The sequence below is a fragment of the Vitis riparia genome, chromosome 14 (genome assembly GCF_004353265.1).
Source record: "Vitis riparia cultivar Riparia Gloire de Montpellier isolate 1030 chromosome 14, EGFV_Vit.rip_1.0, whole genome shotgun sequence".
Taxonomy (NCBI): Eukaryota; Viridiplantae; Streptophyta; class Magnoliopsida; order Vitales; family Vitaceae; genus Vitis; species Vitis riparia.
In genome coordinates, this window is record NC_048444.1 from 25,468,556 (window position 1) to 25,590,451 (window position 121,896).

Below are 121,896 nucleotides of genomic sequence, written 5' to 3' on the forward strand. Positions count from 1 at the left end.
GAAAAATTGAGTTAGGGAGTTAGATTTTCGAGGGATTAGACTTTAAATAAGTAAATGAATATAAGGTACTAATTCAAATTAAAGAAAATAACATTTAGCCAAATAGTAGAGTTTTAGGATTGAAAATTAAATTATAACATTGGATCCTTTTAAAGGATTGGATTTTGAATAAATAAACTAATATAGGATGATAATACTAATTAACGAAGATAATCATTTAGAACGGAATAAAAAGAATAGTGGAATTTTTAGGGTTGGAAATTAAATTAGGATATGGGATTTTTGAAGGAATTGGACTTTAATGAGTGCGAATCTTAGAAGAAGGTGAATGAATATTATATCGAATAATAATAATAATTAACAAACGTAGTATTTAAGTGAGTGAAATTGAATAGTGGAAATTTCGAGATTGAAAATTAATTTAAGAAGTCAAGTTTTTGAAGAATTGGATTTTGAATAAATAAATGAATATAGGATGACAATTCTGTTTAAGTAAAGTAACTTTTAAATGAATAAAGAAGAATAGTGGATTTTTTTAGGGGTTTGAAAATTAGATTTGGAATTCAGATTTTTGAAGGGTGGAAACTTTAATGATTTTTTTTTTTTAATGAGATGAATAAATATATATGGGATAAAAATAATTATTGACAAACATAATATCTAAACGTATAAAATTGAATAGTTGAATATTTAAAATTGAAAATTAATTTAGGAAGATATTGGAGTTTCGGAAACTAGATTAAAATCTTGAATCTTGAAAATTGACTTTGGAATTGGGGAGCTAAAAAAAGGAACATTATGAAATAGAAACTCTTAAAAATTAGAAAGGATTTTGGGAAACTATACTTTGAAAATGAAGATTTTGGCAATTAGATTTAAAAGTTAAAAAGGGTGAGGATTGAATCTTGATATTGAGAATGGAGAGGTTGCACAAATAAGCAAATATATATGCATGAGTGACACTCTCCACCGACTGCATGCATGAAAGTAAGTGGGGCAAGTGGGCTTTGGAAGTGGGCTTAGGATGGAATGGCGCTGATAGGAACCAAAAACGGAACTGATTGGAACGCTCTTTATGACCCCCGAGCATGCATGTCGAGCTAAATTATTGGGCCAATGCGGACTTGGGCTGATATGGCATGCTCGGATTAACTAATGAACGATTTCCCGAGGATCCAGGTAATCCAGGCTGTGGCCCAGACCCGGACCCGGACCCAGCCATTCCCCCTTACATATAATGAGAAGCTGACCCAAGCATCGCCATAATATCTCCTTGACCCATGCATTTTTTTTTTTTTGGAATAAATTATGCTTAAATCTCCCTCTGACCCGAGCCCTCAATTCATTCAAAAACGCCAATTCCATAAGCAAAAGCTGAACTCTCTCACTCTGACTTTTGTTGTTCTTTGTTATTCCAAACCCAACAACAAGTATTTTGAACACTCAAATCAATACCGTTTGCCGCCGCCACCCCAAAGAACACCACTTGCATCACCACACCAGGAGCAGTAGCATTGACACAAAAACAAAGAACCTCTCTTCGAGAACAAAAGGGCATGCGGGGTGGTTTGATGAGTGTATGTATGAGAAGGAAGGCTAAGCGGGGTGGTTGGATAATGGGCGTGAGGATGAGTGTGAGAAAACGGGCAGTGGGTGTTGAGAGTGTAGAGAGAGAAAAGGTGGTGGCATGCATGGGTATCCTGCTATTGTGAGAGGTGGACATGGATGGATAGAGAAAGGAGGGTGGCTGTGACGTAGGTATTCATGCATGTCGGGATGAAGCTAAATGGGTAAGGACCGAAGGATTGATGAGGGGTATGGGCGTGAAAGGCTAGATGGGTGTAAAAGGATGTGATCGAAGGGAAATAGGTTCAGTGGGTGGTTTAAGGGAGATAAAAAGTTGAGTATGATCACGGGTATGGGTTGGGGCGTGTCATGCAGCGGAGCTCAGAAGAGTGGTGACGGTGAAAAATTCTGGATAGTGGCACCCCCATTCTGGTCTTCATGGCTGTACTGGTCCGGGTCCGTTGGATTAGAGGGCATGTCGGGTTCCCTGCTTTTAGCCATTTCTGAACGATATTTTGTGGTCCCCTTCAGCAAACGTTCTTTTAGTGCATCTAGGTCATGGCATTTGCCTGAGAGAACGCCGTTGTTATCCATAGATAGGCAAGAGGATGGCCTCATTTTTCTGATCAATCTGGGTTCAAATTTGAGGAAGGAGGCCCAGGAGTGGCAATGGCAACAGAGAGTTGAGATTGTAGAGGATTATAAAAAAACTAAATTATCAAAGCTATCCTTGGTGACCCCAAACAGCTGGGTCAGACCAAGAGCTGAGCCAAAAAAAAAAATAAATAAATTGTAGTTACAAGAAAAAAAAAAAAAAAAAAAAAAAAAAAAAAAACTTCCGCAATGGAACATCTTTTAAAAAAAAAACCATTATGCAGTCCAACACCAATTAGTGATGCCACCGAAGTAACAAGCTTGACACGTCCTAAAAATTCTGGGGTGAAACCAAGTCTATTTGCGGTAAAGTAAAACGTGGCAGAGTCTGAGTGTGGTGTTGCCTGCCGGAGGAAAATGAATAAGGTGGGAAGAAATATATTACGCTACTTGACAGCATCCCACGATGTTTTATTGATTTGGAAAATGAAGAAAATAGTTTCTCGCGATTTAGAGATACTTGTACTGTCGGTCGCCACAGGACTACTTGAAAACTTGCTCGCAGTTAGCGCCATTGGAAGGGTCAATTTAAGAAGGAAATAATACTAGCCAGCATTTCCTTTACAACACAAAGCTTGATAGGGAAAGAGTCAAAATGGCAGAGTCCAGTGAATACTTAGAAATCAGCAAAAGTAGCCACATGATATTCACACACAAATAGCTAAATAATACCCAACACTAAACTGAGGAGAGCAAAATAGCAATAGAATAATAGAGATGGATAAGAAACATACCTGGAAATACTCCACTCTAGCAAAATAAAGTTGAGCTGCTAAACCACTCGAAATAATTCTCTCCAACTAGGTGGGCAAGAAATCAGACAGCTCTCCTTCCACTTCTTCTCTCCCTGGCTGTGACCTGTCTCTGAAGCTCCCCCCTCGAACCCCTTCCAAATCTCCCTCTTTTCTTTCTTATCCCCCTGTTTGTGTCTTCCTCCGCAAGCCATTACCGGCTCTCCTATTCACCCGTCAGCGAGCACGTCGTCTGCCAACCACCAGCATGGCCCCCTGCCATCTCCATGCCGGTCCATGCGGCTCCTCTCATGTGTCGGGAAGGGGTCCCCCCACTTGCCTAGGGTGTTGCCAGCTCCTCCGGGTGGTGAAATAGCATTCCTCCAATGCTATAAAAATTTTAAAAAAGCTAAAATCCTCTGGTCTAACTGAGAGGGGGTCTACACAATTCTAAAATTTTTAAAATTAAAGTATTTTATCATTAGTTTCTTCATGTAATAAAATTAAAATTATAAATAAAAAGTTATTTAATTGATTTGTGAAAATTATATTAAATAAAAATGTATTTTAAATTGATTTATGTTGAAATAGAATTTCTTTTAGAATAAAATATTTCATTTTTAATTATTTAATTCAATAAAATTTGAATTCAAAATAAATCCTATTTCATTTATTTATAATAATTATTTTTCATTAAATAATTAATAAAAATAAATATTACAATTATAGTTATTTAAATAATTTTGATAAAATAAAATAAAAATGATCGTAAAATTAGCAAATAGATTGCTTTTATTTATTATGAACTCAACACACTCTAAATAGTCTTACTGAAGGGTATGAACAAAAAATAAATATTACAATTATAGTTATTTAAATAATTTTGATAAAATAAATAAAAATGATCGTAAAATTAGCAAATAGATTGCTTTTATTTATTATGAACTCAACACACTCTAAATAGTCTTACTGAAGGGTATGAACAAGAAAAATTGAATAATTCATCAATAAAATTATTGTTAACTAATTATAAGATATTTTTAGTGTAAATTATCTTAAATCATAAATTTACATATAATTAATATATTATTTACAATTAAATTACTTCAATTAACACAAAAAAACATAATAATAAAAATAATGGATTTATGAGAAACAAGGTGATCCTTTTTAAAATTAAAAATTCAATTTTTTTTTTAAAAAAAAAATTTCTATGTAAAATAAAATTATAATTATAAATAAAAGCTCTATTTAATCAATTTTATTCTAGTAATGAAAATTTTGAAATATTTGATACCAATTCTTTCCTTAATGGAAAGTAAATATCTAAAAAAAATTTAAATATTTTCGCTCTCTACCACTAAGCTAATAGTCCATCCTGCTGTGTGGGCCTCCTACTAGGGGCCCACTATGCCAAAAGTAAGAGTAATTTAAAATAGATTATGGTTAAAAACTAATTGTTATATTAGTGCAAAATAACAAAATTATTTTATAATTTTAATCATATCTTGCTAAATTACAATCAAAATAAAAGCCTACCTTTTTGTTTCAAAATTAATCTACAAATATTATTTTTATTTCATTTATTATTATCATTATTTTAATTCATTTTTTATTCTTTACAATTATTAGGAATTTTCTCTTCGGATAACTTTAAAAAAATTTTAATTTTCCCTCTCAAAATCCTGACTTCCCTTTTAAAAAAATCTGACTTTTTCGGGAAAGAATCTTAATCTCACTCTCAAAATTCCAGCATCCCTTTCAAATTCAATCTTTTCTCTAAAAAAATCTCATTCTCATTCTCAAAAGTCTCACTTTCTTTTTAAATTCTAATTTTTCTCTTTGAGAATCTCAATTGAACCAAACATGCCCTAAATTCCCTCCATATTCTTTCTTGTTTTCACCGGCCGTGACCCAAGAGCGGAGATAGGGAGAAAGGACAAAGGAAACAGCTAAGAGGAATTAAACATTGAATTTAATGAAAAATATGACATCTAACAAATGCCAACGAACATCATCTCAAAGGATGACAAAATAATTTACAACCGTCAAATAATTTGTAAAAATAATTATAAATAAGTTGAAAATATTTTATTTCAAGGAAAAGAAACTTACTTTTTAAAATTAATTTTTCAAAATAATAATAATAAAAAACCCTACTACCCCTAAATATGGTAATAGAGAGGATTTTTCCGAGTTACTTGTCTCTTACATAATGAAAAAGGATTTATGATAAGGATAAATGGGATTGGAAAATTTTGATATGATTTTATTCTATCTAATCTTATCTTCATTATATATAATTTTAAATAAAAATTTATTTTACTTCTTTCTTTTATTTATTTTTTTAACCTTTTAAAAATAAATAAAATATTATTTTTCTTAAAATAAATTATAAATATTTATATACTTCTATTAGGGATGAGAATAAATATTAACAAGATTGGGATGAGACATTCCATCTAGAGCTTACTTGGTTGTCTTTCCTAATCTCCCCAAAAAAATGCAAAACAATCCAAATGGATAAGGAATCTTGTTTTAATTTGTTTACAAATTGAGATTTTTTTAGGTTGGTTTGGTTAATTGAAAGCTTGAAATTAGTTTCGGTTTACCCATGAATTAAAATATTCTCAATAGCATAAAGGTCTCTTACAAGGAAATTAAGGAGGAATAATCAATTTTCCTTAAAAACATTCTGAATTCTTTTGTTTTTTCCTTTTGGGTCCCAAAAGTGTGAATGAAAAGGTATGCAGGCAAGGACGGGACAGAAATATTCATGGAAAATGACAAAGAGAAATAGATACCCCGGAAGGAAATTAAAGCAAATAAATGCAGAGGTAATACCATCAGCTATCAGTCACCACCCAAAGGCTGGCCCACTACTATTTTTATAGCCAGAGATATACCTATGGCATTTTTGGCCTTATCCTCATTACTCCATTAACTCTTATTAACACCCTGCCCCCTGGTCTCCCTTCAGTCCATTTCTTTTGTCTTCTAAGGAACACAAGCCATGGTGAAGGAAAGCATAGAGGAAGGGCAATTATCCAGTCCTTTGATTGTTGCAGATAAGCCCTGTGAAAATGGCTGCAGTGGTGATGGTCATGAGGGGATGGGTGGCTCCTCTGCTACATCTGTTCTTGTTCTCAGCACCTTGATAGCTGTTTGTGGTTCATATGTTTTTGGGACAGCGGTAAGCTCTTGGTGCATTTACTCTACTTCACTCTACTGGCCATATGATGATCTTCAACTTATAGAAGTATAACTGATCAAATGTTTTTTTTTGGAACCATTGAATTTGTGAAAGCTATGGGTAAAAGGGTTTCTTTCATGGGTTTTGAAGAAATTGGTTTGTTCTTTGCAGTAGGTGGGTCAAGAATTTTCAGGGTTATTTGAGGTAGGGTCCAGTTACTGCTATCAAATACCAAAAACTTAGCAAATCAGATACTTTAGCCATTTTATGTTTACTTAAGTTCTTTGATTTACAAATATGATTCCAAAAAAATGAAAAAAATTATTCAGAAAAATTAAGATCTGAAACCCATGAGTGAAAGACTTCTTGTACTGAAATTTTATACTAGTAATTTGACTGTAACACATAGTTCTAGTGGGGAAATTGATGACACCATGGGAATATTCATCATGGAACATTCACAAAAACTACCTTGCTGGGATTCTATGAGATCTTGAAGTGGGAAAGTTGATGGCTGGATGCCAACTAATAATCGAAAAGTTAAATAAGTGGATTTCCTTTTCCCTTTTTTGTATCTTGATTCAAAATGATTTCATTAGACACATTTTGGCCCAATAGCCTTTATGAGCTGATCGTGTATTAGTGGGTGTCTGCCCTACTATTGCCTAGTGGTTTTGAACATCTAACATGAAGAAATGGTATTATGATTTATTTCAAGGTGGGTTATTCATCACCTACTGAGTCTGGGATCATGGATGAGTTAGGCCTCTCTTTGGCTGAGGTATGTGAAACATCCATGTTACTTTGGGTTTTTTTGAATAATTATTTTTATTATGTTTCCTTCTCTTTTTTGTTGGATGAAGATCTAAGTGTTTAAAGTAGTCTACAAGAGCACCATTCTTAAACATTTTGATATATGCCTTAGGAAGATGAATATTGATAGCCCAGTGCAGGATGGTCAGGTCTGGGAAATCACTTTGACACTAATACTTGATTTCAGGACTTGTAAAGTGTTGCACCATTATATATTTTCTACCTTTTCATTGCAAATTGCTGAAAACCCAATGAAATAGGTAAAGTTGGCCTGAGTAATCAAATCATTTGTAAAATTACTGAGCCAAAATTTTGTTGATGTATATACTTATCTGTGAACAAATTTGAATTTGGGGGAAAATTCACAATAAAAAATTAAAAATCATGTGTTTTCCCCCCAAAAGTCTAGAACCCCTAACCCCACCTTGTAGTTGCATAGGTTGGACACTGCCTCCATAAGGAGATTTAGATTCTTGATCTCTACAAGGCAAGACCTTACCATGACTAGGCTCTCAGCTCTTTCCAAATGAAAACTCCCTACTTATTGACACCTTTAGAAACTTGTGGATAATGAAGCTTTTGAAGGCTCTAACCTTTGGCCATCGTGCAGTACTCGCTTTTTGGTTCAATATTGACAATTGGAGCAATGTTAGGTGCAATAGTAAGTGGGAGGATAGCTGATCTCATTGGTCGGAGAGGCGTAAGTCTTTCCCATCATCCTTCAAATTTTGCTTAGGTCTAATATGAAATTTTAACTTAAACAACTTCGTAACTCTTTGATTTTTTTTTTTTCCTTTTTTTTTCTTTCCACTTTTGATTCAAGCAGGCAATGGGATTTTCAGAGGTGTTCTGCATCATGGGTTGGCTTGCAGTAGTATTCTCAAAGGTTTCTTATATTTTCCTTTTCCTCTGCTCTTCATTCATTTGAGTCATTTATTTAATTTGCTTACCACATGCTTGATTTCTGTGAAGAACAACATTCTTCCAAATTTTCTTTTATTTGACATGTCACCTTGAAAACCGAAGGGAGCATTAGGCTCCTCAAGGAGCAACTTTATGAAGAATGGCCTCTCATTAAATCTTAGGAAGATTGTCTTTTAGATCTTCAAGTGAAGCTTAACCTAATAATTTTTGTTTGGTTGAATTTACATGCTAAGGCTTTGTGTTCACTAAATTTTAGTTGATGATGTTTGTAGTAAGACATTGGATATCAATCAGTAAAATAAATTATTCTTTGAAGTTGCACCCTACTAAGCATCCGTACATTCTTCTTCAAAGTTGCTCATAAGATATGTAAATGATAATGTAAATCAGATGACCCTAGAAGCCCAAAAAGGCTAAAGAAATATTGAAAATTGCAGCATGAACCAATTCAATCAATTTTTTGCTTTCCAAGTTCAGGTGATAACATTACATGTTCTATTCTGGTTAAAAGGATGCTTGGTGGCTTGACTTTGGAAGACTGTCAATAGGATGTGGAATGGGACTTCTTTCTTATGTGGTAAATATGGTAATGATTGCAGTTTATAGTTGATTAATCATACATTTGTTGGGTAAAGATATTTGTGCTTGCATTAGCAAACAGGTACCTGTATACATAGCAGAAATAACTCCCAAGAATCTCCGAGGAGGGTTTACAACAGTTCATCAGGTAAAGAAGAATCATGCTAAATTTAGATTTAAGATTTCTCTGGTAACTTCACACATCTACTTTTGACTGATTCTACAGTTGATGATATGTTGCGGCTCATCAATAACATTTCTCTTGGGTACTCTTGTCAACTGGCGAATCTTGGCTCTTATTGGTAAATCTGTTAGCCCTTGTGTTATATATATTTAGTATGAAGGCAGTTCCATGAAAATGGCTTCTATTTGTTTCCATTTCAGGAACAATTCCATGCCTAATACAAATTGTAGGATTACCCTTCATTCCAGAATCTCCTAGGTGGCTGGTGAGTCAAATTCAACCTATGGTAGTTGGTCAGTTGATGTTTTAAATGATGCCTCTTTTTCTATAGAAAAAAAAATTCAGGCAATATTCAGCCTGAAAAAGAAAGTATTTTTTGTTGTTCACTTTTACTGGTACATCCAAGTTAAACACATGTTGTTATTAGATCTAACAAATGTAGCTGAATGAGTCAAATTTACAAGATAATATAGCTAAGGGAAGGCAAGTCCACTAACATGCTTGAAAATGAGTGCAATTTTCTTCAGGCCAGGTCTGGTAGATGGCAAGATTGTGAGGATGCTCTACAGCGTCTAAGAGGAGAGGGTGCAATTATTTCTCAAGAGGCAGCTGAGATTAAAGTAATTTTAACCTCATCTGTTCATGGCGTATCCTTTTTTTCTTCCCCTAAATTCAACTATAAGTGCTTTGTTTCAGGCTTAGAAACAACAAATGTAATGAGTTCCAATTGTTTTGCAGGATTATTCAGAAACCCTCCAGCGGCTTTCTGAAGCTACAATTCTTGATTTGTTCCAGTGGACTTATGCCCGTTCACTCATTGTGAGCCTTCTAAGTTAACTCCTAGAGGTGGTCTATTTCCTTTTTATGACTTTTATGATCCTTCTTGGATAACACGAAATCATCAGGTTGGAGTTGGGCTGATGGTACTGCAACAATTTGGAGGTGTTAATGCGATTGTATTTTATGCCAGTGCTATTTTCGTATCTGCTGGTAAATAAAGGCTTGCTAGCAATGCTTTTTATAATTAACTGAAAGAAAATGGAAATGATGATATGAATCTCTGGCTTATGACAGGCTTTTCAGGTCGTGTTGGAAGTATAGCCATGGTTGCTGTTCAGGTTCTCAACTCTTTGACAAGTTTAATCCAATTGCAGGATTCTGCTTAATGCATTTCTAAGGCCTTTATATAATATTGGACAGATTCCAATGACTACATTGGGCACAATTTTAATGGATAAATCTGGACGACGGCCACTTCTGTTGGTAGGAAAGGCAAAGAATCTATCCTAATTTTGCAATGAATTTGGAGGGACAGCCCATACTAAAGTCTACTAATTTTGACAGGCCTCGGCAGCAGGGACATGCTTGGGTTGCTTCTTTGTAGGAATTTCATTCTTATTGCAGGTTCCTTCTAAAACAAAACCTAGTTGCCATAGGGTTTTTGTTTTTTGTTTAACAGATGAAAATTTCCTGAAAAAGTAAAGCTTGGCATGAGCAGGGCCTTCAAGGGTGGAAGGAGTTAGGACCAATTTTTGCACTTCTTGGTGTGCTGGTAATGTTATTAAACCCAGAGAAAGCTTTTTCTTGCCTCTTCATATATGTAGAAAGCTATGTTAGTTTATCAAAGATCGTTTTTTCCCCTCAAATTTTAATAGCCTCCTGCTGATTAAACATGGAATTTATGGTGTAGAAAGTATGTTAGGTCATCGAGTATCATTTTCCCAGTTATGTGGTCTTCATAGGGTGGGAGCCCTATAAGCCTCTCAAGAAATATGGTGCAAGCTTTGTAAGCATCAGATGGATGTGGAACTAGTGCAAAAAATTAAGGTATCAAAAGCACTTAAAGCATGAAACTTGCTCCCAAAAGCACTGAGTAATTTCAAAATTGCTAACCAAACATTTACATTTTTTGTTTTTCACCTTCTTTGTTTTGGCTTGACCAGCCCTGCCTCTCCCTCATTACAATGTAATGGCTCTAAGGTCTTGTTTCCATTGCCTTAATCCAATCTTTGTTAGAAGGATTCTATAACTGCCGATATGTTTTAGTTTTGGCTAAATTCTTACTGATTATTGAAATGAGTTGACCGGATGTTGTCTTGTTTCATTCTGTTATCAGATATATGACGGAGCTTTCTCATTAGGCATGGGAGGAATTCCATGGGTTATTATGTCAGAGGTAGGTATTTATGCTGTGGGGTTAAATGTAGACATTTAACAAAAGGTTTGCAGTGTAAATATGAATAGAAGATTTACTGTGCTGATTGGCAAAATGGTTTGTATTTCAGATATTTCCTATAAACATGAAGGGTTCAGCAGGAAGCCTTGTGACACTGGTCAGCTGGCTTGGTTCTTGGATTATTTCATATGCTTTTAACTTCCTAATGAAATGGAGCTCAGCAGGTAACACTCAACTCTCCTTCTGTATGATTCTTATACTTGGATATTAACTCTGCTGCTACTCTCTATTTTGCTTTCAGGAACCTTCTTCATATTCTCAAGCATATGTGGCATAACTGTTCTGTTTGTTGCCAAGCTGGTACCAGAGACCAAGGGGCGAACACTTGAAGAAATACAAGCATCAATGAATCCCTTATCAACAAAAGATATACATAGCATATCATAAGGGTGTGGCTTAATTGATTGTAATCCACATCCAGCATTCAAGCCTGTAGCTCAGTTACAACCAGTTGGTTTAAGTTCTGTAATCCAGTTCACTCAGGGGAACTAACCACAAATAATGACATGTAAAAAAACTTTGGAATACTGATTTTGAATAATTAACTACCTGATCCCATATGAAGAAGGGTTCTGAATCTCAATGAGTTTTTTAAATTTCAAGCCTCTATTTCTACTTGGATTCATCAGATCTTACAAATCCAGTTTTGGGTTCATCACCAAAAGGAAGAACAGCTATGCACTTTGCTTGGAAGTCATTATATGTCAACCAATTTTCTTTAGTTTTATAAACATGATTTATCATCTCAATATGAAAAAGGACTAAGTTTACAGCTTACAAGTTTCTCGGGGCATATCGGTACTGTAGAAAATTGAACTTGCACCAGAATTTGTGTTCACTGCTCCACTAGTCTTGTTTGACCAGTTGGTGCCCACAAAGACAGCAGACGTCATGGTGACGCCTAAAAAAACAAACAGTTAGAGGCGTTGAAAGACAGATGATATAGACTTCTCTATTTTCAAAGTCAAACCCATTTCTCTGTGTTTTACTCTGATCTTCTGAAGGTATGGATATAGAAAGTGTTGAAGAAGGATCAACAACTAGGTCTCTGATTATTAAAGAAAAACCTAAAGCACATGGAAATGGTGATGACGATGGAGGCAGAGGTGTTGGCGGCCCGGAGAGTGGTGGCTCAGCTACAGCAGTGGTTGTGCTCAGCACCTTGGTGGCTATCTGTGGTTCTTATGAATTTGGTGCTGCTGTAAGTCTCATTAGATCTTTACTCTCCATTGATGCAACTGAAAACAAGCTCATCTATGAGCAAAATGCAAACTCCAATAGGTTGTATGTCCAAGGTACAAGACAGAGAGAACTTGAGATCAAGTAGAGGGACCAGGCATGAGCCAGGGCAGAGTGGACTAGGGATGATCCAACACCATTATGTAGTTGGGCAAGCAGCACCATCCATGTGGTATCGTGCTTCTTGTGAAATAGTTCCTAAGAGAATTCACGGGTAGAAGTGGGAGAAAAATTAGTTTAGCATTACCTTTTACCCTTGTGAACCGCCTTCAGGAGTCTTTTCCTTTTTCTTTCTTCCTTTTTAAGAAACTGTCACAATCCATAAATTATCTGTAGAAATGATTGGTTTTGTTCTGAAATGAGTGTGAATAGGATAACTTGAGTAGTAAAGAAGCAAAGGGTCCCTCAAATGGGTTGGACAGTTTTGGGGTAAATGCTTGACAATCTGCCAATGTTGTCAGTGCCAAAATGGAATTCAGTGGACCCAATGGCTAGGACTATCTAATGAGGTAGTAATGGTGGGCATGTGTAACACAGATGGCTAGCTTCCGGACTGAATTAATGGTCTATGTGAGTGATTTTCAGGTGGGATATTCATCACCTGCAGAGTCTGGAATCATGGATGATTTGGGCCTCTCTGTGACAGAGGTAAGTTGTATCTAGTAAATACAACCTAGTTTCCTTTTCCTATGATATTGAATTATAGGTGATTTCACATCAAGTCATCAATCAATTTGGATGAAAAAACGTAGTATTCTTTTTCCCTTTCTGTGTGCTGTCTCTTTCAGAACTCAGAAGCATTAATTACTTAAAACACTCTCCATCCTTTTGTCCAAAAACCAACACTACATAAGGCAGCACCCTTAAATTTTTTTCACATAAAACTACTCATTTTAAGTGTTCAAGTAGCTGCAAATTATTGGGTTGCAATGAGTTCTGCAACATGGTGTAAGACACTGGTTTTCTAAAGTATATTACATGTTGCATTCCTCGTCTTTTTTTCCTTGGTCAATTTTGTTATATGAACTTCTTTCCTGATTTTTAATCTCATTTTTCAGTATTCATTCTTCGGCTCAATAATGACAATTGGAGCAATGATAGGTGCTGTGACATCTGGGAAAATAGCTGATCTCATTGGTCGGAGGGGTGTAAGTTTTTCTATCTCTCATTAAAACACCCCTAGGCCTAGTCCAGAATTGCAGTTCCTAACAGCTTATCAACTCTTCATTGGTTCTCATTATTGACCCTATGAAGCAGATAATGAGGCTTTCAGCACTACTCTGTGTCCTGGGATGGTTTGCAATAATGTTCTCAAAGGTTTCCCCTGTTTTCCTTTTTCACCTCCACAGATTTCTTTATTTCCCTTATGCTATTTGTCATACTTTTAACATTCATGAAACTGAGAAACAAACTTAAAACTTTCAATTTGAATGAACCAATTTGTTAAATCAAACTGCTTCTTGAAAGGGTGCTTGGTCGCTTGACCTTGGAAGGCTGTCAATAGGATGTGGCGTTGGGCTTATTTCTTATGCGGTAATTGCAGTTAAGGGTTTGGATTCATATTTGAATATCTATCCTTACTATGGATAAAGGTTATGCCATTCCCAATGTGGACAGGTACCAGTATATATAGCTGAGATATCACCTAAGAATCTTCGAGGAGGATTTACAGCAACTCATCAGGTATAGCACAATCAGTATAGATTTGGATTGAATAATGAATTAATCAGTGGTGTGCCTAAGTACCTCTGATTCTGCAGTTCATGCTAACTATTGGTTCAGCACTGATGTATTTTATTGGAACTTCTGTCAATTGGCGGATATTAGCAGCAATAGGTAATTTCTTTTCACCTGAGCTGTATCAATGTGATCTGAAGATAGTTTTTATAGAACAAGCTTCTATTTGATACACTTCCAGGAGCTATTCCTGCGGTAGTACAGCTTGTAGGTCTCTTCTTCATTCCAGAGTCCCCTAGATGGCTGGTGAGTCAAAATGAAATCTCTGTTAGAAATTGTGTTACAGCTTAGAGAAAATAAAGCAAAGAAGAGGAAAGCCCCAATATATTGCTGAAAATCATCTGCAGGCAAAGATTGGCCGAGAGAATGACTGTGAAGCTGCTCTAAGGCGCCTTAGAGGAGAAAAAACTGACATTTCTCTGGAAGCAGCTGAGATTATAGTAAACATTTTGAACTTACATATGCTAATGAAAATATACCTGTTTTTAGCATCAATCGTAAAGCTAGCACTTCGGATTTTTTGTACTTGTTTTATTTAAATATTTTTCGCGGTTGAAATAAGAAAGAAATGGATCTTTTGGTCTCACAGGATTACACAGAAACCATGAAACAGCTCTCCGAGGGTAAGATTCTAGACTTGCTGCAGTGGAGATATGCCCATTCACTTGTGGTAAGGCCTCTGAATTGATAGCAGTTCCAGCCTGTGTCCTTTCATGATTGGTCTGTTTTTTTTATGGATGATACAAGATTGGTTTAGGTCGGAGTTGGGCTGATGATACTGCAACAATTTGGAGGGTGCAATGGGATTGGGTTTTATGCAAGTTCTATATTTGTATCAGCTGGTAAATAAGGAATCTATAATTAATGGACAATTTTCAAAAATTCTTTAAAAAGGGAAGTGGAAGGAATGATATACATCTCTGGCTTATGACAGGTTTTCCATCTAAGATTGGGACTATAGCCATGGCAGCTGTTCAGGTTTTAAACTCAAGTGCAATTCCCATTTCACTTTTCTACTTAACGCGATTTTAAGATATTGTAGACATTCTTCTTCAGATTCCAACAACAATAATGGGTATATTCTTAATGGATAAATCTGGAAGAAGACCACTTCTCTTGGTAGGAACAGCTAGATACATATATTCATCAAGCTCATAGGCATTGTGAACGAATTAAAAAGTTGCAGTGAATTTCACTGATGTTTGCAGGTTTCTTCAGCAGGAACATGCTTGGGTTGCTTCCTTGTAGGGCTGTCATTTTTATTGCAGGTTTCTTCCAAATTACCATTCTACAATCTCCATAATTCAACTTTGGCATTACTCTCTCATCATTTCCTGAAAATATGGAACTTTGTCATGACCAGGACTTCAACCAGTGGAAGGAGTTGACTTCCATCTTAGTGCTTGTTGGTATGGTGGTAATGCAACTTAAACCCAGAGACCTGAATAGTTACCTTTTTCTTTGGGCTTATATCTAAGTGTTTATATGAGGGCGTTTGCATTTTATCCTTTGTTTCCATTTTAAACTGGAATCTTTGGTTTCAGTCTTACTCTTTACCATTTGATGGATAAAACCAGGCATACTCTGATCTGTATAATTCTGAAGCAGGCATTTAATGCATTTTTCGGAATAGGAATGGCAGGAATACCGTGGCTTATAATGTCAGAGGTTGGTTGCTCAGTTTTGAGCTTGAACACTAAAAATTTCAGGTAACTCAAAAATGATCAAAGCTTTGACTCAATACTGGGTTTCCATGTTAGATATTCCCAATAAACATGAAGGGCTCAGCTGGAAGTCTTGTGTCTTTAGTCAACTGGTCATTTTCTTGGATTGTCACCTATGCTTTTAACTTCATGATGGAATGGAGCTCAGCAGGTGATGCCTCCTCCTCCTCCTCCTCCTCCTCTTTCTTTCTGTCTCATTCTTATAGTCTGAAGTTCTTGGCTATACTATCTTTCAGGAACATTCTTCATATTTGCAAGTAGTGGTGGATTAACCATTCTGTTTGTCGCTAAGCTAGTCCCGGAGACCAAGGGAAGAACACTTGAAGAAATACAGGAAACCATGAACCCATTTTCAGCAACAGAATAAGCTGTATATCCATCCTTATTCGGTGATAAATTCCCGTGCTACAATCTGTCATCTTGTATACTTCATGCTAAGGCCTCTTTAACTTCATGGTTCAATTACTTGACATTCTTCACTCCAGCCACAAGGTTGCAGGTTCAGACCAATTTGGAATGAAATTCAACAAATACTCTGTCATTCCTTGAATCATACAAATTGAATCAACTTCTTAGATTTCATTCCAATCATACAAACAAGGTTGAACTCTACAAACTGCATATTCCAGAGACCAAAAATCATACGAAGCTAGTTGTTCATTCCGTGAAGAATGCATCTATTGTCCTTTTTGTTGGGTTAAATCTAGTTGAGTAAAAATGAAAGGTTGATGCCCAATATCATGTGTCCTCTATTTCAATTAGCCCTGATGTTTTACAATTATTTCTTTTAGATTTTCTACTTTGCTTTGTATCTTAACTTGTTATCAAAGTTATCTTGAGTAACGTTAATGGTAATCAATCAACCCAATGCTGCCCCTACTTTGATCTCATCCACTAAAACTTCTCCCTTTGCAAATCCTCAATCAACCACTACAACTTCAATTGTGATGGTATCGATTGTGATTCCTTTCTCCCCTAATCTCAATCCTATTTCAATCAAGCTCGATGGGAACATCTATGACTTATGGAGATCTTAGATTCTCCCAGTGGTAAAAGCCCACAAACTTGATGGCTTTCTCATTGGAACCATAATTTGTCCACAATAATTAACTGAAGTCGAGATTGGAGATTTGATTCAAGTAATTCCAAATCCTGACTATGAAAATCAGATTGTCCTTACTCAATTCCTCATGAGTTGGTTGCTATCATTCATCTTGTATAGTGCACCACCTCCTAATTAGAAGAACAATTGGTCTTGGTTAATGGGATGGGTTTCCTATGGTGGGTGTATTAGTATATATGGTTGCACATTGGGTAGGACCTATAATGAATCATGACATGAGCTACTAGGTAGTCATGTTCTCACCAAACTACTATGTTGTATGGACTCTCAACCTTAAGGGAATATTAAGTATTTGCTAAAGTTTTCAATGGTTTTAACCTATGAGTGAGATCCTAAGGTGGTTATATATTCCTTATAAATTGAGTTAGTATTTATGAAGGTCAATGACAACAAGTATATTCAAGATAGAATTCATGAAATCTCATGAGTTTAAGACAACATGTCCTATTGGGTGATCCTAAGAACATGTAATAAGGAAATATATGGTTATAGTAATATTTTAATTGGAATTTGACACATGCTCTTTTTTAGTTAAAATATATTAGTTGATCACATAAATAGGAGAATTTGAAACTCAAAGATAGTAGATAGTATCTTAAGAGATTGATAGCATCCACCTCGTTATATTACATACACTATTCATAGAGAACTTGTATATAATAGATAGTAGGTCAAAAAGCTAAATTCTTGTAACTTATTGTAATATCATAGGATATTGGAGTTCAATTGAATCTTTATAGTAAGATATTGAGTCAACTTCATAATTAGATTATAATGAAACCAATATTTTCTTATGGGTCCCAATGGTCTACGTTCAAGCTTATTTTCCATGTGGACATGGTTTTCAAGGGTTAGTTGTGTTTTTTTATCTACATGTGTACACAAAGGCGTTTTGGTAAATTCGTAAGGTAGTACAAGAGCTTATGAATGGTTTCTCTAGATTGTGTTAATTGATTAATTGAAGCTTAATAAAACTAATTAATTCATTAGGACCCAAGTAGGTTTGATCAAGTAATCTAAGCTCAAGATGTGCTCAAAACACTTAAGCCCACAGGGGGCATATATAAACCCCTTTAGGGGTTAAGGCTTCACTCTTGACACTAAGTCTTCCATTCTTTAAAGAAAAGGTAGTCCTAGCCACCAACCCTTTGAGAGGACTCCACTCCTCATGTGTCATGATCCAAAAAGAGAGTCATTGGGCAAAAGGCTCTTAGTTTGCAAGCTCTACCATATATATGCACATTTTCACCAACAAGGATTTGATTTAGGAAGATCCAGATTTGAGGTAAATCATTATTCTCTATATCTAAATGTTTTTTTATTTTAAGGTGTAGATCTAGAGAGCCCTTAGAATAGTTTGCATGCACGTTAATTGATCCAAAGTTAGGAATGAAATAATCCCGAGACTCCCAACAACTAATACTCTCTTAACCTTTGGAAAAATTATTTCAAATGATGATTTGACTCTATATATTCTTGGAGGTATTGGATCAAAATATGATTTTGTGGTAGTGAACATGACCTCAAGAAGTGCAATTCTTCCTATAGAGCCAAGAACTGCATTTATGGAAGTTAAATATTAGTATTTCTATTGATATGACAACGTATGCAAACTATGCAGCAAAGAAAGTTCTATAAAAGAGTTTTTTGTTGCTTAAGGGGCACCATTATCTTAGCATTCTCTTCAAACCTACACTACTTCATTTTTGAAGGATTTTATGATATTGACTAGACCACTTGCATTGATGATCGTTAATCTACCTTTGGCTATTATATCTACTTATAAGGAAACTTAATGACTTGGAGCTCTTGAAATTAGAAAGTTATGGCTCACTCATATATAGGGACAAGCAGAGTATCGTGTCTTCGCTCAAGCCACTATAGAGAAGTCTAACTTCAATCTTTCTTCAATGAACTAGGCATAACAATCTCTTCAACCCTTATTTTGTGGTGTGATAACCAAAGTGTTGGTTCCTTGGCTTCTAATCATGTGTTTCATACTAGAACAAAACATATCAAGATTCATGCACATTTTGTTCATGAATGAGTTGTTGTTACAAGCTTGATGTTTGATATGTTCCACCTAATGATCAAGTAGTTGATGTAGTTACGAAGTTCCTACTTGAATTACATTTTGATCAGCTATAGTCCAAACTTAATCTTAAACAAAATTCTAGCTTTCCCTTATGAGGGATGTTAAGTATAGTTAGTTTGTAGTTAGAATTGAGTTAGTTATACTATTAAGATTGTTATTAAAAAAATTATCTCTCTCTCTCTCATGGAGGAACCACAACACAACAAACACTTGTATTTTGTGGCCAATTGAGTAAATGAATTTCCAATGCTACCAACATGTTCTCTCTTGTATCTGACGTTGCATACAAAATTAAACATTGGTTTTATGGAAATTGGAATTAGAAATAAAAAGAGAGATTTGTTTCCATGGTGGTAGATTTTGCATCATTGTGGTTCATAATGTTTTTGTGAAACCAAGGTTTGGTTAATCTTGATTTTGATGATAACAAAACAAGGTTTAGAACTAATGATCATATTTCAAGTGTGATTAGGCAAGACAACTTCCAAAGTGGCAATCCAAAGACAAATCAAGCCAAGGAGAAATCATGAAGAAGAAGACCACCTCAAAGAGAAGAGTTTTTCAAGACCAAAGCTTCTTAGGATCTCTTTGTAAGGTTGTTGATGCACTAGGACTTTCATGCATTTCATTATTTATTTATGCACCAAAATCATCCAAGAGTAATATTGTTTTAAATATCTTAAGAATTGGATGATTTCATGTTTTCAACTAAAACCTTGTGTTAAATGATTTTCAAACTTGTGTTAAAAGGTTTTAAGTTGAAAAAGGTTGAGTGTTGAGCCAAAAAAATGGCTCAACCGGTTCAACCGATCGACCGGTTGTGCTCGTCCGGTCGAGGACCGGTTGAGGGAGGCCAAAAACTTTCTCTCTCTCCCAGTGGCCTCCTCTTCTCGGTCAAGTTGAACCTCAACCGGTTGAGGTCTGGTCGAGGTCCGGTTGAGGCCCAACGGTCACTTTTCCTAACGGCTAGTCAATCGGTCGACCCCTAGCTCGACCGGTCGAACCCCCAACGGCTAGTATGACTTTTTTCTTCAATAAAAAGGCTCCAAACTTCATTGTTTCATAAGCTAAACCTTCCCAAATCTTTCTTGATTATATTTGAGCCTTGGAAGATTATTTTTTAGTGCACCATTATTCCAAAACTTTCATATCTTTAGTGCACCATTCAATCCTAGTTTCTCTTGTATCATTTGAGCTTAAAGTTCTTGTGCTAGGATTTTTGTGAGATTATTATTTGTATATCTTTGAGAGGAATTTTCTCAAGTGAGGGGTATCACTTGAGAGGTTGTTCAAGAGTGGGATAACTCTTGAGAAGTGTAAAGGGTGCTTGGAGCCAAAAGTCCAAGAGGGTGAATTGGAACCATAATCCAATTATAAAGAGATTGAAAGCTTGGTTGAAGCTTCAAGATAGTGGAACCTTCACTCGGTTAGGAGGTTGAGGAGAGTGGACATAGGCAAGGAAGTGCCGAACCACTATAAACTCTCGTGTTTGCACTCTCTCTTCCCTAACTCTTTTAAATTATATGCAATTGAGTTTATTTTGTTTATTATATATTTGCATATAATTGTCTCTTATTTTTGCATAGTTTAAATTTGTGAAAAAGAGACCATCACCCTATTTACCCCCCTCTAGGGTGATTACCATAGTTTGGATTAGCCTCAAATTCCTAACAGTTTTTATAGCCGAGTTATTTTGAAGCTTGAATGGGCAAAGTTTGTGTCTCATATCTTAACTATTTTTTGGATCAAGAACTATATGCATATATATTAAAATTTGCTAACTCCATTACTTTTCATTATTAAAGCTATTAAAGCCTAACATAATTTGTATTAAGAAAATTTCACATTAGTAGTATATTAAATCTTAATTAACTTAGGGTTTTATTTTTTTGTGGAATCGAGTGTACAAATATCGAGGTTATTATTGTTTTCAAGGAGTTTACACATTTAAGAGAAATTCATTATATATTATGTCAGGAACATTTTGCTCTCGAAGACCGTGGGATATCATAGTTGTGATGCCCCACAACGGATGAGGAAGAAAGTTTATGACGCTATATATGTATGGGTTCCTCTTAACTCTGTAGGCGCTTTTAAAGTTGCGAGGGCCCTTTGGGCCTAGAGGAGACAATATCTATATAGTTAGGAGTGGATCATTACAAATGGTATCAAAGTCGATTCTCGATCCCGGTATGAGGGTTTGTTCGGCCCTATATGAGGTGTTTGTCTGTTTGTCCTTACAATCCCGTGAAACATAATAAGAACATTATGTCTGCATAGAAGAGTCTTTGTAATGTCTCATATCGAATAGAAGAGAAAGTTTCTAGGGGTATATACGTAAAGACTCCTCTTAACCTTGGAAAAGCGTTTTAAATTTATAAAGGTCCCTTGAGCTCAAAACAGACAATATCTACATAATTGATAGTGAGTTGTTACAATAGTTATATATAATTAATTAATTAAGAATATTCATATATATAAATTCATAGGACAATTGTGTTTTGAATCCAACTAGGCCCAAAAATTAAGATTTGACCCATAAAAGTTGCATAATTGATGGGAAGGATATAAAATGTGAAGAGACTAATATACCCTTCAAAATTATTTTGAGTATTTTCTACCATAATGTTTGACAAACTTTTTTATTTTAATTTTTTTAATAATTATTATGAAATTTTATTATTTTTAGAAAACTAATTTTTTAAAAAAATATATATTCTAAAAATTTATCATTTAAAAAAAAAATTTGACATATTTTTAGTTATTTTTTACATACACAATTTTAAAAATATATATTTTCCAAGATGTTTGATTTTTAAATAATAATAATAATAATTTATTTTTATTTTTTTTTGGAAAATTATGTATTTTTTCCAAATTATTAAATTAAATTAAATTTTATTGAGGTTTACAAAAGGAATAAAATTTAAATTAATGTTTTTCTACTCTTTTATCATAGTCAATAAAGATCATTTTTTAAAAGATAAAAAATTCATATCATTCTCAATTTTCACACTTCGTATAAGTCTTGGGTTTAAATGGTGAACTTATATGGACTAAAACTTAATTTTTTGGTCCAATTAGGTCCGAAACACAATTGTCCCTAAATTCATTCTTACTCACAAAATTTCATTAGGAAAAGAATTGAATTTTATATGACTTAACTCCCGATATAATCCCTTTCATCTTTAGTTGATGTTAGAAAATTCATACAAAAACATTAAGTTATCCACTCAATATCTACCAAAATTTGAATTTAAGTCATTAAAAGAATATAGTGAAATTTAGATATAAATATATAAAATCAAGTTAAAAATAAACGTAACTAGAATATAAAGAAATAAGATTAAGGAACAAATAAATAATGCAAAGATTATAATGCGAGAAATACCACTGTGAGGTACATACCAAGAATCAACTAGTTGATGTGCTTTTTTGAAAAAGCACACTTCAATATTACGGGCCCAAATTCAGAGCATGCAATGAATGGTAGCTAAAAGTTGTGGGACATATCAAGTAGGAGGAAGATGATAGACTCTTATAAATGTAGCAATCGTTCTTTTGTCTTACAGTCCAAATAACTTATTTTGAAAAGGTTAGAAATTAAAATGTCACAAATTATAGCCACGTGAATTTTCAATGAAAAGGATACGTATATTATTATGTAGGTTGAAGGGTCGACGTCCAAGATGAGGTTGGAACACATTTGGTACTCGAATAGAGGGCCACACACACCTTATCTCCCTTGGTATTCACTACGTGTTCATGCCCTTAATTTGCCACGTGAGAAAACTTGCAACACTTAAATTGTAGAGCACAAAATAAATACTCTACTTATGTCACCTTCTCATTCCCCAATAACACTACGCCTCTATCATCTTGTCATACTCATTCCCTATTAGGAATATCAATTTCCAAACTTTTTTTTTTATCTATAAAAGGGTACCTAAAATTATTTATATTAAATACAAGCATTTTAACATTACACCCAAATCATGTTATGACTTTTTTTTAAAAAAAAATATTTAAAATATAAGAACTAATTTATTATTATTTAGGGTTTTAATTTTGTTGTTTGCCTTATAAATAAAACACAAATGTGATATTTGCTTTCTTTTTTTCTTTTTCTTTTTTATAAAAAAAGATTACGAAGCAGAATACCTATAAATTTGATTGAAAGATGAATCATAATAATTTTTAAAATTAAAATTTATAGTATTTTTAGGAAAATTTGACCATCAAATCATTGATTTTAAATTACAAATACTTTTATTGACTAAATAATATATTGTTCTATTTATTTCCCTATAAATATGACGATCGTAAGATAACTTCTAAATATTATTTATTAATAACGTAATAGAACTAAAAATATTATTCTTTTTATTATAAGAATTTATAACTATTTTCGAGTTACCTTCAATCTCTACTTATAAGAACTCATTATTATTAACCGTTAATATATCATCCCTTGAACTTATATATTTTATAATAATTGCAATCATTTTTATAATTTCATTAAAGTCTCTAAAAACCCATTTTAAAGCACTTTTATTTTCGATGATATTTGCTATTAAATTAACTTTTTAAAACATAAAAAAATGTCCTTAGTTCACATAGGAAAATGGTGCGACAATAAGAGCCCACACCCTTTCTATTGATGTGGCCAAGATGAAAGTGACGACGCACATTTAAAACATACATATAAATAATAAGTGAATATCATATTTTGATTTTGTGGATATCTTTTTTTTAAAATTACTTTTTTATGTCCTCTTATTTCGTGTGTATAAGCATTTAGGATTTAGGATATCATTTATCATTTGTGATTTTCTTTCTTTTTCACCTGTATAAAATAAGCTTTTAAAATAATCTAAAATAAAAACTATTTTCTTTTATGTTTAACAATAACTTTTATTTTTAAAAATCATATTTTTATTATTTGAAATGAAATTTATAAATGAATATAGCCAAGTTGTAAACAAGATAGGTCATTTATGATATAGGTGTAATATTATGAGGATGGGGTTTGCGATGAGGCACGAGTTGTAACAGATGATCAAGATTCCGTTAGCCGCGCTGAATATCCTCTCTCTCTCTCCCCCCTCATAATTTCAACTGAAAGTCATCTTGGTTGACCAATGAACTTTCAACTTATAGCCCACGTTTCTTTCTTCTGGAATCCTAAGGGTAATTTTGTAATTCGCTCACTAATTCGGATGGAAGAATCCTTGAGTAGACCCGTATTCTCACTCTTTAACCTATTTCTTAAATAAAAATAAAAATGAAAAAATAATTTTGTATACTTCCTTTTCTTTACTCACCCTAGTCCTACTTTTTCTTCTTTACTAACCCTAATCCCATCCATGTTTGATTTTATTTGCTTTTTATGATTTTCTTTTTTTATGTTTTTCTTTATTTTTAAAAATCAATAAAAACGATTTTTACTTATTTTCTAAAAATAATTATCTATTTTACTTTTTAAAAAAAAATTATGTTTAGAAAAGATTAATCAAGTAGTGTTAAATCTTTTGAAAAACAACTTTTTATTTTTAAAAATAAAAAATTAGTTTTAAATCATACAACCAAACATACTCTAGGTTTTCAAATTTTGAATTCATAATCAAGCATTCAAATAAATCATCATAATTAAAAGAAAACTTAATTTCTCTAATATATTTTTAAAAATAATTTAGATCTTGTTTTATTGTAATTTTGGTCAAAGCATAGTTTCTATCCCTATTAAAAATGTTTTTAAAGATAATCACTAAGGTGTTTGGATATGAAGCTTCAATAATGCTATTGATGATGAGTTATATAATAAAAAATTAATTTTTGAAGGAACCTCTTATCCCATAATTCTCGAGAAATCACTTTAAGTGATTATTTAGAAAACGTTTCTAACATCGTAAAATTTCTTTAACGTTTTTAATATCACTTCCAAATAAACTAATAATAGAAATATTTTTAAAAATAAAATTAAGAAAAACAAATTAATTATTAATTACGGTAAGATAACCAAAAATTTTATCATGCATGCATGCAAACTCTATATCATTTCCTAAAATTTTATCTTGAAAAGCCATTTCTCAAAAAATAAAATAAAATTATAAGCAAAAATCAAAGATTTTCCAAAAATTCTTCAAAATTAAATTTTTTCCTTATCAAACAAAAATTGTTACTTGAACAAATGATTTTTTAAACAAAGTTTTTAAGAAAGGAACATTGTTTCTTAAAAGAAACCATTTCTCAAAATAAATAAAAATAAAACATTGAAAATGCTACTTATTCTTTTTCCATTTTTAATATTTACTTAAAAACAATATAATACACTTAAAAGATAAACTTCTTTGAAAAACGAGTACCCTGATTTTTTTTTTTTTATTTGAATCTTGATTTTTTTATTTATTCAAATTACCTTATTTATTTATCATTTATGATTACTATTTTATTTTAAATTGAATAATGCTTAAGAAATTAATTTCTATTTCTATATCTTTATTTATTTTACAATTAAATTTCAAATTAAAGAATAAATAAATTTTTATTTCAAATTTTATCTAATAAAATTAATTGAAAGTTTCAAACAAAATAAAATTATTCATTTTTTCAAAAATAATCTAACACCCAAAAAAAAAATCGATAATAAATTTATTTTTTTTAAATCAAATAAAATGAAATTGTTAATATATTTTTAAAAAAACTCAAATAAAATTTTTGATTTTTTCACGTTTTTAAACATTTTCTTTAACAAGTTAAATATAATATAATTAATTAAAAATATTGTTAAAAAAAAAACATGTAAGAGACCAATTTAGCATTATATTTATTTTAGAAAATAATTTTTTTTTTTCTAAATTTTGCTTTTTAACCATTTTTATCTTCTTTTTTTTGAGAATTTTTTTGAAGAATTTTTAGAAATTGTCTAATCTTTTTATTAATTGATAAATTACATGACAACTCTTACTGTGTCCTTGATTACGTGACTAAAACTACAATAATTTTGAAAATATTTTTTCTTTTATCATATTCTACAAATTATTTTTTTAATCTATAGTATATCAAAAACCCCAAGTCGGTAGCATAACACATGGCAAAATGAAAGGTGAAATTGACATATCTGCCTGGATAAGGCTCAGACAACCCCTCACTCCTTCAAGGTCCAACCCTCCCTCTTCTCTCTCACTCAGCGATGAACAAAAACAAGAAAAAAATAAAGATAAAAATAAATAAATAAATAAAGAGAGGAAAAAATAAAATAAAATAAAAAGGAGCGGAAGAAGAAGGTAGATCTGGCGAAATCCTAGGCCATCTTACATGGGACCCGGCACCGATTCCTCTATCCCTCCAGCTCATTCCTCGCTTTTGCTTGTGTCACGTTGGCACGCTCTTCACCATTCCACCCAGCCCCATCTCTCCCCCTCTCCTCCCCTCTCTCTCTCTCTCTCTCTCTCTCTCTCTCTCTCTCTCTCCCTCCTATCTATAGCCTGAGGATATTATTAATACCCTCATCCCCTCCTCTCCTCCCTATTTAACCCTCCTCCCCCTCTTCCCCTTCTACATTACCCCTTTCCATTATGATGAGTTTCTGTAAAAAGAGTGTCCACTCTTTTTTAGGCCTTGCTAACTCCATGGAAAATGTTTTTATTACAACCACCTCCACTGCTGCTTCTCCTCCTGAGTCCTACTATAGGTGTCATGATGCTGTCTCCACCGTCGGTGGGTTGGGTTTTATTGCCGCGTCCGTGGAAATTCACCGCCCCGCCAACGTTGTAGAATCTGCGGCCGTTAAGACCAGCCCTCCGAAGAGAGACCCAGGTGGGATAGGGTTTATTGGCGATGTTGGAGGTTGGGTTGATGGACTTATGTCCTGCACTGAGAGTTTAGGGTTTGAGAGCTCCGATGAGAGGAGGGTGGATGATGAAATGAAGACTTGTTACGAGGAGTGTTGGAGGTCGAAGCCCTTGAGAGTCAAGTCTAAGTGGAGGAACTCCCGTGAGAGGAGGGAGGCCAGGAAGTTTCCACCACCGTTGCCGTCGTTGAACCACAACGGCCAGCCCAGCTTCTTTCTCCGGTCGGTGAGGAAGGACGGCAGGCTTGAGCTTACTGAAGTGAGAATAGACAGGCCGGAGATTCTCCGTGCTTCGCGCCAAGATGGTCGGTTAACACTGCACCTCATTAAAAAAGAAGACAACGGCGTTGAGGAAGAACCACCACAAGAAGAGGTGCAACAACATCAAGAAGAAGAATTTGAAGAAGAAGAAGAAGAAGAAGAAGAAAAAGAAGAAGAAAAGGAAGAAGAAAAAGAACACGAAGAAGATGATGAGTTTGAAGAAGAGGTGGTGGAGGAGTGGCGGTTCACGGCGGCGGCGGCGGCGAGTAGTAATGGAGGAGAAGGGTTGAGGAGGTGTCATGAGCTGGTGCAGCAACACCATCACCACCACTTGCATGGGTGGAGCCAACCTTGTGTGACGAGCAGGTGAGGTTAGCAAGCAACATGGTCACGGAGTGAAAGAGACAAGAGAGATATAGAGCTGTTCATATTAATATATATTTTATTCTTACCCTGCATTGAATCTGCTAAATTTAGCAGTGAAGAATTTGTCTCGGCCAAACTTGGAGGCAGCTGTGAAGTTGGATTGACAGCTCTCAGAGAAGGGCTCTGTGGTACACAGCAGACAGTCTGAAAGTCTAAAAGAGATAGAAAGAGAAAGAATTATCTTCTATTCTACTCTTTGCCAATTTTAGAAATTGCCAATCTCAGTTACAAACTTAAACACAGTCCAAGCAATTTTCTTTTTTAAATCTTTTCTTTTCCTTTTTTTAAAAAAAATTTCTTCCAAAAAAAAAAAACCCCAAAAGCAATGTTTGCCACAACCATCTCTCATCTCTCCATCTATGATTTTTTTTTTCTCCCTAGTCATTGGGTGTGCCCAGAAAATCACACAGTAATCTTTTTTTGGAATGATATTTTTTAAAAACTCATAGATTGTTCACAAAATTTATTTTTAGAATATTTATATTATGTAATAACATTAGGGGTACTAGGGAAGGGGGAGAGAGAAAGAGACAGATTTCCAAACAAAATAGAGAGACCTTGGGGAGAAGGGTTGGACTTTGATAACATACAACTATAAGTATGGTCACGAAATTAATTACTAAAGCTGATTTTGTCCCTTCTTTTCAACTCTGAAGACACCAATCAAATTAAGTCTAAGAAGAACCCTGTCCCAAGGATATTATTCAATGGAAGAGAGTCATCGATTTGAAAAAGTGGTTTGTTATGCGTGTTGGGACTTTGGTTGGCAGGTCCCCAGAGACAGAGAGACAGAGAGAGAGGGAGAGAGAGAAAGGACCCTAAGATCACATGAGTTGCCCAGTCCTCAAGATTACGTAGGAGAGGTTGAGCTAAAAACTATGACTGGTCAACTCAGAGCAGGGTAGACTAGCAGTGGAGTTGATGAAAATTTGAAGCTTTGGTGGGTGCTGCTGGCTTGGGTTAAAACCGGATCACATGCCAACGTTCAAAGTGAGACTGAAATGATGAGTGTTTCTGCGTAGATTAAAAGTGTTTATTAACAAAAACATTTTTTTTTTACCATAATTAAGGGTGTGTTTGGTTGATGTTCTTCATAACAAAAGAACATAAAATAGTTTGACAATTAGTAAACCAAAAACAATTTTCTATTCTTAAAACAAAAAAAAAAAAAAAGAATTTTTATTCTTAAATATAGAAAATAGAGTGTTTTGAAAAATATTTTAAAGTTATTTTTACTTTTTTTTTTATAATTATTTAAATATAAAAAATTATTAAAAATAAAATATTACAGATAAAAATTATTTTTAAACACATTTAAAAACATAAAAAATGGGATAAAAATATTTCAAATTTTCAAACAAACATTTACTCTATAAAATATTAACAGTTTATTATTTGTACTTTTTTACCATCATTTTAAAAAATAATTATTTAAATATAAAAATAATTAAAAATAAAATATTACATACAAAAATTACTTTTAAACACATTTAAAAACATAAAAAAATAAGTTAAAAATATTTTTAATTCTCAAACAGATATTTATTCTATAAAATATTAACCATTTTTAAAGATTATTTTTAAAAGCAATTATCAAATACGGTCTAAATATTTTAAAAGAAAATTAAAAGATATAATAATTTAAGAATTTAGAGAATAAGTTGATATGATAAGTGAACCAACTAACAAACAAATCTTCTAATTATGAGTCTACGATTGAAGTGATTATAGAAATACCATTTCTTAATATTCGGAAAACTAACAACATGTTTGGTTACTCCTTAGGAATAGATATTGTATTCTCATTCAATAATTCTCATATTTGGTATAATATTCTGAATTTGGAAACAAATCCCATTATGGGATTATATCATCTATATAAACCTTTTTGCTAAACAAAAAAAGTTAAAATATTTGACTTTTATCTAATACTAAAAATAAGGTATTGATTTTTCTTTATTTTTTTAATGCTTTGTATTCTCATTCAATAATTCCCATATTTGGTATAATATTTTGAATTTGGAAACAAATCCCATTATGGGATTATCATCTATATAAACTTTTTACTCAATAAAAAAATTAAAATATTTGACTTTTTCTAATGCTAAAAATAACGTACTGATTTTTCTTTATCTTTTTTAATGCTTAGTACTTAATATAATAAAATATTAAAAACAAATTAATTTAAGATTTAATAAGCATACTTGATATAAATAAATAAATAAAAACTAATTTAAGATTTAATACTATTAATTATTATTTAGTTTTAAGTTCTATTTAAAACAAAAAAAAAACACCAAACACCGTCTAAGATTTTATTTCATAAGAACCAACTTTGACTTTTAATATTACTTAAAAAATGCAAACATATTTATAAATGAGAAATCAATGGAAAATTTTATTTTTATTCAACATACCTTGAGCCTAAAAATTTAATAAATAAAAAATAACGTCGACAGCAGGGTTCGAACCTGCGCGGGCGAAGCCCAACAGATTTCAAGTCTGTCTCCTTAACCACTCGGACATATCGACGGTGCATAGTTTATGTCGATATGAAATCTAAATAGATATTACTTAATTTTAATTTTTCAATTATATTTCTAATATTTATTTTTACTAGTAAAATAGCATGTGTGATACTCATAATTGAAAAATATGATAAATATTAATGCATAGTATATATATTTTCATTTTGTACAAAAATAACATGCGTGTAGGCAAAAACACTTTAATTTTGTATTTTGAAATTGTAACAATATTAATAAACTGAGAAATTTTAAAATCAATATATTTTTTCTTAATAAAAATTTAAAATAAAAATAAATTTTTTATATGTATATATGTGTAAGTAAATTTTGGAACTATGACAATGTTAATAGAATGAATTGTAAAAGTAAACTTACAATATTCACAAACAAGTCCTACTGTTATAAAAATAAAATTATATTTCACTTATAGTTATTTCCATTTTTTTATATTTTTATTTTCAAATAATTTTGATATTAATTTTCTTGTTTTGTTGCAATGTTGTTAAAGTTGTAGAATCAATTTTTACAAGTAAATAGAAACTTTAATGGATAAATTCTATTACTTTTTTTTTTTTTTTAAATGAAGTAATTGAAATAAATGATTTCAATTTGGTTTTTCATCAAAGATGATTCAAATTCCTTTTCTTTTAAAATCTTAGTTGGTGTTTATTTTTTCAATTTAATACTGAATTCAATTTGCTTTTAGATTTTAGATGGTTTGTTTTTAACTTTTTTTTTTTTCTACTTATTAACTATTTTTAAATTTTTTTGACAAAATATAAAAGTCAAAATATTTGTATGTTTGCTAAATGTTGAAATTAAAACAACCAAAACACAATCTCAAACATTGAGGTGCAACTTGAGTGGGTTAACCCAACCCAACCCAACCCAAACTCGACTTGATGTTTGGACAAATTTGAGCAATCATGTTTAATGCACAAGTTAGCCTTGAGTTAGGTTTATTCAACTCAAACTCAATATGGGTTGAACTCGAGTCAAGATTTGGACAACTTAAGTCTAACGTCAACCTAAATTAATGTTTTTATAATACTTATAATGCATATTATCTTATATAATAATACTTATTTTTTTTTTCTATTTTTGAGAAAAAAATATCAAATTATATATATATTTAAAATGTAAATTTATATTTATTCTTTTGTTGCTAGTTTGAACTTTTGTTCTATTTACTATTTAAATTTTCCATATAAATACATTAAAAAATTAAAAAAAAATATTATAGATGGATTTTGTATTATGTAACATGACCAACTTGAATTCAACCCAATTGACTTGAGACTAATCCGACTAATGTGACTCTAACTTAAACAATTCGAATTTAGAAAAATGAGGTTGGATCAGACTTGGATTGAGTATTTCAGGTTAGAGTTCGAGTTGGGTTAAACTCAAGTTGATTTTTTATCACAACTAAAAATCAACCACAAAAATCACGAGACACGTAACTTTGATGGAGAATATTGTAGTGCATGGCCGTAGAAACTAGGAGCTTTAAGGTTAGCTGCAAAAAACTCCACTAAATAAATGAATTATTGAAGTCCACCCAAGTAATACACAGAGCTTACAAGATTTCCCATGAATATGGGTCATTCAATCCACCATGTATTCTAACTTTAATTACTTACATACCTTTTCTCTAGTAATTCATTTGTTGAACAAACCTTGAACTCACCCAACGTTACTTGGCACGAATGCTTTACCAAGGATAGATACCCATTAGTTTAGAGATGATTTTGACCCAATTTTTTATGAATATAATTTCCTTTAAAAGAGGCAGGTAGGTATATTCATCTATTTATTCAATGTCAAAGCCTACATATATATCTAGTATTTTCTTTAAAAGAGTTTTTTATTTTTCTAAATTTTATAAGTGTTTCTAAATTTTGTCTAATACTTGATTTCTTTTTTTTAAATACTTTTTGAGTTAAAGACGTTTCCTAAAATTCTTGCTAAACATGGCACACCTCAATGGTAGGCACAAAAGTTTCACTTTTAGTATTTTGGACAAGTGAAGTACTTCCACTAGATGGACGGAGTTGGATAGGTTGTGCATGTGTTTAACCTAGGGTTGTAACTTGGATGGATTGATCCAACCCAAGTGCATTCAACTTTGAGTTTATTGGGTTAGACTCGAGTTTATCATATTAGACTCGAGTTAGTTGGATTAATTAGGTTGCAAGATTCGAAATTCATCCACAGTGGTTTTTTAACAACTTTGCTCTTACCTTCAACTGTGGTTATCCTATTCCTTATCATAATGTAATGTTCTAAACAATTATTTTTACAAGTATTGAATTTTTTTAGCACATAGGATGAAGACATTGTTGAAGCTTATAACTAGACTTAATTATTAATTATCTTTGACTTTACACACCTATATTGGTCATCATGTTCCAATAAGGGAGTGTTTGGTACGCAAGAATAGGAATGAGAATGAATATTTTGTTTTCATTTCTATTTTATCTTGAATAGGAATGAATTTGGTGATTCCAATTTTGTGCTTGGATATATATAAGAATGTAAGGTTGAATGATAATTTGTTTCCATTTCAATATTAAGTTCAAATGAGAATGAAAATGAAAAAAAAAATTATCAATAATATCCATACACATGGTTTTAAATAAATTTTTATTTTTATTTTAAAAAATCTCACATTGTACATAATTAGAAATGATTTTTTATTTTCATTAAAAAAAATTTGTGAGAGATTTTTTTTTCTTTTGCTAAATAATAAAAATTTATATCACTATTTGGTTGTTATTATTTGGAAATAATAGAGAACCGTTCTTTGTATTTTTTTTCATTAGAAAAAATGAATTTCAAATTAAGTGAGACATTGTATTAAACTTATTAATAAGCTTAATAATTTTAAAAAATAATTTAAAATTAAAAAATATATATAATAACTATAAAAAGTAATTTTATAGTTATGTTTTAAAGGGAGTCCAAAGTGTGGTTGGGAGTAGGTCATTATTCTTCCTTTTTGGAAAGAACTCCATATTTTTAGCAAAGAAAACTCCACATTTTTAGCAAAGAAAAGTTTGTTGTAAAATTTAAGGGATTTAAGTTTTAGTCAGCATATTAATTGGAATTAATTAATCACCAAACTTAGAATTCTAATTATTTATTTCTTTAAATAAATAAATAAGTAATTTTTTATTTTATTTATTTATTTATTTATTTTTGCTTTTACATTGATGTAGTTGTTCCACTATCAACTTTTGAAAGTAAATCATGTTGATGCATAGAAGATACGAGTCCTTCTGAATAGGATCATAGACGGCTAGCTTCGCTTTGCCCTACACAAAGGTATGTCCGAATTGGAATTCGGCCACGCCTCTCCGAAGATTAAGTCAGAGAGTTGGTTTGAGCAAGAGAAGAACTTTTCTGGAAAGAAAGCAACCGACCTTTTCTAGGGTTGTGCATGGCTATTTATTCTTCCTCACATGTAACACCTTTTGAGGTGTCTTAATAACACCTTAATTACACTTAATTGTGTGTTATTGTGGCATTGATTTTCGGCACATAATGGTTGCATTGTTTTGATGAGCCTTAAATATTGATGTTTTATCCTTGTAACGACTACATCAATCATGACTTGTGTTTGGTGCATAATAAACGCTTGAAGGCGATTTAATGCTTGGAGGCTAGTTAGGTACCATTGTCATTGTCGTCCTTTAGGATAGTCCATCTACTATCCTGGATCTAGATAGACTATTCACTCGACCTTGGTCCTTCTTGCAGATAGAAAGGAATATGGACGACTGTAAGGGATGGAATAACGGTGAGGGGCCCACAATGCCCCTAATTCTTGAACTTGTGCTTGGGTAGTGAGTAGACGGCCAAGGGGAAGAGTTGCATCTTGTGAGAATTTGAAACTTTGGCACCAAGAGACACATGTCAATTACTCGTGCTTCGAGGGGTCACATCGATCAAGGCATTGTGTCAGGCGTTGCGCTCCCTTGAATGCCTCGATCTTCGTACCCATACCTTATATAGGTTGTTTAGTTTTTGGGAGTTTGATATCTAATGTGCTTGAAATTAACTAATGAATCTAAAATATTAATCTAGGAGTTAGAATCTTACCTATAGAGATCTGTTCTTCAAACCCTGAAATCCGACTCCAATCTTACGTTCTCTGGAATTCTGTGAACAAGAACGCTATTCAAAAAAGAATAGGAAGAACAGAATTTCTAATTTATACTTAGGATATTTATTCATAAAATTACATTTTTACACCTCTTTCAATTTTGTTAAATTGATTAATTAATTAATTTAATTATTATTAATATTTTCCTAAATTACCCCTAAAAAAAAAAAACTTGGGCGTTACATCCTCTTCTCCTTAACAAAAGTTTAGTCCTCTAAACTTGACATACCTGAGTCTTGAAATAATTGAGGATGCTTTTCTCTCATCTCTTCTTCTAACTCTGAAGTGGCCTCTTGGATACCATGATTGCTCCACTGGACCTTTACCAACTTGACAACAACATGTCGTAGTACCTTATCCATCACATCCACAATTTGAACGGGCACCTCTTCATAGGTCAAGTCCTCAAGAATTTGAATAGGCTCCAACTGCACAACATGAGAGGGATCATAAATATATTTCCTCAAAGTCGAAACATTGAATACATTATGAATCTTAGATAGACTTGGGGGCAAGGCCACTTTATAAGCCAAAGTGCCTACTCTTTCTAATACCTCAAAAGGTCCCACAAAACGAGGATTGAGTTTCCCTTTTCTTCTAAATCTCATTATAGACTTCATAAGTGAAACTTTCAAGAAAACATGATCACCCTCCTCAAGCTCCAAATCTCGTTTGCAATTATCAACATAACTCTTCTGTCTACTTTGTGATGTTTTCAATATTTCCTTAATTAAAGAGACCTTTTCAATAGTCAACTGCACAAGTTCAAGCCCCAAAATTTTCTTCTCTCCAACATCATTCCAACAAATAGGAGATCGACATCTCCTACCATATAACGCCTCAAAAAGTGCCATCCCAATGCTAGCTTGAAAACTATTATTATAGGCAAACTCCACTAGAGGCAAATAATCATCTCAATTACCTTTTAGGTTCAAAGCACAAGGTCTCAACAAATCTTCCAAGATCTGAATTACCTTCTCTGATTGACCATCAGTTTGCGGATGAAAAACAGTACTAAAACTCAACTTAGTACCTAATGTTATCTGTAAACTATGCCAAAATCTAGAAGTGAAACGAGTATCTCTGTTAGATACTATAGAAACAAGTACACATGCATTCTCATAACCTCCTTAATATAGAGAGAAGTCAAACGATCCATAGAAAAATTGACTTTCATAGGTAGAAAATGAGCAGACTTTGTCAATCGATCAACAATCACCCAAATCGCATTATTGCCCCCTAAGGTCCTTGGTAACCCTGTCACAAAATCCATAGTAATATGTTCCCATTTCCATTCGGGAATAGAAAGTGGTTGTAAAAACCCTGCTGGTCGTTGATGCTCAACTTTCACTTGTTGACACACCAAACACTGAGCCATAAATTGCACAATATCTCGCTTCATACCTGACCACCAATAATTCTATCTCAAATCTTTATACATCTTTGTCCATCTCGGGTAGATCGCAAGCTTAAAACAATGAGCTTCCTCTAAAAGCTCTCTTCTTAAGTCTCCATCATTTGGGACACAAAGTCTAGTTCTAAACCTCAAAATCCCATCATCTGATAAAACAAAGTCAGGCTTACTACCATTTTTAACCTCTTCCATACGTTGCACTAAATTCAAATCATTCTTTTGTAGGGCCTTAATTCTCCAAACTAAGTTTGGTTGCACTCTAAAGTTCGCCATAAGAGCTCCCGAGTCCAAAACTCTCATATGGACTTGTAAACTCCTCAAATCTTCCAATAATTTCCTTTGACAACCTTTAATAGCTACTAAGGAACCAACAGATTTCCTGCTCAAGGCGTCAGCCACAACATTCATCTTCCCTGGGTGATACTGAATAATGTAGTCATAGTCTTTAAATAGTTCAATCCACCTCCTCTGTCTCATGTTCAATTCCTTTTGGGAAAATAAATACTTCAAACTCTTATGATCTGTGAATATCTCACAAGTTTCACAAAAAAAAAAAAATGTCTCCAGATCTTAAGTGCAAAAACCACTGCAGCTAACTCCACATCATGAGTAGGATAGTTTTGTTCATAAGGCCTCAACTGTCTAGAAGCATAAGCTACAATTTTCCCATGTTGCATAAGAACACAATCCAAACCCTAACGAGAGGTATCACTATACACCACAAACCCACTTGAGCCTGAAGGGATAGTAAAAATAGGAGTTGTCACTAATCTATTCTTTAACTCTTGGAAACTACGTTTACAATCATTAGATCACTCAATTAACCCCTTTCTGAGTCAACCTGGTCAGAGGTAGGGCAATCTTAGAGAAACCCTCAATAAACCGCCTATAATAACTAGTCAGTCCTAAGAAACTTCAAATCTCGATCACAGTATTAGGTCTCCTCCAATTTGACATGACATCTACCTTTCCAAGGTCAATAGAGATGCCATCCTTGGTCACCACATGCCCAAGGAAAGAGACTTTATCTAACCAAAACTTACACTTCTTTAGTTTAGCATACAGTTGTTTATCTCTGAGAATCTGCAATCAGTACTCCAATGGCGCTCATGCTCCTCCCTACTCTTTAAGTACACCAAAATGTCATCAATAAAAACCACCACAAACTGATTTAGATAGGGCTTGAATACCCTATTCATTAAATCCATAAAAGTAGCAGGTACATTAGTCAAACCAAAAGGCATAACCAAAAACTCATAATGCTCATATCTAGTTCGAAAAGCAGTCTTGGGTACATCTTCACTTCTAACCCTTAACTGATGATAACCAAACCAAAGATCAATTTTAGAGAACACACATGCACCCTGAAGTTGATCAAACAAATCATCAATCCAAGGAAGGGGATACTTGTTCCTCACCGTCACCTTATTCAACTCTCTATAATCAATGTAGAGTCTCATAGATCCATCATTCTTCTTTACAAATAAAATAGGAGCTCCCCAAAGTGAAACACTAGGCCTAATGAAGCCCTTATCTAACAACTTCTGACGTTGAATCTTCAACTCCTTAAGCTCCATAGGTGTCATCTTTAAGGGGCCTTAGAGATAGGAGTTGTCTCGGTGCCAAATCAATGGTGAACTCCACCTCCCTCTCTGGTGGCAAGCCAGGTAGATCCTCTAGAAAGACATCAGGATAGTCCCTTACAATGGGTATGTTTTCCAACTTTAAATCATTTTTCTCATTCACAACATAAGCCAAAAAGCCTTGACAACCTTTCCTGAGCAAATAACTAGCTCGCAAAGCTGAGATCATACGCAGTGGTTTGTCCACATGCTTCCCCTCAAAACTAAAATCAGGCTAACTAGGAATGCTAAACGTCACTCTTTTCCCAAAACAATCAATAGATGCATGGTATGAAGCTAACCAATCCATCCCCAAAATCACATCAAAATCCTGGAAGTCAAGAAGTACTAAGTCAACTGTCATCTCTTTAAACCTAATCATCACACAACAATCTCTAAGTATTTTATTAACCACAACAAAATCTCCCAAAGGAGTAGCAAAAAATAAATCAAAGTCCATGTTATCAATCGGCATACCCAACAAACCAGCAAAAGATACAGAACAAAAGAGTGCGTTGAACTAGGATCAATTAAGGCTCTAGAAAATAAGGTGTGAATTAGAAGAGTACATGTCACTACATCAGAAGTAGTCTGAGCATCTCTATGAGTCATAGCAAATACCCGCCCTTGAGCCCTGGGCTTCTATCTATCCTTTTTATTCTCCTTCTTAGGCTTCCAAATACAATCTTCTTATTCTCTGGACAATCCCGAACCATATGTCCCTGTTTTCCACAACCAAAGCAAGCTCCTGTCTCTCTATAGCATGACCTACCTCCATGCTTCTTGCCACAAGTAAGACCAATCCCATCTAAATTTTGTGTTGTTTTTCCTTTATTATGATTTCTACTTGGAGCAGACTTTTTCTGTGTTTGGTTACCATGATCACCATCATTTCTATTCCTCTTCCTTTGTTGTTCCCTATACTGGTGAAGCTCTTCGTTATCCTTCTCTGCAATAAGGGCTCTGTCTACCACATTTGAATAAACACTAAGCTTCAGAATTGATATCTTATTCTTCAGATAAGACTTTAGTCCATCTTGAAACTTTAATGTTTTTTTCCTCCTCTGTAACAAAACGTGATAGTTCAGTAAACTTAATCTTATACTGGGTCATAGTCAAATTCCCCTGTTCCAAACAGACAAACTCTCCCACCTTTTGTCGTCGAACACTATTAGGAAAGTACTTCTTATAAAAAACCTTCCTAAACTGACTCCAAACAATAGGTCTCTGATCCTCCAAAAGCCTCTTAGTCATGTGCCACCAATGGTCTACCTCTTTTTCCAACATAAATGTTGCATAAGAGGCTTTTTGCTTCTCAGAACAATCAATGACATCAAAGAATTTCTCTATCTTCATAATCCAAGTCTCTGCCTCTATTGGATCTAAAGTACCAGAAAAGTAAGGGGGACCCAACTTCTTAAAGTCGTCAAAGGAGCTACCCCTAGTAGATGAGGATTGTCCATGACCATTACTTCCAGTAGCTCTAGCCTACTGTTCAACCAAGCCAACCAAAGTCCCTAAGTATCTATAAAGCCCTCCAGTACTCATAGGAGGCAAAACCTCAGATGGAGCAGGTATATCATCATTAGCCTAACTGCTTTGGGAAAATGTAGGTCTCCTTGGTGGCATGGTATCCTATAAAGCAACAGGTATAACTAAATTAGTCACTAAGAAGCCAAATAAGCAAATTAGAATAGTAAGGAATAAAAGGAATCAGACTAGATGAAGTTGAAACTTAAACTAATGCGTCACTCATCTATTCCTAAAGGTAAACTAAACAAGTTCCCATCAAGATCACAACCTAGTGCTTTGATACCACTCTGTCATGCCCCAAGACCCACTCCAAGGGCGTGACGGTCATTTCACACCTCAAACCCAAAGGCTTAAAGTGTAACCTGGCCCAAACAATCATATTGTAACTGGAAGTAACTAATTACCAAATACCTGTTCAGAGTAGTGGAACAAAATTCTAAAATCTTCAAACTTAACTTTAAAACTAAGCATCCATCAACCATAATCCATTATCCAAATAGATTGCAAACTCAAACAAATCAAGTGCTAACAAATTTTCATAATCTCCAAATCTCAACTTCAAACTATCATAAAAAAATTTGTAAGTTCAAATCTAAATAGCTTCCAAAATCCTAATAATCCAAATGAACATAAACTTATAAGCTAACAATGTCCAAAAATAACATCCTAAGCAAAATCCTAATGATGACCATTCCCCGACCTAGCCATCACTCCTCGCCCGAACTAAGGGTACCTGAAAAATAATCAACAAATAGGAATGGGCTCAAAGCCCAATAAGGAATATTAATACAGTCCATAGATCAAGTATTTCAAGTTCACTCGCAAAATAAGAGATATTATAACTAATTATTTTCATAACCTTTGAGTCAGTTTTTCCAATACATTCAAAACTTTTAACTGTACACTTTCATTTCTGATTCAAATATTTCATATCAAATTCAATCAAAACATTCAAGTCATTTATCTACTTTAGTCATCAAACATCAAATGGTGCCTAGTTAGGTGAGACTTTTCAAATAGGTGGTTAACCTCAAATTGTTCCTTTAAGGTGGACGAAACTAAACACTACTAGTACTATAACCTCTAACCAAACCCCTAGAGGCTGGGGTCCAAATCAATTACATTCCCCACCAAGAAATGTAAAGGTCAACTATTATATCCCGTGACAAGGGCCAAAAAGTCATAAGTCAACTATTATATCCCGTTGACAAAGACCAAACAAACCAGAGTCAAACACTTATTTCAATTATTCAAATTTGCAAAACATAATATCTCCACATTTCTCTGTTGTAAATAAAATATAAGGTTCTAACATACTTTTCATACAAAACACATTTGATCCATGCATAAAACGAATAATAACTCAAAATGTTTCCAAATGATGTATACAAAAATTTGTTTCTAAAAAAAAATAATAACTGCATTAATTTCCCTTACCTCAAAAGAAGTCCTCAAAAACTTTGGAAAAAAATAATTCTAAAAATCTACTCTTCACCTAACAAAATATAAGAGAAATAATCATTACTATTTATTTAAAGTTATAGGTTTGACAATCCTAAAATTTTAGGTATTCAAATTAACATTTTTTAATTATGAAAGATAATTTAATCTATTCCTATTTTAGAAAATTTAATAAATTTATAATTCATATAAAACTTAAATTTTATTTTCAATTGATTTCTTGGGACAACATAATTTAATTAAATTATAATTTATTTCACTAATTAAATTCTATGCTATTTATTAACTTACACCCATCATTAATATAATTATAATACCAAAAACTTTACTTTCTTTTATTTATAAATTATATTTTCTCACTTTCAAGTTTTTTTATTTTCACCAAACATAGCCTATACATAGCAACTCTCCATCATTGCTAATATAATAATATATATTTATATTTATTAACCATCTCAATATCATCCGTACACATCTTCCTTTATTAAATAATACAGTACCCATCAAAGTCTAATAACACAAAGCCGTACCATTATTAAATAATACAGTACTCAAGTACCCATCAAAGTCTAATAACACAGAGTCTTGCTACTATTAAATATTACATACCCAAGTATCCATCAAAATCTAATAATAGAGTATGTGAAAATCAATCAACTAGATTTCAACCATGAAATCCTTACATAATGATACAAAAAGTGGTAGCATAGGTCCCAATGGCTAAGTCTAATAATAGAGTATGTGAAAATCACCGACTAGATTTCACCCATAAAATCCTCACATCATGCTACAAAGAGTGGATGCACAATTCCTACACGCATGCAACCAGTGCACACGCGTTTTTTTTTCTAATCCCTTAAGCCACAATTAACAATATATTTATTTACTCTCTTTTTTTAATAAATTAACCCTAGCCTAAATCAAAATCTTCCAAAGAATCTTTTTTTTTCATCTAAAAACTTAAGATTTTCCAATTTTCAACAATAAATCAAAATCTTAAATTTTCACTATTTTGATATTAAAACGAATTAAAAAAAAAAACTAACCCTAATCTAGATTTGGGTTTTCCAAAAAAAAAATATCTAATGTGTTTGAAATTAACTAATGAATCTAAAATAATCTAGGGGTTAGAATCTAACCTATAGAGATCTGTTCTTCAAACCCTAAAATCGGACTTCAACCTTACATTCTCTAGAATTCTGTAAACGGAAATGCTATTCAAAAAAGAACATAAAGAACAAAATTTCTAATTTATACCTAGGGTATTTATTCATAAAATTACATTTTTACCCATCTTTCAATTTTGTTGAATTGATTAATTAATTAATTTAATTATTATTAATATTTTTCTAAATTACCCCTAAAAAAAACTTGGGCGTTACACCGCTGAGCATGATGTGGGATATGCGACTTGGGCAGAGGCCGAGTTACTTTCTTGAATATGGTGGACGTGTGATAGTAGTATTTATGAAAATGGTGTCAGATGTTTCTAGGCCTAAGTGCGATATATTCAGGTTTGATTGGTTGGATAGGGTTTGGATGAAAATGGAAAGCTTGGAAGGTGGAGCAATATTTCTTGGGAATCCTTGCCTTGGGGTTTCAGCAGGAGAGAAAACAAAAATAGTCGCAAATAGGGTTTAGTATTTCCTTCGGAACACAACAACGTTCATCACTTATGGGCATGTAAGTCCGGGAATCGGGTCTGTGTCCGAGGAAAGAATGGCTTATCCTCATACTTCTGATCCTGATAATCGTTTGTATGGGGACAGAATCTGGATCGATCCCCCTCTGCTCCAGCCTTTGGCGAGGTTGATGAATCAAGGGTTAGATTCCTTTTTCTCAAATTCTTTACGCTTTACCGTTTAATTTGTGGAATAGTTTTAAATGTCCATTGTTTAAGTTGTTTTGTGGAAGGAATTGCTTCTTTTGATGTTGGCTTGCAAGACAATTTGAAACACAATGCAAAGAGATCCATTAGTTTGGAGATGTCTCGACTTAAATTTATATGAACATAATTTCCCTCAAAAGAGGCAAATAGGAATATCCACTGCTATTTGTCCTTACTTCACCTGACTTGGGAGCAAGGCTATCGATTTTCTATTCAAACGTGGTACACCTTGATGGTAGGTACAAAGGTTTCACCATTAGTATATTGAACAAGTGGAGGATTTCTACTTGATGGATGGAGCTGGATAGGTTGTGCATGTGTTCACCCTACTTTAATCCAATCTTCATGATGCAAATGTTCCAAGTAAATATAAATCACAACAACAATCTGAAACTTTAAAACACATTTTGACTTGAATAGTCATCCAACTCTTTCATACACTCTAGAGAATCAAGGGTAGTGACATCAGACACGTCAGATTTAAGGTAAAAAAGGTGTATTTTCTAAACTTTAGATAAGAGATGCATTTTAATTTCAAAAAAGAAAAAAAATTAAAACTAAGAAGAAGTAATGGAAAATATGTAAATAAAAAAATTGGTGGAATTTAGATGAGTTTGGAATTAGAAATCTTAAACTTAGATTTATTTTAATGAAGATAACAAGCAAGGGGTTATTGTGAACATATATTTTTAATTATGAATGATAATGTATATTCTTTTATAAATTCTGAAAATTGTTTAGATAATGTTGAAGTATAAAAAATTGAAAATTATTTTTAATTTATTTATATTCTATTTTTTATATACATTTTTGTTCTTTGGCCCTAATAAATAAGGAAAAATATTTTGACTTTTATTACTCGAGTAAATTCAATAAGTGGGGTACTTAGTGAATTATAGTATACCATTATATTAGTTCAAATTTAACCTACAACACGTAAGAAACATTTGAGGTAAAGTTTTATTGTGATGAGTATTTTTGTTAATAACCAGAATTCTTGAATATATATGCATGTTTATCGAAAAATTTTGTTTGATATTGTTTTGAAAATAATATTTGTAATGTATGCTTACTTTGTATGATTGGACTAATGTTATAAATATTCCCTATTCCATTTTCTAAAGTAAAAATTTACTTGATGTCAACCTCTCATTAGGCTTTTGAACTCACTTCTATTAGTAAATTTTTTCAGGTGCACTTGATTTTGGGAAGGAATAAGAGTGTAGGAGGGCTCTACAAGTATTTTCATTTCTTTAACTATGAGATTAGTTTAATTGGATACATTTTGTGATGAGTGGTTATTTTTACTACTATTCTGGGAGATTTGTCGTAGTTTGATCCATGGATTTTGAATAGAAAGAAAATTTCTTGTTATACATTTGATTGGCTTAATTACTATTTCATACAGGTTTATGATTAGCATATTACTAATCGTTCCAGTTTGTATTTTCATTTCTTTAACTATGAGATTAGTTTAATTGGATACATTTTGTGATGAGTGGTTATTTTTACTACTATTATGGGAGATTTGTCGTAGTTTGATCCATGGATTTTGAATAGAAAGAAAATTTCTTGTTATACATTTGATTGGCTTAATTACTATTTCATACAGGTTTATGATTAGCATATTACTAATCGTTCCAGTTTGTATTTTCATTTCTTTAACTATGAGATTAGTTTAATTGGATACATTTTGTGATGAGTGGTTATTTTTACTACTATTCTGGGAGATTTGTTGTAGTTTGATCCATGGATTTTGAATAGAAAGAAAATTTCTTGTTATACATTTGATTGGCTTAATTACTATTTCATACAGGTTTATGATTAGCATATTACTAATCGTTCCAGTTTGTTAACTCATTTTCATGTGAAGCTTTATGTTTCACATGTGAAATGATCGTGGTGGCCTAACGTTCACGTTTGGTCATTTATTAGTGGTTATGTTTGCTATTACTATTTTGGGGATTTGTCATAGTTTGATCCATGGATTTTGAATAGAAAGAAAATTTCTCACTACAAACTTGATTGGCTTAATTACTATTTCAAACAGGTTTATAATTAGCATATTACTAATCATTCTAGCTTGTTAACTCATTTTCATGTCAAGCCTTTAGGTTTCACATATGAAATGATTGTGGTGGCCTAGCTTTTGGGTTCGATCATCACATTGACCATCCCATAGTACATCTCCCCCAAGCTTGTAATAATTAATGCCTTACCATCTCTAACTTTACATAACTATCTTGAAATAATTTCTTTAACGGTTTATCATAGGTTTGTAATGAGTTGTGTTGTGCAAAATTAGTATTATGTTGATATTAAAAATAACCATCTCTAACTTTTACTTGCCTATCTCGAGATAATTTCTGCAGTTATCATTTTCCAAGGAGTGATCAATTATCATTTTTTATCATTTTCCAAGGAGTGATATATGGGGTTTATCATAAGGTTTGTTACAAGTTATGCAGTGTGATGTTGATGTTAAAATATATATATATATATAAAATTATCTATTTCAAACAAGACCCCTTTAATAATTATCTAGTATGATCTAACCTGAATATGACCTATTTATTATCCGAATAACATGATATAACATGTTTAATAATAGTGGTGAAATGATTGTGTATAAAATGAGATACATGACCCAATATGTTTTTCATAAAATTGTATTTCCATGCATTTATATGAAAATACTTATAAAATAGGAACTCAAGTTTATAAAATAGATTTTGTGTACTTTTTTATGAAAGGTAATATCTTTAACCATTAAGAGGTACTACATTTTAATGATATATATACTATCTTTGACCATTTTAGGTATTATCTTTAACCAATCAACATGACATTTGAATTAACAATTCCTATTTTGTAGTTATTTTTCATATGAGCATGGGAACACACACTTTTCCCTTTGATTTAACCCTACAAAATTCATTAACATGAGTCTAACAAACACAATTATGATCCTTTTAACCTTTTAAGATTTCAAATTTATAAAAATATTATTTTTAAAATATTTTTTGCTAAAATATTAATTAATTTAATTATTAATTTTAATTGTAATATATTTATAATATAGAAAATAAATTAGAATTTTAATTTGACACTTATTTATAATTGTTTAATGTTTTAATTATAAAATATTTTAGATCTTTATCATCTTTAGTTAGTTATTAGTTTTTTTATTCTATAATATTTATAATTTACAAATATTTTAAATGTTTATAATAATTTTTAAAATATATAAAAGTAATAAATAATAGTCATTTTGATATAATTAACTAAATTAGTTAAACAAATTATGATAAAAATATGACTATGCCTAAGTAAATCCCCTAAAATTGCCATCCTTGTGCTCAAGGTAGCCTTACACATGTTATGCAAGGCCACACACAAGGATTGGCTTGCACTAAAAATAATATTTTTAATGCATTTTTCTTGTAAATTGGTGACATATATACATATGATTTGATAATAAATTTAATTTCAATGAAAGTTCACATACTCTTTAAATATTTAATTAAATTTATTTATTTTATCCTTATTTTAAAATTTTTTAATTTTAGGGAGTTAATTTCATAATATAATTAAGAAACAAATTCTTTTTTATTTTACTTAATTTTGTGATTTACTGGAGGACTCCATACCTATCTATTGCATTCTACCATCCAAGTTTCAATCCTAATATTTATTACGGTATTAATAATAAATTTTAGTAAAAGAATCAAACAATTAACAATGAATTTCAATTTATTTTTAAGAATTAATTTTGTTATTATTTGATTTTTATCTAAATTCTTTATACTTTGTTTGATATTTTAATAATATTTTTAAATTGTAGTTTTAAGTTAATGCTGGTATTTTATATATAGCCCTTCATATTAAGATTTTTTTTTTTTTTTTATATGAAGTTACTATCTATTAGTTAGATTTATATTAACATCCATCCATAATAAGATTAAGAAAATAATAACAACTTAGAAATTAAGGTCTTATTACATAATCATTTTTAAAACAATTTTCTATTCTTTAAAATAAAAAACACGTTTAACAATCGAAAAATAGAAAATAATTTTCTATCTAAGAACTTTCTTTTAGTTATTTTAAATTCTTTTTACGAAGTTCTAAAAAATAATTATATAAATTTAAAGAATTATTAAAAATAAAGCTATAGGCATCAAAATATTTTTAACGGATTGAATCATCACTAAATTAATCTTTAAAAATTGTAACTTGGGCTTAGGTTTGACAAGTGATGGGTTACAACATTTCTCTATTTTTTATTTTTTTTTACTTATTTTAGTTGATTCTCCTCATCTGATTATATCTACCCTTTGTAGTTATAATTTTTCTCCAAGACTATCGTAGTACGCAACAATATTGATCCTCTTAGTGAGGATCACCATCTTCATAGTTGTGATTTTTCTTTAAAGCTATCATAGCACTCAACGAAATTGATCTTCATCGTAAGGATCGATGTTGTCAAAGGATTATATATTATTAGAATTGTATTGGATTAAAAATTGTACCTTATTATTTTTAAATGGTATTGGATCACAAAATTCATATTATTCAATAAATAAACCTTTTTTAAATTAATTTTAAAATATTTATCTATAATTATGAAACAAAGATGCTAGAAATCAAATTAATATTAATAAGAAAAATATCTTTTAAAAAATTTCATGAGGAAGTCAAATTAATATCAGTAAGGAAAAATATCTGAAATAATTGTGTTGAGAGTTATTTATATTATTTTATATATTTATATATGTTATGTTAATTAATTTTAAAATATCTAAAAATTATTTACTTTAAATAAACCTTTAAACAAACTGTCTGACTTATTTAGCGCAGTCTCCTCGTTTTATGGGAAGTCTTTATGATTTTTAGGCAAGTAATTCTGAACTTTATATTTTTTTAGCAAGAAAATCTTTGAGTTATATTATTCTCCTACTAGGTATTAAGAATTGAAGAGGAGCGAGCCGTCTACACCAGCCATGGCAATGCGAGAAGAGAGTGGAAAGCCCCATCCTGATCCTCGGGAGGAACAGGAAAGCCGGCTATGGTCTGTTCTTCCTCAAGATATTCTGCGACTAATAGTTGAACGATTGTCCCTAGTGGATTTAATCCGCCTCCGTGCAGTTTGCAAGGATTGGCTTCTAGCACCCATTCATGACCTTCAACCCATTCATAACCTACCATGGATTATGAATCATTGGTTAACACTTACTAGTAGGCTATGCTTACTCTTTGAACCTTTTCGCAGACTGCCCTACGTTATAGAAGATACACACGTTATACCAGGTAAAATGGGGTTACCACCAGGAAGCATCGAGCTCCCCGCTGCAACAGTCTGTGCGTCCAGATCCGGTTGGGTGCTTTTCACCAAAGGGTTGGAGTATTGTTTATTTAGAAGGGTAGTTAAAGATATGGCAGGCAATGTTAGGGTTACTTTATATCGGAAGGTGGGTATTACTCGATATTTTGTACATAATGCTCTCACTAAAAAGATTATAACATTGCCGGGTTTGAAGGCCCCGGAACATCAAACTTTATTTAGGGATGTTGCTGCCACTTTCTCCTCCATTCCGACTTCTCCCGACTGTGTCTTCTTCGTGTCACATCCATCCACTAGCGATCAAATTTTTATCAGCACACACTCTATAGGGGATAAATCATGGAGGACTCATACCTTTACCTGTCCCAATGCGTCGAGTTATTCTGCTGAGAGTGTGGTTTACATGGAAGGCAGTTTTTATTGTTTTAGCGAAAGGGGATTACTGGCATCCTTCAATATCGCTACCCAAGAGTGGTGGCCGCTGGTGAGCATAATGTGGGATATGCCACTTTGGCCGAGAGAGAGATACTTTCTTGAATACGGTGGACGTCTGATAATAGTATTTATGGAAAATGAGTCAAAGTATTCTGGGACTGAGTGCGATATATTCAGGTTCGATTGGTTGGATAGGGTTTGGGTGAAAATGGAAAGCTTGGAAGGTGGAGCAATATTTCTTGGGAATCCTTGCTTTGGAGTTTCAGCAGGAGAGAAAACAAAAATGGTTGCAAATAGGGTTTACTATTTCCTTTGGCACACACCAACATTCATCACTTATGGGCCTGTAAGTCCAGGAATCGGATCTGCATCCGAGGAAAGAATAGTTTATCCTGATACTTGGGATCCTGATCGTTTGTATGGGAACAGCAACTGGATAGATCCCCCTCTGCTCCAGCCTTGGCAAGGTTGATGAATCTAGGGTTAGATTCCTTTTTTGAATATCTTTTAAGTTTCACTGTTTAATTTGTGGAATTGTTTTAAATGTCCATTGTTTAAGTTGTTTTGTGGAATTGCTTCGTCTGCTGTTGGCTTCCAAGACAGTTTGAAACATAATGCAAAGACACAGATTAGACTTAAATTTTTAAGAGTATAGGGGGTTCAACTAGTATATTTCTTTAACTATGAGGTTAGTTTAATTGGATACATTTTGTTATTAGTGGTTATTCTTTCTACTACCATTTTGGGAAATTTCTCATAGTTTGATCCATGGATTTTAAGTAGAAATTAAATTCCTTGTTACACATTTGATTCGCTTAATTACTATTTCAAACAGGCATATGATTAACATATTATTAATCATTCCAACTTGTTAACTCATTTTCATGTCAAGCCTTTAGGTTTCACATGTGAAACAACTGAGGTGACCTAGCTTCGTCCGTCATCACATTGACCATCCCATAGTTCATCTACCCCAAGTCTATAACAATGTCTAACCATCTCTAACTTTACATAACTATCTCATGATAATTTCTTCAGCTATCATTTTCCAAGGGGTATGGTTTATCATAGATTTGTATTGAGTTGTGTTATGCGAGGTAAGTGTTATGTTGATGTTAAAAAATATTAAAAATAACCATCTCTAACTTTACATACCTATCTCAAGATAATTTCTTCCAAAGAATGGCATATGTGTTTTATCATAATGTTTGTAATGAGTTGTAAATCCATGGATGTCTATCCAAACTTGCTCCGGAATGGGTAACAGTTGTAGTAGCCCAAGATAAGAAACATTCTCATGTTTGTTCCTCTAACATACGTCGCATTCTACCACAAATGCACCTATTTCTTTACGCATCTTCTTCCAATAAAAGGCCCATCGGATTCTTGCCAAAGTATTCTTTATACCAGAATGTCCTCCTACACCCGCATGAGCCTCTTTAAGTATAACTGGTTTCAAGTTTGAACTCCTGCCTAACCATAATCTTCCCTTATACTTGAGTAATTCATGTTCCCAGTTGAACTTAGAGGTGAGAATTGAGGTTGGGTTTGCTTGTAATTCTTGGATTAATTTCTAAATTTCCACATCCTATTGCCATTCTTGCTTGAGTTGTTCCACCCAGTCAGTCAATGGAAATGAAATAGTCATCACGATAGCCTTTTCAGAGGGCTCATTCATTCTCGACAGTGAATCAACGACCTTATTCTCTTTCCCACTTCTAAAACATATTTCAAAATCATAACCAATCAACTTAGAGAGCCATTTTTTGTTGCATTGGGATAGAGATGCGTTGTTCCAACATGTACTTTACGCTGAAATGATCAGTGTATATCTTGAAATGTCTTCCTATAAGATAAGGATGCCATTTTTGAACTGCATACACAACTGCTATCATCTATTTTTCCATAGACAGACATGCCAAGATGTTTGGGTGACAACCCTTTACTCAAGTAAGCTACAGGTCGTCCTTCTTGTGAGAGTACTGCTCCAATTCCCCCACCTGCTGCATCGCATTCAATCTTGAATTCCTTCTGAAAATTAGGCATTGATAAGATAGGAGCCCTACACATGGTTGTCTTCAGGTTGTTGAATGCATCATCTGCCTCCTTATCCAAAAGAAGCTATCTTTCTTAAGTAAATCTGTTAAAGGTTGACTAATCTTACCATAATCTTTTATAAATCTTCTATAATAATCTGTGAGTCCCAAAAATCCTCGTAGAGACTTCAAGGAGTTGGGTATAGGCCATTGTGTCATACATTCAATCTTGGTTGGATCAGTTTCCACCCCTTGCACAGAAATTAAGTGTCCCAAATATTCTAATTGTTCCTTACCGAATGAACACTTCGATTTCTTAGCATATACCTAGTTTTGAAGTAAGACCTTCAACACCATCTCCAAATGTTCCAAATGCTCAACCCAACCCTTACTAAATACCAAAATGTCATAAAAAAATACCAACACAAATTTTCTCAAATAAGGCCGGAAAATCTCATTCATGATACCTTGGAATATTGATGGAGCATTTGTCAAACCAAAGGGCATGACCAAAAACTCATAGTGCCCTTCGTGAGTTTGAAAAACTGTTTTGTGGATATCATCAGGGTGTACTCGAATCTAGTGGTAACCTGATCTCAAATCCAACTTGGAGAAGGACTTAGCCCCATGTAATTCATCTAACAGCTAGTCAATCACTGGAGTGGGAAACTTGTCCTTGATTGTGATGTTGTTCAGTGCCCGATAATCCACACACATTCGCCAACTCATATCTTTTTTTCTCACAAGTAAAACGAGCGAAGAAAAAGAACTAGCACTCTTTTGGATGCTTCCAACTATGAGCAACTCATTAACTACTTTCTCAATCTTTCCTTTCTGCACATAAGGGTACTGATATGGTCTAATATTTGGGGGAACACTTCCAGGCAGCAATGGAATGCGATGATCTTGAAGTCTTGTTGGGGGCAAGCCCTTGGGTTCAAGGAATATACCTTCATATTTGTTCAGTAACCCTTGTAACTCTTCTAGCATCTCCTCTACTACGACCTCCTTAGGTGATTCGTAAGTAATCGACTCCAATTACATCGAAAAAATATGGACAACAGCAATTGTTGGTGTATGTTTAAGATCCTTCTCTATGTGAGTGGTCGAAACTAACTTCAAGGGACCCACTGTAGTTCCGAGTAACACCACTCTCCTCCCATCCCACCTAAACTCCATCCATAAATTTTTGAAATCCCACAAGATTGGCCCTAATTGAGCTAGCCATTGTATCCCTAACACCATGTCACATCCCCCTAAAGGAATCAACCTCATATTTGCTTTAAACTCTTTATCTTGCATCCTCCAGACTAATTGCTTGCAAGTAGCCGTACTAGCACGCTTGGTTCCATCTGCCACAGCTACCATTAGAGGCTTGTCTTGTTGTACTACACAATCGTGCGCTTAGCCACAGTGACATCAAGAAAATTGTGGGTACTTCCAGAGTCAATTAGAATGACAATAGCTTTTTTCTTGATATTACCTCTAATTCGCATGGTCTGATGAGAGGTGGCTCCTGCAATAGCATGGACTGACACTAGAGGCTCCTCCTCTTGTCCTTCGGGCTCGTCATTCTCACCAATTATTTCACCATCCTCCTCCCCTTCTAATAATTAAACTTGTCTCCTTTTACACTTATGCCCAGGTTCATATTTTTCATCACAATAGTAACATAGCTTCTTTTCCCTCCTATCCTGCATCTCGGCTTGAGATATTTTTCTGATTTGGGGAATTTGTCCAAGGGTTCCTCTTCCTATTTCCTATTGCGTGGTAACGAGCTAGTAGTGATCCTTGATGAGGACTTGGCTTCCTTAATCATTGCCTCCATGGTATTCTCTTGTAGTAAAGCCAACCCTATGGCTTGAATCAGTGTAGTAGGTTGAAACATCATGACTTGATTCTTGATTGTATCTCTCAAACCACTTATGTAGCATTGAACAAAAAAATCCTCGGTTAAGCCTCTAGTCCTTGCCATTAAGGCCTCAAATTGCTCTTGATAAATTCGTACTGATGTGGTTTACCTCAATTTAATAATCTGGCCCATCGGATTGTCATACATTCCTGATCCAAATCGCACAATTACATCTGCAGCGAATGTTTTCCAATTCAATTCCTTAACAGAAGCTTCATAACCCTGAAACCATTCTAGAGCCTTGCTCTCTAAATGAATAAAGGCAATCCCAACCTTCTCCTGTTCCAACACTTCATTGTATTTGAAAAACCTCTCACACTTATACACCTAACCCGCATGATTTTCCCCCTCAAAAGTTGAAAAATACAGTTTAGAAAATATGGTTTGTGAATTATTCATGCCAGAAGCAGAACCTGTTCTTGGCTTGGTTGGAATTAAACTACCATGGAAACCGCCGGAACCAACAATTTTTCCGTTAGTTGATCAATTTTGAGGTTCATTGTTGTCATCATACGAGTTAACTCCTTCAACTCTGTTGATTGCTTATCTCAGGTCTCCTTCAATCGCTTTACGGAATCCTCCAAATGGCAAACTTCTTATGTTCTAGTCCCATCTGCCATTCTTGGTGTCATACCAATGAAACAGCCAAGAAGAAGAAGACACAGTATAGACTACAGAAAAATAGAATTTTCTTATTGAATAAATTATCTACTGTCTCTACATAGGAACCAATCCTTTTTTATACCTATGACTCAACAAAAATAAAAGGAAAGCATAGATAATGGAAAGCATAAATCACGGAATCAAAAAAATCAAGCAATTGCCAATCTTGGCTTATTCCTAAATACCTAAAAAAACCAAAATAAAATCACAGAACCCTACTTTAAAATGGGTCGTTGCACCTTCAACCCATTCATAACCTACCATGGATTATGAATTATCAATTCACACTTACTAGTAGCCTATGCTTACTCTTTTTGAACCTTTTCGCAGACCGCCCTACGTTGTAGAAGATAAACACGTCATACTAGGTAAAATGGGGTTACCACCAGGAAGAATCACGCTCCCCTACGCAACAGTCTGTGCGTCCAGATCCGGTTGGGTACTTTTCACCAAACAGATAGAGTATCAGTTCTTTAAAAGGGTAGTTAAAGATATGGCAGGCAATGTTAGGGTTACTTCATATCTGATGGTGTGTGTCACTCGATATTTTGTGTATAATGTTCTCACTAAGAAGATTGTAACATTGCCAGGTTTGAAGGTCCCGGAACATCAAACTGGTTCTAATAATGTCGTCACTTTCTCCTCCGTCCCAACTTCTCCTTACTGCGTCTTTTTCATGCCACATCCATCCACTAGCGATCAATTTTTTATCAGCACATACTCTAGGGAATGAATCATGGAAGACTCATACCTTTACTTGTCCCCAGGCATCAAGTTATACTGCTGAGAGTTTGGTTTACGTGGAAGGGAGTTTTTATTATGTTAGTAAATACGGATTGCTGGCATCCTTCGATATCGCTACCCGAAAGTGGAGGCCGCTGGTGAGCATAATGTGGGATATGCCACTTGGGCGGAGAGAGAGTTACTCTCTTGAATATGGTGGACGTCTGACAATAGCATTTATGAAAACGGGGTCAGAGGTTTCTAGGCCTGAGTGCGATATATTCAGGTTTGATTGGCTGGATAGGGTTTGGGTGAAAATGGAAAGTTTGGAAGGTGGAGCAATATTTCTTGGGAATCCTTGCTTTGGAGTTTCAGCAGGAGAGAAAACAAAAATGGTTGCAAATAGGGTTTACTATTTCCCTTGGCACACACCAACGTTCATCACTTATGGGCCTGTAACTCCAGGAATCGGGTCTGGGTCCGAGGAAAGAATGGTTTATCCTGATACTTGGGATCCTGATGATCGTTTGTATGGGGACAGAATCTGGATCGATCCCCCCTCTGCTCCAGCCTCGGCGAGGTTGATGAATCTAGGGTTAGATTCCTTTTTCTGAAAATCTTTACGTTTCACTGTTTAATTTGTGGAATTATTTCGTCTGCTGTTGGCTTCCAAGACAGTTTAAAACATAATGCAAAGAGACAGATTAGACTTAAATTTTTACGAGTGTAGGAGGGTTCAACAAGTATATTTCTTTAACTATGAGGCTAGTTTAATTGGATAGATTTTGTTATTAGTGGTTATTTTTTCTACTACTATTTTGGAAAATTTGTCATAATTTGATCCATGGACTTCGAGTAGAAAGAAAATTTCTTGTTACACATTTAATTGGCTTAATTACTATTTCATGTCAAGCCTTTAGGTTTCACACATGGTGACCTAGCTTCTGTGTTTGGTCATCACATTGACCATCCCATCGTACATCTACCCCAAGTTTATAACAATGTCTAACCAGCTCTAACTTTTTATAGCTATCTCATGATAATTTCTTTAGCTATCATTCTCCAAGGTGTATGGTTTATCCTAGGTTTGGACTGAGTTGTGTTATGCGAGGTAAGTGTTATGTTGATGTTGAAAAATATTAAAAATAACCATCTCTAACTTTACATACCGATCTCGGGATAATTTCTTCCAAAGAGTGGCATATGTATTTTATCGTAAGGTTTGTAATGAGTTGTATCATGTTGATGTTAAAAAAATATAAAATATTTACTTATTCCAAATAAGACCCCTTTAATACTCATCTAACATGAATATAACCTATTTATTACACGAATAACATGACATAACCCGTTTAATAATAGGGGTGAATTCATTGTGTATAAAATAAGATATGTGACCCATTGACCTGATTTTGGCAAAAGTCTCTTCCCATGCATTTATATGAAAAAAAATTATAAAATAGGAACTAAGTTTATAAAATCCAAACTTAGGATTTTGTGCACTTTTTGATTAAATATAATATTTTTGACCATTTAAGTCCTGTCTTTTAATGATATAAATAATATCTTTAACCCTTCAATACCATCTTTGGCTAATAAATACATAAAACTTGAATTAATTAACTATTCTTATTTTATGGTTATTTTATATGAAAAACACACTTTTCCTATTATTTTACCCTACTAAATTCATTAACACTAGTCTAACACATTAAATGTGTTCACATAATTATAACTCTTTTAACCTATTATGATTTTAAATTTATAAAAATATTATTTTAAAATAATTTTTTGTTAAAATATTAATTGATTTAATTATTAATTTTAATTAAAATATATTTAAAATATAGAAAATAAATTAAAAGTTAATTTTACACTCATTTATAATTATTTAATGTTTTAATTATAAAACATTTTAAATCTTTATCATCTTTAGTTATTAATTTTGTTATTCTATAATATTTCTAATTTAAAAATATTTTAAAGTTCTATAATAATTTTTAAAATATATAATATTAATAAATAATCATCATTTTGATATAATTAACTAAATTAGTTAAACTAATTATGATAAAAAAAAATGATTATGCCTGAGTAAATCCCCTAAAATTGCCATCCTTGTACTAAAGGTAGCCTTACACATGTTATGCAAGGCCACACACAAGGATTGGCTTGCACTAAAAATAATATTTTTAAAACATTTTTCTTGTAAATTGGTGATATATATATATACATATGATTTGATAATAAATTTAATTTCAATGAAAGTTCACACCGTCTTTAAATATTTAATTAAATTTATTTATTTTATTCTTATTTTAAAATTTAAAAATTTTAGGGAGTTAATTTCATAATATAATTAAGAAACAAATTCTTTTTTATTTTACTTAATTTTGTGATTTATTGGAAAACTCCATACCTATCTATATTTAAATTTTAAATAGGAACTGATAGAAGAAACAAATTGATGAATTAGAAGGTTGGACACCAAAAAATCTTAGATTTTGTAGGAAACTTATAAGTTCCTTGGGCCTAATATATGTTGGTGTGAATTTTTGCTCTACCTAGCTTACCTCATCCAAGTTGCAACCCTAATATTTATTATAATTAATGTTTATATCATTATTAATAATAAATTTTAATGAAAAGGTCAAATAATTTAAGGATTAATATTGTTATTATTTGATTTTTATTCAAATTCTTAATACTTTGTTTTACAATTAGAAAGCAAAGCAGAAAATAGTTTTTTGTTCGAGAACATCTTTTAATTGTTTTAACCTATTTTTACATTGTTCTAAAAAATAACTATATAAATATGAAGAATTATTAGAAATAAAACATAAAAAATAAAAGTTATTTTAAAAATATAAAAAATAAGCTAAGAACATTATAGGTTTTCAAATGGGCTTTTGTTTTCAAAATTATTTTTAAAACACTTTCCAAATAGAGGTTCAGACTAATTTCAAAAATAGATAGACAATATTTTTCCTCTTTTAAGAATTGTTTCAAAAATACAAATTGTTTATTTTTAAATACGTTTTTTCATTTTAAAATATGTGAACAAATTGATAATTTAAAATAATTTAAAATTTAATTATTTCAACATTTTTATTTTTTTTCCTTCAAGAATTAGAAATAAAATTTAAAAAAAAAAAATAGCTTTCCATTTTCTTTGAAAGCATATTGTTTAAATTTTATCATGCAATTTGGCTTAGTCAACTCATGGATGAATCCTATGCAAGGATCCAAGAAGTTTTTCTTGTTTCCTTCTTGATAGAATCCCTTATTTTTAGCAAAGAAAGTTCTCTACAAAATTTGAAGGATTTGAGTTTGATTTTTAGAGTATAGGGTGGTTATCATTTTGAAATTAGTTTTTGTTTTGGACTTTCAAAGTTAAAATTATCATGATTTTTTTTTTTTAAAGAAATATAAAAAAATAAAAATAAAAATAATAGAGGAAATTAAATAAATAAAAATAGAGGAGACTTTTTTTGGCTCCAATAGTTTGAATCTTTTTAATAGAGGAATTCCAAAGCTTTTCTGAATGAGAAGATTTCTGGGATTATATCCTTGGCATACTTCTGTAAATAAATAAATACCTTTCAAAGCAATATATCTTTTAACGATGACAGGAGAGAGCAATTCTTTCGCTCGGAGTTTTAGAGTTCAGTTAGAAAACTTGTTAGCATATATCTTGAGCTAGTTTAGGGAAATCTTGAAGTCTACGGCAGCCATGGCTAAAGGGAAAAGAAAGACAACGGGAGATACCAATCCTCTTCAAGCCATTGGCAGTACAGTTGAGGGTGAGAGAAAGAGAAGCTCCAAGTGTGGCACAAAGATCCGGCCATGGTCGGATCTTCTTCCAGATATACTAAGATTAATAGTGCAACGGTTGTATCTAGGGGATCGAATCCGCTTCCAGGCAGTTTGCAAGGGTTGGCTACACCTACCCATTACTGACATTCAACCCATTGAAGAATTGCCATGGATAATGAATTATGCCTTTACACCTACTAGTAGCGTATGCGCACTCTTTGAACCTTCCCGCAGACTACCCCACATTGATCGAAGCAAGAGTGACTTGAGAAAGCGGAGCAAGCTGTTCCTTGCAAAAGTCTCTGCTTCCAGAGCTGGTTGGGTGCTTTTCTCCAAAAAGGCTAAGGAGCCTGTTAAGTTTACATCATATTTCGTTTATAATCCTCTCAGTAAAGAGATCATATCACTGCCTAATTTGAAGTGGCCTTACTGCAATGATGTGGCCACATTCTCCTCTGCTCCAACTTCCTCCGATGGCCGAGTTTTCATCAGCACATACTCCATTGTGCTCGAGATTTTTGGTCTGAGCGAATCCTGGGGAGGCCACTGGGTCGCTTTGGCACCAAAGCCAAAAATCTCGGGCGTCGTGACCCGATTTTTGGCTCTAGCGCCTAGGCTGAAGAGCCAATGCAACGCCCAGAGTGACATCCCCAGAATTCGAACTCAAGACTAAGGTCTTTGTGGTTGCCCTCCTGGTACCATATGAGGTACTAGCCCAGATGGTACCAAGAGGGCAACCAAAAAGACCTTAGTCTTGAGTTCGAATCCTGGGGAGACCACTCTGGGTCGCTTTGGCACCAGAGCCAAAAATATCGGGCGCCACATTGGCTCTTCAGCCTAGACACCGAGATATGTACAATAGTGTCGTACGGCAGTTTTAATTTATATTTTTACTGTACAGTCTATGGTGGGTGAGTTGACATGCTTCGCCACCCAAGAGTGCAAGTCGTTGATGAGATATTTGAGCTGGATCAATTTTCCAAGACCGCCGAGCCATTTTCTTGTATATGGTGGACATCTGTGTGTGGTATATTTGAGAGACTCAGATGCCGGTAAGCCGCCTCAGTGCACTATATTCAAGTTTGATTGGTTGAATAAGGCTTGGATAGAGATGGAAAGCTTGGAAGGTGGAGCAATGTTTCTTGGGGTTATTTCTTTTGGGATTTCAGCAGGAGAGCAAACAAGAACGATAGCAAACAGGGTCTACTATTTTTCTTCCAACACACCCAAGTTCTTCACTTATGGGCCTGCAAGTCTGGGAACCAAGTCTGCCGTCCCGGGTTTATAGAATTCCTAAGGTAAATGATGATTCGAATGAGAGTAGGATCCGGATTGAACCTCCTCCAGTCAAATATTCTTAGCAAGGTCTCATGTACATATTGGTATGAACTATACATAGTCCTGGAGATGACAAGGCAAGAGAAGTCTGTTGCATCAATTTCATCAAGTTGTCAAAGCAAAGAGAGATTGAATCTCTTCAAAGAGAACAAGCTTTCTATGCTTCACTCTAATCATTTTGGTCTTTGTTTCTTAATTACTACAATTCTTTTTACCGTTTAAAATCCGAACTCAAACAAATTTTAAAGGAGAGCCCACTGTTGAAAAGCAAAATGAGAATGTTGGACATGTCAACAAACTCTTAACTTTTTTCTAAGGGGAGCGCACTTCAAATTAAGGATGAAAGGAAAAGTTCTTTTCTATCCCAATCTTCCCAAAGTTGTTTGTATTCCCATTCCTAATGAAAATATCATGAATGAAGATGAGCTTTATAAGCATGGAGAGAGGACTAAACAAGATGAAAAGGAGGAGTACAATTGTAGATACTAGTATCTCTTGACCTATCTTACATTTTTATGTTTATTATTAAATTTGTAAAGCATTATAGAGCTATACTATGACACTGAATAGGTGGGTGAATAAAAATTGGTGGCAACCTAGTTGTAGCTAACATTATTGACAAGTCACTACTACCATCATGAAAGGAATTTTAGAAATAAATATTTGGTTAAAATGGATGAAATAATTCTCAAATTATGAATTTAATAATTCTTATATTTTTTTTAAAAAAGTAATTCATTTTTTACATAAATGTCATTTATCATTTCAAGTATTTAACAAAATGTTATTTTTACAAGAAAATAACTTGAACATTTTTTTCAAAATTAGACCCAAAAAAATAGAGGATTAAATTTCAAAAGTCGAGTTTTCACTGACCCTTTTAATAAAAAAATCCTTTTAGAAAGCATGTACCATAAGTAAAGAAGATGTGCCTTCAGAATATGTTACAAATGTTACCACACATACGTATTTGTGTAGAAAATGATGCAAGAGGTCAAGATGCACTCATATAAGAGAACGTACAATATAAACATAAATTAATTTAGTTTACCCAAATTGTCACTTTTCTAAAAATTCTCATGAAAGGAAATGATAAAGGAAATCCAACTCAAATGAATAACAAAAGATGGACATAATCTAAAGTTTGTTTTTTTTGTAGCAAAAGTGAACAAGTTGCTCAAATTTGCAGACATTGAAAATGTGAACTTATTACTCTCTAGGATGACATGATAAAAAAGTCTTTCATAAATATGATTAATGACATTAACATGGTTTGAAGTGTTGAAGGATATATATATATATATATATATATATATCGTCGAAAATCTCTAGCACCAATTCAAAAAGATTCATTAAAGAAGTAATATCCTTTTAAGGAGCCTCATACTATTATTATGCTTGGTGATCCACACTAATCAAGTGCTTGGAAGTAGCAAGGTTGAACTAAAACTCATCTTTAAAAGGGTACTAAACTTTGAAAAATGTACTTTATACTCCTTCCATTAGGAAAAATCTTATGTCAAACTTCTTTCTTAACGAGGTTGGATTCAAGCAAACAATGAAATTTGACCAATATGTAATCTCAAAGAAGATCTTCGTGGAAACCAACTATGCTTCCAATATAATGTTTAAACTACAAACCAAACTGGTTCAAACCCAGGAAAAGCCTTTATTAACCTCCGAGTAGAAAAGCTTGTTGGCCACCGTTCTATTTCATCAAATTTTTTGTCTGGAAATGTAGAATTGAGCATATGATATTTATGAAAAACTAAATACGTAATCAGCAATACTGGCTATAAGATACTTGAATTTTCACAATTTTTCATTACTTAGCATCAACATTTGTACATGGGGAACAACCCAGTTTGGTTGCTAATCTGTAAATTGTTCATGGGGTTTTATTTTACTTTCTTTGCCTCCTTTATAGGTATGCCTCATTATCCTATACCTGAAACTCAAAAAGAATGGAAAACGTTATAGGGAGCTTCTCTGAGTAGATGAACATAAGAATGAAGTTACAATTAACTCGAACCCCAAATTAACCTTCCCCATTGACAGAACCTTTGAGAGAGTGTTGCTTTCTGTCTGCTGGCAGATGTTAAACAAATCAATGTCAAGAGTTTGAATTCAGCAACAATGCTCCTGGAGTGGAGGTCATGCTGCTGGAGTGGAAATCCAAGCTACTCGTTTGATGATCTAGTCGGGTTTTGTGTACTCAAGCAGCATGTGTGGTGATCGATAGATTTTCACCAGTGTCCAATAGAGAACTTCTTCAACTTCAAGCTCACCCTCTGCCCTTGCTGCATAAATATCCTCACATATTGCAAGCAACCTGCAACGATCATGTAAGCAATTTCAACATCAACTTGAAAAAAGTACAATTGGGACATTAGCCATAAAGAGTATGAAAATCCATCAAAAGCTAAGTAGTGATCTTCACTTTCCTTTTGCTGAAAACAGGATGATGTTGATGGGAACATCTTAGAACTGTTTAATGCATCTTATTTTCCCAACCCCAGAGGGAGACCATATGAGTGGGAAGATTGTCACACCCCAAGACCACTCCTAGTTACAAGATGAATGTTTGGGTCAATTCACACTCTGAGCCTACCACTTTGTCACACCCCAAGACCCACTCTAAGGGCGACATGAAGATCCATAATGAAAAAAATTCTAACTTGAAGAGGATTTCATGCGATTTAACATGGAAAATATCTCCCATAATTGCATTTTAGGGTGCTGTACTGCATTCCCTATTTGTATGTGCAAATATTGCTCTTCCACCCCCAAAACTAATGACACAAGAAAAGCCCACTACCTAATCAATCAACTGGACTTTGGAGAGAATTTGAGACCCAAGAGCAACACAAACAGAGGTTCAGATATGCAGAATTATTCACAACATTACTGGGTGTCAGACGAGCTAGTGACATGCAGCAGACATGAAAATTGCTTACCTGTCACAGGAGGGAAGATTCTCAAAGGGTATTCTCATTCTCAGGTCTGAACACTGCAGTCTGATGAAGCGGCCAACAGCTAGCACAAAAGTAATGTAGAGACCCCAAATACTGAACTTGCTTAGTGTTTCACCAAGAATGCCCTCTGAAGGAGTATGACAGATTATCAGCAGAAAAGGAGGAAGAAGGTAGAAAAAAGAAGAGCAATATACCTTCCATCTGCATAGATGACTGCAAAATACAGACAGGAGTAACAATCATTTTCACATTATTTCTAGAACTTACGAGGTGTTTCCTCAGATACTATGATAGCCATGGGTCCTGCCAATTCGCCACATCCATTTACAGCAGATGCATCAATATCATGGAAAGACCACCACTTTGGATTGCCTTGATTGAGAACAAGATCCCCACTAACCAGATCTACCTGCATTTTAGGTTTAACATGGTTTTGTTCAGTGCCCAGTCAGAAACTATTAAGCCCATTACGGTCAAACTGAATAAGAGGTGTACATATTTGGAAAAGAACTAAGATTGCTGGACGTATCATACCGCCTGTTCAAGAAACCGAACATCGCCAGAGCCAGTGACCCGGAAGTATCTAGGATACACATTATATATTCTGAAAGTGTTGGCAGTACCATTTATCACTTCCATCACTTCTGATGGTTTTGGAAGATCCTGATCCTGGACAACAAGTTCATATTTCACAATTTCTTTTCCTTTTGGCCTATCCCTTATAAATTGCCAAGAAAAAATAATGTCCATACTCCACTTAAGAGATTGAACAAATCTAGACTGGACAACCTGGGGAACAACCCAAACAGAGCTTGCATCAGCTTGGCAGCATATTAATTGAACATCTTTTTCAGTGTATGCACTTAGATAACCTTGAGGATCCAGATTAAAATGCACATCAAGCTCATCCCATGAGAGCTTTTCACATAGAGTGGTTTCAAACAAAGTAAGCCTTCCACCTGTTGTCTTTATATCAATTCGAATGCTGGCATCTTTAATAGGGTTTGCAATGTTCGTAGGGTTACCACTGCTGTACATCTGTCCATGAAAAACATATGTATTTAAAAAAATAAAAATAAAAAATTTGATTGTAGATACTGATGAATAACACTAAAAAATGGCTCCAATGAAGATATGGTTCTGATGTGTTCCACCAAACCAATCCATGGAACATATACATAGAATGGTAGTTAATGAGAATTTAGGAATTTTCTGGCATTTTACTGCTAATTACCTTCATAATTCATGCTTTAGTTCCACTCATTTAATATGGAAATGAAATTCAAACCAAGCAAGCTTGACATGTTCGTAAGAAATTCATTTCCTCTAGCATCCTCTTAATGGTATGCATTAAAAAGGGCAGCCCGGTCATTTGACGGTCTCCAATTTTCACAATGGACTGTTATTCACACAACTCAAAGATTTACGGATAAGCTAGGGCATCAATAATTGTTTCCTTTTCCTACTCATAATCTTTGTGAGATCATTCGTACACATACTCTAAGTAATGACCATGTGACGTGACCCACTTACAGAATAGGAAATTTAGGAATTGAAAGAACTTGTTCAATGATTTTAGTTAAGGAGTTTTTTAGGTATGAAATTTTACTTGCTAGCATATTTTGGTACCTGAATAGAGAAGTTTTTCACATATTTTTCCATAGGATTCAATTTCAGAAATAAACTCCCTACAAAATAGCATTTTTCTTTTCAACTGGGGAAAGAGTCCAATGTGTCAAAAAGGTATGGTAAGCCTAGTTATATTATTTAGATTTTCCCGAATTGTTGAAACTTTGCTAAAGAATGTTGTGGAAACTAGATTTTCCAGAACAGATTATCAGATTTGGTTCAAGACTCTCACCAGCATAGGAGCCCATATAACACACATCAATATGAAGAACAAGCATATCCCATTGCAGAATTTAGTCATTCTGGTTTGCTTCTGCCCTTGTTGGTGTCTAGCCCTATTTAAATCAGCATCGCATTTGACGAGAAACAAGCTGGCATGAATATCCTCCAACTGAGAAGAAAGCTCATGTCAGATCTTAAACATTCATGTTATATACTAAAACTAATAGGTATATAAGAAAACCAAAAAATATATATATATATATATATATATATATATATATATCCTCATATATAATGAGGCAAAACTACCTACTGAATTTATTGATCATATTATGTGCAAAGCAATCATCTTTCTAGTAAAATATTCTACAGAATTAAGGAACATGAAGACCAGGCAATAGAAAATTGCCATGCAACTTGGTTTGATATTTTGTTTAGAAGGATAGAGAACGTTATCAATTGCAACCTTGGTACCAAACTACCACTTGATCTCACAATTCAAAACCTAGTCTGTTTTGAAATAAATCATGAAATTCATAATATTCCCAAGTAAGATAGCATCGCAATAATCTAGGCATTCCTTAATGTCTAAATACGCCAGTTAGTTTCTCAACATCTTAAACATACTCATTTCACAGTAATAAACTTGTATACGCACAGGTAGGGCTGAGGTTGACAAGACCAAACTGCTGACAAACTTTAACAATGAATAATTTATAAGATGAGTCATTCTCGATACCTAGAATGCTCCAAAAATTTGGGTCAAAGCATTACCTTTAAAGTTCCAGTGTTTCAAGCATGTCTACAGAATTTTATAATAGTCTTAAAGAATTTGAAAGCAAAGAACCAATCTCCCTGTTGAAATGGGAAGAGCCATAAAAAAATGAAGAAGCCATGGTTATAAAGGGATGGAAATCTATTTTTATTTGTTGATTTTGTTGAAGCCCGGAGTGATAAAGTGATGGATTTATTTATTTATTTATTTATTTGAGAGCAAGAACAAAGAAAAGGCAATCTCTGTAACTTCCAATCTCAAGGATGGAGACAAGGCTCCAAACCCAATGGCATAAGCTTTCATGTAAAATTTCATTGGCAAAGTCTTAATTCAAACAATGTCACACAACAAAAGGAGTTTTACTAACTACCTATTTTAAGATGGGATCTCCAAATCAATGCTTTGCCCTATTTGGTTACATTATAGAACTGTTTAGAAAGTGTATATTGCTGTGCAGACATACACAACACGTACATATATCCATGTCCATATATCTATAGATAGACATACAAACACAAATATACATCAATATGCACATATATACACATGTAGGCATATTCCAAAGAACCAAACTTATTGGCTACTGGAACAAATATAATCTGTCCAAAGTATCCACACCATGATCCACAAAGTACTCCAGAACGTAAAAAGAGACTGCAACAAGAAGATGATCCCTTAAACATTTAGTCAACTGGAGGATTATCTTTACTCTCCATTCTATTATGTGCATGAATGGTTGGAATTCAGGAATTCAAATAACTATTCTATCAAAACAGCTATTATGACAAAAAACCAACCAATAATATGGGGGAAATACAATTATTTACTAATAACAACAACAGCAGCAACAACAAAAACAGCATTGCAATAATAATAATAATAACAATAGTATGAAGGTTGAGGCTAAAAGGAGATAGTAGTAGCAGTTTAAAATTTAAATAAGTAAAAAAATTTATAGGATGAAAGCTGCAACTAACTCACCTTCAACCAGTCGTACATAGTCAAAGATGTTGTTGTGCAGGACCAGTCAAGTACACATCGCAATTCATAAAGAAATGGCAGAGCACGATAAATTCGGAAACCCACATAATTAATTTGAGAAACACTACTTGTCAAAAACTGACGATACAAAGTACCCTTATTAGGAATCCCAAATCGGATTTGTATGGCCTGTAGTGCAAGAGAAATTGCCTTTGTGAGATAAATGGCACGGAGTGCTAGTTGTCCACCACATTGGTGTGAAGGCTCCATGCACCAGGCATACTTTGTGATAGAGAATGTGAAGAGGATAAGGGTGAAAACATAGAAGATGACTTTTCCCTTGGCAAATGAACAAAGGTATATGATACGATCGAGGACTATCAGAAAAAAAATAATCTGCAAGAGAAACCACTCTAATCACTTCAAAAAAATCGCTCAAGATAATAGATTTATTAGAAATAATATAGATTCAAGAAACCAGCTCGATTAGCTGTTGCAACTTGCCTTATTTGAGTCCACTTAAGGACTCAGATTCTGAGATTTGTTTCATGTCAATACAAGTATTAGACACTTCGGAAAATAGTCCACCATAATTTTATGAACTTACTATAAAACTCATCCAATTCTAAGGCAAATTTATGCTAGGAAAGAGCTCATTGAGGGCATATTTCAATGCTCCATGAAAATTAAATTGATGTATTGTGTTTTAATGCCAAGTGTTGTACAGAACTGTCATACTAATTGGGACCTTTACAGACAATGCAGCCTTTATAACAACAGATGGTCAACATTTGAGATGGTTTCATTTATTTAAATCCTAAAACTGATCCACATCATCAGTTGTGGGGAAAACTTTTTTCATGTAGAATGGCCCCATTGGGGATTTGATGGATTTGTAATATGTAAAACCACAATGGACATACAACTCAATAAAATGAATTGAAACTTAAGCTATGAAGAATGTATCAAAAGGAAAAAAGGCTTACCATTAAAATAAATACAAACTCTTTTGGGAATTGGTCTTCAAGTTGATATACTTCAAGAAACTCACTGTTATTTTTTATGACTGATTGATAGAAAATGGCAACCAAGAAGAAAACTGTCAGATCTGCACAAAAGATGTAGGCATACAGATCAATTTCCCTTTTCCCTCCACCAATCACAGAGAGTATAGGATATGGGAATCTTGTTTCTTCAAACATTCCATCAAGTTGAGCTTTTAAAATCTCATTTGCTACATCGGCTGCTGGAGTTAGCGACTGGTACCGTTCCACTGGGGTAAATTCTTTAGATGGGGAGGCATAAACCACCTCAAAAACAGCCAGAGCGATATTAGGGTTTTCTGGACTTCTTTCGATGCTTTGAACACGAACCCTGCTCGCCAAGTGGAAATAATTTAGGTTCTTCTCCTTGCATCTCCTCTCACAAACAATGTTGAGCACCTTGTTTACTCCTGACTCAATTCTCTCTGGCTGAATCCCATCCTCAGGCCATAAGTTAACTTCCATAGACAGCTGTACAAAATAAGGAGGAGTTTCTGCTCCATGTGTCAGTGATTTCCAATATCTATGAAGGCTTCTTATCATCAGCTTCATCGCATCTTTTATAGGTAAGATCAATTTCTGCAATCTCTTCCTAAAACTGCAACTCATTACTGTCTCCTTCTGGTGAAGATTTCTTCTCTTAAGAAAGCTGAATTCTGTAACTACCGCCCATTCGCCCTCTCTTGCAGTAATGGAGGCTTGTAAGAGAGTAAAGAAATACACCAAAAAGAGAGGCAAGTTGCTGATAACAAAAGATGACACTATTTTATGAGAAGGAAATCCTAATTCCTGAAGTAAGCTCAGATGGATGCTCAATCCAGAATGTTGGATGATGATCTGATATAAATACTGAAGCAAAATACACATTTCAGTGTAAATTAGCATAACAATCCAAAAAATAAAACCTGGGCCGGTAGTTACACAGAGAGCATATAAAAATAGAGCCGCAAGGTAAACCATAGAAAGCAAACTGAAGTTCCATAGGAACATCAAAATGAAACAGCAGTAACAAACAATATCATTATTCGATCGCATTTGGGCCCACATGTATCTGAAAATCATACCAATTTGCAGGAATGCAGAATCCGACATGGTACCCTCAGTACCAGAATGCGTAGAAAATGTTCGATCAAAATGTTTGCAGCCCACTTCCTGACTCTCTATCTCATCATACATCCCATCCTCAGACAAGGGCTCATTTGAATCTGGTTCCTCATGATCTATGTTTAAGAAACTTACAAGATTGTTAACTGCCAGATTACCGAGAGATTGAACTTGAGAAACTCCATCACCAATAAGATGCACTGCTGAAATTATTGGGTTTTCCTTACCTTGGGATTTTGCCTTATCTCTTTGGTCTGAATACAAAAAATCATAACTTGTAGTTTTCTCCTTGAGTTCAATGATCTCAGGAAGAGAATCCCCTGAATGCTTCCTGGACTCTACTGCTGAAGGACTTCCAGTTCTTACTCTTTCTGGAGATTCAATCGTATTGAAATGGGAAAAAGAATCAGTGCCTTCCTTCTTTAATTCATTTTCCCCTTTGTCAGGGTTGCCATCCACCCTGTGTGAATCTAGAGAAGAATTCCATCTCCTTCTAAGACCTTCATTCCTGGGAGAAGTTTTACCACAGTTTGAATTGGTGCTCATGCTCTGAAGCTGGATTTGTAGGTTGAGCATCTCTGATTTCATCTTTTCTACCTGCAGATTACGATGGCGTTTCTGCTCTTCAGATTTACGGATAAGCAGCAACTGTGCAGTCTTCCAAGCAGCTCTTTTCTCCTGCTGACTCACTATGGCTCCAATTTGCTCTGCTTCTAGATATTTTGACACATAATCAAACTCCTGGGATGAAAACATATATGATTGCAGTGATACCAGCATAAATATGATAATTTCAACAAGTGCTGATCTCGATGTAATTCGAAACCCATAATCATATTTATAAAATCCAATCACCTCACTTATGTAGTCTATCATTTCCCATTTCCCTTTACTGAAATCTCCTACAAAAGGAGATTGATAGGCAAGAGAGAGAACAATTAGAGCAAAATTGTACATTCGCAAGAACTTGAAGATTTTATTCTTCTTCTTTAGTATTTCAAGCCTCATTCGAAAGAAAACCATAGCAAAGCCAAGGTAGCCAAGGTGCAGAATGTCATACTCAAGGGTTCCCGTAATCAAAATCAAAGCAAGAACTAGATCTAGTAAGTGACAGTAACTATAAAGCCTCAGGTAGTCGATAAATGTCCACATGCTTTTTGTTTCAAATGATAGATCACTCAACACCGATGCCTTCATAAATTGGGACATGATTTTTTGATATGTATACGCCTCTGAAAGACTAGATAAACAATCGGCACGGAACTTGAAACACGCAAGCATGAAAACCACATAATAGCTAATCAGCATACGGGGATCATCAACAACAATTCCTGAAGGAAAGCAAAATGGTAGCTAAAGTTAACATTTGTCCTGCTTCTGATTAAACAAAATTCAATGAAGTGCTCTGAATCAATGGAAGTGAAATGCTTCAATTTTTCAAGTGTCATGGCATGGACAAATAAGATCATAATGTTCAATGGTGTTGTGACCAAATTTACTAACATGATAACAGAAAAAGAATACAAGGACATTTAATAATGAAAATTTCTTGCTTTGAGCAAGCATCAAAAAACAGAAGGAAGATTGAAATCCCATGAAAAGCATGATAGACTCATTTAAAATGTAAGGAAAAGCAAAAAAGAATAATCTCCCTAACCAAAGTATCATATATTTTACTTATATAAAGGACTCATTTAAAATGTAAGGAAAAGCAAAACAGAATCATTTAACTTTTATGAGGTTTCAGTATCACAAATTTGACTTATATAAATGTCCTAAACAAACATGCGACCAATTTTCTCAGAATCCCACAAGTGAAACAAGTGCCAGATGACAGGTATCAATAAGTAACATGAACTGGCGGCAGTAAAGCCTTTCTATCATGCCTCTGAACATTCTGTAGAAACTTGAGTCAAAAAAATCGGTAACTATTATTTTATCCTCAAGATAAGGAAAGATCTGTAATCATGCATAAAAAAAGGGCAGAAGCAGAAGCAGGACAATACTACTGAGAATTGGAACCAGTCCATGTAAATAAGACAAAATTAAGAAAAAATGCATATTAGCATCCTATTTAGCCATCACTTGAGAGATATACCTAGCCAACATTTTCTACAGTAGTCAAAATAAAGATCAGAGCTTCTCCAACAGTCATGGCAAGGCAATTTTTCCTCAGTGGGGGCATGTTGCTTCCAAGGTGTCAGATTCAACCAAATGGCCAAGTACTCCAGAATGATAACAGAAGCAAATGAGAATACAAACATGGGCCACAGTTTTTGTATTATTTGCCGATGTAAAATAACACAAGCAGCAACTGAAGCAATATAAAGCAAAGAGATTGCATTCAACACTGCGAAGCTGGCAAGAAGTAATGCAATCATGTTAATCTCAAGGCCAAAGAGACTGAACATATTCTCTATCCCATACTTTATATATAGTTTCAGGGCAGTTTTCTGCATGTCGAGCCTCTCCTTTCTAAAGACAAGAATCCGCTTCTTGTTCCATTTATCACCCTCCTTAGGACTTCCCCAAGCATACTTACATGAACTTTTTCTACTGTTACCACCTTCTGAGCCTCCTGCTTCAGAATGCATAAGATCGAAACACTGAGAGATGCCAGAGTTAAAAGATGGCAATGAGCTGCTCCTTTCTTCTTTTTTCCCTAAGAGAGGAGTAGCATCTCTAGATGGCTTACTTTCCTTGATACAAGAGAGAACATCATTCGGAAATTCTTCTGCAGAGCCAAACAGAGCACAAGGCCCCTCCCCTTCTCCTCTAACTCCAAAACCATTAGGCATATTTTCCAACCAATGAAAGACATTGTACTGAAGCACACATGCAATAATAACCAAAACTTTTCCCCTCAAGCCTGACTCCAAACCAGAAAAACCCCGACTAAACAACCTCAAACCCAGAAAAAGGGACAAATAAGAGCTCTTTTGACCAGGGAACATGTCTGCATGGCCTCCCCACATCTGGAAAAGATAATCAACCAAAGCAAGGAGTCCTGAATACACTAGAAACAATTTTGAAGGAACCCGAGAAGATTTTGGAAAAATTGAGAAAATGACCACGCCTAGAAGATACAAAAAACCAAAAGCACTGATTGGGGAAAGAGATGCATACAATAATGCAAGAAATAGTATCTTCTCACTGTGCCAAATCAGAAGGCGTTTAACAAATGCAAAAGCTCCAAGCTCTAGAGCATCGCGATCCTCCAATCTCAAGTTCTTGCTATTTCTCCTCTCATAACTGTATAGTTGCATTACAATCAAAACAGCTAGAGATTCCCAAATGTTTTTCAAGATTGAAGCTTCCGGGTTATAGCCAAAGGCAGTATAAGGATCTACTATTGTAGACACCCATGTCTCAAAGCTGAGGAAGACACTCAAGCAGTAAACGAACATAAATACTGCAACTGCATATACTTTCAGAGGAAACCAAAGGCGTCGCTTTGTCTTCTCCACAAGCTGCCGCCCACTCATCCACAGTAGAAGGAACAAAAGGTAACCAAATGAAGTATAATTAGGTTTTACTAGGTATAGTGTGACGAGGATAGTCAGAAATGCAATGTAGGTTCCACATGATCGATATGCAGAAAGAAACTTCTTTCCCACAGCACTCAGATACAATGCTATTCTTCTCTCTGAAAGTTCAAAGAAAAAAATCATTTAATGACTTTATTTGTAATAAAATTTGGTTCATTGTCATGTTTAAGACAATAAGGTACCCCCCCCAAAACCACCACCACACACACACACACCAAAAAAAAAATTCAAAAGAATAAACACAAAAGGATGAAGTGTGGGTTAAAGCAAGAAGTTAACTATGGCTCCATGTTATAAGTCCTATATCCATAGTTGGTAAAACCTTATAATACACAATACAATGCATTTTTTTTATGGAAATCGATACATATCACTATTTGTATCTTATCTTAAAGCATATTTTAAGATACATTTACAATACACAATACGATACATGATATAACAATACAACAATACATACATCTTCAACTATTTTCCATAATTTTTAAGAAGAAACAAATTATTATTCTTTTTTGTTAAAAGAATTTACAATATTGATTGTTTAAAATGTACTAGAAGACTAAAAATTGAACACAAAAAGGAGAAAATAGTTAAAATAATCTTATATAAAAAGGTACATTCTTGTTGTCAAATATAAAATTAAAAGTCAACAAAGAATATTTTTACAATAAATATTGAAGAATTTTCATTTGAATGGTTTGAATGTTAACATTGAAAATGATGATAGCGATTAGTGAATAAAAATTCTTCCTTAATATATTAGCTTTTTTTTTTATTTCTTTTTTGATGGAGAAGGAATGATAATGAACATGATAAAGTTGGAACTTTGAACAATATATATAGCTAAAAATTGAAGAAGTTATTTTTTGGTGGATTATGTGATGAATCTATATATTAAAGACATATTTTGTTAATTTGAACTTGTCAAAACCCTAATACTCAATGTTTTCATATGATATGATATAATTTAACTCTTTAGATCCTACTATCTTTCATAAAATTGGTTATACATTAATTTATACTTCATACTTTCAATAAATATGCACACATATACATATTTTTTTCTATTTATTTTCTACTATATAAAAAAAACTTATGATACAGGATCCAATACATGATGCAGAAAAATAGAAAAATGACACACGACATTTTTACGAGTTAACAACTATGCCTATATTAACTGCAACATGATAAAGTGACAATCAAAGCAATACTAGATTATTCTCTAACTGAACTAATAATGACAATGCTACTAGTAATATTAATAAGAACAGCAATAGTTCCATGAAAGATGATAATATGAGAAAGAGGACAACAAGGTTATATTAGCAACTGATTTTGTCTAATGATGTAGGCACATTGGCAAATCACATTAAATCTTGTGTTCTCTTGTGAGTGCTTTCTTATTTTCTTGTCTGCTAACATACCATGATACAAGTTCAGAAATCCAACCTGTAAGAGACCCTTCTTGGGTTCAAACACTAGAGACCTGAGCTGAAACACTAGAGTCCTAGTCTCCTAATAAAAAGACCTCTCTCCTCCCCCCCCTCCCTCTCTCTCTCTCTCTATCTATTTATCTATCTATCCTGCCATTTCAAATTTTCCTTACCACATGTAACCATCTTAATAGATGCTTCCCTAAGTTGTGCTCAATTGGGATACACCAGATAATTTAGAAGAAATAAAAAAAAAAAATTACAAAGAGCAAGACATTTGTTCATCAAAATAAAGATGGAATAAACTGAATAGCCAGTCGCAACCTGGCATGAAAGCCACATATTCTAGCAATCTGTGATACAGGCAAATTGAAATCAAATTTTGAAACAAGTAAGATATAAATAGAACTAAAGGAGATCAAAAGCATGCAGCATTTATTTGATTTTAGATTGAACCCTACCATGAGAAGAGTTATTGTGTTGGCTCTCTCTGGATGTTGACGTGTAAACTGATAGTAAAACTGATTTATTCAATCCAGCTTTGAGGACACTAAACCCAATTGGAGGGCGGGGAGCATGCTGCACAATTGCTGAAAATGAGAAGAGCACTTCAAACCCATTATTATGAATGGCACAAAAACATGCAAGCACCGCTATCTTCAAGAAATCCCCATAACTATCACCCTCAAGGAGACCTGCAAGAATTCATAAGATGTGAAAATAGATTGACTGTTAAACAAGGTGTATCTTACTAACAAACCTAAATTGCATCTACAACTTTATAACAATTCCAGGAAGGATGTAATGGAATATTTTACCTGACTGTGAGAGAAGTTCCCTAGCCAATGAGCCTTTCTGTTCTAATGCTTTAGAAATCAAGTTGAGCTGCAGAATGTACAAAAGCGCAAAATGCCCCTCACATAGAACAATCAGGGCTTGGCGTATCCTCCTACTTATGGTGTGACTCAACAGATGGATCATAAAGAAAATCACTGAGGTATGATACAGAAATCAGCACGAGTCAGTACATTACTAAGTTTCTCTACATCAAAATAACTAATACATAATTCAGTGATACCATATCCAAAGGCATCTGAAAGACGGAAAAGATGGATGCCTTCCAGGAGCATGTGAATTAAAAGTGAGTGAATGCATAAAGAAATTGAAAATTTAAATAAAAATAGTTGAAAAAGGTGAGGGACTGAACATACTGTATACAGCATGAATGAAGCCAGGCTTCGTGGCAATAAGAAAAATCAGCGCCAGCACTATAGCACGAGAGCTTTTGCGCAGTCCCCATGCTATTGTGGCTACAATCAATACTTTTGTCTCTTCTTTTTCTGAAATTGAAAATCATGATGAAATTTATGGAGATACAATCACAAAAACATGGATATAAGATGAGGCTGAAACCTTTTAAGGATAAATAACTGAAAGAAACTAAGCACAAAAAAGAATTGTGAAAACCATTGCCATTGTTTATGCTTTGGTTAGGTTTATGCCAAATAAGAAAATGCTGCTTAGAAGGAAGCAAATAAAGATTCCACTGTTATTGGGGCACTTCCAAAGTAAGGGTTTAGCAGTATCTGACACTTACGTGTATGTAACAGTTGAATATTTGGCAAAATATTCAGTGTAATGTTCTGTGATGTTTCAAGTTCCTATCAAGAAAAAAAAGTGCTACTATTTCCCATGCTTAAGACAAAGAATCATTAGAAGGAATTCAATCAACCCTAATGGTGAAGAAAAGACAATTTCCAAGTTTAAGTATCCTTCAGCTAAATCGATAGTCTTGTGGACCTCATCCTCATCAGGAGACTGGTGGCTTTCCTTTGTCTATCTATTGATAGACTTCCTTGTACAAGAATACACAAGGGTTCAAAGTAATGTTCAACCTTTTAAGAATAAATAACTGAAATGAAAGTAGGGAAAAAAAAAAAGCACAGGAAAAAATTGTCAAAAATCATTTTCATTGTTTATGCTTTAATTAAATTTATGCCAAATAAGAAAAATACTACTGGGAAGGAAGCAAATAAAAGATTCCACTGCTATCAGGACTCTTCAAAGCAAGGGTTCTAGCTATATGTGACACTTAGACATATCTAATAGTTGAATATTTGATAGAATTATTCAATATTATGTTCTAAGCCATTCAAGCTAATATCAAGAAAAAAGGGCTATTATCTGCACACTCAGAGGAGTCATTAGAAGGACTTCAACATAGGAACCCTGATGGTAAAGAAAAGATGAGTTCCAAGTTTAAAGTATCCTCCTGACAAATTGCTATTCTTGTGGACATCTTCCCCGTCAGGAGACCAGTAGCTTTCCTTACTGTATCTATCCACAGACTTTTATGAACTGTGATGCCTTGACTTATTTTATGAGTTTTGGGTTGACCCTTAGAAGGTGTTCTTTCTTTAACTCTGTTTCCTTTAGTCGTTGCCTTTTGCACTATTTTGAGCTCCCTGTTTATATTTCCTGTGTAAGTGGTTCCTCCCCTTCGGTGCTTCCTTTTGATATATATATATCTCCATTTTGTGTACACACAAATAAGCACCAAGGTGCTAACTTATGTTAATTCTTTGTGCATGAAGTATCTATTTCATTCATCAGATATTGGTACAGGCATAAACAGTATCTTGAATGTTAATGCTTTGGCCTAGACATAATTAATATTACGTATCAAGCAAGGTCAATAAGCTATCTTCCCAAAATAAAATTAGCAAAAATATTCAAGACACAAGTATTCTAGCAACTTACGCTATGTTATTTACTAACCTTCTGTAGTACAATTGTCCCTTGTGGATTGTCCTTCTCGATCAGACAAGTAAAGGAAAACAGAGTTGCTCACAAGATTACCCAAAGCAATAAGAATTCCAAGACAAAATTGTGCTAGTAGATAAAATCCTGGAATAGGGTAATGCCATAAGCCAATAGTTTCCCAAATCTCCATGTCCTACAAACATATGCTAAAAGATCTCACCAAGAGAATTCAACTATAATTATGAACAGGAGCACAAAAGGATTTACCAGAACAGAGATAACAGAGATTACCTTCCCCATTTTCTTATTTAGGAAAGCGAATGCCACATTAAAGATATATGTGCTGGCCGCCCACAGGAGAATGAAAACAAGAAGCAATCCATTTAAATGGTGCAGGTGAAACACAGAGGGAAAGGCATATAGAAGGTGACCAACATATGCAAGTAATCCAAGTGCACAGAGGCTTGCAAAATGGAAACTCCAAAATGAAAGTGCAAGCAAGGAGATCTGCCATATTCACCACTGAAAGCTTAAGTAAAAAAAAAAATTATAATCTCAATTGTATCAATATATATCAAGAGAAGGGGAAAGACAAAGAAAACTCCATGGAAAAGCATAAGTAATAGGCATTACTAAAAAGATAAAAATCATCCAAATTGGAAAACACGAGTGGTCAACATCTAGTATCACATGAGTTGGAAAGCAAGAGATATATTTGCAAAAGGAAGGAAATCTTACAAAAAAAAAAAAAAACAAATGCCTACCGGAAAACCGTAAGTGAAAAAGTTGATACAAAAGGTCCGAAAAACTGCTCCCCTTAGTAGAACATTAGCATGCCGTACACCAGATCTAGAAAAGATATATAAGAGAAGAAAAAGTAAAGTGCTATTAGTTTGTTGAGAGAGAGAGAGTTAAAAAGGCTTTCTTAGAAGTAGGATGTACGATAAAAATCCTAGAAACATCTTAGAAGCAAAATGCCTCCAAACAATCTTATTACCAGACAATACACACATGTGGGCAGACATGTTCACAAAATAAAGCAGTGGGGTGAGGGGGGAGAAGAGAGATATGGAGAAGGAAAAACACATGCCTAACCAAACAGACTATTGGCTACAAAAAATATATGAGACAAAAGTTTTAAAATCTGAAAGCAAATATATCCTCACATAGACAATGCAGCATGTATATGATTGTAACAATTCTTGAAACCTCAACCAAACAGAGTCTTAGCCTGACTATTTGGGTTCATTCACACAACCTATCTTCTTGTTCCACTCCACCTTTGCCCATATTGCTCATTAAATCATAAAGCAATGCTTAATTCCCCATTACCTTGGCCCCCATCATTTACATTCTCTCCTAACCCTTGCATCGCTTCCAACCTGCTCATACAACTCCTCATTGGCAAGTCATCGATCTTTAGCAGGGCCAAAGCATCTCAACCAACTCCTGAACCTATGTCCCTAATTAGGCCTACCTCTACCTTCTCATGAATTCATTTCACTGTTAATAGCTCATTTGCACTTCTTCACTCATTTCCACTTTGTCACACCGAATCAAAAGGAATGGTTTATTGTTATGCATGTGGTATACTGTTACAATTGAACTTATATCTGTATTTAAATGGTTTCAATATTAAGTTACAGAGCATTGCTTCTAACATTATGAATATTTTAATAAAATTTTCCTGCTCTAACACATGATATGCTACATTTCTTGAAATTTGAGCCATGCCTATAACTTATTTTTCTTTTTGATGGCTCGTAAATGTCCACTGATTTTTTAGCCTAAATCATTTACCTAATTTTAAAAATCAATAAGAAGCTTCCTGCAATAAAGAATATGAAGATTTAACTTCATAGACAGAGCCTAGACGACCTACTGTAGTCTTGCCCTAGTTTGAAACATACAATGATTCATATTGATAAGAATTGATTTCACATTCGATAAACTTACATTCAATCCTTCCAAAAGAGTTCAAATACTCATTTTTTTCCCTTCAATAACTTTGAATCTGCTGACACAGTTTAATAGTATCTTGAAAACACCCCTGTCCATGCCCTGGCAGAGTAACTTCATTATAAAGATGTCAATCAAACAAAATCTTAATCACTAAAAGTTCCTATAGAATAATTGCTCCATGAGTGTTACTTTTATTAGAGCATGATATGAATGGACCAAAATCCTAACAGCTTAAGCTTTTTAGAAAATTAATAACTTAACATGGTATCAAATCTCTGGTTAACCGGAGATCTCATGTACAAGTCCTCCCCCATATATTTTTCTGCCTGTTTATCTATGATAACAAACCTATTTGTTTTACTTTGTGAGGGAGAGTGTTTGAACATATGTATATTATGGGGCCCACATCCTAACAGCTTAAGCTTTTAGGAAAGTTAATAACTTAAACAAATTTCATTCTAAATATTGGACAGGAGATCTTTGAAATGAAATTTATCATACTTGCCAGAACACAATAACCAACCAAACAGAGCAATGAAATTTCAACACTTGATTCTTTGAAAAGATCCTTGAAATTATGTTTTCTTGAGTACACCACACACTTCAATCTAAAACCATATCAGTGCCTATTTTATGCCTTTTTATCGCATGCTTAAATTTCTTATTGAGATATATTGACAGCAGTAGTGCCGCATACTTAGCAAGACAATTCTTGAGGCGAGAAGAGATATGGAAGGTCACATGAATAAAACAACCCCCAGTACCTCGATTGACGAATAAAAAATGAATGCTTGGAGGGAAGAAGCTGCTCGGTCAAACTGTTTTCTGTTGAGGACATAATGAAATCCATTTCCATAAGATCACATCTAACCCAGGTTAGCTGTAACAAAAAAAAAGTATATATATATATATATATAAGAGATAACAGAACCAAAAAAAAAAGTAATACATAAAGAAATTATCCTACTTTCTTGGAACAAAAACTAAGGCATAGCAATTCTCATTTTCAAAATTTGAGATCTGAACAATACACATTTTTTACTCAGCAAGTTGTATAGGACTCAAATAGCATTTTGATCATGGGAAGTTGCATATGTGACGTGGACCTGGATTATCCAGTTTTTCAGCCACAATTTAATCTGCTGGAAACCAAAATGGTATTATGTATCTCTTTATAAATTCCAATCATTAGCAACACAGTTTATTTTATCAGAAACAACCATTTTCATTATATTGAAATGGTAAATAAAAGAAAGATGAAACAAAACTAGGTGACACTGAATTGATTGAAAGAAAAGAATGTGTAGTTAATATTAAGAACATATATTTTACAAGTAAAGAAAAATGAATGCCAAAAGGGCTGCATCCTATCTAGATAGGGTGTATGCCAGCAGCACCCAAATGAAGAGGAAAAGAGAATAAAACTAAACACAGATCAGTCAGAAGAAACATAAGAAAGAGAACAATGGAATGCAAATGAAAGTTAACACCCTCCCTCTCTAGAGAAAGGAGCTCTTTTAATAGGGCATCCTTTCTCTAGGGTGTTCTTGTGATGGCTCTGTATTTTTTGGGCTCCACATACACCTATTCTACCAATGCTAAAAGTAGGGGGAGTGGAACATGTAAGCATCTTTGTGTGGGCAATTCCAAGTCAAAATTCCCATTGTGTTTCTCCTAGCTCAATTGCTTCAAATCCTCCATCAGACTCTTGTCATTTCCAAAGTGTTTGTGATTGAAGATTGCTAGAGGACACGCTAAGTGTTTTTGAGGTGAAAGATAATATCAAACATTGATCAACAAAGTTTTAATCATTTATCCTTGTAAGTTTATTTTGTGTATTGGCAATTCCGGGTCAAAATTCTCATTGTGTCTCGTAGCTCATGTTCTTCAAATCCTCTCTTGGACACTTGCCTTTTCCAAATTGTTCGTGTTTGAAGATGGCTAGAGGAATTGGTAAGTGCATTTGAGGTGATGGATGATCGCAAACAGTGATCAATCGTATTTTAAATTTTTATCCTTGTATTGGAAAATGAAAGTGAAGCTTAAAAGTGTAAAACATTGTGTTTAAAACATTTGGATCAATTTCTGATCAATCGAACTAAAGAGTAACAGTTTATCTTGAACTCAAATTTTTCAGTCTTGTCCGATCGATCAAATTTCAATCACACCTGCAAATTTTCATGATTTTCCAAACAAATCTCAACCATTGGATAAGTTTCAAAACCCTAATATTTAAGCCCTCTTTCCAGATGTAGAGTGGACAGCCATGAGAGAAAAAACCCTGGGTTTTTTAGCTTCAAGTTTCTCTTACAATATTGGGGAGTGTTTGTCTTGTGAGAAAATTTATGGGTTTGAATTGAAAATAAGTTTTTGAGCGAAAAATCTTTAGTTTCAAATGGGTTGATTCATTGTGTTCTTCATCCTATCTCTCATATTGCTTTCATATCCAACTTATTAGGGTAAAACCCAAGATTCTTCTTGTGTAGACTCAAAAAGAGGCCGAAATCAAAGCTTGGAGTGGATTCCAAGTGTTTTCTTGAATAATAATGGTGGTAGTTGATGCCTGAAGGTTCTAGACAAGTGGTCCGGGAGAGGATAAAAGACTTAGGCTAGGTAAAACCTTGTACTCAGCTATTTTTTCTTCATAGTGGATTATTTCATTGCTTGAGGCTTGTGGTTTTTTATCTCTTTGGAGGTTTTCCACGTTAAAAAAATCGGTATCATTGTCTCTCCTTTCTATCTTGTCTTTTGATTAGCATTTCATGAGCTTATGATATTTTTCTTTGCATTATGGTGATTGAATTAATTGGAGCATGAGCTGAAATGTGTCTATTGAATATTTGAAAGAACAAGATATATGTTAGTTGTTGTTGATTGATGACAAGGGGCATGTGAAAAAGAGTTTTTTATATTGATGCAATGTTTTATATATTAGGTTTGGGGAGTGTTGTCTCATTTGCATGTGACTTGCATTGAATTACTTGTTTAGGAGAGTGTTGGTGCATCCGTTGTTACTTGTGATTTGCTTGTTTGTTCATAAGGTTGAAAAAGAAGATCATTGTATAAGGGAAAAACAGGGGAATTGTGCTCATTTGTGAGATACCATCTCTAATTGTTTTAAAAAACACATATTCACCCCCTATTATCCATAAGTGAGATTCATCTTCAATCCTTCTGTTGAAAAATGGAGGTAAAGCTTAGGAGTGTCAAAATTTGTGTTAAAACATTTGGATCAATTTCTGATCAATCAAACTAAAGGGTAACAGTTTTTGTTGTACCCAAAATTCCACTCTCATTTGATCAATCAAGATTCGATCACATCGGTGAATCTTCATTATTTTTCCAAACAAATCTTAGTCATTTGATGGGTTTTAAAACCCTAGTATTTAAGCTCTTTTCTAGATGAGGGAAACACAACTATGAGAACTAGGTGGTCTCCCTTGAGCTTCAAGTTCTTTACCTATTTTGGGAGTGTTTGGTTTGAAAGAAAATTTTATGGGTGTTGAGCTAAAAATCATATTTTAAGTGAGAAAAAATTCTTTTAAAAGGGTTGATTCAATGTGAGTTCCATCTCTACTCTCATATTCATCATATGTGGATTCAAGAAAATACTGAGATCAAATTTGGTGTGGACTCCAAGTATGCTTTAGAAGAAGAAAGTGGTAGTTGAAGTTTGAAGGTTCTAGGCAAATGGTCTAGGAGAGGATTGCAGGCTTGGGCTAGGTAAATCTTTGTACTTAGTTAATTTTCTTCATGCTGGATTTTTTTATCATTTGTAGGCCTGTGGTTTTTTCTCTTTGAAGGTTTTCCACATTAAATCTAGTTGTTATTGTCTTTTACCTTTATCTCATCTTTCCATTAGTTTATCTTAGCTTATGAAATTTCCATTAATATATTATGTTGGTTGATTGAGGAAATGGGCTGAAATTGGATCATTTAATCTTTGGAATAGTGTGAAATAATCTCTAATTTGGTTTTGATTTTAATAGAAATTTGAAAATGTGTTTTTTGAGTAGTTGAAATGCCTTATAAATGTTGGTTGGGGAGTGTTGACTCATTTGCATGTAAATTGCATTGACTACCTTGTTGGGAAAGTGTTGGTGCATCCATTCTTGCTTTTTTTTTTGCTTGTTTGTTAATAAGATTAAAAAAGAAGATCAAAACAATTGGAAAAATCAGGGGAGTGATTAGCATTTGTAAGGTACCATCTCAAATTGGTCTAAAAACACCTAACCAACAGGCCCCCTTCTCGGTGTTAAAAACCAACCAAACCAAAGCCCAACCCAACCAATGGACCAGGATGGGATGGAGTCATCTTATATTTAGTTGCTTTGTTTGAGACATCAAGCCACCTAAATAGGCCTAAACCCAATTTAATTTCTATCTGAATTATGAATATGCAGATCTCATATGACTAATAAATTAATGGTTTTTTGCTATAAAGTTATGCTGTAATTGTAATTAGCACAAGTTCACACTTCTTTTTAATCAACAAAATAAACTATAGCACTGTAATTTGTCTAGAAAAAGCATTCCATAACACACATCAAGTTTCCTTACCATAAATGGCATTTTCCGTCTAAGATGCTATAACATATGCTTGAAGATGCCAGCTAGTTTGGCTACAAAGGCAAGGGAGACTAAATATACCCCAGATGTAAGTTCAAATTTTTTCCTGAACTCTGTACCATCTTCGCTCTTTTTCCAATGATAAGTGACCCCTCAGGAATTCCTTCCTTTTACCTATCACTGTGTCCAGGCAAGACTCCATTTGATGCCACTCAGAATCAGATACATGTCCTCTCAAGGAACTGTTTCATTTAGCAATAAATGTGTCCAGAATCTAATTCAACCATTTCAAAAGAAAATAAAATTTGAAGGAATTTGCACAATAATTGAGTTACTCCGTGTTAATTTTCAACAGAACTAAGGTGATCAAATCATTTTACTTCTCTCTTAACAAGAAATTTTTTGGTATCCTATGATTTAATTTTTTTAGAAGCTACAAATTGGGGGCTTCCTCCTACCTAACCAGGGATGTCAACTGGGTGAATTGTTTACAGAACAGGGAAAAGAGGGCCCAAAAGTTAAATAATGACAGATAGTCCCTTGGGATATAAAAGTATCCAAGTTTTCTTTAACAACATCTATCATCTAAGGGACAGAATAAACTCACACTTTCAAACTCATCTAGTTGCGCTAACCTACAGATTCTGAGACCACTAATTGTTGGGGTTATTGATCATTTGCTCGTAAGCTAAAACTTAAATGTTTCAAGGTGGACAATCACATAGCTTACTGGAGGATTAGATTTTCCATAAAAGATAAAAGAATAAGAGAAACATATTAGATTAATATCCCTCTCAAACTTCTAGTAATGGGTTATGATCACATTAATTAAAATAAAATCAGCTCACATTCCAAAGCATCATTGTAGCATCCAAAAGACTCTTAACAGAAGAGTGGAACCAAAGGAAAGTATATGAACTATATTATGGAATGTGGGTTAGATATTAACCAGTGCACTTCTACAAGGGAATTTGCAAGCACATGAAACAGGCATAAAATTGAAACAAGATATGCTTACCATGTAGTAGAAAAACAGAAGGGAAAGACCAGAACAAATTTCTGACCACTCTGACTCTGCAGATATTTTATAAAGCCCAAGGAAATTAGCAACCCACATAAATGTCTTAGTAAATTCGATTGGAAGCTGATATACATACAGCACAGCCATGTTTAAGCCTGCATACAATAAAAGATACCTCCACCACCTTCAAATCCATATGGATAAATGAAAATCAGTCAGATCAATAACAACTGATGTTAATCAAAATAAGCAGTACCATGTAGTAAAAAAAAGGAGTCACAAAATGCTTACCGAAAAAGACCTAAGAAGTTGCTTGTTAAAGACCAATCAACAAGCCCACTACAGCTACAAATAAAAAATGGTAAAGAAGTCCATGACGGGTGGCTAATCCCAACAACAAGCTGTACAGCAGGCAGTAATAAGCAGCATAGAACCCTCAGATGAGAACCTTCAATGCAGAAAATAAGAAAAGAAGCCAAAATCAGCATCCAAGGCATGATTAACACAAAAATAACATGGTGACCAATGCTTATGAACTTAATTTAAAGCATGACAGAAATCTAATTGTAGAAATACAGATGGATGAAACATAAGGAATCCTTTTAAGTTTGATATGGTATTTTGTCACCTCAGATGAAGAGAAACTGCCATTTATCTGATTATTCTGAAATTTAAAAGAGAGCGAGCAAGAGAGAGAGAGAGAGAGAGAGAGAGAGAGAGAGAGAGAGAGAGACCAACGACAATTGAAAGAAAGTCAAGATTTCAGATGAAATTTATAATTTGAAATCCTAAGAGTCCACCCACTTGGTTGAGAACTAAGACCTTAACAAACACCTTGAGCTTTCATGTTGCACAAACTTCCTATGAGTTTTATACTTGATTGGAGGGAGATTTACAAGATTAATACGAGAAACTTAGGAATCAAGATGAGTCTCTGACAGTCTTAACCTTAACTTCAGTGACTGTGGGAAACCAAGATAAATGGGCACTGGAGGTACTTTTAGACATCATTTGGGTAATTTGGTAAAAGTTTTCTGCAGCCAGCTAGGCCAGGATTGATATTGAGGCCGACATTTTAAACTTATTGCACAGGATGACAGAGACAAAATCCATAGGCATTAACAATTTGGAGGTGAAAGGGGATCAATCTACCATTCTCCCTGGGGTCTCTCAAGGTAAGAAAAGGCATTGGAGGTTAGACTCGTCGATCTGCAAGACCATTGCTATGGCAAAGATTTTGAGGTGCTCCTTTACGCGGATCCTTCCACAAGGCAATCAAGCAATTGGCCAGCTAGACAAATGGAACGCAACCTGGGCAAATAGTTTGTGAGAGATTTTATGTCCTTGCCCTGGGATGGTTTTATTCCATAGTCCACAGGACCTTAAGTGGCATTTACTATTGATATGCCTCTATTTTTGCATTATATTTTTCTATTCTTAAAGACAGCTCATCATTCAGGTTTTTTTTTTTTTTTTGGCCTTTTGATCAGTAACATTTTTCTTTTGTATGTGTCCATGTTGGGACTCATCCTTCTTTTGAATTCTTTTCTTCAATGAAATGTCCAGTTCCTACAAAAAACATTTATAGAAACTTAAGTGTTTTCATTAGTTAATGACCCTCAGATTGATTTACTTCACCCAATAACTTTCCATTCCTGTTTGTGTAGATCTTCAAAATGGATGTAGAAACACCGGACATCCCAAATGAACTGTGAAAGAATTGTAGAATATGTCCAGATGTAGAAAACAAAATAGAAAATGCATAATTAATTAATTTTATGCATAAGAAAGAACTTGATTTTACAGTGACAAACCTATGCGTTCAATGGAAGAAAACAAATGCCCCAGACAGGAATTTCGGTGATGATCCAGACCAAATTTACTCCCATAGATTTCAAGCAGAGCAACAGAAGCCACTAATAGTTGTATGACCAAGAAATATATTACTGATGGACACCTCCAAGACTGAACCCTGAAAGACCATTCCACTTTAACATGTGCTGGAGGATTTGCATAGAGAAGTAACCATGCAAAATTGGGAAAACTTTATTAAAAATAATGCTGGCATGAAAGAAAAAGAAGAGGACAAAAAAAAACTTAGATATTGTTAAATATGAGTTTCTACCTTAAATAACCCATCAGCTTTGCCCACTGAGCATCTGCTACACTCCATTGATCCCCTCAACAGCCCAAATAATATAAAATATAGCATGTGAAAGAATAGCCAAGAAGGAAAAGATAAGCATGCACCATGATAGCAGATACCGCCTCTGAAAACGAAAACCTATTGAATGTCAAAAAAAGAAAACATTTATAATCAGAGTCATCAAAATAACAAACAGAAAAAACACTTACATGATGAAACAGATGAAAATTCTGCTCACTGACATTCCATTTTGGATAACCGATGATATCTGCTCATTAACTACATTAATTGCAGAATTTTTTTCCAACACGTAGTTAACTAATTACATAATATGGCAATTATGGTATATATCTACAACAATGGTATATATCTACTCATTAACTACTTTCTTCGGCCAGTTATAAACATTGTGGTCAATGCTTTTTTTTCTTTTTTTTTTTATCAGAAACAATAATATAGTGTATATTGATAAAAAGTGCAAGAGAAGGATGAGGGATCCTCCCCACAAAATACAAGAATCTGATCAGAATATGACTTAAGCTCCTCCATTATATAAGGAAACCTATACAAAAACTAGTCCAACCATGGCTATTTATCAAGACCAATCAAAGCTCCTCTTATTGTTGTTCACCCCTTTTTAATTACAAGGCAAACACCAAATAAGTTGAATAACATTGAGAGGAGTGTCTGTAAATGTAGTAGTACAAGAAGCCCATAAGGAGGAATAGAAATGAAGTAGATCCCACAATGTCTCTACCATCCTCAACTTTTCCTTAAAGATCCTAGCATTTCTCTCTTGCCACACGATCCAAGGCAAGGTGAGACAAGCGATTTGCTAAAGGGTCTTGCCTCTAACGGAACTCCCTAAACCTCTAAAAGAGATGATCATCATGTCGCATATGCTCCTAGGCGGAACCCAATCCATCCTCACTAGACTAAATAACTTGTACCATAACCCTAAAGTAATCAGGCAATGTAGAAAAAGATGATCAACCGACTCTCCACTCCCCACACATAAGATGCTCTATTCAAGGTTAAGAGATTTGTAAGATCTTCTCAACTATAGCAGGTCATCGGTGTTCACCTTCTTGTGCGCCACTAACCATGCTAAAGCCTTAACTTTAGATGGAACTTTTGAAATTTGGCTAGAAACAACAGATTTGAAAATGATAAATTGGACAAGGCCAAAAAGAAAGATTTTACCAAGGATAAACCTAAAATGGAAAGAGACCAAGCTCTCATAGATAGGACAAAAAGAGACTAGTGCACTAGGTTGAGTGAAGACATAAGCCTTTCAAGGCTCTCAATTTCCAAATATGTTAGGTTGCAATGAAAGTTCAAGTTCCAAGACAAAGAAGAAGAAGAAGAAGAATTGCCAAGGATTGTTGAGATGGTGAGGTTTTTTAAAGTGGTAACTCTATAAAGTCCTGCAAATTGTGAACAAAAAGGTTGATTTTCCCACTACAAATATTCCCAAAAACAATTTTCTCCTCATCGCCCACTACAAAATAGATATGTGGAGAAAAATCCTGAAAAACTTGTACAATGGCCTTCCTAGGGCACTGATGTAACCATCTGACTAAAATGTTGGCATCCCATCCATTAGGATGTGTCCTATAAATATTCGAAATAACTTGATTCCAAATGGCAAAACTTTCCTTAGGGAACCTTCATAACCACTTCCCTAATAGAGCATGATTCTGCAGAACAGTCTTCCCGAACCCCAAACCTCTAAACTCCTTTGGCCTACACACTATGTCCCAACTTATTAGATGATCTTTTTTACCCTCCCTAGCCCCCAACCAAAGAAAATCCCTTTGCAATTTCTCAATCTTTGAAGCTATTGATAATGGAATCATGAAAAGAGATAAGAAATAGCAAGGGATATCAGACAAGCAAGACTAAAGTAATGTTATTTGTCCCAAAGACAAAAATGCTTCTTTCCACTCATCCAGTCTCCTTTTAGATTCTATCACTATTGAATCCCAAAATTCGCTTGCCAACAGATTCCCTACTAAAGAAAGACCCAGATAAAATAAGGATCAATCTGAAACTTTACAACCAAGCATCAAAGACAAACTAGAGACCTAATACTCACTTGTATTGATACCAGAGATAGTGCTCTTATCTAAATTAATCCTTAGCCCAAAAATTGCTCAAATACCTACAAGATTAACTTGAGTTTTTGCAGGTCTTCCATAAATATTCTAGAGAAAAAAATGATATCATTTTCAAATTGTAAAAGAGCTACTCTAGTTCTATTCCTACCCACTATAAAGCCCTCTAGAAAATCACTATCCTCTGATTTGAGCATCATCCTACTTATGACATTAGCTGCAATGGTGAAAAGGAAGGGGAAAAGAGGATCCCCTTGTCTTCAAACTCTAGTTTTAACCCATTCTTTGGCATTTCCATTCACTAGGATTGCAAAACTTACTGAAGACAAGCAACCTCTCATCCAAGACCTCCATTTTGTGCTAAACCCTTTTCTCTCTAGCAAATGATCAAAAAAACCCCAATCCAAATTATCATAGGCATTTTGTGGTCAACGCTTGTTGCAATTAATTTATTAGAATCAGCCAAAATCTGCAAGAAATATGTGAAGAAAAAAAATGAAAAATGAAGTGTTCTGTAGGAATATGAGAGTTACAAGTAGTTGTATCACCATTGTTTTTTATATTAACCAAAATTTCTCTGGAAACAACTTAATAAGTAAAACTTTTGAGATGCTAATCCTTATGGACCAAGTGGCCTATGGATCTATTTATACCATAAGATATCAATTTCAGAAAGATCAGTGCAACATAGAAAGACATGACTCATTTTACATAGAAGCCCTTCGTTCATCAATACATGGGTAAATGAATCAATCGCAGCCCATTTGAAATCCCCATCAGCAGTTGGCAAAGCTTACAAGAAGTTCCAAGAAGGATGTAGAACAAAAGACATTCAGTACATAAGACATAACCATGGATATCAGAATTTTTCCTTGTACTTTTTGCTTTTTCTTTTTTTTTCTTTTTTTCTTTTAACCTGTGAAAATACACCTGATCACAACTGAATAAGGATGGTGAGCTAAATCATATTCATTTCCTTATAATTGTTTTTTATTTTCTTTCGCAACCCTGTGCATTAAGAATTCAATTGGACGATAGAGGAAAAGCAAAACACTACTTCAATAAATATTATACCTTATAACTTATACACAAGGGCACATGCAGAGGGTTGAGGACAATTTTTTCTGGTTCATGTTATTGACCATCAAATAACACTCAAATCAATTGGATGGCAGGTCAGGTCAACTTTAACAGATACATTTTAAGCCTTAGAAGTGACTAATGCAAGCCATCAGCAAGGCTTAGTATAAATGTGCGAACATACCTTAAAAAACACAGTTGCTATGGTATACATATAGTATAAAATACCTCATTGTTGTGCCTCCTTTTAGGCACTTTTACTATATTTTCTCTTTTGCCTATCAAAAAAATATATATAAAATAATGTAGCTCCAATCTGTGGACATTGATGTTGCATCAACAAATGATTTGCATGCCAATTATCGCTAGAAACAGCAGCTACCTTTTGGTGGGGGGATCAGGTCACCATTAAGTCTAATTTTTCTCAAAGACTAAACGAGGTGTAGCCTTCAGCTAGAATCTTCATATCCATGATTGCACAAACATCTTTAGCCCTTTACTCCATTTTTTATTCCTTTTCCCTTCTTTTTGTGTGCATCTTACTAGAGAGTGAGGGAAACTAAACCTTTATTCTTTTCAATTTTTTCACACTCATCTTTCTGAAGTATGGAGATATCTAAAATTCGACTAATCTAGAAATTCTTCCCCTCAATAGAAATCACACATATAATTGTAGATGTGCCTTTCATCCTTTTCAAGTCCATGTAGCCACCCTCTCCCAAAGAACAATTGAATTACAACAAAGTATGTAAAAAATTGATAAATCTAATCTAATTTAAGTTTCTCAGGACATCTCTTGGTGTCCAATTGTACTATTTGATCTCTTAGGCTCGTTCCTTTGTGTTGAGCTTGAAAGATAGCTCATATTCACTGGCATCTAATTCTTTTCCCGCTAATACAATTTCTCTTGTTTATCATCCACATAAAAAAACTATAAGAATAATAATAATAATAATAATAATAATAATAATAATAATAATAACAACAACAACAACAAGAAAAAAAACAATAATAGACAATAAGAAATGGAATGGCTTACCAATTTTTGGAGCAAAGAATTGAATAAAAAGAAAAGCTAGCAAATCGACCAGAGATATTAAACTCCAATCAAGTAAAGCACCTGTTTGAAGCAGATTAAAAAAAAATGGAGGGAAACATTATAAGCAAGTTGGTATATTTAGAAAAGAAAAGGTTGTGTCAGTGTTTGTGTAGATTCAAATGTCTGGAAAATACATGACAACAAGAATGATATAAATAAAATCACAAGACCTCTCAATGGAGCTTCTAGATTGCTACATTAGAAAATAAAATAAAGCAAAAAAAAAAAATTTAATTGGATGAAGCCACAATACTAGATTGAAATTAACATGTACTTTCCACTAACAGGAAATATGTTTATAGCCTCATGGAATTACCATATTAAGAATTGTTAACAACTTTAATCGAGAGCCATTGTGCCCACGGGCCAAAATCAAAAGGCAACTGCAACTAACATTCTTAGAAAAGATAATGTATTCTCTAGATTTTGTCCACAAAAATTGGGTATTTTGATTACGATTCTATGGATATTTGAAAATATTTTTTATAGTTAAATAAATTAACTCCTTAGGAAATGATACATTCTGGATGATGGTTCTTGTGATACTAATTGACCATTTGAACGTCAAAGCTTGCAATAAAAGATTCTTGAACATCTTGTATGCCTTGGTATGCCCTTTTTGCTTAGCACTATTCGTGAAATTTTTGTTTGACTATCAAAAGAAAAGGTTCTAGAATATCCTTTTTCTTGATGCACTTGAAATTAGATTTACCTTTTCCTATTTTAATCAAAGTCCATGTTTCCCCTTCCTATATGGAACAACCCTTTTCAAACTACCAAATATACTATAAATTCTTTTGACCAATTTTTATGAAAGTTTCTACACTTTCATATGTACAACCATCCATTGATGTCTCATATTGTGTAATTGACCAAAAATTTTAGATGGATGCTATTTTGAGCTTGGGATGGCGGCTAAAAATAACATATTGCACAATGGACTCTATAAGAGAAGCTGAAAGTTGGGAAATGTCTCAGAAATCTAGGAGGGAAAAAAACTGTAACGGCAAACATCCAAGCAAAAATCTCACGTTAAAGGTGTAAATAGGTACACATTACTATAGTCACTTTTGTTTGTTTTTTTTTTTTTTTTTTTTTTTTTAGACAATGAAATCATCAACTAATGGTAGAAGTGTCAAGCCAGAGACCAATTGAATACTCATTCAAAAGAAACTCAATTCTATTAAGAAGTCAAGGTATGAAATGGATAAAGAGCCTATAAACCAACCCACAACCTCCTCTGGGATCCAATAAAGTTTCTTTGTGAACACCCATAACTCAGCCTTCCAACTAATTGAAATGACCTTGCATATACGATTCAAAGCACCAAATGATCCACAAATATTGTCTACAACTATTATGTCATCAAAAAATTTCTGGTGGTGGAAAAGAAAGATTCTTGTCCCCAATCATTAACAATCAAATCATCAAATATGCAGAATTTATCTAGTATATTCAACTAAACCTTATAGTCATACCTAGAATCAGCTATAGACGTATTTCTTCACTAACAAGACCCAAAACCATAACATCATAGATTAAATCGTGTATAGTTATATTATTTCCCACCCATTCAATCCACATTCTTTTTTGCCTTCCTTTTGTCCTCATTGCCCCTTCAACTTGAACAGAATTTTCCCACCTATTAGTGCATTTTTTAGTCTTCTTTGCATGCTAGATTTCAGAGCCATGCATCTACCACCTTATCAACAAAAAAATTCTATCCCTCAACTTTTGATCTCTGTTCTCTGTTCTACTTCTCCAAGATAAATTTCGATCTCATATAGCACAAATGCAACACATAATTCATCCATGTATTAAGAGCAATCAAGTCTCTCAAACTTTTTGTTATCCGCCTCTGTTTGAAACTTATAGAAGTTGAATATCACTTCAATATAAAGAGTAAGAAAGGTGGATTTTTCGCCTAGTCCAATCTGTGCAAATGCTTGATAGCATTTTCCCTTGGAAATGAAATTAGATCAGTCCACAAACTCTAATGCTGCATTTAGTTGCTGAAAAAAGCTAGGAAAAGAAAAAAATCAAAATGTTTTAGTGTGAGTTTATCATTCCTTCAACGTTCAAAATTTTTCTTATCTTCCTCCCCTAGGTCTTCTCAGCAACTAAAGAGACAAATAAAAAAAAAATTAAAAACTAAGACACAGAGAATGAAGAAATCATCCAACAGAACTTTGTAAGACAAGACTTGTGATCACCTGTCAAAAGCAGTATGGGTAATACAAATCCACTGAGGAACTTCCCCATGTCAACTTCTTTTGGACAATTGAATCACTTCAGTTTCATCATCTTCTCCTCTAGGATACACATTCTTCTGTAAAATTTGCAAATTCTAATGCAAAACCCATTGGAAGAAAACCAAATTAAAATTAAATAAATAAATAAATAAAAAAATCAACGACAACAACAATAAATTTAGAGCCGAATTTTGAAAAATAAGCTCTATAGTCTAACACAATACTTTTTTCTGGGTTTTGCTAGCAATGCCGTTAATGCTTTCTCTGAGTTGCAAAGGAAATAAAAACAAAAACAATAACAAAACAAAATCCCTTTGAAAAAAACAAACAAAACCTTTCCTTTAATATCTTTGGAAAAAAAGAAGGAAAAAAACGGATTAAACCAACCAGAGACCAGATTAGAAAGCTCGGTTTCTCAACATGGTCACTTTTTTCTTGTTTCTCTAACAATGGCGATTTATACAAAAATCCACGATTGGGTTTTTTAAATTAGAGTAGGAAAAAAAAACCCATTTCAAAAAACCACCAAATTGATTTCATCACTTCAAAGTTTCCGAAACAAAACCGAGAAATAGAAGAAAAAATGAGGGCGTCCTCTGATGTTCCAAATTGAGAAAGACTGGACACATCTCACGCATTAAAGTTTAATTGAGCCGAACCGGTCCAGAAAACGACAAGGGTAATTACCGAAAAACCAAAATAGAAAACAATTTCAGATTTGGAGAGGCCGAAATTTCCGGCTCTTGAGGATAACTGTTTTTCGATGCAACAGTGTTGCCTTGTTCTTCTCTGAATAAGGGGCGGCAACGAAGAGAAAAAAGAGGACGTTTTTGACATTTTACAGTTGGAATTCAAAAAAATGGACCCACGTTGATATTATCAATGTTCCCACTTTGTGGGATTTTGAATCGGAGAGGTGGCAAAGGTGTTTGGATCCGTGGAAAATGACATCCAGCATTGAATGTGATAACCCCTTGTCTTCTTTCTCCATTTTATTTATTTATTTATTTATTTTGTGTTTTTTTTTTCCAAATCTTTGTGATTTATCATTGACAATGATAGCTACTCAATCCCATGAACAAATTCTTACTTAGTATTTGATTTTATTCATAAATCTTTTAAGATTTGTACGTTTAATTTCATTACACCTATTTGGAGTGTCATTCATTTTTTTTCTAGGAAATTTATGGTACTAAATAACTATTATAAAAAAAAATTATATATTGATCGAATCATCCCTCTTAATCATTATTTTACCTTTCCATTCTTCCCTTCCTTTAATGTTGGGAGGAGGTTCATAGTTTTTTTTGTTTTGTAAGAGCCAAGGGAATCTGCAAGTTCACTTTTCCTCCCAAGTAGGGCAAACCTTTTCTTAAAGTCTGTTCATAGCTTGATTCACTTGCCGTCAGCTTGGAAGAGAAGGCAACAGAAAGTGTCAAAATCTGGTGTTGATATCGTGTTAGATCATAGATGAAACGAGAAGGCTAAGTTTTGTGAGTCACACTCCACTACATCTAAGGTGAATGGACCATTTGCTTATCCATTTCCATATGTCTATGCCCAACTTACCACCCTGACACACCAAAATGGAGAGAAGGCATGTCTTTTTCTACGTGAATCCACATCCCAATTCAATTAGGAGAGGAACAACGTGTCTCCATGGTGCTAAGGATAAGTCCATCTCCAAAACCCCCACCACTTTCTAATTAGCATGTTTGAAATGTAGACAATATAAATGAGAATTAGAAATTAATGTCAAGTATATGAAAGCATTGATATTATTTATTGAAAAATGTCATAATATACCCAAATGCAATAAGAAAAATAGATAAGACAAAACTTACGTGTCTAATGGTGGCATCAACTGAAACTTTTTTATTTTTCACAAGATTATTCGTAGATTAATTGTTAACATTAAAAAATAACAACTCCCTAATTAAGAAAAGTTGGGAGTCGAAGTTTTTCTCTTAAACCCACATATGGACCTATTCCCGAGCAGGAGCAACAACCCAAATCATCGTAACATTAAAAAGGTAAAAAAAATCAAATTTACCTTTAAAATTACATACTTATAACTCTTTGAACTTTTCTCTCTCTAAAACCCAATACATTTTTTTTTCTATTTTTCTTTACTTTTTTTTTTCTTCATTGTAAAGCCCATATTAATTGAAAGTCTTGTGTGTTAACCATAAAATAATAGTTTTCTAATTTTAGTCAAACTTAAAAAAATAATTTACCAAAGCATAAACTCTATAAATATTGTGTTTCCTAAAAATAAAAAAGTAAATAAATAATTTGAATCTAATCTCAATAATTAATTTCATTTCATTTCATGAATGTGTTCATTAAAATAAAAATAAAAATAAAAATTTATTATATGAAAATTAAATTTAAGTCTCGTTAGGATTTTAATTCCTCTAAACTAGAATTATAGTTATAATTTTTAAAAAATAATGTTATTTTTATTGAATACAAAATATTTTTTTAGATATTTTTTTGAAAAACAATATTTTTTTCATAAAAACTTTTCTAATAAAATTATCAAAACAAATATCTGAAATCTATATCGAATTGAAAAAGAGCTTTTTGCAAGAGGTAGAAACTCATATACCAACTTTATTTTCAAAGGGAAAAATCTAATAAAAAAGCATATCCAAGTTGTATTTCAATGGCTAGTAATCCATCTTAAGAGACAATTAAGAATATTTTTTAATCAACTACTGTCATAGTCTCTGACACCTCGGTCTCATATTGAGCTGAATCAGCTCTAATCTTGAGGTTAAAATACCAACCCACCCATGACCTGGCAGACCAGGCTTAGCCATTTTAAATACTATAGATTATCTCTGTCCTAATAAATAAATATAAGACATGGGACAGAGTCTCCTTATAACTAATTTGAACTAAAATGACACCTGTAAGACGTACAAAGTTGGCTGAAAGGTCAAAAGTGAACCCGGTTTGGATTTGGCCCTGCCCTTACCCAAAAGAGAAGAAAAAAGACCATAGAAGCTGTGGTTCTTTGAATCATGACCAAGCCTCATGGGAATCCAGTCAGTAAAGGAAGTGTGAAAATGTTTTGGACCAAGGAATCATTTTGAGAATGCTTCAGGGGTTGGAAGAATTTGACCATAAAGATCTTGTTTTTGAAATACTAGAAAACTTCATCCACATTCCAAACACCTCATCATCCTTTGTCAAACTTCTCAATCCAATCCTCTTCAACCCAATGTGTGCATCATCACATACCCACAAAAATTAAGAAAGAAAATTTAAAAATATTAAAATATTTTCAAATTTTTAATCCTGAAAATTTGGGGTCAAATATGGAAATTTTGATTTAAATCACTAAAAGTGTTTTTTGGAAGTACTTTGTTGAAGCAACTTCTAATAAAAGTAAACATTGTAGGCAAAGCTATAATAGAAGAGTATTTATTAATAAACTTACAATTTCTCCTTATTTTGTGGAAAATTATCAAGTTTATGCTATGATATAATTAATAAATATTTTTTAAATCCTAAAATAAATTTTGCAAAATTGTAATAGTAGTTGACAAAAGTTATACATATAAAAAATTCTGAAAAAGGGTTGGAGGCAAGTCCTGAAAAAAGAAGGAAGCTATAAATAGAGGTGATGGAGGGAGAGGGAGAGGGAGAGGGAGAGAGAGGCGTTGGGAAAAGATCAGAGCAGCAGCATTGAGAACAGAGGCAAAATGATAAGCCACCAACAGCATCATCACTCCCACAAGCCATTGCCCAAGAGAATAATACTGGTGCGCCATGGCGAGAGCGCAGGGAATCTTGATGGCACCGCCTACACCACAACCCCAGACCACCAAATCCCTCTAACCCCACAAGGCTTGGTTCAGGCCAAGCAAGCCGGCGAGAGGATCCGCCAGATCATCTCCGGGCTGTCCCGGGACTGGAAGGTTTACTTTTATGTGTCGCCTTATGAGCGGACGCGATCCACGCTGAGCGAAATCGGGAGGTCGTTTTCGAAGAAGAGGGTGATTGGAGTGAGGGAGGAGTGTAGGATTAGGGAGCAGGATTTTGGGAATTTCCAGGTGGAGGAGAGGATGAAGGTCGTCAAGGAGACAAGGTTGAGGTTTGGGAGGTTCTTTTATCGGTTTCCTGAGGGCGAATCGGCTGCCGATGTGTACGATCGCGTTTCCAGTAAGTGTTTTTCATCAATCTTGATGTTTTCTTTTGTCGGGGTTGGTGTGTGATTTATTGGTTTTTTCTTCTCAAGCAAATTTGATCTGGGTTTTGCTTTAAAAAAGCATGGAAAAAGTACTTTTAAAATGCTATTTAGGGCAAATAGTATTCGTTTTTTCATTGTCTGAAGTAAAATTTGATCTGGGTTTTGCTTGGAAAATCCATAAAAAGTACTTTTGAAATGCTATTTAGGTTAAATTAGCTTGTGAAATCACCAGACGAAACGTGCATTGTGGACCAGTCAATTGTGCATTTAATGAACTATGAGTAGTTTGGGGATTTATGGTTAATCACAGCCAAGCCGTGGCCGCTTGGGACTTGATTTCGGGTGAAGAATAAAATAGAATCAAGCTTAGATCTTTGCTTTTATGAGCTACATTAAGCGACCCTTGAATTGACCTGAATTAGTTCGTGTGCCTATTGAGTTGTCTAGCAGTTTGATGAGGCTCAGCTCACCTGAATAATGAGCTTGGAGATGAAGTTGAGCTAAGAGTTGTCTAGCAGTTTTCTGAGGCTCAACTCTAATATCAGCAAGCAAGCTTGGAAATGAGGTTGAGCTAAGCTTGTTTGTGTTGGGATGAGTCTAGAAAAACCCTGTAATTGTTGTTAGATTTTACATCCTTATGTCGAGTTAGAAAGGTGGAGAAAACAAAATACAAAGATTTAAAAAATACACTGATTATTGATTTACATAGTGACTTAACCCTTTAAATAAACCGTATGTCACAACTTAGTATGTTTTGCATCATATATAATTGGCTACCCGGACTGGGAATCCTAATGATTGAACTCCACTGACTGATTTGTATTCCAGAACATTGAGTCGAGGATGCCCTACTTGGCTTTTTTTCAATCACAGAACTTTTATGTCCATCCACTATGTTTGAAGAAACATATGTAAAGCACTTCACACTGAGAAGTTGCGTACCAGGAATGATTTTTATCTTCTCATAGCAGTTAGTATGTTTGGCTTTCTCTTGGAAGTAATGGGACAGCGATAGAGTTAGGCGTGTGGCCAGTGCTTTATATTTTGTGTTTTTATATTTTCATTTCTTTGGTGGGGGCTCAAGCTTTAATTTGGTGGGAGATGATGTTACCTTCCGTAGATGATGAAACTAAACTCAGAAGGCAACATCACATGTGGCACCCATTCCTCCAGTGAATATGTTCGTGAAGTATGCAGTGGGTGCTAAAGTCAGCATAACTTTTGGTTTAGATAAGTTCAATGGTTTGTTTTTCCAGCCACTTTATGAGAGGTTGCAAAACTTTTAACATTACCTAGTTTCACTGCAATAGTTTGCTTGTAATGGGCTTGCTGACATCATATTTTAAGGTCATGGAAAGCTATAAGCATAGTTGGTGTCAAGATGTGATGGCACTTCTGCCTGGAATGCAAACCTGTGTGGTGTCATGAAATTTTCTCTGCATTAGAATTCCTGTAATCATCAGGAAAAATGTAGTCACTCAATTTCACATCTTTAATTTTTTTTTTTCTTTTAAATTTTAGAATATACTAATTGTTTCCTCATATGTAGAATCAGAATGACACACCTACGATTGAGTCAAGAATCTGCTAGTTCTAAATGTGAAACTTACTGCTTCTGCCAGACTACCTGCTTTATTTGTTGTCTTTTAAACCCTGTGCACTGTTCCTCCCCATTTCAAGTTGTTTTTTATCACTTCTGTTTCCTTCTTTTTTTAAAAATTTTTATTTATTTATTCTAAAGTGGTGAAAGGAAAATCTACAAAGCATATACTCTGCATCAAATGCTGGGATGCTACCTTGTCATGGGTTGTACTAGGGAAATTGTTGTGTTTTTCATTTGGAAAAAAAGGGATAATTTTTTCCTAGAAAGTAGGAACCATAAAAGAAAGCATCTTCCTGCATTTAATTGCAGATAGGGTAAGGTTGTTGTTATTTTGGTTTCACTGTTCCTACCATTGAAATTATTATATTTATGAGCCCAACCTAAACTGCAGGTTTTCTTGAATCACTATGGAGAGACATAGACATGAACAGGCTCCATAATGAACCCTCAAGGGACCTAAATTTCATCATTGTAACGCACGGGCTAACCTCACGAGTATTCCTCATGAAGTGGTTCAAGTGGACAGTCGAGCAATTTGAGGGCCTAAATAATCTTGGGAACTGTGAATTTCAAGTGATGCAGTTAGGAAATGGTGGTGAATATAGCTTGGCAATCCACCACACAGAAGAAGAGATGATAAAATGGGGACTCTCCCATGAAATGATAGCTGACCAAAAATGGCGGGCACATGCTCACAGAGGTGATTGGAATGAAAAGTGTTCCTGGTATCTTGATTCTTTCTTTGAAAATCTACAAGAGTCGGATAGCAGTGATGAAGAAGAGAACGATGAACTAAATGGTCCAATTCCTTTGTATAAATGTGCATAGACTACCCCAGAGTTTGGTTATGATTCTTTGTATTCATTATCTGACATGACCTGCCGGCAGTATGCAAACTGGAGATGGGAAATTTTAATAAATATTGGATTTGATTTGGAAGCATCCCTTGAAAATATACCTTTTGGGCTTAGTTTAGAACAGTACATGTAAATACTGGACAGAAACAGTAGGTCTTGTAAGTTATAACCAGCATTGATCTGATAATTTTGATGGTGTCAAAAGTGCATTGAAACTAAATTTATGGATTAATGTAAACTCTTTCTATATTGCTTCACTGTTGTCTCCTCTTTGGCAATTATATCTGCTGTTAAAATCAATTCAATTGCCTTTTTATGTTGAGCTGTTTGAAGAACCTTAGAGTATCCCACTCCCATTTAGATCTCAGGAAAGGATGAACAGAAAAATCAAAAGGCTGATCAATGAGACTTTGCATGCATTACTGGTACTGAACTTGGGCCTGTTTGGAATGCTGGAATTGGGAATGAGCATGGAAAATCCATTTCATTTCCAGTTCATTACTAAATATGAACTACTTATTAGAATTGGAAATAAGAATATAAATTTATTCTATAAAAATCAAAACTTACTTTTGTTAGGATAATGGAGTGGAGAGGGCATGGAGCTCTAGTCGATGAATGCAAATCAAAGTCATCAAAGCTACTCTAAACAAACACAAGCAATTATTAAAGCAAAAGCCATCCTTAAAAGAATTGGTTCATTCCTAAAGTCCTGCCAAATCTCTCTTTATATATCTTTGTCTCTCTCTGCAACTCAAATCCCAAAACTTCATTACTCTTTCTTGGGAAATGGGTCTCTTTGTTTCCTTGGAAAACATACTAAAGATTGATTTCTGTTCAAATTTTTCATATTATATGTTGTCCTTCCAATAAATGAAATTAAAGTGTGCCAATGATTTGAGTTGTAGTCACATTCTGATAGCCTGACACTAATCTCCAAATGATTTTTCACCTTTGGGGGTGCTCTTAAGCCTTAATCTTTCTGGGGTGAATGTCAGAATCTTCAGTATGGTGTTTTGAGCTGGAGTCGGATTCTAATATGTTAACCCATATCTTCAGATTAGTGTTCTTCATTTTGCTATCATATGAAAGTTGGGCACCCTTCAAATGATATCAAACTGTCACAATAAATTCTGAATGTTTGATAGATATCTTCAACTGGGTATTCTCCATTTTCTCAATCAGACCAGAATTTGGGTCGGGTAGGGGATTGCTTCTCCTGGAAGTAGATGGCTCGTCCCTCATACCACAGGTTATTCAACCAAAGAATTCTGAAATTGGTGATGGTTTTGGTGGGCTTTTGTTTGGCTTGTTGCATTTTAGGACCACCATTATACTGGCACTTCAAGGGGAGTTCGAGAGCTCAAACTTCATGTGGTTCATGTGATTGTGGCTGTGATTCAGATACCACCTTCTCCATTACTCTAGGTGAGAATCACTGCTTTTATATAGTTGTGTGTGTCCATTTTCTTTGAAAATTTGCTTTGATTCTGAGATTTAAGTTCTCTCTCTTTGTTGAAGCTCAGTTTATTTTCATTATATTACCATTATGTGTAGATTGTGGCGATCATGACCCAGACATGAAAGAAGAAATGAAGAAGGGGAGATTGGCTTTACTAGCAGAGGAGTTACGTCTCCAGAAAAATGTAACTGATGACCGCCTGGAACGCACCAAGGAACTAACAACGGAAGTTAGGAAAGCCTCTTCACAGTACAGAAAGGAAGTAGAAAAATGCAGCATAGGAATAGAAACATGCGAAGAAGCGAGGGAGAAAGCTGAAGCAGCCCTAGTGGATGAACTTAAGCTTTCAGCATTGTGGGAGGAGCGAGCTCGTGAACTAGGATGGAGCCATGGCATATAGACATGGTTGTTGCCATTTATTCTTGCAATTCTCTTTCTGTGAATGTAATTGGGAATGATATCATGGTTTGAACTTGGTCTTTATTCCCTTTGAGATATTCTCTGTGCTGCGTTTGACTTGAAGGGAAAAGATATACTTGAATGCCCTTTCTTCCTTTTACTTGTTGAGTATGGTGACAGCAAGATCGGTTAGGTTGGTTTTTGGAAGCAAACAAAAATCGATCGAACCGACATAATTGGTTTATGTATAGCAAAAACCGAACTAACCATATTTTCATAGAAAGCCAAACCAAACCAAACCTTTAAGGTTTTTCTAAATAGGTTTTGACCCAACATCAAAACTCTTGTTGGGCTTTAGGCCCAACTGAATTTTTAAGTGGATTTGTTTTATTTCGAACCCAAATGCTTATCAATTTAGGTTTGCTTTAAAGGATGTTTTCATTTAAAACACCACAGTCCACTATAGAAAGCCCAAAGCCTATTTAAGCCCAAAGCCAATAATAATATTTTGTTATCTATTCGTTATAACACTGCAAGTGTTTTAAACAAAGGGTTAATTTCATTAAGACCTCTTGAAGTTTGGTGTAAATACACTCAACCACCATTGATTTCAAATTTCGTCAATTAACACTCCTATAAATTTATTTTGTTTAACAAAATATATTTTTTTAAAAAATAATTTCAAATAGAAATTTGAGACATTTGTCAATACTATTGAGCCTTGAAATACGAATATTTCTCATTCCTTGTATTTATACCCTAAACTGTAAGCCTTTGTTCCTATTCTTCCTCACATCTTTGTAGTCTTCCTTCCATGACTTATAACATTTATAGAAATATTCTTAATAAATTTATTTATTTTATAATATTACAACGGCATATCAACATGGAAAATAATTTATTTAATATTCTTTATAAAAAAATATATTAATTAAAAATTTTTGTATCTCATTCTAATGAGAGAACAATTAACTTCACATTGAATCAAAATTTCTTTTGTAATCCTCTTGTATGCCTTTTTTTCATCTTAGCTTTTCTAGAAATCTTGATTTGGTCTTTCATACCATTTATTGGGGGCCAAATAATAGTTATTGAGGAACACCTCAATGAAGTGGAGAATGGTTAATTAATACCTATGAGAACATTGAATATTTCACCTATACATGTTTAAAATTCTTTCACAATAATTACAACCCAGCAAAAAATTACAATACTAATACAAGAATGTCGAAGTAAGATGCACCACCACCACCACCACGGTGAAAAAAAATCCTCCTAAAGAAAGTAAAAAACAATGGAGAAGATATCTTTAATTTCAATAAAAATAGGAATACAACTTGCTACTAGTTTCTATACACTGGAGACTAATGAAAATATATCAATACTTGAGATGAAAATCCATCATTCAATAACAAAGCCAAAACTTGACTTTATTTGTTTGATTTTACAGCTTACGTAGGGATGCTCACGTTTTTTAGTTGATCCATCTCTTTTTGGTAATGGATTGATTCTTGAATCTTACTTGGTTTTGACAAGTATTAAGTGGTTCTTTAGGGCTTTCATTAGATATACATGACCAAAACAAAAAGAGAGTGAAAAGATTATATATATTATAAGCCTCAGTTAACAACTGCGACTTTAGTTCAATAATAAAGTATCAATTATGAATTGAGGTTTTAGTTTAAAAATAAAGTTTCAATTATTGTCAACTGAGATTTTAACTAAAATGATGAAAAAAATATATTTTTTAATGATATGACGTTTACGTGGCATCAAAGAGGTCAATTTGAACCTAAGTTTCAAAAAATGGTTTGGGCTATTTGGACCAAAACACATTATAATGCATGAAAGAGAGATTTTTATTCTTTCAACATATTTTTGCTTTAGTAGCAGATAATGGAATCATGGGTCGTGATCATGTTTTTGGAAAAGTTTGCACCATCTTCGTCGTGTTCCTCCCTCTTTCTCTCTTTCTCTTTTTTTTGTTTGCCACTAAAATGGTAGGTGAGGTGGAGCCCTAAAAATGGTGTCGTTCAAGTGAGTCAAAAAGAAAGGAAAAGAAATGGGCTTTAATTGGCACAATGGAGAGGACACTATTATAATGCATGAAAGAGATACATTTTTTTGTCTTTGAGTTCCATTTTTTTCTTTTGTTTCATAATGCTGCATAGTTTAATTTTGCTTGAGTGGTGGACAATGGAATCACGGATCGTGATCATGCTTTTGAAAAAAGGTTGCGCCATCGTCGTGTTCCTGCCCCTCTTTCTTTCTCTTTTTTTGTTTGGTCACTTTTTCGTTAGAATGATTGAAAAGCCAACTAATAATGTAACAAGCTTTTTTGTTTAGAGTAGACAGTAGAGTCAACAATAATAATTACTTGCACTCATGAAGGAATCTAAGGCTGAATATACTTGCTTTGCTTAAAAATACAAGCATAGTAGGCTGTGGTTTCAAAACAACCGCCTCATCAAAACCTTAGAGCATGTTTTCAATGGTTTTAAAAAAGAGTTTTAACTATTTTTCACACTCAAAAATATATTTAATAATTTATGATAAAAAAAAACCATTTTTTTAGAATTTATTCTTGAAATAAGGTATTTTTTAAACATACTTGTACTACGTAGATATAGAATAGTGAAAGGAAAACCATACTAATGAGGCTTAGGAATGATGAAAAACATCCTCCACAAATTTTAAAAAGGATACATTAAAATTTTGGAAAGATCTCAAATTACACTTAGAATTGATTGAAATCATACAATTTCTTTTTAGCCCTGATATTGTTTTTCCTATTTTTAATATTTCATCCAATCTTTTCCCAAAAAAAAAAAAAAAATTCAAATTTACAATAAAAATTTAATAATACAATTTTCAATTACTAATTAACAATAAATACTTATATTATTTTTAAAAAAAATTCCACTCCAAATAGTTATGACATTGTTTTAAAAGACTGATTACATTCGTACCCTCTACTTTTTCTAATTTTTAAATTTTTTGACACTTCTAATAGCATCAATATTGTTTAGATATACTAATCATCCTTGTAAATGATGGAAGTTAGGCACAAAAAAATTTTAAATTAAAAACACAAAAATGTCCTCACATTTTTGTACCATTCCCACGTTCTTGGCACTCTCCAAAATTCTCAATTTTTTTTCATTTCCAAAAAATGCTTTCAATATTTAATCCAATCTCCTATATAAAAAATTTAAATTGCAATAATAATACCATTTTTAATTCATAATTGATTTATTATAATTCTGATTTTTAATAATAAATACTCATTTTAATTTAATTATAAATGATTTTTTTTCACAAGGTCTTAGTATTAAAACCTTATATCATAAAATAAGTGGCAAATTATTATTTTTACAAAATTTTAAATATTTTACAATTTTTATAAAATAAATTGTTCAATAATATAATTGGTGGTTGGAAAGATAATTTAAATATAAAGTGTATGAGATTACCTCCTTTTAAAGATATGGTCATTGACAATAATGAAAATATCAGTAATCATCGATATATTAACAATTCGATTTTAAGGATAATCGGAGATATATTGGTCGATATTTTGGAAAAAAATTCGATAAGCTTAAAATTTATCAAAACTAATGGAAATGTAAGAAAAAACTTTATAAAAATATAATTAGAAGTATAATAAACATTTTAAAGTTGTTTTTTTGAATAATTTAATATGTGTATTTGATAATAATATTATATATGTATGAATAAAAAATATAAATATAAATTTTATAAGTAAATATTCATTATTAAATTACATCATATATTATCCGATAATAATATTATAATTTTTTATTATAATAAGTCTAATTTTAAAATATATTTAATATTAAAATTATGATACATTTAATTTAATTGTATTAAATGGTATAAAATAAATGATGATATAGATTTTATTTTTTAATATTTAATTAATATATTAATAATATTTAAAACACTATAAATAAAATTATTATGATAATTTTTATAATTAATTAAATAACAAATTTTCATTTAATTATAAAATAATTATAATTAATTTATTGTTTAAAATATTGTTTTAATATTTTGTTTATATGATAATTTTTAGGGAGAATTATGTTTTGGGGGTAGATGGGCCCCCAAATTAACAAAAGGTCAATATAACTCTTCAAATTGAGTTGAAGGATATGAAATAGTAACGGACAAATATACCTTTTAAGAACACATATAAAATATTTTATAAAATTAAGTTAAATAATTTTTTTTCAGTAAATTTTTTTCAAAAATACTAAATTAAATAAAAGTGGTTTTCAAAAATATTAAATTAAATAAATTTTTTTCAAAAATATTAAATTAAATAATTTTTTTTCAAAAATATTAAATTAAATAAAACTATTTTTTAAAAAATATTAAATTAAATAAAAGTATTTTTCAAAAATATTAATTTTTTTCTCAAAATCAATAAAGGGTATTTTTGGAAATACTGAAGGATAATATCCTTCAATTCAATTTCTATACTTTTATTAAATCTTGGGCTCAATTTGAAGAATTACACGGACCTTTTGTTAATTTGGGGGCCTATCTACCCCCAAAACATAATTCTCCCTAATTTTTAATACAGGGTGAGCTTGCCCCCGTGGTGGCAAGGTTTATGCCAAACCTTTGTTTTTTGATCCCGTTTCGTTTTGACGACCATCGAAATCCAATATCCCCGGTAAAAATTTTCATCCATCACCACCGATTGGTAACTTGAAGTATTGGTTTTTTTGAAGTTTTTATTCTTCTAAACCTTACACGCGGCTTATTTGTATCAGGTAAAAAATAAAGGTATGGTCACCGAAGCCACAAAATTATTATGCTTTCTACTTTTCAACGCGATAATACCTTTATTATTAGACTTCTGTAGTTTGGCACGGATGGGAGTTTGACAACAGGATTAATGGTCATGACTTGATTGTCCACAACCCAATGCATTCTTACCCTCTCTACACCTAAAGCCATAATACTCTACTTGGTTTTGTATTATAAGCGGTTCTTACGTGATCCTGTCATACCAACTCTCTGCCCTTCACATTCAAATTTCGAACCAAAACGGGACATTAAAAAAAAAAAAATCCACAAAATAAAACGGTTTTCAAAATAATGCTTCATATCACACAAATTGTCATATCATAAAACCGTAATAATAATGCTTCATCTATGCTTATGCCACTTAAATTATCATATCATAAAATCGTAATTAATGACTATCATCTTGTTTTTTTAAACGGTCAAAAATCATAGTCAACAACTATGACTTTAATTTTAAAATTATGTTATTTTATTTAAAATATTTAATTTTAATTTTTTAAAATAAAAATACCATATTATTTTAATTTTATATTTATTAAAAATATGTAAATAATTAATAAACTTATCTCATTATTTAAAAAATAATAATATTTAAAATTAAATAATTAATATTTTTAATTTGATATAAAAATATTTTTATTTAATTTTATTAAAATAATTGGTATTTATTTAATATAAATATAATTAATTATACATATATATTATTAATGGGTATATTTTATGACTTTGATAAAACTACTAAAAATTATTAATAAACTTTTTTGAATTCATTTCATTAATTAATTTCAAAATATATCTGAAGGCATATATATCGTGTGTATAAATAATAGTATTTTTTTTTTTTTACCTAAAATTATAAACATATGTTTTAAAATAATAGAAAAATAAAACTTATGAATATACTATTATTTCAATAAAGATAAGTTTTTCAAAATATAAATAAATTAATATCTTAAAAATACAATAAATTAAATATCTTAAATTAATAAATTATAGAATTTTATAGCTTATTTATATGTTATATAATTTTATTATTTTAAGATTATTAATTTATTAATAAATAAAATATTTATTTATTATTATATTTATCAATATATCTTTATTGAAGTAATACTAAGTCTTTAAGTTTAAATATATAAAATTTTTATTATTAACATACATATTTTTAATTTCAATAATAATTTGTAATTTAATATTTTTAATTAAATTAAAAAAAAAGAAAAAACTAAAACCTCAATTTACAATTGAGATTTCAGTTAAAAAATAAAATATCAATTAATTAATTATGGTTTCAGTTTATAAATTAAGTTCAGTTACCAATACTTTATTTTATAAATGAAGCTTCAGTTACGGACTTCAACTTGAATTTTGAATTTTTTTTTTTTTTTAATGATATGACTAAGGGTTTAATTTGTAATTAAAATTTTGTAAAGGGCTTATACGGTGAAATTTTTTTTTTATATATAAAAGAGTTATTTTGCCCTCAAACTCCCATAGTCCCATACTTCCCTTCTACCCCATTAGCATGACAATTACATAAAAAAAAAACCTATAGTCCAACTCAATCAAATGAGTAGTTGAATAAGTTTTATTCTTTTTCTAATTTTTTATAATTATTGTGTGAAAAGTCATGCATAATAAAACTTCTTTAAATATGCACAACAATAACTAATTTTTTTTAATAAATTTGATATGAATTAATAAAATTAAGTAGAGTAAATTTCATTTACTCTTCTGTATTCTTCTGTGGACAGTTCAACTCTTCCTATCTCTCTGTTTTGTTACTTTCTTCGTCAGAATATCGAAAAGAGAGCTAATAATTCACCATTGTTTCAGTTTGTGAGCAGACTGTAGGACCCACGGTAATAATACACGTCGTACACTCATCTGTGGACAGTTCAACTTTTCCTATCTCTCTCTATTTTGTTACTTTCTTCCACAGAATATCGAAAAGAGAGCTAATAATTCACCATAGTTTCAGTTTTGAGCAGACTGTAGGACCCACGGTAATAATGCATTTGAAGAATAGTAAATACAAGGCTGAAGATATTTTCTTACCATAGTTTCAGTTTTGAGCAGAGTGTAGGACCCACGGTAATAATGCATGCCTTACACTCATTTGAAGAATAGTAAATACTAGGCTGAAGATATTTTCTTTGGTTGAAAATACAAGCAAGGCAAGTCGTTGTGCTTTCTAAACAACCGCCTCGTCAGCATGTTTTGAACTGTTTATAAAACCATTCAGAAAATTTTAAAAAATATATTGAAAATATTTCATATTTTACATTTATTAAATAAAAAATTATCAAATTATGATATGGGTGATTCAAAATACAAAAAATAAAAAATACCTCAATAATCTCTATTTAAAAGTAAAACATATCATTATTTTATTAAAATTAAATCATATGTTATATAACTTTATTATTTTAAATTTATTAATTTATTGATAAATAAAATATTTATTTATTATTATATTTATCAATTTATCTTTATTAAAATAATACTAGGTCTTTAAATTTAAATATATAAAATTTTTGTTATTAAAGTATATATTTTTAAATTTAAAAACAATTTTTGTAATTTAATATTTTTAAAAATAACTAAAGTCTTAATTTACAATTAAAATTTTAATTAAAAAATAAAATATTAATTATTAATTCTGATTTCAGTTTAAAAATGAAACTCAGTTCATAATTAAGGCTTCAATTTAAAAATAAAATTTTAATTATCAATTACAATTTTAGTTTAAAAATAAAGTTTTAGTAGTTGAGATTTCAATTTTTGACATGACTCTTATTAGATAATAAAAATGTTAATTTCAAATTAAAATTTTGTAAAGGATTATACGGTGCAATTTTATTTTATTTTATTTAATATAAATGAATTATTTTGCCCTCAAACTCCCATTATCATTTCTGTACCACCCTAGCATAACAATTAGATAAAAAACTATACTCCAACTCAATCAAATCAGTAGTTAATAAGTTTTATTCTTTTTCTAATTTTTTATAATTATTATGTCAAAATTCATGCATAACATAACTTCTTTAAATATGCACAACAATAAATAATTTTTTTTAATAAATTTGATATGAAATAATAAATTAAGTAGAGTAAAACTAAATTATTTTCATCAATTGATGCATAGAAATTGATGGAATATATGAAAATACTAATACTTGAACTATTCCCAATTCTAGCATCTATCGACTTTATTATATCATATTAAACACAAAAACAAATGTGTGTTCTTTAATTCAGATGTAGTGACAGATAATGCAATCACGTGGCCTGTAACTCCATCCATCTCTCTCTTTCTCTTTTCTTGTTTGGTCACTTTCTTCGTCAGAGTGATTGAAGAGCTAGCTAATAATTAACCAGCTTTTCAGTAGAGTAGAGAGTAGGGTCAACAATAATAAGTAAGGAATCCAAGGCTGAGTATACTTGCTTTGTGTTTTCTAAACGATTGCCTCATCAAAACCTTAGAGCATGTTTTTAAAAAATGGTTTTAAGAAAGAGTTTTAACTATTTTGAGTATTTTCACACTCAAAAATATATTTAATAATTTATGATAAAAAAACCATTTTTTTTAGAATTTATTCTTGAAATAAGATATTTTTTAAATATATTTATACTACTTTCTGTTGTTTTTATTTTAAATATATTATGATATAAATATAAAATATAATTAAAAGTAAAATCTATATAAGAACAATTTTTTTAAAAATACTTAAAAATATAGGTTCATACCTTCTAAGATGTTAACCAAATTTTTATTCTATGAAATATTAGAAAAAATATTTTAGAAAAACTATTTCTTCGTACAAGTGGGATAGATACATTTATACAATCCAAACTTAATTTAATGTTTAAATGAGTTTGAATAATCATTTTTAATACTATAATTAAATTAAGTTTTTTCAATCCAAGTATAATTTGGATTGTATTTCAACTCTTAGGTTTTTTCAATCTGAGTTGATAATATTCGGGTTGGGTTAGGTTTTTAAGTCAGGCCAAGATTCATATAATTGAGATCTAATTCGAAACCGATTTAATGTTTATAATGCATGTTATTTTATAAAATAAAGGCCAAGATTTCTTGTTTCCTTCATAGCTGAAACCTTCCACATACTCTGCTCTTTGGATACCTCAAACCTTTCATCTCCTTATTTTCATCTCTACTGCTTTCAATCTTCTGCGATTTACTCGCCCATAATCACTCCCTGCTCTTCACCTCCATCCTAACTCATCCAGATCCTGCTTTCAATCCGGTGTTCTGCTCCGTCAAAATCTTAATTTGGCTGGGCGGTCTCACTTCTCCTTCTCTGGTTTTCCTTTTGTCTAGTTGATTCCAAAAGCATTGATTGAGCTTTTTCTCTTGAATCTGAATCTGTAGCCCATTTGTCAGTTCATCACTCAATATTCCCGCTCTCTACACGTTCATACTCATTCTCACCGCTGATTCTCATTTTCATTTTCATTTTCCTGCGTCTGTGTCACTCCTTTGAACAATAACTCCGCTTCTTTCCTTCTTTCATTTTCATTCCAATTTTCTTGTTTGAGCTTTTTACTCTGTACCCGCTTTGTCATTTTATCAACTATTCCCACTCTCTGCCCTTTGTTCTCTTTCTTATTAGTAACCAATCTCATTTTCCTTTTTGGTGTGTGTCTCCCCTCTACCTTCCACATACTCTGCTCTTTTGATACCTCGAACCTTTCATCTCCTTATTTTCATCTGTCACACTCAGTTAAATATTAAAATTTTTAGTGTGTTTTCCTTCTCCTGCTGTCGTTGCCCTTTTTGATATCTGCTATTGCTCAATTCCCATCTATTTCTAGAGAAAGAAAACTTGGGAAATGGCAGACATTGTTATCTCCGTTGTAGCAAAAGTTGCAGAGTACCTGGTTGCTCCCATTGGACGTCAACTGGGCTATCTGTATAACTACCGTATCAACCTTGATAAGCTTGAGGAACAAGTTGAGAAGCTGGGCGATGCAAGGGGGAGGCTGCAGCGAGATGTGGAGGAGGCTGATAGGCAAGGGGATGAGATCGAACCTGATGTCCAGAAGTGGCTGACACGTGCAGAAGGGATCATCCAAAAGGCAGAGGAATTGATTAAAGCTGAGAAGACTGCAAACACGAGCTGTTTCAATTTAAAGTTGCGGTACCAGCGAAGCAGGCAAGCTAAGAAGCAGTCTGGGGATATTGGTAAAATCCAAGAAGAATGTAAATTTGACAGGGTAGCGTATTGCCTTACTCCACAAGGGGCATGGTCTGCACGCCTCAGAGATTGTAAAGCTTTGGAATCGAGAGAATCTACTTTAAAAGAAATTATGAAGGCCTTGAGAAATGATGATATCAGGATGATTGGTGTGTGGGGGATGGGCGGTGTGGGCAAAACCACTCTTGCCAATCAAGTAGCGGAAAAGGCCGAGGAAGATAAGTTATTTGAAAAGGTGGTTATGGCATTAAATGTAACCCGAGTTCCGAACGTGACAAAAATTCAAGGAGAAATTGCAAGCATGTTAGGTTTGGAATTTAAGGAGAAAGAGGAATCGGGAAGAGCAGCCCGCTTAAGCAAAAGTTTGCAAAAAAAAGAGACGGTCCTGGTGATTTTGGATGATATTTGGGAAGAACTTAGTCTGGAAAACATCGGAATTCCTTATGGAGATGCTCATAGGGGGTGTAAAGTGCTGCTGACTTCCAGAGAACATGCTGTGTTATCTAAAGATATGCGTACTCAGAAAAACTTCCATATTCAACATTTATGTGAACAGGAAGCCTGGAGTTTATTTAAGAATACAGCAGGTAATTCAGTGGAGGAGCTTGAATTGCGCCCCATAGCACTTGAAGTGGTTAAAGAATGTGAGGGTCTACCAGTTGCCATTGTAACAATTGCAAAGGCATTAACAGGCGAAAGTGTGGCTGTATGGAAGACTGCCTTGGAAGAACTGAAGAGGTCTGCACCAACAAACATCAGGGGAGTGAGTAAAAACGTATACTCATGTCTGGAGTTGAGCTACAACCACTTGAAAGGTGATGAAGTGAAGCGTTTGTTCTTACTTTGTGGTATGCTGTGCTATGGTGATATTTCACTGGATCAATTGTTAAAATATGGCATGGGTTTGGATTTGTTTGAACGCGTGAGTTCATTGGAGCAAATAAGAAATAAACTAGTGACATTGGTCAAAATCCTCAAAGACTCGAGCTTGCTGCTTGATGCTGAAGATCGTTATCGGCCAGGTGTGGGGCCAGGTGTGTTTTTCGGAAATAATGATGAAAACAAGTTTGTCAGAATGCATGATGTTGTTGGTGATGTTGCCAGAGCAATTGCAGCAAAAGATCCTCATCGATTTGTTGTGATCAAAGAAGCTCTTGGATTAGAAGAATTGCAAAGGAAGGAGGAGTTCAGAAATTGCAGTCGTATATCTTTGAATTGCAAAGATCTCCATGAGCTTCCAGAAAGATTGGTATGCCCCAGACTTGAATTCTTTGTATTGAATAGTGATGCTGAATCTTCGAGAATTCCAGACACCTTTTTTGAAGGGACGGAACTACTAAAAGTTTTGGACTTGTCTGCAACGTATCGTACACCACTGCCTTCATCACTTGGTTTTCTTTCCAATCTTCGAACATTGCGTGTATACCGATGCACATTCCAAGACATAGCAGTAATCGGAGAGCTAAAGAAACTACAAGTTCTTAGTTTTGCAAGTTGCGAAATTAAACGGTTGCCGAAAGAATTCATGCAATTGACTGATCTAAGGGCGCTGGACTTGTGGGATTGCTCTCATCTCGAAGTAATTCCCCAAAACGTCATATCAAGTTTATCTCGATTGGAGCATTTATGTTTAGCAAAAAGTTTTACCAAATGGGGGGCTGAAGGATTTGGTAGTGGAGAAAGCAATAATGCTTGCCTTTCTGAGCTGAACAACTTGTTCTATTTGAAGACTTTATGTATAGAAATAACGGATCCCGATTTGCTATCAAAAGATCTGGTCTTTGAGAAGCTTTCCAGATATGTGATATCAGTGTCTGTCGTGCCAAGACGTGTTGATTATAATAGATCCGCAAGAACGTTGAATCTCCGGAGGGTTAACAAACCTTGCTTGGTGGACTGCTTTTCCAAGCTGTTCAAGACAGTTGAAGATTTAAATTTGTATGACTGGAAGGACAACCATGTTCTTTACGAGTTTGATACAGATGATTTTCTTCAACTCAAGCGTCTTGATATCGCAGATTGTCCTGGGATTCAATACATTGTTGACTCGACCAAAGGGGTCCCATCACACAGTGCCTTTCCTATCTTGGAGGAGTTGCGTCTTTTTGAACTCGAGAACATGGATGCAGTATGCTATGGTCCAATTCCAGAGGGATCTTTTGGGAAGTTACGTTCTCTAAGAGTGTATGATTGTAAGAGGTTGAAATCTTTCATATCCCTTCCCATGGAGCAAGGAAGGGATGGATCGGTGTTACCTGAAATGGGATCCTTGTTTTCGACACGGGACTTCAAGACAGTTGATGATTTTCTTCAACTCAAGCGTCTTGATATCATAAATTGTCCTGGGATTCAATACATTGTTGACTCGACCAAAGGGGTCCCATCACACAGTGCCCTTCCTATCTTGGAGGAATTGGAGATACATGGCCTCGAGAACATGGATGCAGTATGCTATGGCCCAATTCCAGAGGGATCTTTTGGGAAGCTACGTTTTCTAAGAGTGGATCGTTGTGAGAGGTTGAAATCTTTCATATCCCTTCCCATGGAGCAAGGAAGGGATGGATCGGTGTTACCTGAAATGGGATCCTTGTTTTCGACACGGGACTTCAAGACAGTTGATGATTTTCTTCAACTCAAGCGTCTTGATATCACAAATTGTCCTGGGATTCAATACATTGTTAACCCAATGAAAGGGGTCCCATCACGCAGTGCCTTTCCTATCTTGGAGGAGTTGCGTCTTTTTGAACTCGAGAACATGGATGCAGTATGCTATGGTCCAATTCCAGAGGGATCTTTTGGGAAGTTACGTTCTCTAAGAGTGTATGATTGTAAGAGGTTGAAATCTTTCATATCCCTTCCCATGGAGCAAGGAAGGGATGGATCGGTGTTACCTGAAATGGGATCCTTGGATTCGACACGGGACTCCAAGACAGTTGAAGATTTAGAATTGCGTAGATTTGGCGACACTAAACATGTTCTTTTCGAGTTGGATACAGTTGATTTTCTTCAACTCAAGCATCTTGTTATCGGAAATTGTCCTGGGATTCAATACATTGTTGACTCGACCAAAGGGGTCCCATCACACAGTGCCCTTCCTATCTTGGAGGAATTGTTTATTTCTGGACTCCAGAACATGGATGCAGTATGCTATGGCCCAATTCCAGAGGGATCTTTTGGGAAGCTACGTTCTCTAACAGTGGATCGTTGTGAGAGGTTGAAATCTTTCATATCCCTTCCCATGGAGCAAGGAAGGGATGGATCGGTGTTACCTGAAATGGGATCCTTGTTTTCGACACGGGACTTCAAGATAGTTGATGATTTTCTTCAACTCAAGCGTCTTGATATCATAAATTGTCCTGGGATTCAATACATTGTTGACTCGACCAAAGGGGTCCCATCACACAGTGCCCTTCCTATCTTGGAGGAATTGGAGATACATGGCCTCGAGAACATGGATGCAGTATGCTATGGCCCAATTCCAGAGGGATCTTTTGGGAAGCTACGTTTTCTAAGAGTGGATCGTTGTGAGAGGTTGAAATCTTTCATATCCCTTCCCATGGAGCAAGGAAGGGATGGATCGGTGTTACCTGAAATGGGATCCTTGTTTTCGACACGGGACTTCAAGATAGTTGATGATTTTCTTCAACTCAAGTGTCTTGATATCATAAATTGTCCTGGGATTCAATACATTGTTGACTCGACCAAAGGGGTCCCATCACACAGTGCCCTTCCTATCTTGGAGGAATTGGAGATACATGGCCTCGAGAACATGGATGCAGTATGCTATGGCCCAATTCCAGAGGGATCTTTTGGGAAGTTACGTTCTCTAAGAGTGGATGGTTGTGAGAGGTTGAAATCTTTCATATCCCTTCCCATGGAACAAGGAAGGGATGGATCAGTGTTACGTGAAATGGGATCCTTGGATTCGACACGGGACTTCTCCTCCACAGGAAGCAGTGCTACCCAGGAGTTATCTAGGAGTGATGTTCCCACACCATTCTTCAATGAACAGGTATGTTAAAATTTGAATGATATCCAATTTCTGCCATTAATAAATAATTAAAATATGAGAAAACATAAATGAAAACAACCAGTATCCAATTTAAAATAATCTTAATTTTATCCATAATATGGATGCAGTATGCTTTGCCCCATAAATTTTATCACTTTCCTTTTCTTTTCTAGTCTCTCTGCCCATAAATTTATGAGAAAACATAAATCAAAACAACCAGTATCCAATTTAAATACATTATTCAAAAATCAATTTTTGAAAACAATTTTTAAAATAATTCTATGATGTTTTTTAGAGTAGAGTACATTAATAACTTACAATTTTTTTTTTTTTTGATAGGTGTATTAACAACTTACAATGTTTTTAACTTATTTTTTATGTTTTCAAATATTTTTTAAGAATAAATTTTAGATGGAATGTTTTATTTTTTATTATTCTTTATATTTGTTTTATTTTTTTAAATAAACAAAAAAATTAAGTGAAAACCATTAAAATAACTAAAATATGTTCACAGGAAACACATGCTTTATGTTTTGGAGAGCAGATTTTATTTTTTTTGGTAGTTGCCAAAAAATTTTCTAGTTTTTTTTGTTCTCAAAATAAAGAGTGTTTGAAATGTTTTTAAAAACACTTTTAAACAACAAAAAATAAAAAACTCGTTCGATTATTAATTTTTGTTGTTTTTAAAATAAATGTTATATTTAGATTTTGTAAAAAAAAAAAAAATTGTAAAGTTGATTTATATAATATTAATTTGATTTAATTCAAGTCTTATGGAAATAATTTTTTTTAATTACTAATAAATTAACAAAATAAATGGTTTGTATTAAAATATGGATACTAATATTATAATAAAATCATGATTTTTTTTTTTAATTTAGAAATTGAGCCATTTTAATATAAATTATAAAATATGGATATCAACGTTTTTACAAATGCATAATTGATTTTTTGTTAAATATGAATGGTTATAATTTAAAAATGCTAATGATTAATAATGTTTTATTTAAAATAAATTAAAAATTAAAGTTTATTTTTTTATATATATGTAAATAAGTTAGATTTTTCAATACTCAGTGGATAAAGTATTTTGATTCAATTTTGATTCAATTTAAAATTAATGCAGTCAATTTTTTTAATTCCATCTTATTCTTAAAAATTAATATATTCAAAGCATTAAGTTTTTATATCACTTTATTTAATTTATTTACTTAATGAGAAAAATTGGAAAAGTATAGTAAGGTGCAAAGGAGAAACAATATAGCTCTCATAGACTCATTTTGGACTAGTTTTGGTTTATTATATTCAATTATTGTCTAAACTTATTTTTGAGATCCAGATTATTTTTAAAAATGAGTGCACTTATTAATAAATCTAAAACTTTTAAGTCTTGTTAGATTTAAAATTTATTTTCTAATAAATAATTATCAAAATATAATTACATATAGAGAAGTAAAAAAAAAGTTGTTCTAGACTAGTTTTAGTCGTTGAATTTCTAGTGGTGATTGGGTTATTTTATGAATCATAAATTACCTTTTAAATTTAATAGACTTGGTAGCGAATCTAAATATTAAGTCTTACTTGATTTAGAGTTTATTTGTCTATAGTGTTTTGAACCGATTTTCATTCATAAATTTTTTGTATTCATTAGATCAGTATTAAAGTTTTAAATTATTGTTAAACTTGCAAGAAGAAATTAGTAAAGTAATTCAATATGAGATTTAAATTGTTATTTTTTAATATTTGTTAGATTGATTTTAAGTTCCATGATTTTCTAGTATTTATTGCCTTAGTTTTTTTATTCTAAAATTATTTTTAAAAATTAGTAATTATATATATATATATATATATTAAATGTAACTTGATTTAGAATCTATTTTTATAGTAAAAAAATTTAAGTTAAAAGAAATTTAGAAAAAAATTGTGTAATTTAGAGGCATGAAATTTTGTTAAACTTTATTTTTTAATGATTTTTTTTAAATATATATTTTTTATTTGTTGATGGTTTCCTTTTGTTTTTAAAAATAGATGAAAGTAATTTCTACTTATTTTCTAAAAACAATTCTTTATTTTACTTTCTTTTTAAAAATTTATTCAAGAACAACTTTCAAATACTCATGTAAATTTAAAAAAATATTATTCTCAAATATATATATGTTACACCAACAAACAAGCTTTAAGAATCTAAAGGCTAGGTTAATTAGTGAATGAAGAAGGCTCATGCCTGAGCATCTATTGCATTTGTGGTTTCCTAAGTAAGGAAAAACTAGAAGGAAAGGCCTCATCATAAAACACCTGGTCTTCAACCACCCCGCTTTAATAGTTATTTTTATTGTATTTATGTGGAATATTTTGAATGGAATCACTGCATGGTAAAAAGAGTAGATACTTCTCATAAGACTATGAAACATATCGATGGATGGCTATCATGGGTGCTTCAAATACATATATAATCCATTAGGCTTTGTCAATTTTGAAAAAGAGATCCAAAGATTGGGAACTGTTGCCCCATTTGAAAATCATCTCAAATTTAACATCTTTAAATTCCATTCAATTGTTAAAATATTATGCATTCTCTTTCATTTTCTTCTAGTTTTGTGCTTTGTCACATTGATATCTTGACCTTTAACCTCTTATATTCTATTTATATATGTATTTGGTTATTAACTCAATTGGGAATATATATACATGGGTATACATATTGTTAACCAAATGTGATCGATTGTGCAGGTTACACTCCCTAGCTTGGAGAAATTGAAAATGTACAACTTGGATAATGTGATAGCAATTTGGCACAACCAACTTCCTCTAGAGTCTTGTTGCAAATTGACAAGTTTGGAAATATCAAAGTGCAACAAACTGCTAAATGTTTTTCCATCCAATATCCTAAAAGGGTTACAAAGTTTGGAATATGTGACAATAGATGATTGTGATTCCATAGAAGAGATTTTTGATCTACAGGGAGTAAATTGCAAGGAAATTCATGATATTGCAACCATTCCATTGGAAGAATTGACTTTAGAGAGCCTAAATAGTTTGAAGAGTGTATGGAATAAGGATCCTCAAGGACTTGTCTCCTTTCAAAACCTACTGGTCTTAAAAGTTGTTGAGTGTCCTTGTTTAAAATATCTTTTTCCAATTACGGTAGCAGAAGGCCTTGTGCAACTTGAAGAACTACAGATAATAAATTGTGGAGTGGAGGAAATTGTTGCAAATGAAAATGGAGATGAAGTAATGTCTTCATTATTCCCTGAACTAACCTCTCTCACACTCTCAGGATTAGACAAACTCAAAGGTTTCTACCGAGGAACACGTATTGCAAGAGGGCCACATTTGAAAAAGCTAATTATGTTGGCATGGGATCAAGTGGGGACACTTTTTCAAGAAATAGATTCAGAAGGTTATATTGATAGTCCAATTCAACAATCTTTCTTCTTGTTGGAAAAGGTATGGTTTGGTTTTTCTCCATTTCTTTTGCCATATTTGGATTGCTAAATTTAGTCCATTAAACACTATGTCCTAAACATTTTTCATTAATATGATAATGTTTTAATCTTAAACTTGAATAGTGTTGGAATTTGAAGTCTACATTTTGTATAAAACTTATCCAAAATTGACCTAAGTAAGCTTATGTTCCATTTCTAAATTAATCAAATTACGATAAAATGACTTGGTAATCCAAAGAATAAGAAATAGTCAGTTACAAGTCATAGGAGTTTGTAGGTATAGCATGCATTATGGTTTATCCAACAATTATACCTTCATGGTCAAATTATAGAACCAAAAAATTATAATAAATTTAAATAATTGATTTATTTAAATTAACATGATTGAACCTATAATGAAAATAAATTATTTTGAAGCCTTTTTTTTTATGTTATGCTTACATTAATATTGAACTCAAAGAATTCATTTAAAACCATAAGAATTGGTTTATTTAAATTATTCTCAAACCAAGATATGGTAATTTCTATATTGCATCAAAATATGTCAAGTGCTAATGATTCGGGAGAGTCTTTGGTCATTAATATATAGTGCAAATAATTCAAATGGATTATTTAGATGTAGTGGTTTGTTATCTTGTATGGAAAATAATATGTGTATGTTTAATGGTGACATTAGTTGTAAAGCCAATGTTGATTAGCTATCAAGCTACATAGGTAATTTTCTTTTTCTTTTCTTTTTCCTTGAAATTAATTCCTAAATTTTTTTCCCCCAAACTTAATTTGTGGCATGGGCCGTTGGATGAAATACATAAAAAAGAAACTAAACTCATGTAATTAAGGATAAATTAGAAAGGAAATTATAGTAAACTTTTTTTTTTTTTTTTTTAAATTTGGTAAGTAAACAAACATGGTCCTTAGTTATAAGTCATAACAATAAGAAAAAAAAATTGTATGCCATAAGAGTATTCTTTTTTACTTTATTTAAAAATATTTTTGTACATACAATTGTGTATAGAACTTATTTATTTAGCAAAAAAAAAAGGGAGTTGGGGGTGGTGTGGGGGGAAGAGAGAGAGATAGAAGACATATCGTTAATTTTGTTTGTTTGGTTGTCAGGATGCATTCCTTCATTTGGAGCAATTGATCTTAGAGGGCCCCAAGATGAAAATATGGCAAGGCCAATTTTCAGGGGAGTCATTTTGCAAGCTGAGACTTCTGAAGATAAGAAAGTGTCACGACATTTTTGTTGTGATCCCCTCCAATGTGCTTCCAAAGTTGTATAATCTAGAGGAACTTCATGTGAGCAAGTGTAATTCAGTGAAAGAGGTATTTGAACTTGTTGATAAGGAATATCAAGTTGAGACACTCCCACGATTAACTGAAATGTTCCTAGAAGATCTACCCTTGTTGACATATCTATCTGGATTGGGTCAAATTTTAAAGAATCTTCATTCAATAGAAGTATGTGGTTGTGGAAATTTAATATATCTGGTGACTTCCTCAATGGCTAAAACATTGGTGCAACTCAAAGTGCTTACTATAGGAAAATGCGAATCGGTGGAAGAAATAGTCAGACATGAGGGAGGTGAAGAACCATATGATATTGTTTTCTCCAAATTACAAAGGTTGAGACTTGTTAACTTACAAAGTCTAAAATGCTTCTGCTCAACTAGTTGCATCTTCAAATTCCCATCCTTGGAACAATTTGAGGTGAAAGAATGCCCTCAGATGGAATTTTTTTGTGAGACAGTCCCAAGTACACCAAGGGTAAAGGAAGTAAAAATGGACAATCATGTGGAAAAGCATTTTTTGGGGTGTGACATCAATACCATCATCCGTAACAACTTTGGAGAAGGTATATATCTTGAAAATTTCTAATGTCATTATATTATTAACACTATTTTTCACCTTCGCGATTCTTTAAAAATTTGTGAATTCTAATTTTATTTCTTTTTCATCTCTCAAAAATTTGTCTAACTGTGAGAAAAAGACAGAGAGCAAGCCCATATAATGTTTGTGTTATGTTTAGTCTGTTTAATTTTTTAGTACAGGGAACCCGATTTGATGGAAGCAGAATTCTGCATGGGTTTGTATGGATCCTTTTATGCTCTTATTGTTTGTTGTTGCTTAGTTTATTGTCTGTTTGGGTTAAGTTTGCTTTGTTAGTTGTTAATTGTTCCCTTAGCTTAGTAGCTATACCTATCAATCTTTGATGCCTAACCTTTAAAACATGAGTAAACCATTCCCAGGAATTTCAACTAATTTAAAGGTAAGTATGAAGAGGTCAAGGGTTTTTTTGTACAAAAAGTGTTTGCCAATATATTCATACATAGATTTTCAGTTAGTTCAAATGTAGACCTTGAGACAAAGTCTATTATTATGGTTGAAATTATAAGTTAGAATGCAAAGACATGAGAATTAGTTCTGCATATAACCTAGTTAAATTGCTAAGCTATAATACTTAGAGAAAAAAAATTGATTATTAAGTTGTCAATTATTCAAGAAATGACAGAAGATCTTTGAGTTTTTGTTGTTCTACTAAGATTGAGGTTGTTGCATCAGTGGAAGCTTTTAATAGCCATGTTATTATACATAAAAAAAAAATGTCTCTCAAGTTTATATTGTTGAAAGAAATTTACCCATTTCCCTTTATAAAGAGTCTATCTTCTTTCACATATTTTCATATTCTCAAATATTCCAAACCAATATATTAACAAAATTTTCTTTAGTTTATAATTGTCAAGGTGACGTTTGAGAAGGATCATGAGGCTCTTAGGGCAACCACTCAATCGCGTTTGAAGGTAAATTATTCTCAAAATTTCAAAATTCTTTAATATTTGATGTTTGATTGAGGATAATATTGGATATTAGATAGAAAATGATTATCTATTGTACACAGTGTTTTCCTTTTCTACTTTTTTTTTTGAGTTAAGGAGTTTAATTGGATTAGAAAATTGAAGTGTTGTTAGAACCTAGAGTGAATGATACTTGTGTTGGGTTTTTCACAAACTATCAATTCAACTAGTCACAAGCAAAAGTACAAAGAAAAGAGAAATTTTCTTTTGCTTAGATTTGTTTCAAAGTACCAAAAATTAATTTTATGATGGAATACACATCATTTAAGGGCAATAAGTGAAGTAAGGACCGTCCAGTCTTTGTCACTTATTGTAAACATTTAATCACACAACTTTTAATTTTTTTATTTTGTTGACAAAAACATTCAATCTCTTGAGATAAGGAGTTGACATGTTCATATTGATACTCCTTCCTTTGGTTAAAGGTTAAATGCAGACAATTATATGAAATTCTTACTCTCATTTGTGGATAGAAGAACCTAGGATTTAACGCTGTTTACGGGTCTTTATCGCCCAAGATTCTGGGCTAAATACACTATCACTTCTAGAGGAGACAAGGATACAATATAGCAGTGGTTTGATCTACCATTCTATGATTTGTGCTCCTATCCTAATTGCTTTTTGAAACTTTTATTATTATATTTTTCCTTATTCCTACCCATTGTGATGTTTTGTGTACCGAATGCCCCGGATTATAAATACTGGGGTGATGGAGATAGTGATGATGATGATGATGAGGTCGATGATGATGATGATGAGGTCAATGACGACGACGACGACGATGATGATGATGATGATGATGATGATGATGAGGTGAATGAAGAGGAGGATGTGGAAAGGAAGACGAGGATGAGGGAGATAAAGAAGAGGAAGAGAGAGAGGGAGATAAAGAAGAGGGAGAGGGAGAGGGAGAGGGAGATAAAGAAGAGGGAGAGGATGGGTTGGAGGATGAGGATAATGACAGACCACAACCAGGATGGCTGATTTAATTTTCTATATGAAGAAAAATGAATAGGTGTTTGTATTTTTCTTTGACATAGTGTTTGGATATATATATATATATATATATATATATATATATTTTATCTTATCTTAGAATAAGGGCCTTTTGTTCTTATTGTCTTCATTTTTTTGTCAGGTATGTGAGATTTCCTTCTTTTGAGAAGCTGCACAAATACCATCCTTGGCAGAGAGACGCTAGCTAATGATATTTCCTTCATTTAAATTAAATAGAGGAAGGTTTTTCTCTATAAGTGTCTTGATTTTTTTCAATAAATAAGCTAGATCTTTTGTATGCTTTGCTCTAAAGCTTGATATTTCTAGATCGCTACAATTCAACTCTCCATGATTTAAATTGTTAGTGAATTTAGGAAACTTTATTAGTATTATTCTTGCCTATATGTATTTGATATTAAGCAATGAATGTGTTGTTGAGGATATTTCATATCTATTAACTTCATAAATATTTTGCAACCAATTCCTAGTACCCAACATTCTAGTTATTTTCCCAAATTCTTGAATAGTTATATCTCATATTGTGAACACTTGTTTATGATCCAAATGTAGAGGCACATCAAACCATCATTTCATAGGCCAAATATATTGTGATTTGATCAATGATACTTGAGAATTTAGTTATAATTCTTATATTGGTGTAATAAGGTCTTTCCATTTATTTAATCGATTCATATTATTCTAGTCTCTAATATACTTAACTTGGATGAATCAGTTGTAAACTAACATATTATCTTAGCCATTTTTCGTTTTCTTGGTCATGGCTTTAATCTCTCTTCGTCAGAGTGATTGAAGATCCAACTAATAATGTAACCAACTTTTCCGTTTAGAGTAGAGAGTAGGGTCAACAATAATAAGTAAGGAATCTAAGGCTGAGTATACCTGCTTTGTTCAAAATGCAAGCATCATAGGCTGTTGTGTTTTCTAAACGATTGCCTCATCAAAACCTTAAAACATGTTTTCAATGGTTTTTAAAAAGAGTTTTAACTATTTTTCACAATAAAAAATATATTTAATAATTTATGATAAAAAAAACCATTTTT

At 33.1% G+C, this 121,896-nt stretch overlaps 8 protein-coding genes and 1 non-coding gene across 18 annotated transcripts; 7 read left to right on the forward strand and 2 right to left on the reverse strand.

The window, feature by feature from the left end:
* The first annotated feature begins 5,919 nt into the window (after positions 1 to 5,919).
* Positions 5,920 to 11,476, forward strand: LOC117930764 (sugar transporter ERD6-like 5). Of its 3 annotated transcripts, XM_034851465.1 has the most exons (18): positions 5,922 to 6,144; positions 6,863 to 6,925; positions 7,568 to 7,657; positions 7,784 to 7,843; positions 8,393 to 8,458; positions 8,543 to 8,608; positions 8,687 to 8,762; positions 8,845 to 8,909; positions 9,172 to 9,264; positions 9,383 to 9,463; positions 9,550 to 9,634; positions 9,719 to 9,762; positions 9,845 to 9,907; positions 9,989 to 10,048; positions 10,143 to 10,196; positions 10,761 to 10,820; positions 10,930 to 11,044; positions 11,122 to 11,476. In XM_034851465.1, exons 1-18 carry the CDS (start codon positions 5,965 to 5,967, stop codon positions 11,265 to 11,267), a joined length of 1,467 nt encoding a protein of 488 aa, XP_034707356.1. In that variant the 5' UTR covers positions 5,922 to 5,964; the 3' UTR covers positions 11,268 to 11,476. The 3 variants fall into 3 exon arrangements, with proteins under 3 accessions (XP_034707358.1, XP_034707357.1, XP_034707356.1); XM_034851466.1 differs by lacking the exon at positions 6,863 to 6,925 and having other exon boundaries at positions 5,921 to 6,144; XM_034851467.1 differs by lacking the exons at positions 10,930 to 11,044; positions 11,122 to 11,476 and having other exon boundaries at positions 5,920 to 6,144; positions 10,129 to 10,196.
* Positions 11,477 to 11,843: 367 nt separating this feature from the next.
* LOC117930766 (sugar transporter ERD6-like 5) lies at positions 11,844 to 16,173 on the forward strand. 5 transcript variants are annotated; one of them, XM_034851468.1, is made up of 18 exons: positions 11,847 to 12,081; positions 12,705 to 12,767; positions 13,178 to 13,267; positions 13,377 to 13,436; positions 13,587 to 13,652; positions 13,737 to 13,802; positions 13,880 to 13,955; positions 14,038 to 14,102; positions 14,204 to 14,296; positions 14,446 to 14,526; positions 14,614 to 14,698; positions 14,791 to 14,834; positions 14,913 to 14,975; positions 15,065 to 15,124; positions 15,220 to 15,273; positions 15,465 to 15,524; positions 15,617 to 15,731; positions 15,817 to 16,173. In XM_034851468.1, exons 1-18 carry the CDS (start codon positions 11,887 to 11,889, stop codon positions 15,945 to 15,947), a joined length of 1,467 nt encoding a protein of 488 aa, XP_034707359.1. In that variant the 5' UTR covers positions 11,847 to 11,886; the 3' UTR covers positions 15,948 to 16,173. The 5 variants fall into 5 exon arrangements, 4 of the variants coding, with proteins under 4 accessions (XP_034707359.1, XP_034707361.1, XP_034707360.1 ...); XR_004653942.1 differs by lacking the exon at positions 15,817 to 16,173 and having other exon boundaries at positions 11,844 to 12,081; positions 15,434 to 15,524; positions 15,617 to 15,655; XM_034851470.1 differs by lacking the exon at positions 13,587 to 13,652.
* A 10,140-nt stretch (positions 16,174 to 26,313) lies between these two features.
* On the forward strand, positions 26,314 to 27,763 carry LOC117929863 (protein FANTASTIC FOUR 1-like). The gene has a single exon (XM_034850282.1). The coding sequence runs from the start codon at positions 26,376 to 26,378 to the stop codon at positions 27,279 to 27,281; it is 906 nt and encodes a 301-aa protein (XP_034706173.1). The 5' UTR covers positions 26,314 to 26,375; the 3' UTR covers positions 27,282 to 27,763.
* A 2,024-nt stretch (positions 27,764 to 29,787) lies between these two features.
* TRNAS-UGA lies at positions 29,788 to 29,869 on the reverse strand. The gene has a single exon. It is a non-coding gene; the product is annotated as a tRNA-Ser (tRNA).
* Positions 29,870 to 46,954: 17,085 nt separating this feature from the next.
* On the forward strand, positions 46,955 to 48,202 carry LOC117930592 (F-box protein At3g56470-like). The gene has a single exon (XM_034851227.1). It carries the CDS (start codon positions 46,955 to 46,957, stop codon positions 48,200 to 48,202), a length of 1,248 nt encoding a protein of 415 aa, XP_034707118.1.
* Positions 48,203 to 60,019: 11,817 nt separating this feature from the next.
* Positions 60,020 to 91,737, reverse strand: LOC117931100 (piezo-type mechanosensitive ion channel homolog). Its single transcript, XM_034851973.1, is given in 23 exon segments — positions 60,020 to 60,550; positions 61,176 to 61,320; positions 61,461 to 61,602; positions 61,728 to 62,231; positions 63,055 to 63,213; positions 64,801 to 65,196; positions 65,787 to 68,278; positions 69,046 to 70,593; positions 72,393 to 72,626; positions 72,750 to 72,923; positions 73,143 to 73,271; positions 74,710 to 74,887; positions 74,986 to 75,201; positions 75,459 to 75,543; positions 77,421 to 77,536; positions 82,244 to 82,430; positions 82,538 to 82,694; positions 84,061 to 84,218; positions 84,372 to 84,429; positions 84,432 to 84,530; positions 88,629 to 88,709; positions 90,902 to 91,035; positions 91,628 to 91,737. Coding segments are annotated over 22 exon segments (7,443 nt in total). The 5' UTR covers positions 90,951 to 91,035; positions 91,628 to 91,737; the 3' UTR covers positions 60,020 to 60,414.
* Positions 91,738 to 94,571: 2,834 nt separating this feature from the next.
* Positions 94,572 to 97,858, forward strand: LOC117929524 (phosphoglycerate mutase-like protein AT74). The gene is made up of 2 exons (XM_034849830.1): positions 94,572 to 95,113; positions 97,136 to 97,858. Exons 1-2 carry the CDS (start codon positions 94,654 to 94,656, stop codon positions 97,570 to 97,572), a joined length of 897 nt encoding a protein of 298 aa, XP_034705721.1. The 5' UTR covers positions 94,572 to 94,653; the 3' UTR covers positions 97,573 to 97,858.
* Positions 97,859 to 98,830: 972 nt separating this feature from the next.
* On the forward strand, positions 98,831 to 99,463 carry LOC117930594. The gene is made up of 2 exons (XM_034851228.1): positions 98,831 to 99,029; positions 99,159 to 99,463. The coding sequence occupies exons 1-2, from the start codon at positions 98,831 to 98,833 to the stop codon at positions 99,461 to 99,463; spliced, it is 504 nt and encodes a 167-aa protein (XP_034707119.1).
* Positions 99,464 to 108,382: 8,919 nt separating this feature from the next.
* On the forward strand, positions 108,383 to 121,278 carry LOC117930941. 4 transcript variants are annotated; one of them, XM_034851754.1, is made up of 6 exons: positions 108,383 to 111,725; positions 112,044 to 113,538; positions 116,269 to 116,985; positions 118,101 to 118,839; positions 119,714 to 119,785; positions 120,978 to 121,278. In XM_034851754.1, the coding sequence occupies exons 1-5, from the start codon at positions 109,162 to 109,164 to the stop codon at positions 119,737 to 119,739; spliced, it is 5,541 nt and encodes a 1,846-aa protein (XP_034707645.1). In that variant the 5' UTR covers positions 108,383 to 109,161; the 3' UTR covers positions 119,740 to 119,785; positions 120,978 to 121,278. The 4 variants fall into 4 exon arrangements, with proteins under 4 accessions (XP_034707645.1, XP_034707646.1, XP_034707643.1 ...); XM_034851755.1 differs by having other exon boundaries at positions 108,384 to 112,361; positions 112,740 to 113,538; XM_034851752.1 differs by having other exon boundaries at positions 108,384 to 113,538.
* The last annotated feature ends 618 nt before the right edge of the window (positions 121,279 to 121,896 follow it).

Excerpts from the sequence above, each read along its gene's own strand:
- LOC117930764 (XM_034851465.1), top strand. The coding sequence starts at position 5,965 with ATGGTGAAGGAAAGCATAGAGGAAGGGCAATTATCCAGTCCTTTGATT. Across the intron at positions 6,145-6,862 it reads CATATGTTTTTGGGACAGCG|GTGGGTTATTCATCACCTAC; the intron begins GTAAGCTCTTGG and ends ATTTATTTCAAG. Across the intron at positions 10,821-10,929 it reads CATGGGTTATTATGTCAGAG|ATATTTCCTATAAACATGAA; the intron begins GTAGGTATTTAT and ends TTTGTATTTCAG.
- LOC117930766 (XM_034851468.1), top strand. The coding sequence starts at position 11,887 with ATGGATATAGAAAGTGTTGAAGAAGGATCAACAACTAGGTCTCTGATT. Across the intron at positions 13,803-13,879 it reads GATTTACAGCAACTCATCAG|TTCATGCTAACTATTGGTTC; the intron begins GTATAGCACAAT and ends CTGATTCTGCAG. Across the intron at positions 15,525-15,616 it reads CGTGGCTTATAATGTCAGAG|ATATTCCCAATAAACATGAA; the intron begins GTTGGTTGCTCA and ends TTTCCATGTTAG.
- LOC117929863 (XM_034850282.1), top strand. The coding sequence starts at position 26,376 with ATGATGAGTTTCTGTAAAAAGAGTGTCCACTCTTTTTTAGGCCTTGCT.
- LOC117930592 (XM_034851227.1), top strand. The coding sequence starts at position 46,955 with ATGGCAATGCGAGAAGAGAGTGGAAAGCCCCATCCTGATCCTCGGGAG.
- LOC117929524 (XM_034849830.1), top strand. The coding sequence starts at position 94,654 with ATGATAAGCCACCAACAGCATCATCACTCCCACAAGCCATTGCCCAAG. Across the intron at positions 95,114-97,135 it reads TGTGTACGATCGCGTTTCCA|GTTTTCTTGAATCACTATGG; the intron begins GTAAGTGTTTTT and ends CCTAAACTGCAG.
- LOC117930594 (XM_034851228.1), top strand. The coding sequence starts at position 98,831 with ATGGCTCGTCCCTCATACCACAGGTTATTCAACCAAAGAATTCTGAAA. Across the intron at positions 99,030-99,158 it reads CACCTTCTCCATTACTCTAG|ATTGTGGCGATCATGACCCA; the intron begins GTGAGAATCACT and ends CATTATGTGTAG.
- LOC117930941 (XM_034851752.1), top strand. The coding sequence starts at position 109,162 with ATGGCAGACATTGTTATCTCCGTTGTAGCAAAAGTTGCAGAGTACCTG. Across the intron at positions 113,539-116,268 it reads CACCATTCTTCAATGAACAG|GTTACACTCCCTAGCTTGGA; the intron begins GTATGTTAAAAT and ends TCGATTGTGCAG. Across the intron at positions 118,840-119,713 it reads CCGTAACAACTTTGGAGAAG|TTTATAATTGTCAAGGTGAC; the intron begins GTATATATCTTG and ends AATTTTCTTTAG.